Source organism: Mobula birostris, chromosome 7, assembly GCF_030028105.1.
Source record: "Mobula birostris isolate sMobBir1 chromosome 7, sMobBir1.hap1, whole genome shotgun sequence".
In the NCBI taxonomy this organism is placed as follows: domain Eukaryota; kingdom Metazoa; phylum Chordata; class Chondrichthyes; order Myliobatiformes; family Myliobatidae; genus Mobula; species Mobula birostris.
This window is the reverse complement of record NC_092376.1, coordinates 142670926-142815104: the sequence shown is the minus strand read 5'-3', so window position 1 is coordinate 142815104 and position 144179 is coordinate 142670926. Positions and strand designations below refer to the sequence as shown.

At 41.4% G+C, this 144179-nt stretch overlaps 1 protein-coding gene across 7 annotated transcripts; it reads right to left on the bottom strand.

The window, feature by feature from the left end:
* Window positions 1-83256: 83256 nt before the first annotated feature.
* LOC140200470 (mitogen-activated protein kinase 9) lies at window positions 83257-143741 on the bottom strand. 7 transcript variants are annotated; one of them, XM_072263829.1, is made up of 13 exons: window positions 143609-143740; window positions 139863-139933; window positions 124912-125073; window positions 124006-124135; window positions 123550-123608; window positions 123299-123437; window positions 122852-123017; window positions 120683-120754; window positions 115884-116066; window positions 113555-113679; window positions 107398-107461; window positions 104271-104348; window positions 83257-88388 (listed from the first exon to the last, which is right to left on the bottom strand). In XM_072263829.1, the coding sequence occupies exons 3-13, from the start codon at window positions 125031-125033 to the stop codon at window positions 88246-88248; spliced, it is 1281 nt and encodes a 426-aa protein (XP_072119930.1). In that variant the 5' UTR covers window positions 125034-125073; window positions 139863-139933; window positions 143609-143740; the 3' UTR covers window positions 83257-88245. The 7 variants fall into 7 exon arrangements, with proteins under 7 accessions (XP_072119930.1, XP_072119935.1, XP_072119929.1 ...); XM_072263834.1 differs by lacking the exons at window positions 120683-120754; window positions 139863-139933 and adding an exon at window positions 120990-121061 and having other exon boundaries at window positions 143609-143741; XM_072263828.1 differs by lacking the exon at window positions 139863-139933.
* Window positions 143742-144179: the final 438 nt, after the last annotated feature.

The following is a 144179-nucleotide window of genomic DNA, read 5'->3' as shown; positions in this document are numbered from 1 at the left end:
GAGATAGATTTGGTTGGCCACAATGGATCTTTATTACTTGGAAAGTAGGAGAATGAGAGTTGAACTCATAGAGGTTTATAAAATTATGAGGAGTGTGGATAATGTGGACGATCATAATTTGCCCCAGAGTTGGGAGATCAAAACCAGACTGCACAGACACCAGATAAGAGGTGAAATATTTAAAAGAGACCTGAGAGATGACTTCCTTACAGAGTGTAGTGCTATCTGAAATGATCTGCCAGCAGAAATAGTCAAGGTGGGTACAATTGCAACATTTAAAGGACATTTAGGGGAGGGGCTTGGAGGTTATGGGTCTAACAGAGGGGTTAGCATGGGCCAGCTGGACTGAGTGGCCTGCTTCCATGCTGTATTACTCTATAGTTTTAAAAAGGTTCACAACCAAGTTCAGTCTAGTAATGAAGTTGATTATGCCTCAAAGACACTTTACTTGGATAGTCCACAAAGTACCAACTTGTAGCTCTTTCTTTAAGGCATTCCATATCAATTTTTAGCAAATATTTTGTTTTAGTATATACACACTACCGGTTTAGCATCACTTCTAAACAGTTTCCAGGAAAATTAAGACTGAGCCTTTTTCCTGCATAACAGTGGAATAAGTAGAGAGTTATTATCTCTGGGCTCCAGCAACTCACGTTGAAGCCTGGCTTCCAGTACCATCTCTGTGCAGTTTGCACATTCTTCCTGGAAGCACTTGGATTTCTATCAGGTTTCTGGTTTCCCCTCACATCCTAAAGACATGCTGGTTAGTAAGTAAGTAATTCACTAAAGTACATCGCTAAATGGTAGAATCTGAGAAGTTGAGAGCTCATGCGAATATGGAGGAAAAAAGTGGGGTGACTGCGGGGTTAGTGTAACTTGGTGCTTGATGGTCAATACAGGCTTGGTGGGATGAAGACTCTGTGACTCTATAATTGTGACAGCAGGGTTTAGGAAAATTGCCAGTGAAGGAAGCGTTACGCTTAAGTTCAATGCTAAGTAGCACACCATTTCTATCAGTTATCCAACATTACTGATATATTGCACAATAAATAGGTTTGTTTGAGATTGAGGGTTTGAAGGGGTGGTTGTGGTAGTCTGGGAAAATGAAGGATGGTTTTTTTGTGAAGTTGAAATGAAATTAAAGAGGGACCATGATATATAATTTTTTTTAAAAGATACATATTTTCTGTTCAACAATGTCTCAATTCTCAGAATTATATGACATTGCTAAGGTGTTCCAGTCACATTTGTAGGAAGGCTCACTAACTTAAATAAAATATGTGTTTTTAAAAATTCTTGCTTTGGGCCAAATAATATGAACACACTTGCAGATCAAAGCTCACTAAAATACAATGGCAGAAAAAGACTTCTAAACACATGCAGAAGCAATCAGTGGCTTCTGATAAGTGGGAGAATTTCAGTCTTGACAAAGCAAACGTGAATCCGCTGATTATAACGAAGTACATTAGTACAGAAACCAGTACAGCACAGGAAAAGGCCCTTCAGCTCACAGTGTTGCGCCGAGCCAATTAATTGTTTGTTATAAAGAAGTACATTAATAAAATTTGTAAAAATATACATTTAATCAAATTAAGAATAACCAAGCTCAATAATCAGGATTAAGTGAGTCAACGTCCTTGCGACCATAGCTCACGGTATTACATATTTATGTGAATTTTCAGCTGTAGCTAAACAACTTTACTATTGCCATTAAAATCAGCTATAATAACAAGCACAAAAACAAACCTGATAAGACATCCTGGAATATAGAGTCAGGTTGTGCACAACATGGCTTGTGTGGACACATACTAACCAACCAGAGAGCAGCAAGAGACAAATGACTGACATGTCAGAAGCCAGCAATACATAATGTATTTCTCACAAACATAAAGTTAATCATTTACACCAGGAAAATCTTTTGAAGCCTATTCTGAAACACTAGAGGTCAGATGAGGGAATTCTAATTAAAACAATAAAATGCATGATACAGAATAGTGTCAAGTCTATTTCTTATTTATTAGGCAAATAGATCCAGACAAGGCATTCTTCATAACTGTATATGAATTCATAATTCTGTTAGAACACTTTACATTTAAGGTAATTCTAAAATGCAATGGAAAATACCTTTTCTTTGTAAGCATACCCAAAATATCATACTTAGCACATCAGGCAGCCTACCTTAAACGGTGGAGTGCAAGTCTTCATCATGGAGCATGAAGCATGGAGCTGAGCTTCTTATGAGGGGAAAAAAAGCTATTCATGTACAGTACATGCATCTTCCATCTCCAAATGGAAACTGCTGCACTGCAGGCTCTACTGCTCCACACAGAGGCCAAGATACAATCTTTGAAACTGCCGTAAATTTTTCAGACTTACTGCTCACCAATCCTTCAGTCTCTTCTCAATGAGCTACAAGTCTTTATCTCACCAGGGTGCATGTGTCAGTGACTATCAAGGTAATGCAGACTATTAGAATAATAACTAACTTTTAAGTTTTAATATACCTGGCTGTTCAAGTTTCTGTTGATTACAAAATGGTACTTGGGAGCCAAAGCAGGAGAATCTGATGTAGCATTTCACAAAATAAATGTTCTTAGATCATATGTTTCATATTTAATTAATCTGAATCCTAATTTTTGAAAAAAAATCATTTAAATCAATCACAATATAGTAATTATTTTATAATATTACATGAGTCTGTCTAGAATAGAATCACAGTACAGTTACTGCACAGGATGATGCATTTATACTATCAGTGAGAAATCATTTCAATACCATGGCCCCACTCTTCCCCCATAGCACAAAATATTTTCCCCTCATGTTCCCATCCAATTTTCTTTCAAAAGCCAGACATACAAAGTTTCCGCCAGGCAGTAAGTTTCAAATCATAAATAGGATCAATGTAAAAAATGTCTCTCATATTCCCCTGGATTTTTTTGCCCCATCACTTTTAAATATGTCTCCCATATTCCTTTAGCCATTTGATAAGGAAAGAGCCCTGTTTAGTCTTATCTAAACCAATCATGCTTCTGTACACCTGTATCAAATTTCCTGTCAACCCCCTTTGCTCCAAGAGGAATAAATGAACTTTTTCAGTTTGGTCTTAAGACTGAAATCTGTCGATCTCACAATCATTAAAGCAAATTTTTTTCTGCACCATCTCGAGAACCTTCATTTCTTTCCTAAAATTGTCATGGTCCCGATCATTAATTCCCTATTTTCTTCTAATTTCCTTTGATTGTGCCATGGCTCCGACCGTTAATTTCCCATTTGCTCCAATTCTCTTTGATGACAGCACACCTGGTTTCCATCAGGATCTGCGGCATAAGAACCCCAGCGTTACAATCACTAGTTGCCAGATCGTTGGTTTTGCCTGTGTGGTAGTTAACGTTTCCTGGCTGCTTAGGACCGTGTGTTCTAAGTTTTGCGCCAGTACCGAGCATTAGATGGCGGTGCGATGCAGCGTGCAGCGGCCACTCCGGTGAATGATATCTGTTATCTGTCAAGTAGGGTGCCGTGCACAATCCTGATCTGATGGAGACAGACGTGAGAGCACGGAGGAACATCTGGTGAAACTTCTGAAATGCCTGTTTCGCTGCCGCTGCTACTGTGTGATCCAGAATCTCCAGAAGGGAAGGCCCCGAGTCCTCGGCTTTGCTTGTTGCTCGGCAGCCGGGGCGGGGTCGAAGTGCTCGGCAGAGATGGTGCTCGGTGCTCGGTGTCGGAGGGCTGGTCAGAGGCTCAAAGTTTTCGGACGGACTCAGATTCGGCTGTGGTCAGGTGTTTCCAGGATGCTGCATCGGCAAGTTTGCGGCGCTGGAGGTTCATGGCAGGGAGAGTTTCTCCCTTCTATCATCTGCGTGAGATGATGGGCTATCAGGACTTTGAGACTTTTTTTTAACCCTGCCTGTGGTCTGCGCTTTATCAAATTACGGTATTGCTTTGCACTGTTGTAACTATATGTTATAATCATGTGTTTTTTGTCAGTTTTAGTCTTGGTCTGTCCTATGTTTCTGTGATATCATACTGGAGGAACATTATATCATTTCTTAATGCATGTATTTCTAAATGACAATAAACGAGGACTGAGTGTCCTCATAATGTACTGTAATCTACCTGTGAAACTCAGTCTCTCCGTGTCAAGATCAGTTTTCTAAGTTCTACTCCAGTTCCGAGGTTTACCTGTGAAACCCAGCCTCTCCGCATCCAGATAAGTCTTCTAAAGTTTTACTTCAGCACCGAGCTCTCCCTCCTGTTTGCCGTTCATGTCTGCATCCTAACTAAATCTCTGTGCCTGTGTCCTGCACTTGGGTTCACCTCATTCGCTCATTGCAACAGAACGATCTGGCCACTATGGACCCAGTGGACACGAGTACCCTGCAACAAGCTCTTGCCAGCCAGGGCTCCCTATTGGGTCTGCATGACCAACTCCTCTGGGAGGCCATGAAGAACCTCCATTCCCTGTCTGCTGATGTAACCAAGATCGGTCACCAGGTGGACTGTATATTCACTTATTTTACCCCATCCACTCCTGGAACTCTGTCCAACCAGTTCAGACAGCCTGTAGTGGCAACACCCTACGTGTCAGCAACACCCTCGCCAAGAGAGCCACACGCACCTGAACCAGAGCACTACGCTGGAGATTTGGGGAAGTGCTGGGCCTTCCTTCTGCAATACTCCTTGGTGTTCGAACAGCAGTCATCCACGTACTCCACGGATAAGTCAAAGATAGCTTACATCGTGGGGTTGTTGCGGGGAAGTGCATTAGTGTGGGCTACAGCTGTTTGGGATAATCAACCGGAGATCTGCTCTTCTTTTGCCACCTTTGTCGCAGAAATGAGAAAGATCTTTGACCACCCCATCTGTGGTAAAGATGCCACCAAATGTCTACTCAATCTCCACCAGGGCTCACGCAGCGTTGCTAAATATTCTGTGGGGTTCCGGACGTTAGCGGCCGACTCGGGCTGGAACGATGAGGCACTCCAAGGGATATTTCAGAATAGTCTCAGCAACATGGTAAAAGGCGAGTTGACAGCAAGAGACGATACTAACAGCCTGGACTCCTTGATCTCCCTGGCCACCAGGTTGGACAATTGTCTCCGAGAACACCATAGAGAAAGAATGGGTCGTCCACCACCTTTGGCCACTCCTTGGCACTCATTACCGCCTCCCGCCAGAACAAGCCTCTCCCTCCTACTGCACCCTGAGTAGCTCCCAGCCCTGTCGTTTCCACCGCCCAGGGAGAGGAACCCATGCAGCTGGGACGGAACGGCCTTTCCCCCACAGAATGACTACGGAGATTGAGAGCGGGTGAGTGCCTATATTGCAGCCAGTCCGGCCACTTCCGTGCTACCTGTCCCCTTCGGCCAAAAGGGAAGGTTCACTAGTAGAAAGAGGGACCCTGGTGAGCCAGACAACATTCCCTTCCGTCCCCCGACCCCGGATACAGCTTCAAGCCACTTTGTGTTACAACCAACAGTTGCTGCTTCTGTCAGCACTAGTGGACTCCGATGCTGAGGGAAACTTTTGGATGGAAACATAGCTTCCCAGGCCGGGATTCTTCGCAACCCGTTGATAGTTCTTGGTTATCTCTGGTTAAGCCGCCATAACCGTCACATTGACTGGCCCACCGGGAAGATAGTCAGCTGGAGTCCGTTCTGTCACTCCACTTGTCTACAATCAGCCCTTTCCCCTGTGGAAGTCACCGTGACCTCGTTTGCCTCTGAAACCCCCGACTTATCCAAGGTCCCAGCAGAGTATCACGATCTGGGAGAAGTGTTTGGCAAACAACGGGCTCTTTCCCTGCCTCCACATTGCCCTTATGATTGCACAATTGACCTTCTGCCCGGAGCCTCTCTACCCACCAGCCGGCTGTATAACCTGTCCCAACCCAAAAGGGAAGCAATGGTGGCTTACCTAAATCAGTGGTCCCCAACCACCGGGCCGCAAAGCATGTGCTACCGGGCCATGAGGAAACGATATGATTTGGTGATAGGAGTCAGCTGCACCTTTCCTCATTCCCTGTCACGCCCACTGTGGAGCTTGAACACACGCGAGGTCATTACCCGCGCGTCATCCATGTCAGCGCGGGAAGGAGATCAACTCCTCGAGCTTGCAAGTGGTGGTGAACTGAAAAGTATGTTTGACATAACATCTCTGCCGGCGTTCTGGATCAAAGTCAAGGCTGAATATCGTGAGACAGCCACGAAAGCACTGAAAACGTTGCTTCCATTTCCAACATATCTCTGCAATGAATGCAACGAAAACTAAATTGCGGAACAGACTGGACATAAGCAACTCCCTTCGAGTATCGCTGTCTCCCATCACCCCTCGATATGACCGTCTTTTTGCAGGGAAACAAGCCCAGGGCTCCTACTGATTCAGCGATATTGGTGTGTTACAATCAGGGAAAATATGTGCTGTGTGTTTAATATCCAAACGTTACTTAAAATGTTATGATGCTATTGACTTATAAGTGACTTATATAACCATATAACGATTACAGCACGGAAACAGGCAATCTCTGCCCTTCTAGTCCGTGCCGAACACTACTCTCACCTAGTCCCACCGACCTGCACTCAGCCCATAACCCTCCATTTCTTTCCTGTCCATATACCTATCCAATTTTTCTTTAAATGATAATATCAAACCTGTCTCTACCATTTCTACTGAAAGTTCATTCAACACTTACTTCAAGCTCCCCTGTTCTCCCCTGATAATTGATTTATCACTATATTCATGCGGGAAAATATGCGCTGTGTGTTTAATATTAAATTCGTTAGATAAATCCTTTTAGAAACGAAATTGAGTGTATTAGCCACTTATCACCTATATTCCGGTTGTGATTAACACCCCCCCCCCAACAGAATTGCCAAAAATGATTTGCAGAAAAAAAAATCGGCATGTACACACATATGCAGGTCACGCATGCACACTGGTGCCCGCACAAGGCTTCATGGTCATTGTAGTCTTTCTCGGGGTAAGCTCAACGTATTTGACTGCTACTCTTGTCCGTTGGCAACCCCACCCACCCCCCCCACCCTGGGGTCGGCCGGTCCGCAAGAATATTGTCAATACTAAACCGGTCCGCAGTGCAAAAAAGGTTGGGGACCCCTGACCTAAATGACTCTCTCACGGCTGGCATTATCCAACCCTCATCTTCCCATGTAGGCTCAGGTTTTTTCTTTTTGGGGAAGAAAGACGGCTCACTGCGCCCCTGCATTGACTACCGTGGCCTGAATAGCATCACCATAAAGAATAAATATCCCCTTCCCCTTATCAACTCTGCTTTCGAACCCCTTCACAGAGCCACCATTTTCTCTAAATTGAACTTACGAAGTGCCTACCACCTGGTCAGGATAAGGGAGGGAGATGAGTGGAAAACAGATTTTAACACCCCTCTTGGTCATTTTCAATACCTGGTCATGCCATTCGGTCTCACCAATGCACCCCGCCGTCTTCCAAGCCCTGATAAATGATGTCCTTATGGACTTTATTAACCGTTTCGTTTTCGTTTATTTGGACAACATCTTAATCTTCTCCCGCAGTCTTCAGGAACACATCCACCACGTCCGTCAGGTTCTGCAGAGGCTTTGGGAGAACAAACTATTTGTTAAGGCTGAGAAGTGCAAGTTCCATGCCCGTTCCGTCAGTTTCCTGGGGTACATCATTGAGAGCGGGAAAGTGAGGGCGGATCCCGAAAAGATCCGGGCAGTGGCAGAGTGGCCAAAACCCACGACACTCAAACAACTCCAGCGATTTCTGGGGTTCACAAACTTCTACCGTCGCTTCATCCGTCGCTGGGGATTACAGCCGGGTGGCAGTGCCCCTTACTCATCTCACCTCTCCTGCGGCCCCTTTTCACTGGACCCCCGAAGCAGACTCAGCCTTCTCGGAGCTGAAGAGGCGTTTCACCTCTGCTCCCATCCTGGTCCAACCTGACCCCTCTCGTCAATTCATTGTGGAAGTCGACACCTCCGACTCTGGGGTGGGAGCGGTCCTCTCCCAACGCTCTGGCCCAGACCAAAAACTTCATCCCTGCGCCTTCTTCTCTCGCCGTCTATCACCCGCCGAACGGAACTACAATGTTGGGAACCGGGAGTTGCTGGCTGTCAAACTCACTTCGGAGGAGTTGAGGCACTGGCTGGAGGGAGCTGAACATTCATTCATCGACTGGACAGACCACAAGAACCTCGCATACATCCAAACCGCCAAATGCCTGAATTCTGCCAAGCCCGCTGGGCATTATTTTTTGGCCATTTCAGATTCACACTCACCTATCGTCCTGGTTCCAAGAATGGGAAGCCAGATGCTCTCTCTCATCAATACGCCTCCGAGGAGGGCCTTCCCAACCCCGAGACCACCCTTCCACCATCCTGTGTTGTGGCTGCCCTCACCGGGGAGATCGAGTCCATAGTGAAAGAGGCCCAACAGACTCAACCTGACCCAGGCAATGGATGCCCCCTCCCCCCAATCGCCTCTTCGTGCCTGACTCTGTCCAGTCTCAGGTTCTCCAGTGGGGGCATACCTCTCGTTTCGCCCGCCATTCCGGCATCAATTGAACTCTGTTCCTCCTGAAGAGACATTTCTGGTGGCCCACCATGGATGCTGACACTCGCTCCTTCGTCTCTGCCTGTACTGTGTGCCCGCGGAAAAGCCTTCCATCGGCTATCTGCTGGGCTGCTTCGTCCCCTACCTGTCCCTAGCTGCCCTTGGTCCCACATTGCTCTGGATTTCATTACTGGACTACATCCTTCACATGGTAACACTGCTGTACTCACCGTGGTGGACCGCTTCTCCAAAGCCACACACTTCATAGCCCTTCCCAAACTCCCTACAGCCCAAGAGACAGCTGACCTCCTTGTCCATCATGTCTTCCGCCTTCATGGAATTCCCTCTGACATTGTTTCTGACCGGGGCCCCCAATTCATCTCTCAAGTCTGGAGATCCTTTTGTCAAGCCCTTGGAGCCTCAGTAAGTCTGTCTTCCAGCTTCCATCCACAGACTAATGGTCAAACAGAACGAGAAAACCAGGATTTGGAAGCAGCACTGCGCTGCATAACCGCTAACAACCCGTCATCCTGGAGCACCATCTCGCTTGGATGGAGTACGCCCACAACTCCCTGGTCAGCACCGCTACTGGAACGTCTCCCTTCGAATGCTCCCTCGGTTACCAACCTCCTCTGTTTCCCGCACATGAAGATGACATTGCTCTGCCTTCAGTTCAGGCCCATCTCTGTCGGTGTTGCAAGATCTGGAAGGATGCACGTGTGGCCCTGCTCCGCTCAGCCGACCGCAACCGGAGGATTGCTGATCGCCATCGAACTCCTGCTCCCAATTATTGTCCTGGGTAGAAGGCTTGGCTCTTGTCAAAAGACATCCCCCATAAGAATGAACCCAAGAAACTCGCCCCCTCGCTACCTGGGACCATTCGAGATTGAGAGTATAATCAACCCCTCGGCGGTCAGACTTAAACTGCCCAGATCCATGCACATTTATCCCATGTTCCACATCTCCCAATTGAAACCTGTGTCTGTCAGCCCTTTGTGCCCTCCTGTTGAACCTCCTCCACCTGCCCGGGTCATTGATGACTAACCAACTTACACCGTCCGGTGAATTCTGGATGTGCGCCACTGATGCAGGGGTCTCCAGTACCTGGTCGATTGGGAGGGATACGGCCCGGAGGAACGCTCCTGGATTCCCTGCTCCTTCATCCTGGACCCTTCCCTCATCCATAATTTCCATCGTGACAATCAAGACAAGCCTGGTGGTTTGCCTGAAGGCTCTCGTTGGTGGAGGGAGGGTACTATCACGGTCCCTATTATTAATTCCCTATTTTTTCCTAATTTCCTTTGATTGTGCCACGGTTCCAACCGTTAATTTCCCATTTGCTCCTAATTCTCTTTGATGACGGCATAGCTGGTTTCCATCAGGACTTGCAGCATAAGAACCCTGGCGTTACAACCACTAGTTGCCAGATCGTTGGTTTTGCCTTTGTGGTAATTAACGTTTCCCGGCCTGTAGGATTGTGTGTTCTAAGTTTTGCTCCAGTACCGAGATTTACCCGTGAAACTCAGTCTCTCCATGTCAAGGTAAGTTTTCTAAGTTCTACTCCAGTTCCGAGGTTTACCTGTGAAACCCAGCCTCTCTGTATCAAGATAAGTCTTCTAAAGTTTTACTTCAGCACCGAGCTCTCTCTCTTGTTTGCTGTTCACGTCTGCATTCTAACTAAGTCTCCATGCCTGTGTCCTGCACTTGGGTTCGCCTCATTCACTCATTTTAACAAAAAAAGGCCAAACTAATATTTTATACAGTTTTACTGATACCCATAAGTCAATTTTGTCCTTAAGTCAAAAAAAACTCACTCTTTATGGTAACCATGCCTCTACAGAATTGTAACAAATGGCATCAAAAGGCCATGAGACCTGATGAGAGAGAGAGAGGAAACTAATTCGGAAGTTCATAGCAACATCTGACTTCTTGATTTAATATTCTAGGAGCTTGCTGCACAAGTGTCCGTAAGTCGAGTGACTTAACCTAGGCTTAGCTTGTAAAAGTTCAATGCAGCCTATTTATTACTCTGTGCTTCTAGTAAATGAAGGCCATGACCACACGTTTCACTGCACACTGAACTGTCTTTCCACTTTCAAAGATTTTAGAACTTATATATCCAAGCCCCTCTGTTCCTGCAAACCACTTGAAATGTTACCATTGTCTGTACTGTTTCTCCACATTCCTTCTGCCAAAATGCAGTAAACTCTTATTTATCCAATATCCATACCTCCAGAATTCTCATGCAATGAGCAAAATTTCCAAAAGCATTAGGCAATTCTATATATTCTTTTCAAAAACGTAAATTTGAATTTGATGTGCTGGGTTCCAATGCAGGTTTATGTACAATTATACACTACAACAGTGCAGTTGTGGGCTGATTTGCAGCAATAGATTCTTTGAAGATTCGGTACTTCCAGTGATGATGAACACAGTCGTTAATTTATTCTTGCAGTATTTTATGTTATATAGTTTAGGCTTAAAATATAGAATTACAGCGTAAAAGGATCAGGAGACGATACACAGTTCAACAACTTCGCATAGAATACTAGTGTGATTTACACTAACGCTTCCTTTTTTTGTAATTTTCTCAAGCAACAGGCACAGCAGGGATTATGCTGTTTATCACTTCACATTTCATCTGTCACAATCTGCTGGGCTATCTATGTCCTCTTCCCATTGATAACCACCCTCTTTATCATGTACCATATTCCATGTCTGCTGCCTTCCATAAATTTTGTATTTTCACCCTGAATATCTATATCCAAGTCATTAATATACATTGAGAAAAACATTGGTCCAATTACTGAGCACTGATGTCCTACTTTACAAAGTCCCTCAGACCTTATCAGATTTTTAGCTATCAATGACCTTTTATTTCATAGACTTGTCGATAGGTGTTTGTCAAAAGCATTTAAAAATCCACAGAGATGACATCTCCTGCACCCACACCATCAGCCTTCTCTGATACGTCATTCAGCTGAGTCTGCCTGCAGCTTCAGATTTGTCTTCAATAGTGCTTATCAATCTTCATTTTTATCAATCTAAAATTCCACTAGTGCCTATCGACATGTTTTCCAAAAGAATGGATGTTGATTCAAATATATTTTCTTTTAGTTTAACATATACCTTAAAGGCATTTGTCAAAAAGAAACCAAAGTACCTTAACCTATTTATACCAACTTGAGTAAACACTTGAAGATAAACTGTTCACTGGGGCAGACACCTTTTTTACAAAAAGATCTTCAACCACGAAAACCAGACCCAGTGAATTGCACAGAAAACCAGAGACAAAGCAATGAGCCAGAATTTGCAGTTGCAATAACATTGTAACTTTCCAGGGTTTGCATATATACACACAGCTAAAGGCAGAGCTACAGTATGTATCAGTTCCTGCCAATGATATTCTGTACCCTCATACAGTACAGTTTTTCAGCATTTGTGGGTGTAGCCAGTGATTTTAATGCTTAAACTCCAAAGGAAATGATCATGCTTATTTGACTGAATTCTGACTTTGTGCACTTTCATGAGATGGTGAAAACCCAAAAACAATTCAAGAAAATTCCATTGAGCTCTATGATAATTAAGCAAGACCCCAGGCAATTTCATATTGTCCATTACTTGTCATCCTGGTAACTAACAATTTGAATTAGAGTCATAAAGCAATAGAGCATAGAAATAGGCCATTCGGCCCAATAGGTCCATGCCAGTCACAGCATCATCCCTGCTAGTCTCAGTTGCCCACATTTAGCCCATAACATTCTATGTCTCGCCCATCCACATATCTCTCCAAATAGCTCTGAAATGTGGCAATTGTACCCACCTCCTACCACTTCATCTGGCAGTACATTCCAGGTACTGTATTAACTACCCTCTGTATAAAGAATCTATCTCTCCTCTTATCTTGTACCTGTGTTCTCTATTTTGGCTGCCCAGCCCTGGGAAAAATGTCTATGATTGTCCATCTTATCCATACCCCTCATGATTTTATAAAATTGTATGAGGTTACCTCTTATTCTGTTACACTCTGGGAAATAAAGTTCAGCACGGCCAAGCTCTCCCTATAACTCAAGCCATCCTCGTAAATCTCTTCTATACCCTCTCCAGCTTGACAATGCCTTTCCCATAACAGGATGACCAAAGCTATACGCGATATACCAAGTGCGGCCTCACAAATGACTTATATAACAGCAAAATGATGCCCTTACTCCCAAGTTCAATGCCCTGAATGGTGAAGGTCAGCATGCTAACATCTTTTTCACCACTCTGTGTACTTGTACAGCCACTTTCAGCAAACTGTGCATTTGTATTCCCAGATTTATAATGCAGATCCCAACACTGACCTCTGCAGCACCCCATTAGTCACAAGCGTCCAGTCAGAGAATCAACCTTCACCCACCATCATGTGCTTCCTATCATTGAGCCATTTCTGAAAACACCTCACTAGCTCCCACTGAACCCTATCTGATCTAATCTTCCAGATCAGCTTGCTATGTGGGATTTTTCAAAAGCTTTATTAAGGTCCATATAGACAATATCTACTGCCCTACTTTAATCTGTTCTTTTTTGGGTTCTCTCTTTAAAGTCTCCAAAAGATTCATTCGACATGACTTCCCACACACAAAACCATGCTGACCATTCCTGATCAGGACTTTACTATTCAAATGATGGTAGATCTTTCCCTCAGAATTCCCTCGAGTAACTTTCCTACCACTGAGGTCAGGCACACTGGCCTGTAGTTCCCCAGCCTTTCCTTGTTACCTTTCTCGAACAATGGAACAACAATAGCTACCTTCTAGTCCTCTGGAATGGCTAACAGTGAAGCAAATATATCTACAAGTTTTTCTCTTGTCTTGCATATGGCCCAGAAGAGTACTTGATCAGACCCTGAGAATTTGCCTACCTTTACATACTTCAAGGCTGCCAATACCTCCTTCCTGCATTGGAATCAAATGCAGAATTTTATGAATTTCGTGAATCAAATTGCAAGAAAATTCCAAGAAAGTAGTTAAAATCAAATCCTAATAAACCTTGTGGAACTCTGTTCCAAATCTGTCTTATGAACTTAATCATCCCAAATTCTAACTTAAAAGCAGAAATTATTCACCCACTTCTGAAGTAATTAAAAATGATGTAACAGCTTCTGACCGGAAAGTCAAAACTCCCTCAGCAATCTAATGCCACTGTCAGCTGAGATTCAACTGTGCTTGTACTTTGGCAATATTTCCAGTCCGCTCACAGCATGACATGCCCCAACAAATAATTTCACTTCTTTTTCACACTAAAACACCAACTAATATGCTTCTCTATTCATTCATTTTCCTCTAAAATTCATCCTCTTTTAATATAAAGTGCCCTTATCTAAATTACCTTTTATTTGGTGTTTGGTTATTTCTGGCAGTTTCACCAACAATGCAGCTTCATGATACATTCCTTAAGGAAACAAGCTGTGTACATACATCTACTGATGCTTCTGGACACATCTCCAATATTCTACAGATAGCCAAATAAATTAGATATCTCAGTACACATCAATATTGCCACCATAGCTATTCTTCTGATTTGATGGAATCTGCAACTTTGTGCATTAATTAGCAGTAGGCAATTGCTATTAGCTACTGTGGCTTAGTGTCACAGTTAGTGATTGTGACAGGCCATCCCAGACGATCATTTCACTTCACCGACATCGTACAAGATCCTGACATAAGGTAAAAAAAAGATCATGGTGACTCTAAGAACAGTGCAGTGTAGATGTTATTTTAAAAATTATTTCAGATATGATATTTCTTGAGCAGATCCAAATCAGCCAAGAATGTTGACATAAATTAACATTATTGAAGATATTTTGGATCTATTTAGTTTTTAATCAATACAATAAATATTTCTGGTGGGTCACTGTCAATACTGGAAAATGTGAAGTGACAATATTTTGGGCAAGATTCATTTGTTAAAATGCACAAGCAAGACCAAGAGCCTTCAGTAAACTAGATCTGTCCAGGCTAATGTTCAATTTAATTTTGTCAAAGTAAATTAATACCCACAGTTGTACTTATGTTCCAAGATGCTGTTTTTGATAAAGTAGCCTCCTAAAGTATCCTAAAGCTAGCTTTTATGAAAAAAGTAGGTACTTCTAAATATGAATTGGCAGCAATACTGAATTGCTGGAAATAATCATGCAGATGTTTCTGTAAGAACAGAATCCTATCACATTAGGAGATATAACAGAGGGATGGATCTAACTTTGCCACATGTAGATTTTGTGAAAAAGCCATTAGAAAGTGTCTAGAATTTAGATAGTTTCAGTACAGAGGATCCTTGATGGACTTTGGAAAAAAGCTTCAAATGGGGAAGAAAAATGTACAGCAGAAGAGATGTTGAAGAAACAAGATGCACTCACTGGGAAACACCAAAGTGCAGTTCTCAACCCCAGATCTATAGAATGAGATTACATTTTGCAACAGGATATAGGACTAAAATAAAAGGAGAACGTGCTGGAAATACTCAGCAGGTCAAGCCATGTCTGCTGGAAAAACTGAAGAGTTACTGTTGATAAATAGAAGACCTAGAATCTAATTACGCTTTGTTCAGCTAGGAAGGGGAAGTGCTGGAGTCAATTAAAAATGGAAAGCATCGCAAACCAAGCCACAAGGAAAGGAGACTCTCAACTGCATTTTCTACAATGCCAGATGCTCTAAACCCTCTAATACGGTGCCTTCCTAGCATTACAGATTCAAATTTCCTTAAAATAAATAAGGAAAGAGCAGGAATTTCGGTTATAGGTAGCAATAAAAGAAAACATGAACCTTAGATAGTAACTTGATCATCTGACCTTACTAATCAAGCCAGAAGTAAAGTATTTAGGCATTTTTATTGACTCTGAGCTAAATTTCAAATCACTTATTAATCATATTACTACTAAGACTGCACTCTTTCATTCAAGGAACATTTCAAGAGTTCTATTTCTTATAACATCTCAAGATGCAGAAAAACCGAAAGGCTGCTGAAGGGTCCCGGCCCTCAAGTCGACTGTACTCTTTTCCATAGAGGCTGCCTGGCCTGCTGTGTTCCTCCAGCATTTTGTGTGTGTTACTCGGATTTCCAACATCTGCAGATATTCTCTTGTTTGAAATTGAAACAGGCTTTTGTTTTTGGCCGAGTAGACTACTGTAATGCACACTTTGCAGGACTACCTAAGAAAAATATAAATCGGCTGCAGTATTCTTAAAATGCAGCAGCAAGAATCTTAACCAAAAAAAAAAGAAAATCTGAGCACATTTCAGCAGTTTGGCATTATTACAGCGGCTGCCTGTGTCCTTTAGGACCAATTCTAAAATATTCTTAATTGTATATAAGGCTCTGAATTATCCAGCTCCTCTGTATATTTTGGAGTGCCTATCCCCTTACATCCCTAATTGTAATCTTAGATCCATGAATTCTGGTTTGTTTAGAGTTCCTAAAGCCAAGCATATAAGAACTGGTGATGCAGCCTTTTGCTGTTATGCACCAAAAATCTGGAATACTCTACCGACTGAGATACTGTACATCAGGCTAGTACTGTGGATCGTTTCAAAACTCTAGTAAATATCTACTTTTTAAATTTGTCCTGCAAGTGCCTGATGATGTCTATTATATTTATATAATTTGGCATATTCATTTACATTTTATTCTATATAATGTTTATAATAGTTATGATTTTTATTTTTGCTGCATATTTTTAGGATTATATTAATTCATTCATACTGTCTATATAAAGCACTTTGAGCCTGCATCTTAATGTATGAAAGGTGCTATATGAATGAAGTTATTATTATTATTAAAAGGTTCCAACTCATGAGAGAGTTCATGACCCAGATCTTCGAGCAGGACAACAGTGAGGAAATGAGACATTGGGGAAGGTGGTCTGGAAACCTCCTTGTGAAAATTGGGAAGAAATTCTGTGAAATCCTTATTAAGCAAATGAAGGTGAATGGAGAATATGGAGAATTGTAAGGAGATCTGTAAAAAATTAAGGTCATTTGGAAATGAGTCCAATTATTGTTTGAGAGTTTTCAATGCCCAATGTTTCTAAAGGTTCATTCTATTGTCAAAGTATGCATGTATAATCTCTGATATCCATCTTCTCCAAATAGTCGTGAAATATAGAAAAACAGAAAAACCATGGGAGTTGTTGAAAAGAAAAGCCATCACTCCCCCACAACATGAAAAAGCAACAAAACTCACGAACCTCAAAAGCTCCCACCATATCCGTCGCACAAAAAAACTAACAGATTGTCCACACCTCCAAAATTCCCAAAGGTCCAGCCCTTCCCTCACAAAAAAAAGGGATGATTACATCAAATCTCTAGCCCCTGTCCTCACAGAAAAAAACAGCGATGATTACATCAAATCACCAGCCCCGTCCTCGCAGAAAAGAACAGCAACAATAGCATCAAAACCCCCTCTTTCACACACAAAATCTAAGGTTCATCCAGACAGAAAAACACCAGTAAGAACATCAGAACATCAGACCCCAAATTCCCACCTTCTCCCTCGCAGAAATTGTAACATATCACCCATATGCTAATTCAGCAGCCCCCAGCCACCGGGCCACAAAGCATGTGCTACCAGGCCACGAGGAAACGAGTCAGATTCTCCTTTCCTCATTCCCTGTCATGCACTGTTGAACTTGAACATAGGGTTGCCAACTGTCCCGTATTTGCCAGGACATCCCGTATATTGGGCTAAATTGGATTGTCCTATACGGGATCGCCCTTGTCCCGTATTTCCTTCGCTAAGGTAGAGCGTTCCTATGAAACCTTTCGTGCCAAAATGGCGTAAAACGAAGAAGCAATTACCATTAATTTATATGGGAAAAATTTTTGAGTGTTCCCAGACCCAAAAAATAACCTACCAAATCATACCAAATAACACATAAAACCTAAAATAACTCTAACATATAGTAAAAGCATTAATGATATGACAAATACACCACCTATATAAAGTAGAAATAATGTATGTACAGTGTAGTCGGGAAGATTAAGCCAAAACTGATTTGTGGGAAAAAAATCGGCATGTACGCGCATGCGCACATATGCACATGTCACACATGCACACACAGGTGCCCATGCAAGACATCATGGTCATGGTAGTCTTTCTTGGGCTAAACACAAGTGTCCCGTCAACACACACAAAAATTGCTGGTGATTGCAGCAGGCCAGGCAGCAACTATAAGAAGAGGTACAGTCGACGTTTCGGGCCGGGACCCTTCGTCAGGATTTGACTGCTACTTTTGTCCCTTATTTGGGAGAGAGAAAGTTGCAACCCTAACTGTAAAAAACATGCTGAGGTGAGTTTAACCGTACTTGAACACCGATCCCCCCCCACCCCCCGGTCAGCCGGTCCGCAAGAATATTTAAACAGGTCTGCGGTGCAAAAAAGGTTGGGGACCTCTGTGCTAATCAACAACGAGAAAGAAAACACCAAAAACTGAAGACGACCAAAAGTACAGTCCAATAATCACATAACTTTCAGAATATCAAACATATTCTTCAGTCGGCTTTTGAGGAGAGAGGCAGTGTGAACTCAACACTTCTTTGCTGCTTTGAACTCAGTACTAGCTCGGTCCAAGCGTGAACACTGTTGACCCAGCTACCAACTGCCATTGCCTCCTTTGAGAGCGACTGCTGACCTTCTCCATATTCATCTCTATGCTTCAGTCTTCCTCGCTGCTTTGAGATGGAGACGTTCATGACCCTGCACCTGTCTCTGGTCTTTTCCACGAGTCAGCTCGCTACAGCAGAGCACTAGATCATTTGATCGAATTCCAAACTGCAGATCACAGCTTCCAACAGTTTCCATATCTCCACCATTTCATCACTGGGGCTGAGAGGAAAGTTGGATCAGCCATGATGAAATGCCAGAGCAGGCTCGATGACCCAAATGGCCTAATTCTGCTCCTAATTGATGTTATGGCCTTATGGTAAGACAATCTAGACAAAAAGAACAAATGGAAGACGTAGAGAAAGTAAAATAATTGAAGAGATTGGCTATCTGGAAGATGTCGCCCAGGGAATCGTATGCTGGAGCCATCTGACCAGAGGTAAAAGTCAATTGAGTATCTTGAGTAACAAAGGTGGACGATAATCACTGTCAACGTAAGTTGCGCCAACACTGATACAAAGCAATGGTGACTTGAGTACATTTGTCAGTCGTTAACTCAGTTTATTTTTTACTTCTGTATACAAGTCCGCTCCTAATAAAGGCTGGCATGCTATTTGCCTTTCTAATCACTTCTTCTACCTCCATGTTGATTTTCAGTGACTTAGTCCGAGTACACTTACATCTCTTTGAATATCAACCGTTTACAATTGTTCACCATTCAAGAAAAAAATACTCTGGTTTTCTGTTTCATGCACCAAAGTGGATATTTTCTCATTTTCCCACATTATATTCCATCTTCCATATCATGGCTACTCAATCAATTTGTGTACTTTACATCTTCCTCCATACTCACTATCCCAGCATTTAGTATTTAAGAATTTTATATAAAGATCCAGGCAAAACCTTTAAAGAACTTTTGAGGAAATTTTAATGCAATCTGTGCATAGAAAACTGCACATTCTGCAGATTAAGTATCCACTGAGCACAATTACTTCATATTCTTCCTTCTCAAGTAATGCTGTTTTGCAAGAATTTTTTTTCTAATTTAAAGCTAAATTCAGATTAATCTTATTTGGAATTTTCACCTGGAAAATGCATTTTAGCAAATGGTTGGTAAGACTTCATCTGGGAAAGTCATGATAATATCTCATCCTTCACATAGTCTCCTTGACCTCCTGCTATCAGGCAGAACATAGCCCAGCATAAGAACAAGAACTGTCAGTGTTGTGTCTATCAATTAAATAAAAGCACGCACACGAGAGATGACTTTAACTGGTGTGTTGCAATGAGAGAGAGAGAGGTGGAGAGAGAGAGAGGGGGAGAGAGAGAGAGGGTGAGAGAGAGAGAGAGAGAGAGAGAAAGAGAGAGCAAGGCACATGCATAAAAACAGTGCATGTGCAGACAGCAGATCAATATGTAGGGCTGGGAGGGGGTGTGGTTATTGCTTTAAAATAAATAGATTCATACATTACACTTCTTGCCCCTTTAGATTAATACATCAAACTGTATATGTACAAAACTTTCAATTCCCCTTTCATATGTTGTCTCTTGTCTAAGACAACATTCTCAGTTTCCGGTGTCATTTTGCTGTCAGTGACATGATCATCATTGAGAGTAAGTCCGGTGACTCTAATCTGTCCATCTTGTTGGATGCAGTTGACTCAGTGTTCTTTGGTTGAGCATCCAGTATCTGGTCCACATGACGTTCCCATGTCTGATATCCTACATCCACTGTGTACATCAATGGTCCAGTTCTTGTAGTTATCTGACCAGGTGTCCACTTGTCTTCTCATTAATCATGTGCTAGGACTTCCTGTCCAATCTTGAAGATCCTTGCTGCTTCATTTGTCAACTGGCTGAGCTGTTTATTCTGTACTTCCCTCCACAGATCTGGTTTCAGGAGGTCTATGTGAGATCTCAGATTCCTGTTCATGAACAGCATTGCAGGTGTTTGATTTGCCATTGCATGAACAGAGTTCCGATACACAGAAAGGAAGTTGTCCTCCTTGTCCATAGCTTTAATGGACTTCTTGAAGGTTTGGACAAACCTTTTAGCTAACCCGTTGATTGCTAGATGGTGAGGATCTGACTTAAAATGTCTGATGCCATTTTTCTTCGTGACTTGTATTGTGGTCCATTGTCACTCACAATTTGTTCTGTTAAGCTGTTTCTGGCGAAGATAGTCCTCAGAGCGGAGACAATCTTTGCTGAGATGGTTGACTTCATTGGCATAACCTCCAGCCACTTCCAATGAGCATCCACAACAATCAGAAACATGGAGTCCATGAATGCTCCAGTAAAGTCAATATGTACTCTTTGTCCTGGTGACAACGGCCACTCCCATGGGTGGAATGGTGGCTGTGGGGGTGCATTTTGAATGTTTTGGCATCCCAAACAGCTTTTGGCCAAGTCTTTAAACTGCTTATCCATTCCCAGCCACCACACGTAGCTCCGGAAGAGACCCTTCATGCATGTCCTTCATGCAGATTCTCTAAGACTCTGGGTTGCAGTTTAGAGGGAACCACAACACAAGATCCACATACTAGGGTTCTTTGACATCCCGATAGTTGGTCTCATCTCACTGAGAACTCTAGAAACGTAGAGTTACCATGAGCTTGCCATCCTTGCATGGTGATTTCATAGACTTCTGACAATGTCAGGCCATTCCTTGTCTCCCTTTGTATTTCATAATTTGTTACTGGCAACTGGTCCACTAGTGTGGTGTGGAATACTTCTGCTGGGTCACAGTATGAAAACTTTTCTTCAGTTGCCAACAGCGGAAGACGTGACAAACCATCAGCATTGCTGTGTTGTTTGGTACCCTTGAACTCTATGTCATAAGAGTGGGCTCCTAGAAATAGTGTCCAATGTTGTAACTGGGTAGCAGTCATCACTGGAGTTCCCTTTCTGGGATTGGAAATGGACACAAGGGGCTGGTGATCTGTCACTAGAGCAAACTTTTGTCCATAGTGGTAGTGGTGGAACTTTTTTATTCCCCACACTAGACTAAAGGCATTGCGGTCGATCTGTGCGTGGTGGCATTCTGCGCTCGTCAGTGATCTTGAAGCAAATGCAATTGGGCATTCAGATTCATCTTTTATAATGTGAGACAAAATGGCTCCAATGCCATAAGGGGACACATCGCATGCCAGTCTGATGGGTGGGGATGGGTCATAATAGGTGAGCAGTTCATTGGATGTTATTAGTCTGTTTGTTTCTTTGAATGTTTTTTCATCTCTTTTAGACTATTCCCACTTTGCTCCAGTTTGCAACAGTACATTCAATTGATGCAGCACTGTCGCAATATTTGGGAGACACCGGTGGTAGCAGTTTACAAGGCCCAAGTTGTGACACATTTTCTGGTCTGGGTGCCTGTAGCACTGCTTCAGTCTTCTTTTGTGACTTATGTAAGCCATGCTTGTCAATGACATGCTCACAATATGAAATTTCATTCTTGAAAAACTCACACTTCTCTCTCTTTGTGTGCAGATCCTACTCACTCAGTCTGGTAAGCACTTTACCAAGGTTCTGGAGGTGCTTGCCATCGTTTCTGTCAGTCACGATGATGCCATTAAGGTAACATTGTGTTCTGGGGATATCTTGGAGTACTTGGTCCATTGTTCTTTGCCAAATTGCTGGAGCTGATGCAATGCCAAAGACGAGATGATTACAAGGGGTGGTTGAGAAGTTCATGGCCTAAGGTAGAAGGAGTCAATTTTAGAAAACCTAGCACATTTATTTCTCAACATAGTCCCCTCTTACATGTACACACTTAGTTCAGTGGTCATGGAGCATACTGATCCCTTCTTTGTAGAAATGGTCCACAGTAGGGGTGATTGATAAGTTCGTGGCCCAAGGTAGAAGGAGATGAGTTATACAGCTCTTGTTACCTGAACATGCAGTTCAACTCTTTGAGTGAAAATGCAGAAAGTTTGAAGTTTCTCCTCATCTCCTTCTACTTTAGGCCACAAACTTATAAATCACCCCTCATATACTGGACCTGTTGATTGTGAGGAACTTCCTGCTTGACTCTTCAATCTCCATTTGCAGATAGACTTGTGACAAGTCAATCTTTGAAAACTTCTCCCCACACGGCAAAGATGCAAAGGTGTCTTCAATTCGTGGCAGGGGATACTGCACAGTACGAAGCACTGGGTTGATGCTCACCTTGAAATCCCCACATACCTGAACAGTTCTGGCCTTCCCTTTCTTGATCTCTGGGACTTTGGGTGTGGCCCAATTGCTCCACTCAACCTTGGACTTTTCAAACACCTCCTCATTAGCATTAAGTAGCTGTGCCATTCTCTGGTTAGAACGACCATTTGGGCTTCCACTGCCTGTTGAAGTCATATTGAGAGCTTTGATTGAGTGCCAGTCTAGTTGGATTTTCTCAACCATTCACATCTGAAAAGTGCTGGCTCTCCACTTTTCAATACATAAAGCTCTAACTGTTGTGTTTGGCCTCCATATGTCACATTTACTTTCAGCTGGCCTTTGGGAGACACTTTTTCGACTGTGTAGGTCTGTAAGATCTCTAAGGTCTTCTCTAATGGTATCTTAGGAATGGTATCTGTTGTAGTCAGCTGCTGGAATTATAGACAAAACTGACCCAGGGTATTGAGCTCCATTTTCGGGTTTACACCAGACACATCTGTTGTGATCCAGATGGTTTTATGATCTGATTCAGTAATACTATGCAATTCGAGGGATGACAGCTCACCTTCGACAAACTCTGTGTTGTCTGTCTCACATTCAATCACTTTATGTATTTGCTTAGTTTTGTGTGTGAAATTTTTCATTCAGTATTTTTTTTCTCTTTAGTTGTGCTTTTTTTTAAATCTGCCTTGCACATTCTCTCTATGTGACCTTGTCTGTGACACTTTCTGTACACTTTTTCTTTGAACCAACAGTTATTTGCATTATAGGAGGATTTTCCACATCAATAATATTTTCGGTTTCTTGCACATTTCTGGGACATTTTGTGCATTTCACATTCTAAGCTCTTTTTCTGTAGTTCTGCTGCATCCTTTGCTGAAGTGTCAAACAATATTACATTGGTCAATGTCCATTCTAAGGTTAGGTCTCTTTTGGATAATAGTTTCTTTTGAGTGCTTTGACTATACATAAAAGCCTGTCCTTTAATGCATCAGAAAGTCCATCTCTAAGGTTACAGTACTGGGGAAGTTTGCGCAGTTCTCAATGTATTTAGAAATGCTTTCATTTTTTGACAGGTTCCTTTTGTAAAATCTAAACCTCTCAGCTATTGTCAGCGGTTTAGGGCTCAAATGATTTTGTAAAAATTGTAACAATTTCATCAAACATCTTGTTCGCTGGCTTCTCTGGGATTATCAGGTTGTGTAAGAAATTGTATATTCTTGCATCTATTAAGCTAAGAAGTGTAGGCATTTTCTTTTGCTTCTCTACATTGTTCACATTGCAATATAGTTCAACCTTCTCGATATATGACTCCCAGCCTTCATTGGTGCTATCAAGTTCATCAACCTTCCTGACTGAAGCCATCTCTATGTTATTTTCACTTAAAACTCAGCACATCATTCACTGCGTACTATGCTGTACTCACGCCTTTGCTAGAGTCCGTGGCGGCTTTCTTGTGCTGTTTCACTCTCGCTGTTTCATCCTGTAACTGTCAGTGCAGTTTGTGATATTCTCTGACTTTCAGGTTTGTACTCTTTGCCAATTTGTTGTGTCTGTCCACAACTACATATCAATTAAATAAAAGCATGCACGTGGGAGATGGCTTTAACTGATGTATTCACATTACAACGAGAGAGCTCGAGCAATGTGCATGCATAGACAACAGCACATGTGCAACAACAGATCAGTACATAGTGCTAAGGGGGGGGTTCATTGCTTTAAAAGAAATGGGTCCGTACATTACAATCATCTGTGTAACGGGTTGTTCCTCAGGGCATTCGACTTCTTGACATCCTGCTACCAGCCAGCACGCATGTCTGACTGACCTGTTACCCACTGCCCCCCACCCCCGGCCCCAATTCCCTAACCCTTAGACACATTCCCATCATGCACTGGCCATTTTTCATCTTTTATTGCTGCTGTTTCACACATTTATACTACTTCTTGTTTTATTAAATAGTGCCAGTAACATTATACTACTGTCTTACATAATCATGCACCTCGCAATGTCAGTCTTCAGGCCATGCCACACAGGGACTTGTGCTAATATTATTTTGTGACTGTGTGTGCCAGATCATAACTACATGTGTTGAGTGTGACTATATGTACTGTGTTTTGCTCCTTGGCCCCAGAGGATACATGTGTATGGTTGAATGACAATAAACTTGAACTTGAGTATAATAAAAAAGAAATCGCACTGTGTGGACTGGTAAATGCTCTTATTAATTTGATTCCTACAACAGATTGTTGGATATGAATGTAAATGACAAGTTTGCCGATTTTTAAAATCTAAGGCAAAGATGCTGTAAAACCCCAGAGGTGAGAACGAATTAATGCCGTGCTGATGACTGCTTAGATAATACCCTATAATACACTCTAATATTTCTAAATTTAGTCAATCATAATGTTGTGCTCATTAAATAAGGAATCGTATTTTTAAACAAATCTGAAATGTAATGAACAGCAACTCGTTTGGAAGGGATTAGGGAAGGTTTGCACTGCTGAGAGGAGTTTTCATTTTTACTGCTACACTGCACACTCCTCACATTTAAAGGTCACTGGGCTGCAGGCGTCCAGCATGCTTGGTGCCCGAAGCTGGCTAAAGCCCACTAAGTGTAGGAAACAAAAATAGTTGGCCAGAGGATTGGTCAAGGGTCAGTGTTCTTGAAACAGGGATTTCTCATGGCAGCATTTTCCACTCCTCATTCCATATTCAGGCAAATCATGACTTCTAAACTCATTGTTTTGGTGGTAACTTCCAGTGCTAATTTTGAGAACTGGAGGTTAGACTAGATGTGTACAATAGACAGTCCTGACCACACAACACTGAATTCATACCATGATTAGTTTGAAGTAGCTGATTTCAAATTTTCAGCTTAATAGGCAGGAATTTCTTCAGTGGTATATTGAAGGGTTCTTTTGTCTGTTATGGAGGCTCTATTTGTCTGCTATAGTAATTCAGACCACGTATTTGAAAAAAGCTTTATTTACAATTTCCGCTAAGTTCCTTTACCATTTGGTTCTACTCTTCAAAGCTGCATAACAGTCCTGCAGGATCTAATAAGTCAGACAACTGTCAGCCTTGAGCTTTATTGAAAGCCTATCCAACTGTTAGGTCACCATGAATAAGGCTGAACCAATTTTCAGATAATGTGCAGGTCAATAAAAGCCATAAGCAATTTCAACCCGGATTGATTTGTCCTTTCATTACCCCAACACTGAATCCAGATACAGAATCCCAGCTACTATCTGAATAATACATTGCAGATCTGTCTGTACATTCTCAGTCCGAAGAGACTTCCTAAGCCTCTCTCTTTTTTCTCTCTATTTTGTTTATTTGCCATACATTTTAGAAGAAAAAGTGAAGAGTACTGCATATCCACTGTTCTAACCCTGCAACTTATAACACCTGCATTAAAATAATTTGATGAACAAATACTGTACTGGTTGTTGCTCTTTCTGGAGTACACTCTGCATCCAAGCCTTCCTGGTCATGTTCATTGCCATGGCAATGGTACATATTAACTCCAGCCTTCCAGACAACAGTGATCCAATGCAATCTGCCTACTGCCAAAGCAGGTCTAGGGCAGACACCATCTCCCAGGCTCTACGCTCATCTCTGGAGCTTATGGAGATGAAAACACCTACGTCAGACTATTGTTTATTGACTACAGCTCCACCTTCAGTACTATCATTCCAAGGAAACTCATCACCAAACTGTGGACTCTGGGAGTCAATACTTCCCTGTGCAACTAGAGCCCTGACTTCCAGACCCGCAGACTGCAATCAGTAAGCACAGGGAGCAACACCTCAGACATGATTATTCTCAACACTGGTGCTCCACAAGTTTGTATCCTCAGCTCCCTACCCTACTCCCTGTAAACTCTCAGACTCAGCTCTACCTCCATCTACAAGGTTGCAGATGACACCACTGAAGTGGGACGCATCTCAAACAATGAGGAGTTGGCCTACAGGAAGGAAATAGAGAGCTTGGTAATGTGGTGTTATGACAACAATCTTCCATGTCAGCAAAACAAAAGGCCTATGATTTGGCTTGAGGAAGTGGTGGGGTGCTGTACATGCTCTGTTTACGTTGATGGTGTTAAGTTGAGAAGGTTCAGAGTGCCTAAGAATGAATATCACACCTACATCGTTCGGAACAGATTCAACCACGTACATGCCACAGCGAATGAAGCTCAGCGGCCCCGGTACTTCCTCAGAAAGCAAAGAAATTTGGCATGTCCCCGTAGATGCTTACCAATTTTTATTGTTGCACAGAAGAAAGCATCCTAACTGAATGCATCACGGCTGCTCTGCACGAGACTGCGAGGAAGTGCAGAGAGCTGTGTACACAGCTCAGTGGATCACAGAAACTGATCTCCCTTCTGTGGACTTTGACTATGCTTCTTGTTGCCTCAGAAAAGCAGCCAGCATAATCAAAGACCCCCTCCCTTCCTGGATATTCTCTGCCATTGGGCAGAAGATACAAAAGCCTGAAAACGTGTACCACCAGGCTCAAGGGCAGCTTCTGTTTATGTGATTACATGCTGTGTTGAGTTCGGAAAGCTGAGAGTTTCTAGGAGTAAATAGTTGAACTATTCTGAGCTGTGTACACAACTCTCTGCAGTTTCTTGCGGAGCAAATGCCATACCAAGCTGTGTTGCATTCACTTAGGATAATTTCTACTATGGGCTTGTTAAGCAGCCTATTGTGTGGCACCTTCTGAAAATCCAAGTACACAACATCAACCACTTCTGCTTTATCCATCCTGCTTGTTAATTCTTCCAAGAGTTCCAACAGATTTATCAGGCCTATTTTATTTTGTGCCTCCAGTTCCCTGAGACCTCATCCTTAACAACCACTGAGGTCAGTCTAACGGGCTTATAATTTTCTTTCTTCTGGCTCCCTCCCTTCTTGAAGTGTGGAGTGACATTTGCAATTTTCCAATCTTCCACAACCATCCCAGAATCCAGTGATTCTTGAAAGATAAGAAGATGGAAACTATAGAAAGGGTGCAGAGGAGATTTACAAGGATGTTGCCTGGATTGGGGAGCGTGACTTATGAGAACAGATGGAGCGAACTTGACCTTTTATCCATGGAGTGACAAAGGATGAGAGGTGACCTGATAGAGGTGTATAAGATGACGAGAGGCATTGATCGTATGGATAGTCAGAGGCTCTTTCCTAGGGCTGAAATGGCTACCACGAGAGAGCATGGTTTTAAGGTGTTTGGAGGTAGGTACAGAGGAGATGTCGGGGTAAGTTTTTTACTCAGAGAGTGGTGAGTGCGTGGAATGGGCTGCCAGCAATGGTGGTGGAGGCAGATACGATAGGGTCTTCTGAGAGACTCCTGGATAGGTAAATGAAGCTTTGAAAAATAGAGGGCTATGGGTAACCCTAGGTAATATCTAAAGTAAGTATATGTTCGGCACAGCTTTGTGGGCTGAAGGGCTTGTATTGTGCAGTAGTTTTTCTATGTTTCTATATAACTAATGCCTTCACTATCTCTTCAGCTACCTCTTACAGAACCCTGGTGTCTACACCATCTAATCTGGGTGACTTATCTACCTTCAGACCTTTCAGTTTCCCAAAAACCTTCTCCCTGGTAATAGCAACTTCACACACATCATGACCCCTGTCACCTGGAACTTTCACCATATTGCTAGTATTTTCCACAGTCATTTTGCTTTTAGAATACTTCTTCCTCTTTGGGAATGTATATATCCTGTGCCTTCTGAATTGCTTCCAGAAATTCCAGCCATTGCTGCTCTGCCGTCATTCCTGCCAGTGTTCTCTTCCAGTCAATTCTGGCCAACTGCTCTCTCATGCCTCTGTACTTCCCTTTACTCCACTGTAATATTGATACTTCTTTGACTACAAGTACCTCGGGTCAAGAATGATGAGTTTGGAGAAGGACATAAAGATGCAGAAGGCGCTGGCGTGGAGGGCTATGAACGACATGGAGGAAATCTGGAATTCGAACCTGACAAGAGGGCTTAAAAGAGGATTTTCATAGCAGTCATAGAGTCCATTCTCACATACGGATGCGAGACGTGGACACTCACCAAGACTATGCGAAAGTCTCTAGATGGTTGCGATACACGAATGCTCCGGATGGCTGTTGATGTGAGTTGGCAACAGCACATGACAAACGTCAAGCTCCATAACGACCTACCGATGCTCTCCACTAAAATCGAGGTGAGAAGACTTCAACTAATGGGGCACTGTCTACCCCACCCCAAGCTACCTGCCAGCCTAGTCATCATATGGGAGCCCAAGCACGGGAGGATGAACCCTGGGTGCCCTCCCAAGACTGTGGTCAACACGCTCCGAGAAGACAGTGGCACGGCTAATGTAGATGAACTGAACACACTGATGAGGGAGAGGGAGAAGTGGAGAGTCCGTCATCGTGCCCGACGCTGGCCCCCAGGCCTGTGTCGATGTAGTAGTAGTAGTAGTAATACTGATACATCTGACTTTAGCCTCTCCTTCTCAAACTTCAGGGTGAATTTGATCATATTATGATCATTTGCCCCAAAGGGTTCTTTTACTTTAAACTCTCTAATCAATTCCATTTCATTCACAATACCCTGTCCAGAATAGCTGATCCTATAATGGGTTCAACTATGAGCTTCTCTAAAATGTCACCTTGCAGGCATTCCAGAAAAAAAACCCTTTTGGAATCCAGCACCAACCTGATTTTCCCAATTGACCTGCATATTGAAACCCTCCATTACTATTGTAACATTGCCTTTTCCATCTCCCACTGTAATTTGTAGGCCACTTCCTTACTACTGTTTGGGGGTCTGTATACAAATCCCATCAGGGTTATTTTACCCTTGCAGTTCCTTAGCTCTTCCCACAATGATTCAACACCTTCCGACCCTGTGTCACCTCTTTCTAATGATTTAATTAAATGTTTTTACCATCAGAGCCACAACACCGCCCCCCCTTTCTACCTGTCTTTTCGATAGAATGTGTACCATTAAACATTAAGTTCCCAACTATAACATTCTTCAAACCATGATTTAGTGATATCTACAACATCATATTTGACAATCTGTAAATGTGCAACAAGTTCATCAAACTGTGTGCATTCAAATATTCAGTCTTGTATTCACCCTTTTCGATTTTGTCAGCCTTTTATTTTGCAACTCATCCTGTTGACTGCAATCTTGCCCTATCATCAGCCTCTCCTTGCTAGGAGTCTCACTGCATATTGCCTCTGTTTGAAAACCAATTATCTCATCTTCAGCACTCCCACTCGATTTCCCATCCCTCTGCCTAATTACTTTAAACCCAACCGAACAACTCTAGCCAACCTAAACACAAAATAATCTGCAGATGCTGGGGTCAAAGCAACACTCACAACACGCTGGAGGAACTCAGCAGGTCAGGCAGCATCCGTGGAACAGATCAGTTGACGTTTCGGGCCGGAACCCTTCGTCAGGACTGTAGAGGTTGAACATAGAATTCTCCAACTTCCGGTAATTCCCTCCCCCTCCCTTCCCCTATCCCTATGTCACTCTGCCCCCTCCCCCCGCTGCCTATCACCTCCCTCATGGTTCTGCCTCCTTCTACTACCCATTGTGTTTTCCCCTATTCTTTCGTCACCTTCCCAGCCTATCACCTCTCTGCCTCCCCTCCCCCACCCCTTTATCTTTCCCTTTACTAGTTTTTCACCTGGAACCTACCAGCCTTCTCCTTCCCACCCTCCCCCCACCTTCATTATAAGGCCTCTGCCCCTTCCCTCTACAGTCCTGATGAAGGGTTCCGGCCCGAAACGTCGACCGATCTTTTCCACGGATGCTGCCTGACCTGCTGAGTTCCTCCAGCGTGTTGTGAGTGTTGTTCTAGCCAACCTATCCACAAGGATATTGGATCCCCTTGGGTTCAGGTGTAACCTTCACTTTTTACAGGTCATACCTTCCTCAGAAGAAATCTCAATGATCCATAAATCTGAACCCCTGCCCCCTGCACCAGTTCCTCAGTCATGCATTCACCTTCCACATCTTCCTATTCTTACCCTCACTGGCATGTAGCACAGGCAGCAATCCAGAGATTATTACCCTGGAGGTCTTAGCTTTCTACCTAGATCCCTAAAAACTCTACTCAGGACCTCCTCACCTTGTCTACCCATGTTATTGGTGCCAATATGTACCAAGACTTCTGGCTGCTCACCCTCACCCTTGAGAACGCCATGGACACGAGCTGAAACACCTCTGTTACTGGTATCAGGGAGGTGACATACCATCCAGATGTCTCTATTGTGCCCACAGAACCTCGTCTCTCTCCTCTAACTAAGGAATCTGCCATCAACACTACAGTCCTTTTCACCTCTCTGCTCTTCTGAGCCACAGCATCAGACTCAGTACCAGAGACCGAGTCGCTATTGCTCCCCCCGGTAGGGCATCCCCCTCAATTGTATCTAAAGTTATATACTTATTATTGAGGGGAATGGCCACAGGTGTACTCTGCACAGGCTGTGCATTTCCTCTCCTTCTCCTGACAGTCACCCAGTTACCTGTCTCCTGCAATCTAGGGGTGACTACCTCCCTGTAGCTCCTCATTCTCCCATATGAGTCAAAGGTCATCGAGCTGAAGCTCCATTCCTTTAATATGTTCTCTCAGGAGCTGCAACTCGGTGCTCCTAATGCAGATGCCTTTACAAAACACCGCCCTTGGAGCTATTCTCACTAAACTACAATGCCCTAACAGATGAGGAATGAACAAATAAGAACAGAGAGAGAGTAACTTACAAGACAATTTACCACACCTAAGCCTGATGAGCCAAAGCCACTCTAAACTGGCACGCGCCGGGAATGGCTAATCCGCTTGCACTTGAATCCCTCTTGCCGATTGGTCACTCCTCAACTCAGAGAAACTGCCGTGATTCCCTGCCTTTAAGATCTCAATCGCTGTCCTGATTTAAAGAGTCTTTTTATGCACTCCTGATGTGAATTGTCTAACTCAGAGAAAATGGGCTTGAAGGTCTGCTTTATAAATCTTGAATGCAGACCTGACTGAAAGGTAACTCTCCTTATGTACAGCCCCTTGTTGATTGGTGTCTCCTCAACTTAGAGAACCTGCTGTGAAACTCTGTCTCTAAAATCTCTGTCCTGATTAAAAAGTAGCTGTTTTTACACATTCCTGACGTGGATTGTCCAACTCCAAATATGTGCAACTCAGAACATTAGTCCCATCATGCTCAACCTTTTGATTCTGTTAGGGCATATTCTGGAGTTAGGGTTTATAGCACATATGAACTTCAGCCACTAATCTTCAGACCTAAATGTGGATTGTAGATTAAATTTAAAATGTAGCCCTGGACAATAGTTTTCTGGCGCTGTGGACACCAGTTACTATAATTAAACACCAGACAAAGCTGATTAACATCTGGAGTGTAGGTGCAAAGAAGCTGGTGTGAATATTATACGTAATTCAAAGGACTCATTGTAGATACATTGTAACTATAGAATTGTCCTGCCATTTCCTTTGATCTTTAACATATAAAAAGTCACGTAATATTGGGACAAACAGGCCTCTCTCCTTAATGTAGAGTGCTAGAAGCTACAGCTGGAATGTACTTCTTACAGGTGAAGTTGGCAGGGACACTGGAAGTCTCCTTGCCTTCCCACATCCCACAAGAGGAACATTCAACTACCTTGCCCGGCAACCCTACTGTTCTAAATGTGCAATTATAAATGAGCTGAAAACAACCTACGTATAGTTTTTTGCCTTCTTTCCTCTCTGAAGCATCAAAGAGCTAAATCCTCAACCCTCCCCCACAACACTGTTCATTCCAACAAAGGCCACTCTGCTTGCCCATGCTTTATTCTTATTAATCTTTACTAGTGAATACCATTTTCTGATTGGCGCTGTTGAAATGCCGAAACTCCCATGATGTACTGATTTTTAGTGCACAATCACTGGCCTGTGAGTCACCTCTTCTCCTGCTTCCGGTCTCTGACTAGCCACTGTTCAAACACTGAAACTCCCGTGAAACGCTGCTTTTTAATGCACACTCGCCAACCTGTGTGAGTCACCTCTCTCACTCCTGAACTCTGATCGGTCATTGTTCAATAATATTTCATATTAACAAGCATGGACATCCCTGTAATGCTTGCTTCTTCATTGCTTTCCTGACCATTCTTGTTGAGCCTACCACATCTATTTGATGCTTTATGCCTTTTTTCCCCAGACTTGAAAATAAATGAAACTGAGAGTCATAACCTAAGTCTAAAACTTCTGCAAACCTTGAAGTGAGACTGATTGCCTATTGTGGTGAATGTAGGCACAAAAGATTCTGCAAGTGCTAGAAATCTTGAGCAACACACACAAAATGCTTGAAGGACTCACCAGGTCAGGCAGCATCTATGGAAGGGATAAACAGTCGATGTTCTGGCCTGAGACCCTTCATCAGCACCACAGTAAAAACTTGGATCCCTGCTACCTTGCAAACTGCCACATCCCATGGCCATTCAGAAAAAGCAATCGGGCAAATGTCAGGGCAGCAGGGAGGGAGCATCTGGGCCAAAATGCAGTAATGTGGCCTTTCTGAAGTAATCAGTAGAACCAGTTTAAATCCCAGTGGTCCTTTTGTCTTCAACTACTCTGATGGTGTGCTGACCAAAACGGATGGTATCAAACCAGAAGGCACAATGCCTTATGCTGTTTCAGTGTCCAGTTAGTTTAATGACTGTTCCCGCTGATTTAACAAATTAATTTTCGAACTGCATGCACATGTACACCCGAGGTCATTCTCATTCTTGAAGAGTACCTGTATAGACTTGCTCTTTCTTGCAAAAACTGTGCTGCTCTTTCCCAAAAGCCTCACCCAGGAACCTCAGAAGCCACACCACCCCCACCGCTCTCCATGGGTAAAATTTGCAATGTTCTCTCCTTGTCCACACACAGGATTAACCAGCACTAAGCTCAGCCACATTGCTTGTACATCAACCTGTTTGTAGACAGGTCTTCTTGGTTGACAAGAAGCCTCGTATTTCTTCATTTCCTTGTCAGGCAATGTTTATTTTTTCATCCTTGTCACAACTTTTTAGTGAGAGTTGGTTAAATATCAGTATCTTGTTTATCTTTCTGGCTTTCCTCTGCTTCCTTTCCAGTCCTGAAGAAGGGTTTTGGCCTTAAACATCGACTGCTTATTTTGTGTGTGTATGGCTCTGGATTTCCAGCATCTGCAGAATCTCTTGGATTTAGCATCTTGTTATTCCGTCTTCAGAATCAAAATCAGGTTTAATATCATCAGCATATGATGTGAATTGTGTTGTCTTTGTGGCAGCAGTACAAGGCAATACATAATAATAGAAAAAAAACCTGTGAATGACAACAAGTGTATATATACACTTGAGGTATATAGGTTGAGGAGGGAGGCGAAGATGGCGCGACGCAGCGCGCGCAGCCGCTCCGTATGTTATCGTATGTGTTAATGAGGATGCCGTGCACAATCCTGATTTGATGGAGACAGCCGTGAGAAGCACGGAGGAACACTTGGAGAAACTTTTGAAATGCCCACTTCGCTGTCGCTGATACTGTGCGATTGAGAATCTCCGGAGGGGAAGGCCCCAAATCCTCGGCTTTGCCAGGGTTGGATTCGAAGCGCTTGGCAGAGATGGTGTTCGCTGCTCGGTGTCGAAGGGCTGGTCGGAGGCTTGGAGTTTTTGGACGGACTCAAGAGTCGGCTGTGGTCGGGTGCTTCCAGGATGATGCATTGGCAAGTTTGCGGCCCTGGAACCTCATGGCAGGAAGAGAGTTTTTCTTCCTTCTACCGTCTGCGTGAGATAATGGGACTTTCGAGAGACTTTGAGACTTTTTTTACTGTGCCCATAGTCTGTTCTTCATCAAATTACAGTATTGCTTTGCACTGTTGCAACTATATGTTATAATTATGTGGTTTTTGTCAGTTTTTCAGTCTGTTTGTCTTGTGTTTCTGTGATACTATTCTGGAGAAACATTGCATCATTTCTTAATGCATGCATTACTAAATGACAATAAAAGAGGACTGCGTGTCCTCATAATCTAATCTAATCTAATATATTAAATAGTTAAATTAAATAGGTAGTGCAAAATAGGAATAAAAGGTAGTGAGGTAATGTTCATGGGTTCTATTTCCATTCAGAAATCCAATGGCAGAGGGGAAGAAGCTGTTCCTGAATCATTGAGTGTGTCCCTTCAGGCTTCTCTACCTCCTTCGCTCTCTTTCCAACTATGCTGCAATGTGTTACATATTCAGATACGAAGCCTGTGCTGATAACTCCTTAGGTAGATTGATATCAAATTTTGTGGGACACTTTGGGCTATGTACTGCATGAAAAATGCAATAACAGATGTAAATGTTTGTTGTTCTGGAAAAATAGACAAGATACCTTGGAACAATATTCTGAGACTCCTTTGAATCGCAAACACTGTCTGAAGCTTCTATTTCTTGTAGGCTTGTGCAGGAGTTATGTTAGTTAAATATTTTATAAATTAAAATCTAATTATCATAAATTTGCCTTTTTCTTGCAGAAACCACATGGATGCTAATAAAACAAAATACAGCAGGTACTGTGAATCTAAAGAGCCAACACTCCTGAATTCATTACAATCAATTGGGGATGCTAGTTACAGACCATTCAGTAAATGGAAGTTGAGGAGTGTAGTAATAGCAAAAGAACAGGAGGAAATAGGAGTAGAGATGGAACATCAGGCCCTTCAATCCTGCTCCACCGTCCAATAAGATCAAGGCTGATCTATGTTAACTTTCCTCAGTTCAATTTCTTTATTCCCTTCTATTTCTCAACCTATCAATATTTATTCAGTTCCACTTGAAAAACTTCCGGTAATCTAGCTTCCACAACTGCCAGGGCAAATGATTGTGGAGATTCACCACACTTAGTCAGGATGAATTTCTATGGACCTCAGTTTTAAATAACCAGCTTCTCATCATGTGGTTACATCCCCTTTTTCAAGACCCTCTCCCTGGTGAAAACATTTCAACACCTACCCTGTCAAACTCTCCTCGGATCATATCATCTCTTAGGTCAGTGCTTGTTCTTTTAAACTGCAAGGAGTAGAGACCAGGACCAGAACCACAACAAATTCTGCGGATACTGGAAATCTAAACCAACATACACAAAGTGCTAGAGGAACTCAGCAGGTCAGGCAGCATCCATGGAAATGAACTAACTCAACATTCTGGGCCAAGTCCCGAAGAAGGGTCTTGGCCTGAACTGTCGACTGTTTGTTCAAAATGGATGCTGCCTGACCTGCTGAGTTCCTCCAGCATTTTGTGTGTGTTCTCCAGTCCTTGGTAGGACTACACCTTCACCTCAGGAACTAGCTTGGTGAGTTTCCTCTGCAATGTTTCCAATGTTACTCAATCACTTTTTTAGGAAACTGGACCAAAACCACACACAGTGTTCTAGGTGGGAAAGCAAATAGGCTTTGTACAAAAGCTTCATATTTTTAAACTCCAACCACCTTGCAATGAAAAGCAAAGTGCCACTTGCTGTCTTAACAGATTTCGGACCTGCTTGCTGATGTTTTGTGATTTACACATTATAACAGATAGAACATTCAGGACCTCACTCACTTACATTCCTTCTCTATTTAGGTAATAATTTGCCTTTTGGTTTCAATTCTTGAAGCACATGAGTTCGGTTTCTGTTTCCAAAGGCCACCCGTTAACTCCTTCAGTATGAAAAGCACACATTTATTCCAACTTTCTGCTTACAGTGAGACAAACCATTTTCAATCCATTCTTAAACACTCCTTTTAATACCATGGTCTTTTAATTTACGCACTGGAAAAGGGTAAGGGGGACAAAGTAAATCTGTGGAATGGTTACCGAGATGGATCTGTTAGTGAGAAGAATGGACAGAACTCAAGGCAAGTGCAATGAAAAAGTGAAAAGAGACAATTGAAAGAAAGGCCCTTCCCACAGGTACGGACCTTATTCCATGATCAAATGAAACCCAGCAAAGCTTCAAGAATAATAATTTAATGCCGCCTTCAGCCCTGCAGTTAAAGGATGGATTTCACTTTTGACCTAATATTATGCTTTGCTTTCATAGTATATTTCACCCAGCAGAATTTTAAGCAAGGTACTGGATGCCTTGTTACCTTATATTAAACTGAAGATGTAATTATAGCTTCAGGGATGCTTTGATCTGCAGCGGCAGGCTCTTGAATGTCTGACACTGCAGATCTCCTCCATTACGACTCTTTAGTGCCATCATATGATCGCTTGAGATATTTAGAATTCAAAGTTCAAAGTATATTATCAAAGTACATATATGTCACCATATACAACCTTGAGATTCATTTTCTTGCAGGCATTCACATTAAATCCAATAACCATAATATTGAATGGAATGTAACACTAAGGTAAGGAATGCCTACCATTCCACACCCAGACTGCATTTCAGGAAATGGGATCACTTGGCTGTCTCTCTCTCTCTCACCTGCACACAGGCAGAGGCCAAAGAGCAAAGCTCCAGAGATTACAACAATGAAGAGGAGGTCGCGGGAGGCAGAGGAGTGGCTACGGGATTGGTTCGAGTCGGTGGACTAGATTGTGTTCAAAAACTGATTTGTGGATCTGAATGAATACAGAATGGTTGGCACGGACTTTATTAAGACAGTTGTAGATGAGCATTTGCCCACAAAGTCATTCAGAGTCTTCCCCAACCACAAGCCGTGGATGAACCATGGGCCAGGTCAGAGGCATTCAAGCCCGGCGACCAAGAAAGTTACAAGAGGTCCAGGTGTGATCTCCAAAAAGCCATTTCATGGGCGAAGTGGCAATTCCAGACTAAACTTGAATCAATGAAGGATGGTCAACAGTTGTGGCAGGCCTTGAGTTCTGTCAGCTCTTATAAAGTAAAATCAAGTGACGTAGGCGAGAATAGGGCCTCGCTTCAGATGAGGCCGAACTTGGAGTTTTGTGTGCAATTCTGGTCACCTACCAACAGGAAGGATGCAAACAGGTTTGAAGGAGTACAGAGAAAATTTACAAGTATGTTGCTGGGACTGGAGGACCTGAGTTATAAGGAAAGATTGAATAGGTTAGGACTGTATTCCTTAGAACATAGAGGATTGAGAGGAGATTTGACAGAAGTATGTGGAATTATGAGGGGTATAGTTAGGATAAATGCAAGCAGGCTTTTCCCACTGAGGTTGGGTGGGACTACAACCAGAGGTCATGGGTTAAGGGTGAAATATGAAAAGTTTAAGGGGAACATGAGGGAAAACATCTTCACTCAGAGGATTGTGAGAGTGTGGAATGCCAGCACAAGTGGTGCATGCGAGCTTGATTTCAATGTTTAAGAGCAATTTGGATATAGGTACATGGATAGTAGGGGCATAGAGGGCTATGGTCCCAGTGCAAATATGGGAGTAGATAGTTTAAATGGTTTCAGCATGGACTAGATGGGCTGAAGGGTCTGTTTCTGTGCTGCACTTCTCTATGATTTTATGATTCTATGAGCTCAATGCCTTCTATGCTCGCTATGCTCACTTTAACCATCAAAACATGGAATAACCATCATGAACTCCCACAGACTCCAATGATCCTGTGATTTCAGTCCCCAAGGCTGATGTCTGGGCAACCTTCAGGAGGGAAAACTGGCCCAGACAGGGTACCTGACCAAGAACTGAGGACCCATGTTGATCAACTGACTGGAGTGTTCATTGAGATCTGTAACTCTTGCTTTGGCACCTGGTTCAAGCCTAAGAAGAATATGGTGACTTGCCTCAATGACTATCATCTAGTAGCACTTATAGTGCCTAAAGAAGTATTCATTCCACTTGGAAGTTTTCATGGTTTATTGTCATACAACATTGAATCACAGTGGATTTAATTTGGCTTTTTTTTGAGACCATTCAACAGAAAAAGACTCTTTCATGGCAAAGAGAAAACAGATCTCTACAAAGTGATCTAAATTAATTACAAATATAAAACACAAAATAATTGCTTGCATTAGTATTCACCCCCTTCAAGTCAGTATTTAGTAGATGCATCGTTGGCAGCAATTACAGCCTTGAGTCTGTATGGATAGGTCTCTATCAGCTTTGCACATCTGGACACTGCAATTTTTCCCCATTCTTCTTTACAAAACTGCTCAAGCTCTGTCAGATTGCATGGGGATCATGAGTGAACTGCTCTTTTCAAGTCCAGCCACAAATTCTCAATTGGATTGAGGTCTGGATTCTGACATGGCCACTCCAGAACATTAATTTTGTTGTTTTAAAGCCTTTCCTGTGTTGCTTTGGCTTTATGCTTGGGGTCATTATTTTGCTGGAAAACAAATCTTCTTGCAAATCACAGTTCTCTTGCAGACTGCATCAGGATTTTCTCCAGAATTTCCCTGTATTTTGCTGCATTCATTTTATCCTCTACCTTCACAAGCCTTCCAGGGCCTGTTGCAGTGAATCACATTAAGATGCAGCCACCACCATGCTTCACGGTGATGTACAGTGTTTAGTTTACATTAAACATAACACCTAGTTGGATGGCCAAAAAGCTCAATTTTGGTTTCATCAGACCATAGAACCTTCTTCCAGCTGACTTCAGAGTCTCCCACAAGCCTTCTAGCAAACTCTAGCTAACATTTCATGCAAGTTTATTTCAACAGTGGCTTTCTCTTTGCCAGTCTCCCATAAACTGCGATTAGTGAAGTACCCAGGCAACAGTTGTATGCATAGTCTCTCCCATCTCAGCCACTGAAGCTTGTAACTCCTCCAGAGTTGTCATAGGTCTCTTGGTGGCCTCCCTCATTAGTCCCCTTCTTGCAAGGTCACTCAGTTTTTGAGGACGGCCTGCTCTAGACAGATTTTCAGCTGTGCCATATTCTTTCCATTTCCTGATGATTGACTTAACTGTACTCCAAGGGATATACAGCGACTTGGAAATTTTCTTGTATCCATCTTCTGACTTGTGCTTTTCAAAAACCTTTTTCTGGAGTTGTTTGAAATGTTCTTTTGTCTTCATGGTGTAATTTTTGCCAGGATACTGACTCACCAGCAGATGGACCTTCCAGATACAGGTGTATTTTTACTACAATCAATTGAAACACCCTGACTGCACACCGATCTCCAAAAGCAGATCTCCATTTAACTAATTATGTGACTTCTAAAACTTTGACAAACTTCTATAGATGTATAGTGGAGAGTATATTGACTGGCTGCATCACAGCCTAGTATGGAAACACCAATGCCTTTGAATGGAATATCAATACAAAAGGTAGTGGATATAGCCTAGATCATCACAGAAAATTGAGAGCAGACCACAAAAAAACATGAACTAGAGATGCATCAAAGCAGCATCAAGTCCACCATGTTGTCAGTACCTCCAGTTGCCTTTTTGTGTGTTTTCCCCCAGCCATCAGTCTGTGGTTTTGTATTGCCACGTGCTCTTACTTGTTTTCATGCCCCATGTGCTCCTGTCCCTGCTCCTGACCTACTCTGGCCCCTGTATTACTGAGTACTCCGTCTCTCACCTGTTCCTCATTATTACCTGTATTGCTGCCACCTGTGTCTCATGGTGCTCCACCTATCAACTGCCTCTCTGTTTATTGCTCAGCGTATTTCATTCCTGTGTTTTCACCTATTTGTTGCCAGATTGTGCCAGTTAATTTTCCTGAGCCTTTCCAGCATTTGTATCTGAACTATGTCTGTATATTGACTCTACCTGTTTCCCGATTCTGGTTTTAGGATTTCTCTGGAATTTTTGATCTCTGCCTGAACTTTGATGCTGACTTTGTTGCCCCTCTGGATTTGCTACTCAGTAAATATCACAGTGTGCACAGTACTTGGTCTGCGATTGGGTCCCTGCTTCAGCATCCTGACAGTACAATCTGGCCAGAATGGATCCAGCAGACTGAGAGCTATCCTGGAACAACAGGGAGTGATGCTGGTGAGACTCCAGGACCAGATGGAGTCTATGTTCAGGGCAGTGGAGTCACCTTCTGCCAATATAACCAATCTTGGGGCCCAGACTCAGTCACTCCAGCTGGCCCAGAGCATCCATCAACATTCTGCAACTGCATCTTCCACCTTGCCCTCCACGTTTTCACATGCTCCTCCTGTCCAAGATCCCCGTCTGCCTCCTCCAGAAAAGTACTCAAGTGAACCTGGTACCTGCCGCTCTTTTTTTCTTTCTCAGTGCACCCTCATTTTTGAATTACAACCAACAACATTTCCAACTGATCGAGCCAAGCTAGCCTACGTCATCACCCAACTGTCTGGTTGGGTGAGAGAATGGGGACAGAGCTATCTGGGAGGCAGGCTCATCTTTCTGCATCAGTTTTCAGTTATTTTCTGAGGAGATGAGAAAAGTGTTTGATCGCTCCAAACATGGGAGAGAGGCTGCCCATGAAATGCTGCACATGCACCAGAGGCGCAGATCTGTGTCAGATCACACCATAGAGTTCCGGACCCTAGCCACCTCCTGCGGGTGGAACTCGGAGGCACAGTACGACACCTTCCTGAACGGTCTGTCCGAAGACATCAAAGATGAGCTGGTCACCCAGGACCTTCCTGTCACCTTTGAAGCCCTGGTGGATTTGGCCATCTGTATTGATGTTCGCCTTCAGCAGTGCTGCAGAAGGAGGGGTTCCAGAGGGTCCCTGGGGGCACTGGGTGAGTTCCAAGCTCCTCGTCAGTCTACATTGCCCTGCCATTTGCCCCATCTACAATTCCTGTTCCAGAGCCCAAGGCTATGCATGTTGACCATACCAGCCTGGCACCGACTGAAAGACAAAGGAGAATCAGCACCCACTCCTCTTTGTACTGTGGCCAGCCAGGCCATTTCATCTCCACCTGCCCAGTAAAAGCCATCACTCACCAGTAAGACGAGGAGTACTGGTGAGCATGACCCCTGTCCGGCCCTCCGCGACACCACTCACTCTCATACCTGCTTCTCTGGAGTGGGCCATCCAACGGCAAGCAGTCTCTGTCTGCAGAGAGGTGTTTTATTGATTTCCGATTGGCTGCCCAGTGGGGGTTACCCATGTCTGCTCTCCAGTCACCATTGATGGCCAACGCCTTGAATGGTCAGAGACTAACTAACATCACCCATGTCACGACCCCAGTGAGTCTCAGTTTATCCGGCAACCATCATGAACAATTAACCCTTTGTTATTGACTCTCCTCAAGCTCCACTTGTCCCAGGCCATCCCTAGTTAGTCAAACACAACCCCCACAATGATTGGCTCAGTCGCAAGATTGTAGGTTGGAGCCCATTCTGTCTCTTCCACTGCCTCCACCATGCTCAGATTCTCTTGCCTACAAGCCCAGATCCCCCCGAGGAATTTTCTGGACCTTAGTGCCATCCCTCCTGAATACATGGACCTCAACGCTGTGTTCAGCAAGTCACGGGCCACTTTCCTGCAGCCTCATCATCCATCTGATTGTGCCATTGACCTCTTGCCTGGCACATCTCACTCAAGGGGCCACCTGTATTCCCTGTCCGTACCTTGAAACAGAAGCCATGAGTAAGTACATTCAAGAGTCTCTGGCTGCAGGCATCATCCGGCCATCTTCCTCCCCTGCTGGTGCCGGTTTTCCCTTTGTTGGAAAGAAGGACGGCTCCTTGCGTCCATGCATTGATTACCTGGACTGAATGAAGTCACTGTTGACAATCGTTACCCTCTTCCGCTCATGACCTCTGCATTTGAACTACTACAAGGAGACTCAGTTTTCACCAAGCTTGATCTCCGTAATGCCTACCATCTTGTCTGCATCCACAAAGGGGACGAGTGGAAGACTGCCTTCAACACCACCTCAGGCCATTACAAGTATCTGGTTATGCCATTTGGTCTCACCAATGCCCCCGCCATCTTCCAAGCCCTGGTAAATGACGATCTTGGGGACATGCTGTGCCAATTTGCTTTTGTGTATCTCGATGACATTTTTATTTTTTTTATAAGTCCCTTGCTCAACACAGATCACATCTGCAGAGTTCTCCAGCGCCTTCTGGAGAACCAGCTGTTTGTGAAGGCTGAGAAATGTGAGTTTCATTGCAATACATCTCCTTCCTGGGGTATGTAACTTCAGGTGGTTCCATTCAGATGGACCAACAGAAGGTCAAGGCGGTGGTCGAATGGCCCCAACCATCGACTCGTTGGGAGTTGCAATGCTTCTTGGGCTTTGCTAACTTCTAACGCCGCTTCATCAGAAATTACAGTACACTGGCTGCACCACTCACTGCACTTACCTCATCGGCTGTCAGATTCTCCTGGTCTCCTGCCACTGAAAAAACATTCTCTGACCTGAAGGAATGTTTCACCTCTGCCCCCATCCTGATTCAACCCGACACCGACCGGCAGTTCATTGTGGAGGTGGATGCGTCTGACATTGGCGTAGGAGCTGTTCTCTCTCAGTGCTCGGCCGAGGATGAGAATGTACACCCCTGCGCTTTCTCTCACCGCCTCACTCCCACGGAGCGGAATTACGATGTTGGAAACCGGGAGCTGCTGGCTGTGAGGCTAGCTCTGGAGGAGTGGAGGCATTGGCTGGAAGGAGTGAAGGTGCCATTCTTAGTCTGGACTGGTCACAAGAATCTGAAATGTATCCGTACTGCCAAGCATCTCAACTTCCGTCAAGCTCGTTGGTCCCTGTTTTTCTCAAGATTCAATTTTACTCTGTCCTTCCACCCCAGTTCCAAGAATGGAAAACCTGATGCCCTCTCCTGAAGATTTCCCTCCTCTGAGACTCCTGAGGTACTTGACGATATCCTTCCTGCTCACTGTTTTATGGGTGCAGTGCAATGGGACATTGAATCCATTGTGCAAGCTGCTCAACAGAGTGAGGCAGCCCCTAGTCAATTTTCCACTAACCGTGTTTATGTTCCCAGCTCTGTCCATCCACAGGTATTGCAGTGGGGTCATTTTTCCCGGTTATCCTGTCACCCTGGAACCAAATGTACTCAGGCCTTCATCAGTTGGCGGTTTTGGTGGCCTTCCATGGGAGATGACATCTGCAACTTTGTCTCAGCTTGCCCGGTCTGTGCTCAAGGCAAGAACTCTAACGGGTCACCCGCTGGTTGGTTACAACCCCTATCTATCCCCAAGAGACCCTGGTCCCACATTGCCCTGGATTTTGTCACCAGTCTTCCCCCATCAGATGGTAACACCACCATTCTCACAGTAGTTGATCATTTCTCCAATTCTGTACACTTCATTCCTTTACCTAATCTCCCCTCGGCCAAAGAAACAGCCAAATTACTAGTACTGCATGTTTTTAAATTACATGGTTTACCTGTAGATGTTGTGTCAGACAGGGGCCCTCAACTCACATCCAACTTCTGGAGGGCATTCTGTAATCTTCTGGGTGCCTCTGAGTCTGTCTTCAGGATTCCACCCACAGACCAATGGCCAGACCGAGCGGCCAACCAACAGCTAGAGACTGTATTGCAGTGTCTGGTCTCCCAGAATCCCTCTGCGTGGAGCCAACAGCTACCCTGGGCCAAGTACGCCATAAACTCTCATCTGTCCTCATCCACCGGTCTGTCCCCCTTCAAGTGCTGCCTTGGCTACCAACCTCCACTGTTTCCTGCCCAGGAGGAGGAGGTTGGTGTTCCATCTGCCGAGACATTCATCCGCCATTGTCAGCGGATGTGGAGGTGCACTTGCTCTGCCCTTCTCTGTGCCTCTGCTAGGATCAAGCATCAAGCTGACTGTCATCGCTCCAAGGCCCTACATGACCGCCAGGGACAGCATGTGTGGCTTTCAAACCGAGACCTGCCCCTCAAGGTGGATTCCTGCAAGCTCACCCCTCGCTTCATCAGCCACTTTCCCATTGCTAAAGTCATCAGCCCTGCTGTCGTCTGTCTCAAGCTCCCTTCCACTCTCTGCCGCATTCATCCCACCTTCCATGTGTCCCGCCTTTCATGAGCCACCCTGTGTCCTGTCCCCAAACCCCACCTCCCCCATGGCTCATCGATGGGTCAGAGGACATTCATCGCTGTGGCCTCCAGTACCTTGTGGACAGGGAGGGCTACGGTCCTGAGGAGAGGTGCTGGGTCCCTGCCCATAACATCCTGGTCCCCTCTCATCAGGGACTTTCATTGCCAGCACCCAGCTCTAACTGCCGTGACGCCAGGAGGTGTCGGCGCGGTGGGGTACTGTCAGTACTTCCAGTTGAACTTTGTCTTTATGTCTGTTCTCCCCCTAGCCATCAGTCTGTGGTTTTCATGCCCCATATGCTCCTGTCCCCACTCCTGCTCTACTCTGGCCCCTGTATTACTGAGTACTCCACCTCTCACCTGTTTCTCATTATTACCTGTTTTGTTGCTACTTGTGTCTCATTGTGCTCCACCTATCATCTGCCTCCTTGTTTATTGCTGTGTATTTTAGTCCTGTGTTTTCACCTGTTTGTTGCCAGATTGTGCCAGTGAGCTTTCCTGAGCTTTTCCAGCATTCGTATCTGAACTCTGTCCGTCTGAATATTGGCTCGGCCTGTTTCCCGATCCTGGTTTTTGGATTTCTGTGGAACTTTTGATCTCTGCCTGAACTTTGATGCTGACTTTGTTGCCCCACTGGATTTGCTACTCAGTAAATATCACAGTGTGCACAGTACTTGGTCTGCGATTGGGTCCCTGCTTCAGCGCACTGACACGTTTCCTGGAGGTTGAAACCCTGAGGGTGGTGAGTCCAGAAGTCAAAGCCCAATGTCTGTGAGCCCAAGATCATAGTCTGGACATCGGAGACCTAGAAGTGTCCTGTCCTAGAGTTGTAGGCCTGTGGGGGCGTGGGAAAGGGGTTTGTTTTGTTGTTTTTGCTTGTATGTAGGCTGCATGTTGTTCTGCTGAACATTGCTATGTTAACACTGGGATGTGTGGGTGACACTTGCACGCTGCCTCAGAACATTTGCAAACTGTGTTGGTTGTTACTGCAAATGACACATTTCAGTGCATGTTTTGATGTACATGTGAGTAATAAAAAGATCTAATCTAATGCTCACAAACAATCTATTTTCAGATGAAAGGTCTATAGTTACTGTGTTATGCATGTAATTTAAAATCTCACCACAAAAGAAAGTTGGTAGCCATGAGAATATTGATATTTCATCACTAGGGAATAACAGCAATTGTGAGAAGACGGAAATTTATTACCAACTACTAATCCAAATAACCTAACTTATTAATGCCTCCTACATCATATGTTTTGCAAATTACATCCTGTGCTACAGTTAAAGATTAGAAGCTACTGTAACAAGCATAATAATGAGATGGAATTGACACACCCAATAATATTTCATGATTTACTTCAATAGTCATTGTCAGTTCACTGTCAATATTCATTATCAGGACATGCCTGCTCCTCATTACTACCATCAGGCAGGAGGTACAGGAGCCTGAAGATACACACGAAACACCATAGGAACACCTTCTGCCTCTTCCATCAGGTTTCTGAATGAACCCATGAAGACTACCACACTTTTTTGGTCTCTTTTTACACTATTTATTTAGTTTATATATTTCTCATTGAACTTAGTATTTTTTATATATTGCACTGTACATCAAACAGATTTCATGACCTATGTCAATGGTAATAAACCAGATACTGACTCATTTGTCAAGTTAAACCTAATTCGATGGCTGAATTGATACTGCAGGATGATTGCCTTCTAAAATGTGTACCAGCCTCCATAGGATTGTAACTTAATTCTTAAGAAACCACTGGCGTGCACACTTTTAAAAAGGTGTAACACACATACAGTGGTGGAGGAACTCAGCAGGTCAGGCAGCATCTATGGAGAGAGTCAATGCTTTAGGCTGAGACTCCGCATCTGGAGTGTGCTGTTTCATAATTCCAGCTTTATTTGGCACATATACATCTACAGAGCATTACCTACCATGATGCAGTTTATTAAATATTAGCGACTGCAAAGTGGCTACTCAGCTGTTTTCAGAAGATGAATATCAGGAGCTTTGATTATTTGGAACCATTTCAATGCGCCCTGTCGCAGTTGCCAATCCATATAAAATTGATTTACATTCTACTGATCATGCCATGGACAAATAAATTCCCTGTATCCATTACTCTGCCTGGCCTCAAAAAACAATTTAATTGCTTTGTTTGTTACACACTCTTTTTTTGCCACATGACTAGACACACAGCAAGGTCAGAGTTTCACCACCGATTTATCTACGATCTAACTGAAGTGTAAAAACATTCTGATGTACCTAATTGGTTAACATTCAGAATTTTTCACATATTTTCAGAGAAACAACATAAATCAAAGTGAATCTCATTTGTCAACTGATTAATAACCATCTAATAATGCTCAAAGTGTATTAATAAGACTATATATGTCCATATGGGACTGGAAATCAGTTCTAAACACAGACTGACAGGGTGAATTCACTGTATGCATTTCCTGGATAGAAAGAAGACAAGTTCAGAGTAATGCCACTATATCAGGGGATTTGATTTAACTAATGATTATAGTTCCATGGAAAATTGTCTAACGTTCATTATAATGTGAAATATTGCATTTACATGCTATGAATTTGAAATGCAATCATTAAATCATAGCATTAATAAATGGTGTCTAAATTTTCTAGGTAAAGAACTTCCTGTAAATCATTCAATCATGTACCTATGGAAATTTCTTCCAGGTTTACTTGGATAATTGTAAGATGAACAGTGGGTCCTGTAAATCATTAGTTCTTGTCCCAGCCAGTCACCAGAGGTCATAATTTTAGATTATGTGGCAGCAATGATTGTTTAGGAAATTTGAGACGGAACTTAATTTGAATTGAGTCTGAGTATTTTTATTAAGTTCTAAATAGTTTATTGGGTAAAAGTAGCCAAAACTGTGGTGTGACATAAGGTGGTCATTCACAAAATAAACTTCTCAATGTGGATGCAGAATAACAAGTCCCCAGGAAATCTACACCAATAATACTTTTTCTATCTACCTCCTTTCTAATCATTAAATACTTCCAGTCCCTCTGCAAGCTCAATTCTTCAAAATTATATTTAAACACTATTCCTCATGCATCTTAATCCGCATGTGGCAGGGTTCTTTACTTGCAGCATCTTTAAATTATAATGCTTATGATATGTCTGAGATAGGGTGGAGACCAAGAAAGACTGTGATACAAATGGTGGCATTGCTAGATGAGAGGAAACAGTGAAGGCTTGTTAGTTGTGAATTGTACCTCTGGAATGTATGTAAGAAGAGGAGTGAAGAAAGAACAAAGGCAATGCTGGAAACTGTGATATACGTTATGTTGCATCTGCTGTACATTTGAAATATAGGAGAATTCTTGTGTAACGTTCCGTTATATTGGCTCGTGTATGTCTAGGGGAAATCCAGCCCAGCACCTGCCTCAACACTCCCCACAGGGTCGGTGGCCGCCCGAATCAATCACAACATCAATCATCAGCCAGCACACCCAGTAAATTTTAACAAATTTACTTTATAGATATTACTAATTCTATGACATTAATATACATTTGATACAGAGAGGAAAGTAATGAAAAAAAAAAGGCGCCAACACTTATCAAAGTCCAAGTTCTTCGGGCGCTACCGTTGGAACTCAATCGAATCCGGACGACCACCCGGATCCCGTTGACTTACGGCTCGGGACCACCCAGAGTGATCGATCGGAGCCTTTCCACACATCCGCCATCCTCCCTGTCTCTCCTCCGTCCTCCTCGTCTCTCCTCCGTCCTCCCCGCCAAAACTCAGTCCACAGTCATATCATACAGCATGGTATCCGAAAACAAACCGATACATAACCACCCATTGGCTAATAGAAGGCTACTATCTCAATTTAAAGTAAAACAAACTGCTAGCGCAAACTCTCTTCAGCGTTAAAGCACCACAAAGCCGCATTCCCCAGATTAACATAACAAAGTCGCCATTTTAAATGTAACAAAAGAAAGACCCCATACACTTGAAATAAGACAAGGAACTGATAGTAGACTATAGGAGAAGGAAACCAGAGGTCCAAGAGCCAGTATTTTTTGAAGGATCAGAGGTGGAGAGGGTCAGTAACTTTAAATTCCTGGGTGTCACGATCTCATAGGACCTGTCCTGGACCCAACATATAAACATTATTGCAAAGAAAGCACAACAGGGTCTTCACTTCCTCAGGAGTCTACAGAGATTTGGTATGTCATCAAACGCCCTGGCAAATGTCTATAGAGGTGTGGTGGTAAGCATGCTGACTGGCTGCATTATGGTATGGGAACACCAATGCCTTTGAGTGGAAAGTCCTACAAAAGACATTTTACCCTGTACGTCATGGGTAAAACCCTCCCAGCCATTGAGCACATCTACATGAAATGTTGCCGTAGTAAAGCAGCATCCATTAACAAAGACCCTCACCACCTAGGCCATGCTCTTCCCTTGTCGCTGCCATTAGGTAAAAGGTACAGGTGCCACAGGACTCACACCACCAGGTATAAGAACGGTTACTACTCCTGAACCATCAGGCTCTTGAACAAAAGGGGATAACTACATGCATTTAAGGACTGCTTTATCTTGTTATTTTATCTTCTGCATTTTGTCTTTTATTTTGTTACTTCATGCTCATTATTTATTGCTATTTATTTATATCTGCATTTACACAGTTTGTTTACAGTTTACAGGCCCTGATGTTTACAGTTTCAGTTCTATAGATTTGCTAAATATGCCTGCAGAAAAAGAATCTTAGGGTTATATTGTATGTGGTGACATGTGTGTACTCAGATAATAAACTTTACTTTGAACTTTCAAATACTCAGCAGGTCAGACAGCATCTGTGAGAGTGAAACTCTAAGTTAACATCGCAGGTATTTCCCACATCAGAAGTGGCCAGTCCTGCCACAAGCTGGAATGGGTAGATTTTTAAATAGCTGAATTCAATACTGACTTAGGGGTACTTTGTCCTGGAAGAAGTGAAAATGGTCATGAGTCACCATTACATGCAAGTAACACCAAAGGGATATGAAGAAAAGTGGTTAGGTCACAGATCTCAACAAATAGATGTAATTTAGTAAAAAGCTTTTCTCATTAAAAGGATGTTTCAACATTTGAAATTAAATAGCTGTAAAAGTGATGGACAGGCAAATTTATTGCAGGAAGATCCATGACACAGATTTCTCATAGACTTTAGCTATATCGTATCACTTGTCGATATGTATCTCGGAAGCAAAGGCTCTTAGTTACTGCATTATAAACCTTGTACAGCCAGATGTAGCTGCACAATTTCACTTTTAGATATAGACTTTACATGACCCATGGGAGAAAAGAAAGTGAATATACTTTCTGCTGCTGTAAAGTAAATTATTCTGTTGGAAACTAGAGAGTATTTATCTAAATCCAAGCCATAATTCACTGCCTTCCTGCTAGATGGTTGAAGTGATTAATACATTATCCTAGTAGCAAATTGTTATATCATGCAATCTCTGCAGAAATGTACAAGAAACTTTAAACTGAGACAAAAATCACTCGTCCCTGACTACTGAGTACCTAACATGAAAATCTAAGAACCCATTTTACTCTGCTCCTTTAGTCATTTCAGTTGAAACCAGTTGAATCTGGGGTCTTTTGACCAATTTATAACTAGTAATGTGTAGAACAGGTCTAGGATGTCACAATGATTGATAAGCCAAGATGATTATTGAAAAAATACAGACCAATGTTGTTACTGTCATCTCAATAAAATAGTTGGCAAAACTGGATTGCTGTTCTCCTTTGTTAAGAATATTTTCTTAGCAAAATTAATTCAGCAATTCCCATTAGATTTAGGTGGAATAGACTATTGGAACAGAGAATGTTTGACACAGAGTGAAGTACAAATGGGTGAGCTAATGTCGAAGTGAAAGAGTTTCCAGTTCTCGGACTGTACAGGCTTGTTATCTAGTCATCTATAACAGGGTGAACTTGGACCTTGCCTGGCTGAAAATTTCAAATGGTTGAATATATAAATTATTAGATCACTGCAATGGTGAAAATTGTCTTCTGTATTATTATATGATGCTGTACCTTGCAGAAAGGACAACTAGTGTTCAATAATGCTTGGTTCCTAAGCATATTTAATTGTTCAGCTCATTTCTAATGATCTAATAACTTATGTTATTAGATGCAGAGCAGACTCAATGGGCCAAATAGCCTAATTCTGCTACTAAATATCTTATGGTCTTATATATTCCACCATTTAAATTGTTGAGCCAGGGTCCAAGTTCAACAGGTTATAGGTTCTAATGGATGTGAAACAGGTGTAAAACTGAATCTGTATTCCCTGTAGATCTATCTGACTACTTTTAAAGTCCACATGACTGGGGGAAACTATTAAAGATTTTTCCTACTATTTCTTTTCCTCAAATGTTGGGGACAGCCTCACCTGTAGATTCCTAGCATTCAGCTTCAATGTACAAAGGAGGTCCATGCAACTGAAAAGCAAAAGCCAGCATAACAGCCCTATAGTACAGGTGTGCATTCCTTTAATATAATTTTTCAACTTCTTAGCATTTAAAAAAATCCTTTTGTTTTCCACTCCCATTTTGGAGAGAGTCCTGGAGAGTCAGGGAGGCCATACGTAACCTCTGTGTGGGAGCCACATATCTATTTCTGCTGTGGATGCTGCACAGATAGTGTCACAATGGGGGCGCTGGTAGCAGACCCAAATGCAAGACACAGACACTGAAGTACAAGGAACAGGACTTGACAGGATACAGACAAGGAGCAGGGATAAGAACGCAGACTTGGGCTAGGACATGGAATAGACAGGGAACCCGGACTAGGAACCATGACTAGGAGCCTGGGCTTGGGAAAGTGGGACCAGGACTAGGAACCATGAACTAGGAGCCAGGGCTTGGGCTCCGAGCCAGAGACTGGACAAGGACCCAGAACCTGGGTCTTGCCTTGGGCTTGGGCCTCAGAACCAGGCAAGGACATGAGTACAGGACAGTAGGCTGCGGTCTTGAGGCTTGAGCCTGGAGACAGGCCGGGGTCTTGAGGCTGGAGCTCAGAGACAGACTGGGAACTGTACATCAACATAGAGCCGGGACTTATCCTTCAAAAAGACAGGACTCATCTTTAACATGACACTAACATGAGGCTGGACAGTACATAGACATAGAGCTGAGACTTATCCTTAGACAAGTGGGGACTCAACTTCATCTCCACACCAAGGTGGGACAGGACCATCAGTCGGGTAATGGCAGAACGGCTGGACTAACCCAACAGAGGCAAAGACAAAACAAGATAAGACAGGTCCCCTTGCAGGGCAATGGCAGAACGGCCTGACTTACCCCACGGAGGCAAGGACAAGAAGAGGCAAACACCGAAGAACGACAGACAGTTCCATCTCTGCATCAAGGTTGCTCCGAGTCACAGTTACGGCCAGCGACCTCAGCTAGCTACGGAAACAGCCGGATCCCTGCCTAGCTTGGAGTAGCTGACAGCCACACAGCTGGCCCGGGAAATGGCAAAATCCATACCGTAAAGACAGCTCTGACTGCCGACAGCAAGGCTCCATGAGGGGATGGTTCCCCAACGTGGCCTAAAAATGACAAGTGGCTGCTCTAGCCTTCCACTAGCAGATTGCTCCCAGGGAATCTTGACAAGAGGAACCAGCAGCCCACACCCAACCCCAAGGCCACTTATATTCCAAGCCCCAAGATGGGAGTCAGGTGCCTATGATTAACTCAACCAAAACAAGGGACAGCTGGAAGACCCGGAGTCCTGAGTCCACGGACCGGACTGTGAACCAGAATGCGGACTTCACAGACTGGACTATGATAGACAGTTTGTTTCTTTCCTACGTTTATTGCGTTTTGTGAATGTGCTGTGGACAAACAAAGAGTTAATTGTGAGTTGCACAATAAGGAGAACATGACATAAGAACTGAAGCATGGAACTGACATCAACAACTTTGAAGTCAGGACTTGCAAAAGGGAAATTAAACTTAACTTGAAAGCTTTAGTGGTTAGAAATGAAAGTCTTCAAAAGAAGTATAAAACAAATGTAAACAATAATACCATCAATTAAGGATCTTATGAGAAATAAGAAAAATGTCTTTCAAGTGTAATCTCGTTTTGAGGACTTGACTAATCTTGGTGAAGTCACCGCTTAGCAACGTCACATGCTAATCTCATTACTTCCCAAGGATGAACAGGAAAAACAGAATTAATGCTTTTCAAACATTGATAGCTATGGTAGTGCATTCATAGAGGGTGTGAAAAAATCCTCAAACAAACCCAAACATGTTACATTGAGGGTCATGTTGCTGCAACAAGTGGATATGCATCTCACCTTCCATCAAACAATGTCTTTAAATTCTAAGGCATGATTTTACATGTTTTAAGGTGTGTTGAAGACAAGACTGATGGCTATAGTTACTGCCTCTATTTCCTTGAACAGTACACTGGGGGGGGGGGGGGGGTCACCCTAGAGAACTTGTCAGAAGTTGCCAGCATATCGACGGAAAGGAAGGACATGTAAAAGCTAAGGCTTTACTACAGGAACATTTTGGCAATGAACAGAAAATTGCATCTGCCTACATGCAAAAGGCTATTTCTTGGGCATTCATCAAATCTGAAGACATGAAATCTCATCAAGACTAAAGTATTTTTCTCGGAGGCTATTGTAATGCCATGGAAGAAGTTCAGTACATGCGAGAGCTGGTCATGCCTGCTAATACGTTGATTGTCGTAAAGAATTTGCCCTATATACTTAAGAATAAGTGGAGAATGGTGTGAACTGCAAGAAAGGCACAACATTAAAACTACTTTCACTGACGTTTATTGAAAGGCAAATAAAGATTGCTACAGACGCAGCATTTGGGAATACACAAGATGCTACATCACCAGCAATAGTCAAAGGTGTAAACAAATCTAGGTCACAATTTTGTTCTAAGGCTAAAGGGAGCTGCTCTGTCGCTACTGCAGCCACTGTGAGAAGTAAAGCTAAAACTGAACCTGGGACTAATGGAAGGGAACTGATCTCGTCAGCCAAAGGGGCTTGGCTGCTCTGCAAGTGTGAAGTCACACATTGGATTTGTGCCCTCAGCTGGAGAAAAGAGCTCATAGTGAGAAGACTGCCTTCCGAAAGGAAAGTGGTGTCTGCTTTGGCTGCTTAGTGTACAAGACACATCAACAAGGACTGCAGAAAGCTTCTTCAATGCAAGGTATGCAGTGGCAAGCATCCCAGCATACTTCATATTCACTCTGATGAAAAGGGTGCAGAATTTAAACAAACCGTGAAAGGATCAGACATAGCAGAGGGTAGTGCTCTGGTATCTAATGACCTTACAGGGGGTGGCAATCGTGATTGTAAACTTCCCATAGTTCCAGTACAAGTGAAGACTAAGAAGGTTAACAAGACAAGAGATTAAGCTTTCCTTGATCAAGGAAGTACAGCAGTGTCTGTACAGTGGGCCTTATGAACAAGGTCAACTTCACAGGAGAAAGGACACACATTCTCTTATGTACTATGGGTCAAGAGAAGATCGTAGTAGCTACATTATTTCAGGATTGGAAGTGGCTAGCTTAGATGGTGAATGCTATTGTGAACTACCTAACATCTATACACAGGAAAGTATGCCTGTCCACAAAATGAACGTTCCATCACAGAGGGATGGTCTTACCTGAATCATGTCCCTTTGCCAGAGATTGATACAGAAATTGAGCTGCTGAGAGGGACAAATGTGTCTAAAGCATTGGAGCCATTGCAGGTGATTGGCAGTGTTAATGATGGACCCTATGCAATCAGCACAATGTTGGGTTGGACTGTGAATGGACCATTGGAAGGAAACAACAGTGATGGTAGAGACTGTGCTCAACTTGAGCTGACAGTTAACAGGATCTCAATTTTAATCGTGAATGAACTTTGGTGGCGACATTTCAAAGCTGACTTCCCTGAATGCAGTCAGGATAAACAACATAGTTTGTCTGGAGAAGACCACAAGTTCAGGAGCTGGTCATAAGTTATGCAAAACTACCAGATTAGTTTACCTTTCAGAAAGAAAGAGGTTAACATGCCAAATAACAGGAAGGTTGCAGAACAACGTGCTCCAAATCTAAGGAAAAGGTTTAAGAAGGATTTGTTATTTCACTCTGACTACACAGCTTTCAAGAAGAATGTCATCTCCAAAAGTTATGCCAGAAGAGTGCCAGCAGAGGATCTGGAATGCAGTGATGGTAAAGTCTGGTATATTCCACATCATGGTGTTAATAACCCCAGGAAAGAAACTTCATGTTGTATTTGACTATGGAGCGACTTTTCAGGAAATACCACTTAATGCTCAACTTTTACAGGGACCAGATCTTACTAGCTCACTGATTGGAATCAAAACCAGATTCAGAAAAGAACGAGTGGTGATCATGTCAGATACTGAATCAATGTTTCATCAAGTTAAAATACCAGCAGAAGATGTAAATCTGCTGAGGTTTCTCTGGTGGCCTGATGAAGATATCAGCCAAGATATGGTGGTGTATCTCTTTGGAGCGACTTCTCCCTTAAGAGATGCACAGAAAATAATGAAGAACAGTTCAGCTACGAGATAGTGGATAAAGTTTTGCATTACTTCAATGTTAATGGGTGCCTTGTGTCAGTGAAATCTGAGGAGGGTGGCATCTCTCTATCATGACCTTGTATCCATTTGTGTTAAAGGCGGCTTCCACTCAAAGTGGATAAACAACAGACATAGTGTTCTTGCTGTGCACCAGAACAATAAAGAGCAAAAGACATGAGGAATTTGGATTTAGATCAAGATATACCTTCAGTGGAGACAGAAACTGGGTGTGCAATTGTGCATTCAGTTTAAGATCACGATGCAAGATAAACCACTCACAGAAGAGGAATCCACTCCAAAGTTAGTTCCATCTATGATCCTATCTGCTAAGAAGATCCTACAAGATATATATGTAAGAACGAGTTTGGCTGGGGTGACGCTATACCTACATCAGTTGCTCATGAGTAGACAAACTGGCTGGAAGAACTCTGACAGTTTGTTAGATGTGTGAAGCTCCTGGATTTTGGAGGAGTTACCGCAGCACAGTTACACCACCTTACAGACACAAATGAAGATGGCTATGGAGCAGTGACTTCCCTAGTATTGCACAGCACACACTCTCAGGTGCACAGTGTTTTGAACATGGGAAAATGCAGGGTAGCTCTGCTGAAGTCAGTTTCCTTCCCTCGTAAGGAGCTCACAGCTGCTATAATGGCAAGTCGTATGGAATCGTTGTGGAGGAAGGAGTTGCACATGTAGCTTCAGGATTCCGTTTTTTTCGACTGATAGTATTTCTGTACTGCAGTACATCAAGAATGAAACTTCCAGGTTCCAAACCTTCATTGTAAACAGAGTTTCAGACATTCTTAAGGTTCTCACAAGCATCTCAATGGAGGTATGTAAACACTTCAAGCAGTCTTGCAGATGTGACCTCTAGAGGGCTGAAGGTGAAAGCATTCCTGAAGAATGAGACATGGGTGTCAGGACCTCAGATTCTTCTTCAGGCTGAAAGGAAATGGCCTGCTCTTCCTGACTGTTCTGGAGAACTCCTGCTAAAAGATCCGGAAGTCAAGACAAGTGTTACAATGAATGCCATGCAGATTATCGAGGAGGTGGATGGGCTGACACGTATAATCTGTCACTTTTCACATCTTGGACCCACTTGAGGAAGACAGTGGCCTGGATTCTTAGATTTAAGAACCTGCTTTTGTTTATTAGTCAGAAGAGGAAGCAAATCATCACCACTCTTGCTCAGTCTAATTTGGATCAAAAACATCAAGGGTATTCTTTGTAGAGAGAGAGATTGTAAAAGCCAGAGGTCAAATTGGCCGAGGTTGTCTCTCAGTGGAAGAGCTTAGAAAGGCTGAAATAGAGGTCATTTGGCTTTGCCAAAGTAAGAAATTTTCAGATGAATTGCAAAGGGGAGAAAATGTGAAAAGGAACATTTATATTTACAAGCTTAATTCATGACTTGAAGATAGGTCTCTTGAAAGTTGGTGGACAGCTTAGCGGGCCAGCAATGCCTGAGGAGGCTAAATATCCCGTTATACGGACGAAGGATCTCCATATCTCAGACATCATTCTGAGGCATGTACATCAAGAGTTGGGACATGGTGGCCGTAACCACATGTTGTCCAGTTTGCACCAAAAATACTGGATTCCCAGCACTAGAAAATCTATGAGAAGAATACTGTCTAAGTGTGTGATTTGTCGGCGACTGCACACAGCTCCAGGATGCCAGCGCATGGCAGATCTACCTCTGGACGGGGTCTCTCCAGATAAACCACTCTTTGCATGTGTAGGAGTGGACTGCTTTAGACCTTTTTGAGGTGAAGAGCAGAAGGAGTACACTGAAGAGGTATATGGTCATATTTACCTGTCTAGCTATACGAGCTGTTGACATTGAAGTGGCATCACTATTAGATGCTGATTCCTTTGTTACTGCACTTTGACACTTTATAGTAAGACGAGGACAGTTTTGTTAACTGTGCTCTGATAATGCAACAATCTTTTTTGGAGCTGAGCATGAGTTGCAAGAAGCCATTTAGAAGTGGAATCATTCACAGATCAGGAATGTCCTTCTTCAGAAAGGATATAAGTGGATTTTTAACGTCTCCCCCAGCTTGTTCACATTAGGGAGGAACATAGGGGAGATTGATCAGGTCTGTGCAAAAGGTCCTCATGAAGATACAGAACCTTGATGCAGGGGGTTTCCACACAGTCCTGTCATCAATGGTCGTCCAATTACTAAGACATTCTCTGAACCCAATGCTTTGGAAGCACTAACACCCAACCATCTGTTGCTTCTGAAGACTGAACCATCCTTACCACCTGACAAGTTCCAAAAGGAAGACATTTATGTTCATTGTAGATGGAAGCAGGTCCAATACATGTCAAACTTGCTTACCACGGTTACAGGAATATCAGAAATGGTCATGTATAAAACATAATTTCCTCCTAGGAGACATTGTTCCTATAGGTCATGACAGTGCTTCAAAACTCATGGATTATGGGAAGAATCATTCAAGTCTCTCCAGATGGAAGAAGATGTGTGCGGCAGGTGCACATCAAGACCAAAATCAGCAGTCTAAACAGGCCAATAATCAAGATCTATCTTCTACGAGAGGCAGAGACTTGAGGAGCCACAGCTCTCGAAGCTTGATGATCTTGACTTGACAGAGAGTGGTGGTATCACTCCGTGCTGGGCTAAGTGCTGGTAACTTCTGATCTTAATGTTTGTTACATTACTTGGCAGAAAGAAGAAAGAAAAAAGAGGATATTTGCATAAATGTTAAGATGTTTATCATTGAAGATTTCATGTCTCCTATTTTTAGTAGTATGTAGTTGTAATTATTATAGTGTAATAATTAGAGGTTGGGATGTAGGAGCTATGTACTATTTTCTGTCTGTATTGTTTTTTATGTTGTATATTTATTATGGGTAATTTGTCACGTGGGGTAGGGCGTGGTAGAAGAAAATGAGTATAGTTACACATTCATGATTTGTCTTAGTTAGTTGGTTTTAGTTTTAGTGGAGAAAGACTGAGCCAGGGTGATATTTAATTGTTGACTGCTTATTTACGATCTTTGCATAATTACATTAACTTGAACTCTAATTACTCTTATTCTGCTAAATTGCTGATATAGTTTTGTTAGTTTTAAAAATCACTATAAGAGATTGTTCATCTTTGCTGGTTTCGTAATAAAGGATCAAACATACTTTTTCTCGACTTGTAACTCAGTTATTTGGAAGCGCGTCATATAGTGTCAACACCGGCACTCAGTCTCTCAGAGGTTTTGGTTTGTCTTCAAGCAACTGCTACACTTTACTTAATCTCAGACTGGAAATATTTCCTGGGTAAACATATGGGCTTTGGTGTAGTAGTTCTGTAGTCCAACTGCAGGGTTGGAGGGGATGAAAACAATTTGCCAAATCTTTCTTTCAGAGGAAGAAATTCTTTACTAAAACAAAGGCCCATACATCAGCCAATTCTACATCTTCTGGTATTACGATGAAGGTTTTTTTTTGTCTTTTTTTGAAAACAATTGGCATATCAGGCTTTAGTTAAAGTTCCAATTTTACTCATTTTAAACAAAAGAGATCTGAAAGTAATCAGACGACTCAAAACTTTGTAGGAAAAACAATGACAACTCAGATCATTTTCTGTTTGAGAACCATCATTGAGAAACATTGATCTTTGTCTTAACAAAGCAGCTGTCAAAAATGGCAATGACAATTGTATCTGCTTATATCCATTCCCTTCTCTGACACAGTTTGCAAGATTTTCCATCTGGAAAGTACTACTCAAAAGCAAGCAGCTGCAGTTGTGAATAGCCAGTCAGCTTTTTTATCTTTGCTTTATGTTTACTGCACAATCAAACTTGCCTCCACTCCCACACATTTCTGGTAGTAAATAGCCATTTAGCACGTATGCATAAAATCCTGTCGGTCATAAACCTTGATAATTTCATTGTCCCATGGAAATAAGTTTATTTTGTGATCATTCTTGCTTTATGAGCCAAATATTAGCAGTAAGGTTGCTCAATAGCCAGCTCATTTTTAGCTATTTATCACAATTGGCACATTAGGCTTTAGTTTAAATTTCCCAGCTAATCATAGCACTCAACACAATGTACATAGGTGGCAGGAACAGCAGACTGACTAGATGACTGATCACTGAGATAGATACCTTCCTGCTTGTCATGAAGCTGGGCTCTGGCTGGTATTCTTTGGATAGGTGACCTTCACTATTCATTCATCCAGCTCTGATGGGATCTTTAGTATAACCTTACAGCTGAGTGGCAGGAACCTATAGCTGAGTGAGATCCTTGCCAGTCTGGAACTTTCCTTGGGATTGGATGTTGGGGTTGGTGCTGTCAGGATGGCATCACTTAATGAATATTGCAAATACTTTGTGCTCATGGTTGATCAAAACACTAGTCAATGAGATGGAGGTATTATGGGCAAACAATTAAATTGAAGATAGATAAGACATAAACCTCATATTTTTCCAGGAATGTTTTTAAAATTGATCTCAGCTCCACGTTCTTGTAGGTGATTGACATGGAAACAGATGACTGGTTTGGAAACATTGGTGATGTTTCCAAGCTAGTGTGGGTGGGCATGAGACTGTTTCCTCACTTCAAAAAAGGACATTCCCAAAAGTCATCATCAAAGGTTTCCTTATCAGTCATATGCGAAATAAAGGTAATTACGTCCATTAGTTGGAAGGCTCCCTGATGTTTCCTAAACATTGAACTTTGCATAGTGAATAGTGAAAAGACATTGGATCAGATGATTAGTACCATTGGTGGAAATATAAGAGAGTTAAAGCATTTAAGGTACCAGAAATTCAAAGGAGAAGATGCTGAAAATATTTGACAAATCATGCAGTGCCCGTGGATAAACAAACAGCCAACATTCCATGTTGACTATGGCCTTAAATCTCAACTGACCTATTCTGACATAAACTGGAAAAGCAGGTTATTTGAAATTGTTGAACTTATTGTTGAGTCTCAAGGGCAATCAGAAGCTGAGCTATAAGATATGAAATATATAGATGATCTTGTTATAATGACATTAAGTCTTTAGGCTGGGGGTTCCCAACCTGGGGTCAACAGACCCCTTGCTTAATGGTATTTGGTCATGGCATAAAAAAGATTAGGTACCCTTGCTTTAGGGTATGTGTCCTTAATTTACAAAAATAACAGAAAACTACAATTGATTTTGAACTTCCTCCAAGCATTTGTCTGTGTTGGGACCATTGGCAACACATTGCAACACTTTATTGAGATTTATTATCATTTATTTTGTGCATTTTTCAGGATGTCTCAGCAATTCTCTGCTAAGAAATCACAACACACTGTAAGATTAATGTCATGTAGGATTTTGAGTGAAAAAGGCATCCATTTAGTGGAATAAACCATTTGATAAATCATGCCACATTAATATTATGAATGATGCATGGACAAAATAAGTCAATGCTCAGAATGTTACACTTGATGTGAATTACTTCCCTTTACACTCAGTGGCTACTTTATTAGGTACACTTGCTCTTTAATGCAAATATTTAATCAGCTAATCAGCAAATATCTAATCATAGAGTGGGCATGTAGCCAAGTGGTTAAGGCATTCCACTAGCGACCTGAAGGTCGTGAGTTCGAGACCCAGCCAAGGCAGCGTGTTGTGTCCTTGAGCAAGGCACTTAACCACAAGGTGCTCTGCGACAACACTGGTGCCAAGCTGTATGGGTCCTAATGCCCTTCCCTTGGACAACATCGGTGTCATGGAGCGGGGAGACTTGCAGAATGGGCAACTGCTGGTCTTCCATACAACCTTGCCCAGGCCTGTGCCCTGGAGAGTGAAGACTTTCCAGGCACAGATCCACGGTCTCGCAAGACTAACAGATGCCTTAATCAACTAATCATATAGCAGCAATTCAATGAATAAAAGCATGCAGAGATGGTGAAAAGATTCAGTTTTTGGCTAGACCAAACATCAAAATGGGGGAAGAAATCTGATGCAAGTGACTCTGACCATAGAATGATTGTTTGTGCCAGATGGGGTGATTTGAGTATCTCAGAAATTGCTGACCTCCTGGGATTTTCATCTTCAACAGTCTCTAGGGTTTACAGAGAATGGTGTAAAAAACAAAAAAAAATCTAGTAAGCAGCAGTTGTGTGAGTGAAAACACCTTGTTAATGAGAGAGATCAAAGGACAATGATTCAAGCTGACAGAAAAATCAGGTTACAACAGCAATGTGCAGAAAAACATCTCTGAATACACAGCATGTCAAACCCACAACAGCTGAAGATGATGAACTTTAGGTATAGGAAGTACTTAATTAAGAGTGTATAATGTGGTATAAAGGAAGAAACATACAATTAGAAGATCACAATCAATTGCCTGTGCCCAACTTTCATAATGATCCAGAAAAAGTGAGATCTTTGTGTGTCTTAAAAGGATGTGAGGAGGGCACTAGGTCTTCTTAAAAGTATTGAATTCCTCAAGGCTAGCCATGGCTGTTTGAAATCTTCAAGAAATATGCAAACAAACCTACAAAATCTTGTTGTTGGCCAAATCAAAGATGGTGACAAATCAACATATAGGAAGGAGAATGAAAATCTGGTTAAATGGTGTCACTCAACATCGGCAAAGCCAAAGAACTAATTATTGACTGTAGGAGAAGGAAATTGGAAGTTCATGAGACAGGACTAGGGTGGAGACTATTATCCTAGTGGGAAGTTTTGTCAATGCTGCACAGTGGGGTTGAAAATAGAGCTGCAGGGGAATGGGAACCAGAGTGCCAGAACAGCCAGTGGAGAGGTTGTACAGGCAGATGTTGATAAGACCTCAGACAAAGTCAGGAATCAAAGCTTGAGCATGGTGCAACGAGTGAGCTGCATATGTTTCAATGCAAATAGTATTGTAGGAAAGGCAGATGAGCACAGGGTAGATAGATCAACACATGGAGTTATGATGTTGTAGCCATTATTGAGACTTTGTTGCAAGAGGAGAAGAACTGGCAGCTCAGTATCCTAGGTTCTGTTGTTTCAGACGTGACAGAGTTGGAGGGATTAAAAGAAGAGGACTGGCGTTTCTAGTCCGGGAAAATGTCACAGCAATGCTCTATCAGGACAGACTGGAGTACTTGACTAGTGAGGTGTTATGGGTGGAACTGAGAAATAAAAAAGGTATGACCGCATTAACAGGGCTACATTACAGAACACCCAACAGTCCTAAGGATTTAGAGGAATAAATTTGTAAAGAGATCGCAGACTGTTACAAGAAACATAAGGTTGTTGTTATAGTAGGTGATTTTAACTTTCCACATATTGACTGGGAATCCCATACTGTTAAAGGACGAGATGGGATAGAGTTTGTCAAATGTGTTCAGGCAAGTTTCCTTCATCAGTACGTAGAAGTTCCAATGAGAGAGCGTGCAATACTGCATCTGCTATTTGCGAATGAGACAGGGCAGGTGACAGAAGTTTGTGTAGGGGAACACTTTGCATCCAGTGACCATAATGCTATTAGTTTCAAAGGAAATATGCAAAAGATAGGCCTAGTCTGCAGGTTGAGATTCTAAATTGGAGTAAGGCCAATTTTGATGATATCAGAAATGATCTGGCAAGTGTGGATTAGGACAGATTATTTTTCCTGGTAAACATGCACTTGGTAAGTGGGAGGCCTTCAAAGTGAAATTTTGAGAGTACAAAGCTTGTATGTGCCTGTCATAATAAAAGGTAAAGATAACAAGTGCAGGGAACCTAACCTTGGCTTTCAAGAGATATTGAGGCCCTGGTTATGAGAAAAATAGGAGGTGCATTGCAGGTATAGGCAAGTAGGAACAAATGAGGTGCTTATGGAATATAAGAAATGCAAGAGAACACTTAAGAAAGAAATCAGGAGGGTTAAAAGAAGGCACGAAGATGCTCTAGCAGACAAGGTGAAAGAGAATCCCAAAGGATTCCACAGGTATGTTAAGAGCAAAAGGATTGCAAGGGACAAAATTGGTCCTCTGGAAGACCAGAATGGTAATCCACTTGCGGAGCCAGAACAGATGGGGGTGATCTTAAATGAATTCTTTGCATCTGTATTTACTCGGGAGATGGACACAGAGTTAATAGATGTGAGGCAAAGTAGCATCAACTTCATAGACCCAGTACAGATTACAGAGGCGGAGGCGTTTACTTCTGTGAGGCAAATCAAAATGGATAAATCCCCAGGGCCTGACAAGGTGTTCCATCAGACCCTATGGGGGACACGTTCAGAAATTTGCCGGGGCCCTTATAATATCCTTAGTGACAGGAGAAGTACCAGAAGATTGGAGGATAGCCAATGTTGTTCTGCTTTTTAAAAAAAGCTTGAACCATAAACCAGTGAATTTTAAGCCAGTGAATTTGACATCAGTTGTGGGAAAGTTATTGGAACATATTCTAAGGGCTGGATATATTAGAATTTGGATAGACATGGACAAATTAAGGATAGTCAACATGGCTTCGTTTGTGGTAACAAATTCATCTAACAAATTTTATAGAGTTTTTTTGAGGAAGTTATCAGGAAAGTGGATGAAGGCAAGGCAGTCGATGTTGTCCACATGGACTTTAGGAAGGCATTTGACAAAGTCCCATACGGGAGGCTGGTCAAGAAGGTTCAGTCACTCGGCATTCAGGATGAGGTAGTAAATTGGTTTGGACATTGGTTTTGTGGGAGAAGCCAGAGAGTGGTAGTAGAGGTTGCCTCTCTGACTGGAGGTGTGTGACCAGTGGTGTGCCGCAGGGCTTCGTGCTGGGTCCATTGTTGTTTGTTATCTATATCAATGATCTGGATGGTTAAGTGGATCAGCAAGTTTGCGATAGGAGGTGTAGTGGACAGTGAGGAAGACTATCAAAGCTTGCAGATGAATCTGCATCAGCTGGACAAATGTCAGATGGAATTTAATGCAGCCAAGTGCAAGGTTTTGCACTTCGGTAGGACCAACCATGGTAGGCCTTACACAGTGAACGGTTGGCCACTGAGGAGAGTGGTAGAACAAAGGGATCTGAGAATACAGGTTCATAATTTGTTGAAAGTGGTGTCACAGGTAGATTGGGTCATTAATTAAGTTTTTGGCACATTGGCTGGCTTTCATAAATCAATGTATTGAGTACAGGAGATGGGATGTTATGTTGAAGCTGTATAAGACATTGTTGCGGCCTAATTTGGAGTATTGTGTGCGGTTTTGGTCACCTACCTAAGGAAAGAAATAAACAAAGTTGAAAGAGTACAGAAAAAATTTACAAGCATGTTGCTCGGTCTGGAGGACCTGAGTAATAAGGAAAGATTGAATAGGTTTAGACTTTATTTTTTGGTATATAGAAGATTGAGAGGAGATTTGATAGAAGTATACAGAATTATGAGGGACACAGATAGGGTAAATGCAAGCGCAAGCTGGCTTTTTCCACTGAGGTTGGATGGGACTAAAACCACAGGTCGTGGGTTAAGGGTGAAAGGTGAGAAGTTTAAGGGGATCATGAGGGGAAACTTCTTCACTCAGAAGGTCTTGAGAGTGTGGAATGAGCTGCCAGCTCAAGGGGTGCATGTGAGCTCGATTTCAATATTTAAGCAAAATTTGGATAGGTACATGGATAGTAGGGGTGTGGGCGGCTATGGGCCCAGTGTAACTTGATGGAGTAGGCAGTTTAAATGGTTTCAGCATAGACTAGATGGGCTGAAGGGCCTGTTTCTGTGCTGTTCTCTATGACTCTACTCAGAGGATCAGATGCAGAGAGGGTCTGTAATTTTTAATTCCTTGGTATTGTCATTTTAAAGGATCGGTCCTGTGTCCAGCACACAAGCGCCATTACAAAGAAGGCACAGCAGTGTCTCCACTTCCTTAGAAGTTTGCAAAGGTTTGGCATGTAATCTAAAACTTTAACAAACTTTTATAGTTGCACAGTAGAGAGTATACTGACAGTTTGCATCACGTTCTGGTGTGGAAACCAGAACATTATCCTCAGCAACTTCCGCCACCTTCAACAGGACCCCACCACTAAGCACATCTTTCCCTCTCCACTTTCCACAGGTCCCTCCACGACTCCCTGATCCACACGTCCCTCCCCACGGATCTCCCACCCGGCACTTATTCCTGTAGCGTAAGTGCTACACCTGTCCCTACGTCTCCTCTCTTGCCACCATTCAGGGCCCCAAACAGTCCTTCCAGGTGAGGCAACACTTCACTTGCGAGTCTGTTGGGGTCATCTATTGCATCCAGTGCTCCCGGTGCAGCCTCCTCTACATCGGTGAAACCCGACGCAGATTGGGGGACCGCTTCGTCGAGCACCTCTGCTCCGTCCGCCAAAACCGACAGGATCTCCCAGTTGCTACCCACTTCAACTCTGCTTCACATTCCAATTCGGATATGTCCATACATGGCCTCCTCTACTGCCATGATGAGGCTAAACTCAGGTTGCAGGAGCAACACCTCATATACCGTCTGGGTAGTCTCCAGCCCCTTGGTATGAACATAGAATTCTCCAACTTCTGGTAATTCCCTCCCCCTCCCTTCCTCTATCCCTATTTCACTCTGCCCCTTCCCCCAGCTGCCTATCACCTCCCTCATGGTTCCGCCTCCTTCTACTACCCAATGTGCTTTCCCCTATTCCTTCTTCACCTTTCCTGCCTATCACCTCCCTGCCTTCCCTCCCCCACCCCTTTATCTTTCCCCTTACTGGTTTTCTACCTGGAACCTACCAGCCTTCTCCTTCCCACCCTCCCCCCACCTTCTTTATAGGGCCTCTGCCTCTTCCCTCTACAGTCCTGACGAAGGGTTCCGGCCCAAAACGTTGACTGATCGTTTCCACGGATGCTGCCCGACCTGCTGAGTTCCTCCAGCATGTTGTGAGTGTTGCTTTGACCCCAGCATCTGCTGAGTATTTTGTGTTTATGATTCGCTACTCTGCTGCGAAGTCTCTTTGAGGTATGCCTACCCTGAAGAAGTTTAAATCTTCCCTTCGATGGGAGTTCAATGAGAACCTCTCTCACTGCTTCCCCCTCTGTGATCTCCGCCTCTCTCCAACTCTTCGGCCAGATCCTCACCCAGACCCACTACCACAGTCACGTCTCCTTCCTGGGAATGTGTCTCCACCGCCATCTGTTACTGCTGGGATTCCAGCTCCAGTTCCAGGCCTCCCAGTTCGGGCCCAGCGAGGGACCCAGGTACCTCCGTTTCATTGACCGCTGCTCCTGCTGGATTCTCCGCGCCATGCTTGCTGCCATGCGAAGATACCTAGGGGCCCTGTCCCTCTCTCTGCCACCACTCCGGGACTCACTCTCCACCGTCTGCCATGGTCCTCTCCTACACTTCATTCTCCGCCAGATTCACGCCTCCAACTGCTGTTTCTTCTCCTTCCTCGCGTCCAAGAAGGACAACAAGCTCGCCTGCCTGGAGCCTACGACGACGACCGGCTCCAGCCTGAACCAAAACCCCTCAGACCTCGACTTCTCAGGCCTTTTACAGGCCGAAGACCCATCCGCCTCTGACTCTGACCTCGACTGGAACCACGGTCTCCCGGACATGGGCACCAGCCCCTGGCGGGCCATGGACTCACTGGCCTCCAACTCCGACCTCAGCTCTGGGGCCCCGCAGGCTACAGTCTCCGCCACCCCCAGCTCCGGATCCAGCTCGGACCGAGGTCCTGACCCTCTCCGGACCGGGACCACTTTTACTGTCACTGGGTCCTACCGCCTGTCTTATTCTCCCACTACCCTCTTTCCTCCCCGCGACTCCCAACCTTCTCTCTACCCCTCATCGCCCCTCCATTCCTCTGATCCCTCATCCTCCCCTAACCCTGCTCTCCCTGAATATCCCAACCCCCCTCTCCCTCCTGAGACTTCCCACTCTTGACCCTCCTCAGACCCCAGCTCCAACCCTTGCCGTGTCTTCACCATCCCCTGACCTTCCCTTCTCTGAGGCAGAACATTCTGTCCTTAGCAAGGGCCTCACTTTTGTCCCCTTCCGTCCACACCCCAGTGAGTTCCGTGCCCGCCATGACACTGAACTCTTCTTCCGTCGCCTACGTCTCCGAGCCTACTTCTTTGGCAGAAATTCCCGTCCCCCTACTGATGACCCCTTCTCCTGTCTTCAACCCTCCTCCTCTTCCTCTTGGACACCCCGTCCGGGCCTTTTACCTGCACTCGATCTTTTCATCTCCAACTGTTGCCGAGACATCAGCCATCTCAACTTCATCACTCCTCTCTCCTGTTCCAACCTCACTCCCTCTGAACGCACTGCTCTCCACTCTCTCCACACTAATCCCAACCTCACCATCAAACCCGCTGACAAAGGTGGTGCCCTAGTAGTCTGGCAGACAGATCTCTACCTCACTGAGGCCAAACGGCAGCTCTCTGACACCTCCTCTTACTTACCCCTGGAACAGGACCCCACCAAAAAACATCAAACCATTGTCTCCCGTACCATCACCGCCCTTATCAACTCCGGAGACCTTCCATCCTCAGCCACTAAACTCATAATTCCCACACCCCGTACCACTTGGTTTTACCTCCTCCCCAAGATCCACAAGCCTGACTGTCCCGGTAGACCCATAGTTTCTGCCTGCTCCTGTCCCACCGAACTTGTATCTGCCTACTTGGACTCCATTTTGTCACCCATAGTTCAGTCTCTCCCCACCTACATCTGGGATACATCCCATGCCCTCCACCTCTTCAATAACTTCCAGTTCCCCGGTCCCGACCGCTTCATTTTCACTATGGATGTCCAATCCCTATACACCTCCATTCCCCATCAAGAAGGCTTTAAAGCTCTCCGCTACTTTCTGGACAATAGACCTCACCAGTTCCCCACCACCACTACCCTCCTCTGGTTGGCGGAACTGGTACTCATACTTAATAACTTCTCTTTTGGCTCTTCCCACTTTCTTCAGACCAAGGGTGTAGCAATGGGAACTTGCATGGGCCCCAGCTATGCCTGCCTCTTCGTTGGTTATGTGGGGCAGTCTGCGCTCCAAACCTATTCTGGTACTGCTCCCCAACTTTTCCTTCGCTACATCGACGACTACATTGGCGCAGCTTCCTGCACCCATGCTGAGCTCGTCAATTTCATCGACTTTAAACTTCCACCCAGCCCTCAAATTCACTTGCTCTATCTCGGACACTTCTCTCCCCTTTCTCGATGTCTTGGTCTCCATCTCTGGAGACAGACTATCCACTGACATCTTCTACAAGCCCACTGACTCTCATAACTACCTCGACTATACCTCTTCCCACCCCGCCACATGCAAAAATGCCATTCCCTATTCCCAGTTCCTCCGTCTCCGCCACATCTGCTCCCAGAATGAGGACATCTCAAAAGTCCTCTTTCTTTAAGGATCGTTGTTTCCCTTCTGCCATCATCAATGATGCCCTCACCCGCCTCTCCTCCATTTCCATACTTCAGCCCTCACCTCATCCTCCCGCCACCACAACAGGGACAGCGTTCCCCTTGTCCACACCTACCACCCAACCAGCCTCCGGATCCAGCACATTATCCTCCGCAACTTCTGCCACATTCAACAGGACCCCACCACTAAGCACATCTTTCCCTCTCCAGCCCTCTCCGCTTTCCGCAGGGATCGGTCCCTCCCCACGGATCTCCCACCCGGCACTTATCCCTGTAAGCGTAAGTGCTACACCTGTCCCTACACCTCCTCTCTTGCCACCATTCAGGGCCCCAAACAGTCCTTCTAGGTGAGACAGCACTTCACTTGTGAGTCTGTTGGGGTCATCTATTGCATCCGGTGCTCCCGGTGCGGCCTCCTCTACATCGGTGAAACCCGATGCAGACTGGGGGACCGCTTCGCCGAGCACCTCCGCTCCGTCCGCCACAACAGACAGGATCTCCTGGTTGCCACCCACTTCAACTCTGCTTCCTATTCCCATTCAGATATGTCCATACATGGCCTCCTCTACTGCCATGATGAGGCTAAACTCAGGTTGCAGGAGCACACCTCATATACCGTCTGGGTAGTCTCCAGCCTCTTGGTATGAACATAGAATTCTCCAACTTCCGGTAATTCCCTCCCCCTCCCTTCCCCTATCCCTATTTCACTCTGCCCCCTCCTCCAGCTGCCTATCACCTCCCTCATGGTTCCGCCTCCTTCTACTAACCATTGTGTTTTCCCTTATTCCTTCTTCACCTTTCCTGCCTATCACCTCCCTGCTTCCCCTCCCCCGCCCCTTTATCTTTCCCCTTACTGGTTTTCTACCTGGAATCTACCAGCCTTCTCCTTCCCACCCTCCCCCCACCTTCTTTATGGGGCCTCTGCTCCTTCCCTCTTCAGCCCTGATGAACGGTTCTGGCCTGAAACTTTGACTGTTCGTTTCCACAGTTGCTGCCCGACCTGCTGAGTTCCTCCAGCGTGTTGTGAGTGTTGCTTTGACCCCAGCATCTGCGGATTATTTTGTGTTCTTGATAGAGCTCTCTTTGTATGTGTCGAACACATCTATTCTGCTACTCTGACTGCCTTCCCTCAGAGCCATACCCAGAACTGTTGTGGCAACACCTCTGAAAGTAGCCTGATCACTTTTCACTCTTTGGACCAAGTTCATTCCATCAACCACTGTTGCAGAGTTTCCTGGGAGTTGCTCTTCTACTGCTGCATTTTTCTGCAAGGTTGAGGCTAAAGCAGCTTTATTTGTCTTTCTCAGCAATCCTTCTGGTGTCGACAGGGCCCAGGGCAATGGTCCAAGGGGATGAGAAAGGATATTCTCCATACATAGACAGCGCCCTTGTGCCATTACTATGATGCGTCCAAACAAAGACCTGTCTGCTTTCAAGATGATCGCCCTCCCATTTGATTTCACTTCTCTCTTCTTACACATATCACTGAATGTTTTCAGCTTGTTAGTTTTCATTGGGTCATGAAATTTCTTTGCTGATGGGTCTTCGTCTAGTCTCTCATCCTTGAAGTTTGCATAGCATTGCTCACCAATCTCATATACCTTCATCAGGTCAGAGGCAATGTCCCTGGGGGCTGCCTTTGCCGTAGAGATGCTAATGAGGTCCCGCTTCTCTGCAAATGGGTTGACCCATTCGTGTATGAGGCTAACCACTGCCGAAACTGCTTCCTCCTCTTTCTGGATTCTTGGCTGCTGTAGCTCCACATGACAAAGCTCTGATTTGTTGCCTTGCACCACCTCGCTTAACTGTCCCAGGAATGCACTGCAGTGATCAGCTGTTATGTAGTAACGCTTGACAGCTCCAGCATTCAGGCTGAACTGTGATGTGCCTCCAGGAGTCTATGTGTCTTTGTTCACTGTGGCTTCAATAGCCTGGTCCACAGGGACCTGCCCAAAGGGGAAAGCTACCACCGCTGCAATGCTATCACATATTTTCTAGCGCCAGGGGTGTATACCTTGCCAAAAATCACTATAAGAATTATCCCCCCCAGATGGTACCGATGGCTCAAATTTGGGGTCCTGGCTCACAGACTATTAGGTCTTACACCACCAGGTTCAGGAACAGTCATCATCCCTACCATCAGGCCCCTGCCTCCTGCACATTGGTTGTTTGTTGTCTTTGCTTGTGTGTAGTTTTCCATTGATTCTATTGTGCTTCTTAATGGATCTAATCTCTTAAGCCATTGTCCAGAATCCAAGAGCTCCACCAATTGGTCAATTTTCCAGTGATTTGTTAATCAAACAAAGTGTATTGATAGTGATGTTACGCTTCAAAGATTATATCATGATTTTTCTTATTTCCCTTCATTGAAGGCTGTTATTTGAGGAATAGCCTCGACAACCCAGCTTTGCTCATTGTCAACAATGCTCCTGAACATTTGAGTTAAGTGAAGAACCTTTTTCTGTGCTGTATAACTCTCTGATGTTATGTGGTTAACAGTCACACAACATCCAGGTACTACTTTTACCAAGACACAATATCATTTCATTGTTACAAACAATGGACCAGGATGCTATCATTATATTCACTTCTTATTGTCTGCAGTGCATCACTGAGACATGTTATTCTAAAGTTGGGCAGCAATGACAAACCCAACATTCAGGAATTTTGAAAGAGGTTAAATACCAAGATAGCTACAATCTACATCAGTGTATCTTGGAGTGATTTAAACATCTCGGTTTTTGATAAATAAAGTTGGGTTTATTAATGATCCAGCATTTTGGTAGGTCAAATATGATGGCAGAATATAGTATTAATGGTAAGACTCTTGGCAGTGTGGAGGATCAGAGGGATCTTGGGGTCCAAGTCCATAGGACACTCAAAGCAGCTGCGCAGGTTGCCTATGCGGTTAAGAAGGCGTACGGTGTATTGATCTTCATCAATCGTGGAATTGAATTTAGGAGATGAGAGGTAATGTTGCAGCTATATAGGACCCTGGTCAGACCCCACTTGGAGTACTGTGCTCAGTTCTGGTCACCTCACTACAGGAAGGATGTAGAAGCCATAGAAAGGGTGCAGAGGAGATTTACAAGGATATTACCTGGATTGGGGAGCATGCCTTATGAGAATAGGTTGATTGAACTCGGTCTTTTCTCCTTGGAGCGACGGAGGATGAGAGGTGACCTGACAGAGGTGTATAAGATGATGAGAGGCATTGATCGTGTGGATAGTCAGAGGCTTTCTCTCAGGGCTGAAATGGTTGCCACAAGAGGACACAGTTTTAAGGTGCTGGGGAGTAGGTACAGAGGAGATGTCAGGGGTAAGTTTTTTACTCAGAAATTGGTGAGTGCGTGGAATGGGCTGCTGGCAATGGTGTTGGGAGGCGGATACAATAGGGTCTTTTAAGAGACTTTTAGATAGGTACATGGAGTTTAGTAAAATAGAGGACTATAGGTAAGCCTAGTAATTTCTAAGGTAGGGACATGTTTGGTACAACTTTGTGGGCCAAAGGGCCTGTATTCTGCTGTAGGTTTTCTATGTTTCTATAATGGTGGAAAAGTTACTGAAGTTGCATGATGAAGAACTCCCAAATGAGAATTCAGGGTCACAGGAAGAGAAATAAACCATTGATCTACTGAGAAGTTCCTGCATAGGAACCTAGTGCAGGAAGTGAAATCGTATGGTATTCTGGTGAGCAAATGGATACAAATGACTTTGTGGAAGGACTCAGAGGGTGGTAATGGAGGGATGTTTCACGGATTGGAGGCCTGTGACCAATGATATGCCATTGCAAATGGTGCTGTTTGTTGTACATATATTAACAGCATGGATAAGAATGTAGATGGCATGATTAGTAAGTTTGCAGATGACAGCACAATTGATGCTGTGATGGTCAGTGGAGATCGTCTAAGGTCACAGCAGGGTCAGGATCAACTAGAAAAGCGGGCAAAAGAATGGCAGATGGAAATTAACTCAGTCATACATTTTGGAAAATTAAATCAGGGCAGGATTTGCACAGTAAATGACAGGAACTAGGGAGTGTTGTGGAACAGAGAGACAGGAGTGCATGTACATAGTTCCCTGAGAATGGTAAACAGGTAGGTGAAGTGGTGAAAAAGGCTTGTGGAATGCTTGTCTTCATCAGGTGGAGCATCAAGCACAAGAGATGCTACATGACATTGGCAAGAGTTTACCAGAAATTTTGCATGCAATTCTATAGGAAGGAATTGATTAAGCTAGAGATGGTTCAGACTTGATTTATGAGGAGAGACTGGATAGGCTGCGCTTGTTTTCCTTGAAGCAAAGGAGACTAAGGAGTGATGTTATGGAGACAGAACCATGAAGGGCATAGATAACGTGGATGGTCACAGTCTTTTTCCAAGGGAAGGAGACATCTAAACTAAAGGACTTCAGTTCAGGTTAAGAGGGGGAAGATTTAAGGGGACATAAGGGGCAATTTCTCTCAAAGGTGGTGAGTATATGGAATGAGATTTCAGAGGAACTGGTAGAAGTAGGCACAATTACAACATTTCAAAGCTGTTTGGATGGGTACATGGATAGGGAAGGTTTAGAGAATGCAAGCATATGGGACTAACTCAGGAAAACACCTGGGCTGGCATGGACAAGTTGTGCTAAAGGAATAGTTACCATGCTGTAAAAAAATTTGTTACACTCTATCATTGCCCCACCAAAACAAATCACCATGAAAAACCTTTCAGGAGTGCTTAATAGTTTCGTTCAACCACGATGATGCCAATATGAAGCACAGTGTTAGAACTCATGCTTCCAAAGACATTTCTTTCAGTCTCATTCACTTGCCAATCAGAAATAGCTGCAGGCCTTTCAGAAGAAATATTCCAAAGATTCATGACTTGGAGAAGAAAACAATAATTTCCTGTCATTTGTCTAAAATAAATAAACCCTCATTTTTAACCAGTTTTCTTTCATGCAACTCTTAAATTCACTTAAAAGGGGAAGACCCTCTTCACAACCACCCTATCAATATCTGTCAGGGTCTTCTTACAATGGTGCTGTAAATTTTGTGAACCCTTCAGAAATTTTCTCTATTTCTGCATAAATATGACCTAAAATGTGCAGGTCCTCACGTGAGATCTAAGACTAGATGAAGAGAACCCAAATAAATAAATACACAAAAACATTATACTTGTTCATTTATTTAGTGAGAAAAATGATCCAATATTACATGTATTTGTTGGAAAAAGTACGTGAACCTCTGGGATAATGCCTTCTACAAAAGCTATTTGGAGTCAGGTGTTCCAATCAATGAGATAAGTTTAGAGGTGTGGGTTGTAGAGGTGCCCTGCCCTATAAAAAGGACGAAGTCAGGTTACTGACAGAGCCTGCTCTTCTCAAGAAAGATCTGTTTACGTGCACCATGCCTCGATCAAAACAAATTTCAAAGGGCCTTAAAAGAAGAATTGTAGAGATGCATGAAGCTGGAAAAGGCTACAAAAGCATTTCTAAAAACCTGAGTGTTCATCAGTCCACAGTAAGAGAAATTGTCTACAAATGGAGGAAACTCAGTACTGTTGCTGCTCTCCCCAGGAGTGGGCATCCTGCAAAGTTCACTCCAAGAGCACATTGTGCAATGCTGAAGGAGGTGAAATAAAACCCAAAGGTAACAGCAAATGACCTGCGGAAATCATGTGTCCACTATAAGAAAAATACTGAACAAGAATAGTGTTCATGGAAGGACACCATGGAGAAAATACACTGTTCTCTGAAAAAAAAATGTTAGACATCTCAAATTTGCAAAAGACCACCTGGATGTCCCACAATGCTTCTGGAACAATGTTCTGTGGACCGGTGAGACAAACGTTGAACTTTTTGACAGAAATGCACATTGCTATGTTTGGAGGAGAAAGGGCACTGCACACCAACACCAAAACATCATCCCAACAGTGAAGCATGGTGGAAGAAGCATCATGGTTTGGGGCTACTTTGCTGCCTCAGGGCCTGGACATCTTGCAATCGTTGAGGGAACAATGAATTCAAATTTGTATCAAGACATTTTTCGGGAGAATGTCAGGTAGCAGTCGGTCACCTGAAGTTTAATAGAAGTTGGATAATGCAACAAAACAGTGACCCAAAAGACAAGAGTAATTCGACAATTCTTCTAAAAAGAACATTTGTGTTTTGGAATAACTGAGTCCTGATCTTAATCCTACAGAAATGTTGTGGAAGGATCTGAAGCAAGTAGTTCGTGCAAGGAAGCCCACCAACATCCCAGAGTTGAAGCAGTTTTGTAAGGAGCAATGGCTCCAAACCAATGTGTAGGACTGATCAGCAGTTACCGGAAATGTTTGGTTGAAGTTATTGCCTTACAAGATGGTCACACCATTTGCCAAAAACAAAGGTTCACATATATTTTCCAACAAATAATGAAATATTGGAACATTTATCTTAATAAATAAATGAACAAGTATAATGCTTTTGTGTTATTTATTTAATTGGGTCATCTTTATCTAGCTTAAGGACTTACATGAAGAACTGATCACATTCTAGGTCTTATTTATGCAGAAATAGAGAAAATTCTACAGCGTGCACGAACTTTCTAGCACCACTGTGTATGTTTCATTTATTGAGCTGCCTGAAAGTGTACAGTACATTATGCAAACAAGAGGAATTCTGCAGATGCTGGAAATTCAAGCAACACACATCAAAGTTGCTGGGGAACATTATGCAACAAAGACAAAATAATCAGCAGATGCTGGGGTCAAAGCAACACTCACAACACGCTGGAGGAACTCAGCAGGTCGGGCAGCATCCGTGGAAAAGATCGGTTGACGTTTCAGGCCGGAACCCTTCATCAGGACTGTAGGGGGAAGGGGCAGAGGCCCTATAAAGAAGGTGGGGGGAGGGTGGGAAGGAGAAGGCTGGTAGGTTCCAGGTGAAAAACCAGTAAGGGGAAAGATAAAGGGGTGGGGGAAGGGAGGCAGGGAGGTGATAGGCAGGAAAGGTGAAGAAAGGAGAAAACACAATGGGTAGTACAAGGAGGCGGAACCATGAGGGAGGTGGTAGGCAGCTGGGGGAGGGGGCAGAGTGACATAGGGATAGGGGAAGGGAGGGGGAGGAAATTACCGCAAGTTGTGTTTTCCCCTATTCTTTCTTCACCTTTCCTGCCTATCACTTCCCTACCTCCCTTCCCCCACCCTTTTATCTTTCCCCTTACTGGTTCTTCGTACTAGGTAGCAGTGAACCCTGTCTCTCTTTCAATATCTGGACTACCTGCAACAGGCATCTCAAATTACTGGAAAAATACTACCGGTAGTTTCCAGAAAACCCTCCGTGATCATATTAAATGGCGGGGAAAGTGTGAATACTAAATAACATAACCTATCTAACGTGTTTCTCCTTAGCAACACAACTAAAGTGCTAACAAAAACTGAAATATTCCTGGGTACATCCTGAGCACAGAAAAATAGGACAAATCTATGCTGGACTATTACTGCTCATTAATCTAGTCTCCAGGGCTGCACAATGATGAAAGATGGGTCAACAGTGCCAAGAGCAGCTCCAGTTCCCCTGTACTCTGTTTAGTAATGCTCAGTTTGAACTCCACCTAGGCATTTCACCCTCCAACTTCACCACACTCTTAGCCCAAATTTGTAGCAGAGTTAACTCCTCAGGGGAAGAAAGTATACCTCATCTAACATAAATAAGCCCTGTTTAAATGAAGTAGGCATTTAGAGATAAAATTTCTTCTCCCCAAAATTCAGTAGCTTCAAGTGAGTTAGTTCAGCACAACTTTTTAAAGAGCATTTGCTACAATCCAAAAACGAATGCCAGCTCATTCAAAACTGCACAAATACAACACCTAAAAGATAAATATTGGCATTGTTCCTAATCAGCTGAAGGGGAAAGATGCAAGCCAAAATCACTTGCAGAAAAGAATATCAGGAATATAAATGTTCCACTGAGCATTGCTATAAAGTGAGCACCATGTTGCCCAGAAAATTAATGAATGCTATTTAATAATTGGTGTAATATTGCTGAATCAGTCCTTCAAAAATTATTTTTTTCAAAAAATAATTTACCTCCTAAACAAGCAGACTGGCGTCAACCCAATTAAAGAAGCATTAGTTTAGGAAGGGAGTGGAAATGTGCTGCTTAATCATTCAGCATGTTGAACATGATGACAACTTCAATAAATGGCTAGATTACTGAAATATTGCATCAATGAAAGCAGTAAAAGGTATCCAATGATCAATAAATGCCATACTGAACTGTTATAGAGTAATGCAGTGCCTAAGATTGGACATTAAGTAAGTGGAATTGTTGAAAATACAGTACAGCCAACTAATAGTGACTATCCTAAAATGTATTATAGGAGACAGAGGCCTTGTGAGTTCATACGTAGCATGGGAGACACAAACACCAGATAGATTTTAAGGTAGCACAAAAGACAAAGGCACTGTAAGTATAAAGATGTGCAGTAAATATCGGCAGAGTAGATTTGAAGTTAGATAGGGATACTAAGGACTTCTAGATTCAAAGGCAGTGTGAGAGACACAGGTCTCAAAGCTTTAAAGGGGACACAGGAGACGTGGGCCCTGGGCCTTTGGGTCACTGCATGTTGCAGCTCTTACTCCCACTTGCAGGATTAATAAACTTCCACCCCCTGAGCTACTAACCCACCGGCTGAGCATTAAGAGACGATTACCTGGGTGGAAAATGGAAGAGTTTCCAGTTCAAGGTGAGGTTGAAGTCCGGGCAAGCCTGCAAGATTTGTGCATCCACCAGGATTGGTGCAGTGTCACCCTGAAGTGTATACATGACAGCTGTCAGAGGGGTGGCAGGTGGGGGGAGTCTCATTCTGAGCAGTCGGTGTCTGGGGAGGGGGTGAAGGCCCAGGTTGAGTGTTGTGCAAGAGAATTTGGAACAGAGTTGATGAGGCAGAAGGGGGGGCAAAAACAATTAAAATTGATGTGTGCATGCGTGGGGTAGGGGTGGGGTTGCAGCGTAACAGGGGCAATAAGGGGTGTGTGTGTGCATGCATACCTGCAAAGGCATGCAAACCTTTTTCTTGAATTACTGCATTCTTTCCGGGAATGTACACTCACAGCATTGTTTGCAGATTTTAAATCATGAGTGGTGACAGAACAGTGAAAGTTCCAAGGCAGCATCGTGTGTAACTTGGTGGAAACATGCGAAGTTACTATGTACCTCCTGTTAGGCAGGACTTGGGGACTTCCTGCTTCTTTCTGGAACAAAAATTAAAACACCTCCCCTCCAGCTGGCACATGTTGTTTTTATCCTGAAAAACAACTTCTGGTTTCTCTCACTTTCAAATCAAAGGTATAGACATGAATATTTGCATGGACCCAAGCCATGTCCATGTTCTTAAGGCAATGTGAAACAGTCCTTGTTCCAAACCATCTCTGACATTTCATCCCAACTCTCTCTCCAAAACGCTGATGACTGTTTGGTGCTGCTCCTTCACATGCAGAACTCCTCAATTTTATCACTCGCCCTACCCCCAAACTTACTCAGATCATTTCTGACACCTCTCTGCATATCCTGGATCTCTCTGGCTCCATTTCAAGAGACAAACTAGCTACAAACATTTACTATAAACCCACCAAATTCCAGAACTACCTTGACATGACTTTTTCTCACCCATCTCTGCCGCATTTGTTCTCAATATGAGGGTTTCCACTACAGGGCATCTGAAATGTCCCTTCTCTGGATTGTAACTTCCCCTTTACTGTGGCTGATGGAGCCCTCACTTATATTTCCTTCATGTCATATATTTCTGCTCTTACCCCCTTCCCCTTTGTCCTCACCTTTCACATCAAGCACATCATAGAACATGCAACAGTACAGGGCCCTTCGGCCATGTTGTTGTGCCAACCTTTTAACCTACTCAAAAATTAATCTAACCCTTCTCTCCTACATATCCCTTCATTTTTCTATCATGCATGTGCCTATCTAACAGTCTCAAGTGTCCCTAATGTACCTGCCTTTACCACCATCTCTGGCAGCATGCTCCATGCAGCCACCATTCTGTGTAAAAAAAAAGTTACCTCTGATATTCCTACCCCAGCTTTCTTCAAACCATCCTACAGTTATGCCCTCTTGTATGAGCCAGTTCAGTCCTGGGAAAAAAAATACTTGCTGTGCACTCAACCTATGCCTCCTATTATCTTATACACCTCTACCAAATCACCTCTCATCCTCCTCTCCAATGAGAAAAGCAATGGCTTGCTCAACCTTTCCTCATACAACAATACTCTCTAATCCAGGAAGCACCCTGGTAAATTCCTTTGCACCCTCTCTAAAGCTTCCACTCTTCCTATAGGTGATCAGAACTGAATACAATACTCCAAGTGTGGTCTAACCACAACATTACCTCATGTCTCTTGAGCTCAATTCCCTGTCTGTTGAAACCAAACACACCATATGACCATTTAACCACTCTAACTTGTGCAGAAACTTCAAGGGATCTCTGGATGTGGACCCCAAGATCCCCGTGTTCCTCCACACTGCTAAGAATCCTACTATCGACCCTGTACACTACCTTCAAGTGCAACCTTCCAAAATGTGTCACTTGACACTTTTTTGGATTTCTCAACCTATGCTTTGCATCCTATCAATGTCCCGTTGCGGCCCTACTAAAACCTCCTACACTGCCCACATCACTCATTTTCATATCTCCTGCGAACATACACACCCTTCCATGTCCTCATCCAAGTCATTTATAAACATGATGAAGAGCAGGGGTCCAATATTCAACCCTGCAGAACACCACTGGGCATTGGTCTCCAGACAGAATACCATCCATGGCTGAAAGATTACAGCTGGGAGCTTAATGTCCAAGGATACACATTATCTTGAAAGGGAGATAAAGGGAGCAGCATTGCATTGTTGGTAAAAAATTAAATCAAATCATTAGAAAGAGGTGACATAGGGTTGGACGGTGTTGAATCATCGTGGATAGAGCTAAGGAAATGCTCTTAATGTTGTTTCCTCTACAGCACCTATAAAAGGTATTCACCCCCCCACCCCGAAAGTTTTCATGTTTTATTGTTTTACAACATTGAATCACAGTGGATTTAATTTGGCTTTTTTGACACTGATCAACAGAAAAGACTCTTTCGTGGCAAAGTGAAAACAAATTTCTACAAACTAGTCTAAATTTATTACAATTATTAAACACAAAATAATTGATTGCATGATTACTCACCCCCTGCAAGTCAATATTTTGGCAGCAATTACAGTCTTGAGTCTGTGTGGAGAGGTCTCTATATCAGCTTTGCACAGCTGGACACTGCAATTTTTCTCCATTCTTTACAAAACTGTTCAAGCTCTGTCAGATTGCATGAGGATCAGGAGTGAAGTCCAGTCACAAATTCTCAATTGGATTGAGGTCTGGGCTCTGACTTGGCCTCTCCAGGCCAATAACTCTGTTGTTTTTAAGCCATTCCTGTATAGTTTCAGCTTTATGCTTGGGGTCATTGTCTTACTGGAAAACAAATTTCCTAAGTCTAAACATAGCATTTAGACTGATGGCCATAAAACTCAATTTTGGTTTCATCAAACCATCGAAACTTCTCCCAGCTGACTTCATAGTCTCCCACATGCCTTCTAGCAAACTCTAACCGAGATTTCATGTGAGATTGTTTTCAATAGTGGCTTTCTCTCTGCTACTCTCCCATAAAGCTGCGCCTCGTAAAGTACCCAGGCAACAGTTGTTGTATGCATTGTCTCTCCCAACCTAGCCACTGAAGCTTGTAACTCCTCCAGAGGTCATAGGTCTCTAGGTGGCCTCCCACACTAGTCCCTTTTTGCACAGTCACTCCATTTTTGAGGATGACCTGCTCTAGGCAGATTTACAGCTGTACCATATTCTTTCCATTTCTTGATGATTGACTTAACTGTACTCCAAGGAATATTCAGAAACTTGGAAATTTTCTTGTATCCATCCTCTGACTTGTGCTTTTTAATAATCTTTTTTGTAGAGTTGCATGGAGTGTTCTTTTGTCTTTATGGTGTGGTTCTTGCCAGGATACTGACTCACCAGCAGCTGGATCCTTCCAGATAGAGCTACCTTGACTGCACACAGCTAATCTCCATTTAACTAATTTTGAGAGTTCTAAAACCAAATGGCTGCACCAGTGAAGTTTTGGCGTGTCATATTAAAAGGGGGGAGGGGTGAATACTTATGCAATTATTTTGTGTTTTATATTTGTAATTAACAATTACCTTGTAGAAATCTGTTTTTACTTTGACATGAAAGAATCTTTTGCTGTTGATCAATGTAAAAAAAAGCACAAATTAGATCCACTGTGATTTAATGGTGTAAACAATAAACCATGAAAATTTCTGGGGGGGGGGGGGGAGGTGAATACGTTTTATAGGTACTGCATGTCTGACATCTTCTTTGGCTGTCTGTCGATTTTCGATGTTGACTGAGGCCTGGGCAAATTTGTATGGAAGACCGGCAGTTGCCCATGTTGCAAGTCTCCCCTCTCCACGCCACCGATGTTGTCCAAGGCAAGGGCACTAGGACCCACACAGCTTGGCACCGGTGTCATCACAGATCAATGTGTGGTTAAGTGCCTTGCTCAAGGACACAACACGCTGCCTCAGCTGAGGTGTGAACTAGCGACCCTCAGATCACTAGACCAACGCCTTAACCACTTGGACACGTGCCACACAGACTAAAAACAACCATTTTGTACAGCACCTGTGCTCTGTCCGCAATGACCGCCTTGCGCTCTCAAATTCATGCCATTTCCACTCCCCTTCCCATTTCCAAATATACTTCTCTGTTGTTGGCCTTCAGTGCCATGTTGAGGCCAAGTGCCAATCAGAACACCTCATATCCTAGTGGTATGAATATTAAATTTACCAATTTCTGGTAACTCACATCCCTTTTCCATCTAATCCATCCAGTTTTTCTCACTCCTCTTTCCACCCTCCATTTCCCCCTTATCTAGCTTTATTCCCCTGCCACCTGACTCCATTTGCCCATCACCCACACACTTTACCTGCTGGGTCTCCTGTCCAAACCCCTCCACTCAAATTTGTTCCAGACGCCCATCAGGTTCCAACGACCACTTTCCACCTTCTAGCCTGTCACTACCTCACACTCACCCCCATTTTTCCTGCTTGCTTTTTATATTGTTCATCCACTACCCACCAGTTGCTCTCTCCCGATTCCATTCATCCTCCACCTGACCCCATATGTCCATCACTGTTTTACCTTGGCGCACCCTTCCTATCAACTCTTGATGATCATCTCCTCTCTACACTCCGAGTCCTGAAGTTAGGTTTCATTCATATCCACCTTCCCTTTACCACCATAGATGCTGCCTAATCCCATAGTTCCTTTAGCAATTTTGTCCCCAGATCTTGAATTATAAAGAGAGTAGATAGGCTAGGTCACTTTCTTTGGAACAAAAGATACCATGTAATAACACAGAAGTACAGACGGCCCTCCTTATCCACGAGTTCCGCATGCGCAAATTCAACCAACCGCAAATTGAGAAAACCCGGAAGTGCTCTTCCAGCACTTGTTGTTCGAGCATGTACAGACTTTTTTTTTCTTGGCATTACTCCCTAAACAATACAGTATAACAACTATTTACATAGCATTTACCTTGTATTAGGTATTATAAGTAATCTAGAGATGATTTAAAGTATACGGGAGAATGTGCGTAGGTGATTGTGGATTGGGATCGGAAAAAAAAACTAAAGTTCCCTTACTAAGTCGGAACAGGTACATCCGATATTATTTGTTTGTCTTAGTGTATAGCATATATTTTACCTTTTATGCATATAAAACTTAAGAAACGTATGTCTCAGCGCCGGGTCGGGAACAGAAGTTCCCGAGTCGAATCCAGTGTCAGACCGCTCCCGAGAGTGCTCTCCATCCCTGCCGGGTTGATGTGAGGATCAAAAACCCAAAACCCAATAATTAAACCACTGCGTTGCTTAGTAATAATTGTAGCTTTCATCGGGGCAGGCCCTTTCTCACTTTATTCTTTAAAATTGTTCCAATCGTTGACCGACTGTAGCCTAACGCTTTTCCAATGACTAATGGCATTTCACCTCTTTCCAATCGCTTTATTATTTCCATTTTATTTTCAATCGTGATCGTGATTATTTTCGTGAACAGAAATACCGCGGATTCAGAGCTCCGCTGCCGGGTCCTGATGTCCACCGCACTGAGACAGGTTAAATAAGGTCCGAGGTTCCGCTGGGTCCTAAGGTCCACCACATTGGACAGGTTGAATAAGGGACTTGAGCATCCACATTTTTTGGTATCCGTGAGGGGTCCCGGAACCAATCCCTCGCGGATAAGGAGGGCCGACTATATTTAAAGTTATGAGAAGCAAAGATCTGTTCATAAAGGTGTCCAAAGTTAGACAGCATAGGTTTAAGGTGAGAGGGAGGAAATTTAAAGGGTTATTGAGGGATTTTTTCACTCAAAAACTAATTGGTATCTGAAATAAGCAGCCAGAGGAGGAACAGTAACAACATTTAGCAAGAATTTTCATTGGTGCACAAATGAGCAGGAAATGGGGCACAGAGTGGTGTAGAATTAAGACAGGACTGATGATTGACATGAAGGGTCTGTTTCTCTACTGTATAATTCTAGGAGAGACAAGTATTCAACAATTCACATTTCAAGCTTCCCTTGCCACCTAAATACTGAAAAATCAGTCTTTTCCTCTTTTACTCACCCTTTTTTGCAGCATTTCATAGAATTCTACACCATACAGAACAACTTTTTAAAATAAAAAGGGGACAGGAGGAGGAGCCAATACAAGACCAAATACTAAAATCCTACCAATATTTCCTCGTCACTGAAAATGTGATTGGAATGACAAACTTTTAAGACTTACACTACCTTATAATCTTTATGGGAAAATTGCATTTCTTGAATTTATCTATCCAGAAATAACATGCATTGATATTGAAATAACTTAGTTCAGAAATGTAAATGAATATAACATGCAAATAATATTGAGATGTAAATGTAGATTCGCACTACATTTTTATGGTAATTTGATGAGTGTGGCTTATGAGGAAAAATATAAAAATACACGGTGTTTTTGAAGACCACAGTTTTATTTGCATTCACATGTGAATCCTCTGTAGTGAGGCTCTTAGGTAAAATTGCTTTTGGAAAAACCTTCAGATTTATCTTAAACCATTCTATATCCTGGAGCAGTTGACGTTAGCTGATCATAATAGTTCCTTTAAAAACAAAGTAATCTATAAAAATCTTTTCTTAAAAAAAACAAAAAGCAGAACTGTTGTCAGTACAAAAAAAAGCACCATCTAATGTCAAACTTGAAATCAAAATTAAAAATCCAGCATGAATGTCAATTGGCAACAATCTTTATATACAAGATCTCTTATTGCACAAACACCGTGTAACAGGCAGACGATGGAACATAGCCGGTTAGGTTGCAAGTACATTTTCAAGTAACTACTTTAAAAGCACTTGTAACATTAACAGCTTCAGGATACCAGTACTTAACAGCAGCCCCTTCTGTCAACATTATGCTTAACTCAATGGAAATGAAACAGAGCATTAACAGAAAAACACTTTGCAAATATCAGGCCTTGACGCTGCTCATCTGACAATTATAACAGAAAAAACATGGCAGTCCACAGAATTCACAACTCAATTTGTACATTGTATTATGTAGCAGGGGGCCTGAAATTGACAAAACATTGATACTGATTTTATTTAGCTCTGGTTTAGCGTCAAGCCCTGATGCACACTGAGATCAAACATATACATATACACCTATAGTGGCTACAAACAGTTAAAAGCTTTACACCTATCTTTCTCCAATCTTAATACAATCATTCTAAACAGTTTAAGGAAATCAAATTTTTGTGCAAACCACCTTCATGTGCAGTTTGTGCAATCTTGCATGAGGCTTAGGCACCCAATGATTATAAACAAACATGCTTAAAGATGCAATTCATCATAACATTGCCTCTAAGACACATTACTCCTCAAACAGACACAAAACTGTAAAGCCCCAAAATCATTCCAGGTGAGCAGTTGAGTTCTAGCAAATTTTAAATACTTCATAAATGCAAACACGGAACAAATGTGATACAAGTTTTTTAAACAAAGAATTTGGATATGGAAATGTGAAATAGAAGAACTCAGTATTTTACATGCAGTTTCTATAGAAAATTAATATATAACAAATGAGCAAGATACCAAAAGTCAGACCTAGCATACGTGACAAGGCAACATCAATATTTTCCATTAAATGTTAAATGCCACAGTATCTTAAATTTCTCCACAGATGTGGCACATTTAGGAAGTATTTCCAGCTTCCACTTAATTTGATTAATTTATTTTGGGAAGGGTTTGTATTATATGCTAATCAAACCACAGTTATGTTGCTGCGGCAAGACATCATTCATTTAAAACTAATCCACCTAATGACAATTGAATTTCAGTTGAAAGATGACTTATCTCCACTCAGCTTTAATTTGTCAATTAAACAGAACTACTAGTAATTGGAGGTAAAATTATTTTTCTATTAACTATACATAATCCAAAAATAAGTTACTAAAACAATTTCAAATGTTTTGATAAAACAAGGCACTATTTCATTAGTCTTAGAGAGAATTTTTAAAAATCTCATTTCAGTACTACCTTGCAACTAAAGCTAGATTGTAAAACATTAGTACTATTGTATCATCATAGTTAAACTTTCCCCATGAAACAAGAATTTTAAGATCAAAAGCGAAGGTTAACTACATCTTAAAAAGGAAATAAACACATTTATGTCAAAACCCAGGTGGGCCTGGCTTAAATTATCAGGAAATTTGCAGTGATATACTGTAAATAAGTGGGTGGGAGGGTGGAGATATGTCTCTACCAAAAGAGGCGTAAGGTGTTTCTTTCCTCTGCTAGCCTGCAGGTCACCCTTGGGCAAGGTGAGACACCTGGTTAGCTCCCCGATCAGGGTCATGTGAAGCCATGGGAGCAGGTGGTAGATGGTCGTATCTACCACCTGCTACATATCACAAGTCCTGATTATGTGATCACTGATGCCAAGAAGACAATCTCTGAGGAGTATTGACAATGGCTAGGGTCACCTATCTTGCAAGGACACTGACCAGAAGGCAGCAATGGCAAACCACTTCTGCAGAAAAATTTGCCAAGAACAATCATGGTCATGGAAAGACCATGATCACCCATGTCATACAATGTGGCACATGATGATGACTGTAAATAAAGGTGATGGAACTTTGTTACAACAAACATTCCTGGGCAATATTTCATTGTTAGTATTGAAAATTATCCTTAGACAATATAATGCAAAGCTTAAAAATTAAAGACTTGCAGGAAAAAAAAATCAAACAATTTCCATTATACAAGCCACAGTTCAAATTAATTGTGCCTTTACTATGAAGCAAGGTTTTAAACATTGAGTTTAACCATCCTAGTTCACTGCACAGAAAAATTATTTTGCAAACTGATGTGTGCAACAACTTATAAAATCTACTTTGGTTGGAGTTTATTTACTACATGAACCTACTGCTCCATCTTTAATTCAAAGCATTTTGTGTTTTGGGCTTATCAACGAAACGTCAAAGAAGGAGGCTGCCCACCTGATGACCCCGATGACGTACCTACCCTCCCTCGTTGTCACCACTCCAAGCCCACTACCAACATGGAGAGTGCCAACTTACCATAGGGATTGAAACAAAGTCCTAGTAAGCTCTACTAAGAGCTGCACTTTTTCCAAAGATGAATGTACTGCAGCTAATTTAGATCTTTAATCCGACTCCTCTGATGACAAGGCCATGTATAAGTCTCTCTTATTTACCTAAACTTCAAATTCTATTGCTCATAAATTCAGCATCAGCTGAAGTTTTACTGGTAAAGAGCAGGTAGGAGGGGAAACCCTAATCTGAAATGGTTCGAACTCTTCTCTCCCCCTTATGAATTCCAGGACAATTTAAGAGATTAAAAACCAAAAATAATATTGGTCAGCTAAATTTGTTTATTCCAACATCTACAAGGAAAATACACGATCAAAGGTTTCCATTTATTCCAGGAAATGCATGTCTGCCTACATATTCCTGACATCTTGCCATACTAAGGCAAGAGGAGATGTCAGGGTGGAGCATGAAGTGAAATATCTACATTCAAAGGAAGAATTGCTTACTTTTTTCAATTATAGCCCACTACTTAACACAATACCAAAAACAATAGAATTCAGCACCAGGGATGGCTACAGATTTGAGTCAATCCACTCCAAACGGGTAGGAATCTGAAACAGTATAATCCCTAGGCACAAAATATCCTAAAAAACTTGGCTTCAGGATATTCAAATAGACAAAACACAGTGCTAGAGGGCACTTGGCAATTCGACCTTGCTCTTTCCAAGTGCCAAACCAGTAATTTTCAAGCCATGGGTTCTTGGCCCCACAAAGCACAGAGAGAATGCCGAATTATTCAAATACTATCTGCACCATCTAGAACAAAACATCAGCTATTATTTATATTGAAATTAACAATTCTATTTAACATGTTATAAAATTTATGTCTAGATTTAGCTTAATTTCAACTTTTACCTTCAACTGACAAAACCAGTTTGTAATAATAGCCAAAAACCAAAAACATCTTCATGACAATCTTTCTTCAATAACTTGCTATTCCACTCTTTCAGTTCGCAGTTACCGTCTGGTAGAAGACCACAATTTTGTTCAAGTAACATACAAGGGCAGGCCTTACATTAAACAACAGATACTTGCATCAACAGAACTATTCAAATTTAAAAGAAATCTACGCTCCAACAAAAGAGATAGGGATGACTTCCTCTGTACATAATATATTCAGAAATCTGATAAATTTATAAAGTTTAATGTACAATTTTGCTACAGATCTTGGAAGAAATTTTGCCTATACATTCCATAATAATGCAATCATGATTTTTTTTTGGTTTGAATTATTTAATTTTCCCAGCAAGTTGAAATTCTTGCCACTAGTGCAGTTTTAAAAAGGCATACTGGTTAGTTGTTGCCGCATAAGTTTAAGGCAATGGATTTTATCTACAATTTATTCTGGACTAAATGGATTTACTTTAGTGGGATACGCAATAAGTATTCTAAACAAAAGTTTTTCATGATAACCTTTGGCTTATTCTCCAAGCAATGAAAACTTTACAAGGCACATTAAATGTTAACATTGGGTTTGTATTTCTATGAATTCGTTTTGAAAAATCCCAAACGAACTCATTTCAAAAACCCGCATTTCAACATTTTCAAATGGCTATAGCAATGTTCCTCCACAACAGGGAAATCATTATTATAACTCCATGCAATTTGTTAATACGTAGTAATTTAGAAGCTATTTTCTCTCTCTCCCCCCCCCCCCTTTAAACTATAGACATGAAGCTGAGTTCTGTTCTTCTTGGTCATCTTGGACAATCCATTTTGCCTAACAAATTACAATTATTCTAATCTAGCCAATGAAAAGTTAAAAGCTCAGACCAACATCATACAAAAACTTTTATCTTGCTTCCTACTACCAGAAATAATTGCCTACATGCCTAAATAATTAACATGATAGATCTGAAATGCACAACATTGCATCTTTAGATCTCATTAATATACCAGTAACATACTGAACATGTGAAGAAATGATTAGAAAATATGAAGGGCTGCTAGTTGTTTCCTTTACATACTTTTGGAATGTACTTAAATCTTAAACAAATGTGTGAGATCATGAGGACAAAGTGTTAGCATATTTTGCACAAGTTTATATTCTTCTTATTTTTCCCACATCTGCTCATCTGAATTTGGGGCTAATAGCAGTTTGCACAAATATACATTGCATTATAAATTTCCTTTTCAAATTTTACAAGACTTATTTGTAACCAAACCAGGCAATCATACAGTAAAGCACAGGCATTATGTTTGTGGTACATGCAACATATATGTATATATAATCATTGTAATGGGGTTTCATTAAATTAAAAGCAACTCGAGCCAAGAATAACAGTTGTAGTTACTTTCTGATAATGCTCATTTTTGAAGTCAGTAGGCTGATCACCTGCAACCATCAAGTGGTCCTGTTGAAGCATCCAGGCTGCTGTCGGTATCGGAAGCCAAGGTCTGCTCTGTTGACATGGATGATATGTCATTGATGGAGGAAGACTGAGAGGGACTGTTGTTGTTATTCACTGCTGCATCTGTTCTAAGAAAATAAAAAAAGTAATAAAACCTGAGAAAATAGCAAATTGTTTTGCAAATGCATGCCTCAGAATATTTTTTTTTAAGAAAACAGCAAGACTCACACAAACCTACCTATGCTAAAATGCCTGCAAGGGAGATAAATGAAGATCTCAAACTTCTTATTCCACACAAAGAAATACACATGTGCGCCGCTTAACATTCATTTGGACAACATCTGATCGCATATACGTCCGTAGTCCCGATTGGAGAACGTGACGTAGCAGACATAACCAATCTCGTGTATCGCGCATCTCTTGAGTGTAGTAGCGATATCTCTCTAATTTTCTTTCAAAAATATTACCGTAAAGTGCATCATGGCTTTCAAACGCAGCAAAACCACTCCTAGTGATAGCAGCAAGAGGGAAGAGGCAAAGGAAAAGTACTGATTTGGAAGTGAAACAAAAGATTATTAAACAATATGAAAGTGGAAAACCAGTGAATCCTATTGTTCAGGATTTAGGCATGTCACACTCAACAATCACGACGATCCTGAAAAACAAAGAAAAAATTCTCGAAGCTGTTAAAGGATCGGCTTCACTGAAAACTACAAGGCTCATGAAAATACGAGAGAGATCTATATCGGATATGGAGAAATTGCTAATGACATGGATTTAGTCAATACAGGTACACTACAGTACTCCATATAGGTTTGCTAAGTATATAATATGGTGTTCGCACAAAGTCCAAATCACATAACATCCGATTTCACAGAACGTATCGTGAACGTTAAGCGCGGCATACCTGTAATCAGAAACTAAGAGGATATAGGACAGCATAGACCTTATTTAGTAATTCACAAAAGAAAGAGTGATACTTTCTCCTTTCCTATAATTTACAGAAATTTATAGAAACAAAAAAATACAATGCTCAAAAAATAAACATCCTAATCTCTGAAGCACCTTCAGTAACCCGGACAGAGAAGTTCAACTGGGAGACTGTGATGCCCTCATCGCTCCGCAGAACCGACAGAGGCTTTCGACCTTCCAGAGCCTCTCTTCAAGGAGATTCAGCAAGTAGTCAAGAAAGCTAGAACTGGCTCAGCTCCTGGTCCGAGTGGCACCACCTACAAACGCTGCCCCAGCTTCTCCGTAAGCTGTGGAGAATCCTCAGGGTCGCCTGGAAGAGAGGCAAAGTGACCAAGCAATGGAAGTACGCAAACTGAGTGTGGATTCCAAAAGAAGAGGACTCCGAGAACATCAGCCAGTTTAGAATAATACCCTTGCTGAGGGTTGAAGGGAAGATCATCTTCAGCGTGGTGGCAAAGCACCTAAGAGAGTACTTCCTGAGGAACAATTACATCGACACCTCCGTCTAGAAGGGTGGCGTTCCAAGGGTACCAGGCTGCTTGGAGCACACTGCAGTCATCACACAGCTCCTGAGAGAGGCCAGAGAGAATAAAGGTGACTTAGTGGTTTTGTGCCTACGGATCACTCCCCCACAAGATTGTTGAAGACGCTCTGAAGAGGCACCATGTTCCTGAAGGATTCAGAGGCCTCCTTATGGACTACTACAACGAGTTCCACCTGACAGTCTCAACAGGGCCAATTACATCAGACCGGTGCTGGCTGGAGATTGGTATCATCACAGGCTGCACCACCTCAGTCAGCCCTGGCAATGAACATGCTGGTAAAATCTGCAGAGCCAGAATGTCAAGGCCCAAAATCAAGATCTGGGATTCGCCAACCACCAATACCAGCCTTCATGGATGATCTATCACTATGGAGTCAGTGCCTGGTGCTAGGTCGATTCTTAAGGGGCTGGAAAGGTTGATGAGGTGGGCAAGGATATCCTTTAAGTCTGCAAAATCAAGATCTGTAGTGCTGAAGAAGGGGAGAGTACAGAAGAAATTTTGTTTCTCTATTGAGGACATTCCAATTTCTACCATCACAGAGAACCCTGATAAAAGTCTTGGGAAGATGTTTGATGCAACACTCAGAGATAAAGCCGCAATAAGAAACACCTGTGGGGAGTTTGAACAATGGTTGCAAGAGGTTGACAGGACTGGCCTTCCAGGGTGGTTCCATCATCATCATCATCATAAGGTGCCGTGCCCAGTTTGAGCTTTGACTGCCATGGCCCACACACTCCTGTTTCGGGTCAAGTGGATCAATTCATTGGTATTCATTTCCAGTTCTCTGGCTGCTGTCTCCATCATCATTTGTTTTCATCTTCTTCTTGCTTTCTTCTCTTCAATCTTTAATTACCATGCATTCTAACTCCTCTTTCCTAATCACATGTTCAATGAAGACACGTTGTCTTTTCGTGATCTCATACATTATTTGTCTTTTTGTGTTTGCTCTGTTCATGACATCCTTGTTAGATATTCGTTTCAATGATATTCTTTGCATCCTCCTCAAAAACCACATCTCTGCTGCTTCAATTCGTTTCCTCATGTTACTAGATATTGTACAACATTCTGAGCCATATAACATAACTGGATAAACGTAACATTTCAGTACTCTGAGGCAGGTTGTCATACCTAGTTTAGTGTTGGTCGGTCTACTCTTTATTCTCATAAAGTTGTCTTTTGCCATCGCTATTCTTCTTTTGATGTCCATGTCACACCTGCCATCTGATGTCACGCAGCTTCCTAAGCAAAAGTTCTGTACTTGTTTTATGTCTTCTCCATTTATTCTCAGCTTGCAGATAGGATTCTCCTTCTTTTTGGATATCACCATACATTCTGTCTTTTTGCAATTGATAGATAGACCTATTTTTGCACTTTCTTCAACAACTACATCAGGGCAGTTTAAGGCATGGATTTACCAGCACGGTACACTACCAAGAATCCTCTGGCCACTGCTTCTCTGAGTTTCCAATTTCCACTATTATTGAATTAGACCATAAGACAAAGGAGCAGAAGTCAGCCATTCGGCCCATCGAGTCTGCTCCACCATTTTATCATGAGCTGATCCATTCTCCCATTTAGTCCCACTCCCCCGCCTTCTCACCATAACTTTTGATGCACTGGCTACTCAGATACCTATCAATCTCTGCCTTAAATACACCCAATGACTTTGCCTCCACTGCTGCCCATGGCAACAAATTCCATAGATTCACCACCCTCTGACTAAAAAAATTTCTTCGCATTTCTGTTCTGAATGGGCGCCCTTCAATCCTTAAGTCACGCCCTCTCGTACTAGACTCCCCCATCATGGAAAACAACTTTGCCACATCCACTCTGTCCATGCCTTTCAACATTCAAAATGATTCTACAAGGTCTCCCCTCATTCTTCTAAACTCCAAGGAATACAGTCCAAGAGTGAACAAATGTTTCTCATGTTAACCCTCTCATTCCCGGAATCATTCTAGTGAATCTTCTCTGTACCCTCTCCAATGTCAGCGCATCCTTTCTTAAATAAGGAGACCAAAACTACCCACAGTACTCCAAGTGAGGTCTCACCAGCGCCATATAGGGCCTCAACATCACATCCTTGCTCCTATAACTCTATTTCTCTAGAAATGAATGCCAACATTGCATTCGCATTCTTCACTACTGACTCAACCTGGAGGTTAACCTTAAGGGTATCCTGTACAAGGACTCCCAAGTTGCATCTCAGAACTTTGAATTCTTTCCCCATTTAAATAATAGTCTGCTCATTTATTACTTCTGCCAAAGTGCATAACCATACACTTTCCAACATTGTACTTCATTTGCCACTTCTTTGCCCATTCTTCCAGTCTATCCAAGTCTCTCTGCAGACTCTCCGTTTCCTCAGCACTACCGGCCCCTCCACCTACCTTCGTATCATCAGCAAACTTAGCCACAAAGCCTCTATTCCATAAGCCAAATCGTGAAGTGGCCCCAACACGGACCCCTGTGGAACACCACTGGTAACCGGCAGCCAACCAGAATAGGATTCCTTTATTCCCACTCTCTGTTTCCTGCCAATCAGCCAACGCTCTATCCACGTATGTAACTTGCTCGTAATTCCATGGGCTCTTATCTTGTTAAGTAGCCTCATGTGTGGCACCTTGTCAAAGGCCTTCTGAAAATCCAAATATACAACATCCACTGCATCTCCCTTATCTAGCCTACTGGTAATTTCCTCAAAAAATTGTAATAGGTTTGTCAGGCAGGATTTTCCTTTAAGGAATCCATGCTGAGTTCTGCCTATCTTGTCATATGTCTCCAGGTACTCTGTAACCTCATCCTTGACAATCAACTCCAACAACTTCCCAACCACCGATGTCACGCCAACAGGTCTATAATTTCCTTTTTGCTTCCTTGCCCCCTTCTTAAATAGCAGAGTGACAGTTGTAATCTTCCAGTCCTCCGGAACCATGCCAGAATCTATCGACTTTTGAAAGATCATCGCTAATGCCTCCGCAATCTCCACAGCTACTTCCTTCAGAACACGCAGGTGCATTCCATCTGGTCCGGGAGATTTATCTACCCTTAGACTATTCAGCTTCCTGAGTACTTCTGTCGTAATTGTGACTGCGCACACTTCTCTTCCCTGCCACCCTTGAGTGTCCGATATACTGCTGATGCCTTCCTCAGTGAAGACTGATGCAAAATATTCGTTCAGTTCCTCCGCCATCTCCTTATCTCCCATTACAATTTCTCCAGCATCATTTTCTATTGGTCCTATATCTACTCTCACCTGCCTTTTACTCCTTATATACTTGAAAAAGCTTTTAGTATCCTCTTTGATATTATTTGCTAGCTTCCTTTCATAGTTAATCTTTTCCCTCTTAATGACCTTCTTGGTTTCCTTTTGTAAGGTTTTAAAAACTTCCCAATCCTGTGTTTCCCCACTAATTTTTGCTTCCTTATATGCCCTCTCCTTTGCTTTAGCTTTGGCTTTGACTTCTCTTGTCAACCACGGTTGCATCCTTTTTCCATTCGAAAATTTCTTTTTTGGAATATACCTGTCTTGCACCTTCCTCACTTCTCGCATAAACTCCAGCCACTGCTGCTCTGCCGTCTTTCCCGCCAGTCTCCCTTTCCATTCAACTTTGGCCAGCTCCTCTCTCATGCCACTGTAATTTCCTTTACTCCACTGAAATACCGACACACCAGATTTCCGCTTCTCTTTTTCAAGTTTCACAGTGAACTCAATCATGTTATGATCACTGTCTCCTAAGGGTTCCTTCACCTCAATCTCTGTAATCACCTCCGGTTCATTACACAATACCCAATCCAGTACAGCCGATCCCCTAGTGGGCTCACAACAAGCTGTTCTAAAAAGCCATCTTGCAGACATTCTACAAATTCTCTCTCTTGAGATCCAGTGCCGACCTGATTTTCCCAATCCACTCGCATGTTAAAATCCCCCACAATTATCATAATACTGACCACTGCCCTTCTGACAAGCCTTTTCTATTTCCTGTTGTAATTTGTAGTCCACATCCCTGCAGCTGTTTGGAGGCCTATAAATAACTGCCATCAGGGTCCTTTTACCCCTGCTATTCCTTAGCTTAACCCATAAAGATTCTGCACCTTCCGATCCTATATCACCTCTAATGATTTAATATCATTTCTTACCAATAAAGCCACGCCTCCCCCTCTGCCTACCTTCCTATCCTTCTGATACACTGTGTGTCCTTGGACGTTCAGCTCCCAGAGACATGCATCCTTTAGCCACGTCTCAGTGATGGCCACAATATCATACCTGCCAATCTGTAGCCATATGACAAGATCATCCACATAATTCCTTATGCTGCGTGCACTTAAGTATAACACCTTAAGACCAGTATTTGGTACTTTTCGCTTTGATTTCACTGCAACTTTATTGCACTGCAACTCATCCCAATGGCTACAAATTTGCCCCATCACCTGCCTGTCTTTCCTGACATCTTTACTGCTCACTATCTTAGATTTATTTCTGTTTTCCCCTTCCTCTGCTCTGTCATTTCGGTTCCCATCCCCCTGCCAAATTAGTTTAAACCCTAACAGCTCTATTCTTTCCTGCCAGGATATTGGTCCCCTTCGGGTTCAGGTGTAACCTGTCCTTTTTGGAAAGGTCATACTTCCCCCAGAAGAGATCCCAATTATCCAAGAACCTGAAGCCCTGCCCCCTGCACCGGTCTCTCAGCCACGCATTCATCTGCCTGATCCTACTATTCTTGCCCTCGCTAGCACGTGGCACAGGTAGCAATTCCGAGATTACTGCCCTGGAGGTCCTGCTTAGAGAGATTCCTGCGAAGATGGCTGGGTTTACCAAGGAACATCAGCAGCATCGCTCTGTACAGGAATAACTGCAAACTGAGGCTCCCCCTGAAATCCATCGAGGAGGAGTTCAAGGTTTTGCGAGCAAGAGAGGTGCTACAGTTCCGGGAATCTTCAGATCCAAAGGTTGCCGGAGCAAGAGTGGCAGTGAGAGCTGGAAGAAAGTGGAGAGCAGAAGCTGCAGTGGAAGAAGCTGAGGTGCGACTGCGCCACAAAGTGCTGGTGGGGGCAGTCTCCAAGGGAACAGTTGGTCTTGGAAGCCTTGAAGTCCCCCATTTTGACAAAGTACAAGGGAAAGAGCGACGAGAACTGGTCCAGAATGAAGTAAGGGCAGCTGTGGAGGAGGAGAGGACCATCAGAGCAGTGGCAATGAAACAGCAAGGAGCCTGGACCAAATGGGAGCAGGTGATCGTGGAACGATCTCTGGAAGATGGATCTACACTGCATGAAGTTCCTTATCCAAGCTGTTTATGACGTCCTTCCTAGCCCATCCAACCTGCACCGCTGGGGCCTTGCAGAACGACCAGCTTGCCCCCTCTGTGCGAAGACCGGTACGCTAGAGCATGTTCTGAGCTGCTGCCCCAGAGCTCTTGCCAATGGCTGTTATCAGTGGCGGCATGACCAGGTCCTCTGGACAATTGCTCAGACAATCTGCAGCACCCTTAACATCTGCCAGAAAAAAAGTCCGGTCAAGAATACCATCTGCTTTGTCAAAGAGGGGGAAAATCCAGCAGAACACCAGAAAGCAACCGGATTGCTCTTCACTGTGCAGGACTGGAAGCTGAAAGCAGACCTGGGAAAACAGCTGCAGTTTCCTCGCCACATCACAGAGACTACATTGCAGCCTGACATTGTGTTGTGGTCCAACTCAGCAAAGCACGTTCTTATGCTTGAGCTTAACGTAACATGGGGAGAACGCATGGAGGAGGCCAACGAGTGGAAAAGAACCAAGTATGAAGATCTGAAGAACAACTGCCAAAGAAGAGGCTGGAGAGCAAAGTGTTGGCCCGTGGAGGTCCAGTGTCGCGGCTTTGCAGGCCAGTCACTCCGCAAAGCATACACTGCACTTGGAATCATGGGAGAGAAGAAAGAGAGCCATTTCTACCACCAAAGCGTCAAGATGGCTCTAGGTAAAGAGGGTAGATCTGTGAGTTGCTGCTAGGGCACAGGCCGGGGCCAAAAACCCGAAACACCTGACGACCCCAGGTAACATCACTGATGACGTGTCCTAGCTTAGCATCATGCAGATGTTTCTGTAAGAAGCTAGAGCAGTACATGAGTTCTAAATTATCTTGGCAAAAAGTTCAAAAGGTAGAATTAGTTCACATTGTGAAAAAGAAGTTTCTGGTAGGACTAGTCTACAAGCCTCCAAATAACAATTACAATCAGAACCCAGTTTTTTAAAAATATGGGACCTTTAAAAATAGTGCTGCAATAATCTTTATAAAATTGGATATATCAAACTAGCAAAGGCTTTGTGCAAATGAAAGGTATAAATTATTGTGACAACTACTGGTAGATTAGGAAACATTTAAGAAACTAAAGGATGACTTAAAAATAAATAAATCAGAAGTACAGTAACAGAAACCAATGATAGTGGCTTGGAATTCAATGGAACAACACCCTGCTGTTGACAATTTAGGATATACTAAGATGGCCATGCTTTCAGGAAAAAAAATACATTATATTTTTCTGCACTGGAGTAGGAGTTGTGTGGTGCAAGGGTGCAGCATAGTGGTTCACATAACACTAAAGCACCAGTGATCAGGGTTCAATTCTCGCTACTGTCTGTAAGGAGCTTCTATGTTTTCCTCTGACCACGCGAGTTTCCCCTCAGCTGCTCTAGTGTCTTCCAACATTCCAAAAGATATACAAGTTAGGGTTAGTAAGTGTGGGCATGCCATGTTGAACTTGCAGGCTCCCCCAGTACATCTCGATTGTGTGGTAATTGACGCAAACAATGCATTTCCTTGTACATTTTGATGTACATGTGACAAATAAAATTAATCTTTAAAAACTTGTGATGAAACAGCAACCTGTTTTATTTGCTTACTTTAAAGTAAATCTAGCAGATACACATAAATACTTAATGTTTAATCTATTTACAAGTCTTCTAATATTTGGAAAAGCAATAACATGCAAGTCATCAACTTGCCGAACTTTTGGTACCACAGGCATTTTCTGTTTGTTGCAGGAATCACTTCAGTCTTTTTGTTTGCATTAATGCATAGTACTGAGAAAAACTTAGTAGCCATTACAACCCAGAGAAGATCGAACAAAGTTCCATGAAGAACATGGCTCCGAATTTAGCAAACAATGAATCTCAGCTTTTGTATAGGAGTTGCTTTTATTTGTTCTTTCCAATATTTACATTAAATTTGAAGTCATACAATTCCAAATACCTGGGTCTACTTTTCCTTCAAATACATTGACTTGTAGAGAATTATAAACCCTCAATATCTGTAACATTCAGAACAGCAGAAGGAGCTACCAAACAGTTCCATTCACCTTGGACCCTTCACTGTCCCAACAAAGTGGTGAAAAAGATTCAAAAGTTTAAAACTGTTGTACTGAAACAACACATACACGTTTTTCAAAGTTAATGAATAAAGCCTCTGCAGTACATTATTGGCAGGAGGGTGGGTCACAAAGTAACCAAGGTGTTTAATCCTAGCAATCAGGATAGTCTGGTTAACAGTAAAAGGACAGATAGGACCACCGTTTTAAATTGGATCAATTTCAATGCACACAGCTTATGAGGGGTATTAATAGGGTAAATGCAACCAGGCTTTTACCACTGAAGTGATTCCTGCAACAAACAGAAAATGCCTGTGGTACCAAAAGTTCGGCAAGTTGATGACTTGCATGTTATTGCTTTTCCAAATATTAGAAGACTTGTAAATAGATTAAACATTAAGTATTTATGTGTAGATGTGTAAGGTAGATGTACACTGGGTGTGGATTGCCTCCAAAGATTGGGATATTGTGACCATAACAGAAATGTGGCTGACAGAAGGACACAACTTAATGTGCTGGGATATTGATGCTTTAGGTGCGACTGAAGAACAGGTAAGAGTGGAGAGAGGTTGCATTTTTAACAAGGGAGGACAAAACAATAGCGCTTGAGAGGATATTCCTGAGTAGGTTAATGCTATTGAGAGTTTTCCAGTATCAACTGGACCACCCAGACAACCCAAGAGGGATTGTACATTCAAGACAGTTTCCTCAGATGGAATTTAATACAGACAGATGTGAGGTGTTAAACTTTGGGATGAAAAACCAGGGTAAAAAAACATGGTGAGCAGAAGGGAATTGAGTAGTGCAGTAGACCAGAGAGATCTAAGAATATAGAGTCATGTTGATTGAAAGCGGGGTCATAAGTAGATAGGGTCATAAAGAGAGCTTTTGGCATATTGGTCTTCATAAATCAAAGTACTGAGTACAGAGGATGGGATGTTATGTTGAAGTTGCACAAGACATTGATGAGACCTAATTAGAATATTTTGAGCAGTTCTGATCAACTATCTCCAGAAAGATATCAATAAGATTGAAAGAGTGCAGAAAAAAATTTACAAGGGTATTGCCACAACCTCAGGACCTGTTACAGAGAAACCTTGAAAAGAGGGTTCGGACTTTATTCCCTACAGCATAGGAGAATGAGGCGAGATTTGATAAAGGCATACAAAATTATGGGAGGTATACACAGGGTAAATACAAGCAGGCTTTTTCCACCAAGGTTGGGTCGGATGAGAACTAAAGGTCATGGGTTAAGGGTGAAAGATGAACTGTTTAAGGGAAATATTAGGAGGAACTTCTTCATTCGAGTGAATGGTGAGAGTGTGGAACTTGCTGCCAGCAGAAGTGGTGGACTCTGGTTCGATTTCAACATTTCATAGAAATTTGGATTGGTACATGGATGAGAGGGGTATTGGAGGCTATGATCCGGATACAGAACGATGCAACTAGGCAGATTAATAGATTGACACAGACTAAAGAGTTAAATGGCCTGTTTTGGTGCTACGGTGTTCTATAGTTCTATTACTCTAAGACTCACACAATAAATAGAGGAACCTTCTTGGGAATACTGGACCTTCTCTTAGGGAATGAGGGGGGCATGTAACTGAAGTGGCAGTTGGGGAGCACTTTGGATCCAGTAAATACAAGTCTATTAGTTTTAAGATAATTATGCAAATAGATAAACCACTTCCACAGATTAAAGTCCTGAACTGGAGGCTAGTCGGCAGGATTGACCTGGGGCCATAAAGGCAAAGGAACAGTTGGCAAGTGGGAGAATTTTAAAAGGGTCATATTAGGAGTCCAGAGGCAGCCAGTTCCTGTTAGGGTAAGGTATCCCTGGCTGATGAGCAATAAGCAAGGTTGAAAGAGTACAGAGAAAATTTACAAGGATATTGCTGGGTCTGGAGGACCTGAGCTATAAGGAAAGATTGAATAGGTTAGGATTTTATTTCTTGGAACGTAGAAAACAGAGGAGATTTGATAGATATATACAAAATTATGAGGGGTATTAATAGGGTAAATGCAACCAGGCTTTTACCACTGAGGCTGGGTGGGATGGCAACCAGAGGTCATAGGTTAAGGGTGAAAGGTGAAAAGTTTAGGGGAACATGAAAAGAAACTTCTTCACTCAGAGGGTCGTGAGACTGTGGAACAAGATGCCAGCACAAGTGGTGCATGCAAGCTCAATTTCACTGGTTAAAAGAAGTTTGGAGAGGTACATGGACGGTAGGGGCATGGAGGGCTATGGTCCAGTGCAGATCGATGGGAGTAGACAGTTCAAATGGTTTGGCATGGATTGGATGGGCCAAAGCGGTATTTCTGTGCTGTACTCTTCTTTTAAGCAGCTCAGTACAAATGAATCTGTTGACAAATATAAAAAAATTAAAAGCAGGCTTAAGAGGAAAATCAGGATGGCAAAAAGAAAGTATGAGATGGATTTGATGATTTGTGATGAAAGATCTGTCTTCTGTTCAACTACACATCTTGTTCTACTTATCTGCAGAATCTTTAGTGTTTAAGAGATAGATTTGGCAAGCAAGGTTAAAGATAATCCCAAGAGGTTCTTCAGTTATATTTTCAGTAAAAGAGTGTCCAGGGAGAGACAGGTCCTCTTAAAAGCCATCTATTTCTCCTTGGTGTTTTCTAAGAATATCATGGACACCAGAGAAATGATAGCAATAAGTAGTGATAAGCAATTCCATTGTTAGAGAAATAGACATGAGATTCTGTGGGTGTGATAGAGACACCCCAAAGGTATGTTGCCTCCCAGGTGCCAGGGTCAGGGATGTCTTGGATTGGGTCCATGTTATTCTAAAAGGGGAGGGAAAGCAGCCAGAAGGCTTGGTAAATATTGCACCAATGACATGGGTAGGAAAGGTGAGGACATCCTAAAGAGAGATTTTAGGGAGCTAGATAGAAAGCTAACAAAATAGACCTTCCAGGTAGTAATCTCTTGATTGTTGCTTGTGCCATATGCCAGTGAGGGCAAGAATAAGATGGTTTGGCAGATGAATGCATGGCTGAAGAACTGGTGCAGGGGGTAGGTGTTCAGAATTACAGATCACTGGGATCTCTTCTGGGGAAGGTACAACTTGTAAAAAAAGGGGCGGGTTACCCCTGAACCCAAGGGGGACCAACATTTTGTGAGCTGGTTTGCTAGAAGTGCTCAAGAGAGTTTAAACCAATATGGTCGGGTGATGGGACTGGAGTGATAGGGCAGAGGATGAGGTAGTTGATTTACAAACTCAAGCAATGTGTTGTGAGACTGTTAGGAAGAAGAGGCTGATGATAGGGCAAAATTGCAGTCAGTGGGATGGGCTGCAATGTAAAGGAGGAGAATATCGAAAAGGGAGATGAATACAGGACAGATGTATATAGATGCAGTATAAAGCATAAGGTAGACAAACTTGTAGCAGTTACAGATTGGCATGAATGATGTTGTGGGTATCACTGAATCATAGCTGAAAGAAGATTATACCTGAGAGCTTAACATCCAAGAACACACAATGTATCAAAAGGACAGGCAGGTAGGCAGAGGGAGTGGGAAGGCTCTGTGGGTAAAAAAGATAAAATTAAAGCAATAGGAAGAGGTGACATAGGATTGGAAGGTGTAGAATCATTGTGGGTAGAGCTAATAAACTGTAGGGTATAAAAACTCTGATGGGTGTTATATACAGGCTTCCGAACACAAGTAAAGATGTGGTTTACAAATGACGACGGAAGGTAGGAAAAGCATGTCAAAGGGGCCATGTTACAATAGTCATGGAGGACTACAAATGCAGGTTAAATGGGAAAATCAGGTTGGTGCTAGAATCCAAAAGGGGGAATTTGTAGAATGGCTACAAGTTGGCTTTTTAGAGCAGTTTGTGGATGAGCCCGCTAGGGTATCATTTATTCTAGATTGGGTATTGTGCAATGAACCAGAATTGATTGGAGAGCTTAGGATAAAGGAACCCTTGGGGGACAGTGATCACAATATGATAGAAATCACCCTGCAATTTGAGAAAGAGAAGCTCTAGTCAGATGCATCAGCATTAAAGGAAAGGAAATTGCAGAGGCATGCGAGTGGAGCTGGCCAAAAATGCTTGGTAGCGAACACTAGCAGGGATGATGGCAGAGTAGCAATAGCTGGAGTTTCTGGAAGCAATGTGGAAGACGTAGGGTAGATACATCCCAAAATAGTAATACAGGTATCCCTCACTTTATGGAAGTTCACATTACGCCACTTCACTTTTACGAAAGACCTACATTAGTACCTGTTTTTGCTAACCGAAAGAAACTCGGAAGAGGATGTTCGCTTTTATGAAAAAAGGTGAAAAGCGAAAATAGCTTTCAGCATTTGTTTTGCAGCGAGCCGTTATAGAGGCAGCACGCACCCCAAACAGCGAAAGCAAAGCAGAGCGCCCCAAGCAGCAAGACGTAATTAAGCGTTTTGATCATTTGAAGAGCTAACTAAGGGGATAGACGAAAGTAGGGTATGGATACTGTCTATATGGACTTTAATCAGGTGATGCATTTTGGATATTCAAAGCACGGTAAGGTCTATCTAGTGAATGGCCGGAAAGGGATGAAATATCATCGAACAGAGGAACCTGGGAGTACAGGTGCACAGTTCGCTGAAAGAAACCACACAACAGGGTTGTGAAGGTGTTTAGCATGCTGGCTAAATGGAGACAGGCTAGCCCCTATTGACATCAATGGATCTGGGGTTGAGAGGGTGAACAGCTTCAAGTTTATTAGCAGAGACACCTCACGTGGTCTGTACATACCGGCTATGTGGTGAAAAAGGCACAACAGCACCTCTTGGGCCCCCAGATCTTAAGAACTTTCTATAGGGGCACAATTGAGAGCATCCTGACTGGCTGCATCACTGCCTGGTATGGGAACAGTTCCCTCAATCGCAGGACTCTGCAGAGAGTGGTACGGACAGCCGAGCACATCTGTAGGTGTGAACTTCCCACTATTCAGGACATTTACAGAGACAGGTGTGTAAAAACAGCCCAAGGCACCCCAACCACAAACTGTTCCAGCTGCTACCATCCAGGAAACAGTAGCGCAGCATAAAAGCCAGGACCAACAGGCACTGGGACAGCTTCTTCCACCAGGCTAACAGACTGCTTAATTCATACTGACACAAATGTATTTCTCTTATATTGACTGTCCTGTTGTACATACTATTTATTATAAATTACTATAAACTGCACATTTAGACAGAGTTGTATCGTAAAGATTTTTTACTCCTTATGTATATGAAAGATGTAAGTGATAAAATCAATTCAATTCAATTCATCAGTTGGGGCATGTGTTTGGGAGCAGGGACATTATTTGCAGCTATACATGTCATTGATGTGGCTGTGCTTGGAGTATTGTGTACAATTTTAGTTACCACCTTATACAAAAGACATTGTCAAGCTGGATAGGGTGCAGGAGAAATATACGAGGATGCAGTCTGAACAAGAGGAAGTTATTGAAAGAAGTTGGCCACCCTAGATCTTTATTCCTTGGAGCATGTAAGTCATGAAAGGTAAAGATAAGATGGATGGTCATAGTCTTTTTCCTCGGGTTGGGAGTCCAAAACTAGAAGGCACAAATACAAGGTAAGAGGGGAAGGGTGTAAAGGAGATCTGAGGAATAACCTCCAGAAGAAACAGTCAAGCAGGCACAATTACAACATTTAGATGACGCATGTGGATAGGTATATGCAGGGGAAGGACTTGGAGGGTTAAGAGCCAAACGTGAGCAACTGTGACCAACAGGGAGGATCACAGACATGAGAAAATCTGCAGATGCTTGAAATCCAAGGCAAAACATACAAAAGGCAGGAATAACTCAGTTTAGGCAGCATCTATGGAAATGAATAAACAGCTGACATTTCAGACTGAGACCCTTCATTAGGAGCCCTGATGAAGGGTCTTAGCTCAAAGCGTCGACTGTATATTCTTTTCCATAGATACTGCCTGGCCTTCAGCATTTTGTGTGTTTATCAGGGAGGATGCTGTGGTGGTCAGTATTGACCAGATGGACCGAAGGTTCTGTTTCTGTGCAATATTACTTTAACCAATCCAAACGTGGTTTTAACACCCATTGGTCGACCACGGATATTGTGTCCTAGCTGTCCTAGTGTGTCCAAGCCAGGGTAGTACAATATGGAGGGCAAGCTGTTGCCCATGCAGCAGGCTTACCCTCTCCACTCAGATGATTAATCAAAAGGAACGGCAGAGATCGATACAGTTTGGCACCAGCAGTGTCGCAGAATTGCCAGTCATTGTTAATCTCAACATGGGATTGCCATAGGGACTCCTACTCTTGAATTTTTCTTTAGAGTTTACTCCTGGAGTGCCACCCCCCCCCCCCCGCCGAGTGAATATAGCTGCAAGGCAGCAGAGGTTTCAGATCAGAGTTTTCCTTCTCCAAAATGAACTACCAACCATGGCTGATGAACGCCATCTGCCCAAAGTGACAGGTTTCAGGGCACCAGTAACCCTCCTTTCCCCTTCTCCTGTCAGCAGAAACAGTTCCACTGTGCTTAGTAGTTAAGCCACACATGAAGGCCAGGAGCTTGATTTGGTTGTCAGCAGCTATTTGAGATGGACACCATTGAGAACATTTAATAGGCAGTGGAAGTTTATCCCCACTTCCTTTCCTGGTTATGACAACCTCAAGGAACCTAGGTACACTCATGTCTAATATTTCCACAATCCTTTCAAATGATGACAGTGGGTGGATCAAACAAAGGTAGGTAATGTTAATTATCCCAGTCAATATTTTTAACAATGATATGCTGCATAGCATTATAAGGAGTGGTTTAGAGAAAAAGGTTTCACGTAATTCTAAAATTAACTTGACACTATTGGGCATCAGAAAACTGGCAAGCAAACTTAAATGCAAGTTCTACCTCACACAAGTTGTCAACTCATCACTACAAGTTACAAAACAGAACAAGACCTTACATCAGACAAAGTACTGACAATTACTTGCCATATATTCACCATGTGTAAACCATTTTATTATTTATCTCAGGTACCCATCCAGTCTAGTGTTAATGTTAAAACTTACTGCAGCTTCTCACATTGATAAAGACAATGGTCTTACCTAGATTCAATCCAAAGGAATTTAATAAAATTGAAAACCAAAAGTAACCACCAACCTGAAGGTAAGGGTTGTTCCTTAATAACACCATTCTTATTTCTTTCCTCCCAGTCCACAACTTCTTTGTATATCAATTCTGAAAAAAACAAAAGTTTGACGATATTGCTCAGAGAAAATGATGCAGTGGAAAATAATGAGCTGCAAAAGAATGAAGAAACAGATGAGAAATATGGGCCATGGCAAAGGAGGGAAAAGCAGTCAAAGCAATAGAATTGATGACATTGACCTTAATGACAAAGTCAAGCAAATCTTTGTTCTGCATGTTGGAAGAGAAGGAGCTGATAAGAAGTTCAATAGCATGGTCCACAGTAAAATAAAGCAGCTAAAATTTACCACTGTCCTCTACTTCAGGAGTAACTGGAAGCTTTGCCAGCTCCAAAAGTATGTGATGACCCGCCCAGATTTGGTGATTCAACCAGATTCTTCTGCCCTTCAATCCTCTCCAACTCCCACATCTACTTGAACCCATGTCAATGGGACAAGTGTGCAACAAAAGGAGTATAACAAAGGCAGGCCTAAATTAGTACAATTAATGTTATGACAATTTCTTTGGCAACAAGAAAATCAAGGTGGAACTCCAGTAAACAGTTAGTACCTGTGAGATAATTCTCCAGCAAAAAAAATATTGGTGTGTGAACACATGAACACTACAGCACACATCTTCCCTTACTTCCCATAGTAACCTGGGGTACATCCTGTACAGCCCCTGGGACTTATCTATTCTAACATTTTTCCAAAAGTTCCAGCACATCCTCATTTTAATGTCAACATGTTCCAGCATATTAGCTTGTTCTATACCGTCCTCATATTTTCAAGGTTCCTCTCACTGGTGAGTACTGAAAACAAAGTATTCATTAACTGCAGTCATAGGGGTTAGCTTTTCTCCATTCCTCCTGTAGTCCACAACTAGCTCCTTTGTCTTTGCGACACTGAGGGAGAGGTTGTTTTCTTGACACCACTGTGTCAGGGTGATGACTTCTTCTCTGTAGGCTGCCTTGTTATGATTTGAGATAAGGCTAATCAAATTTAATTAGCAGATTGGAGCAGTAGGTGGCGACACAGTCATAGGTATACAGAGAGTAAAGGAGGGGGCACAGGACACAGCCCTGAGGGGCACCTGTGGTGAGGGTCAGAGAGGCAAAGGTGAGGGAGCCCACTCTTACTACCTGCCAATGATCTAACAGGAAGTCCAGGATCCAGCTGCACAAGGCCGGGTGAAGGCCGAGGACTCTGAGCTTCTTGTCAAGCCTGGGGGGAATTATGGTGTTGAATGCTGAACTGTAAAAAAGATTTAGCTTATCTGGGAGAGAGGCAGCAATGTTGGCAGCGCCACTGCGCTTAGCTTTGAAGTCTGCGATGGTGTGCAGACCTTGTCATAAGCTGCACGTGATTTTGGTGGTGACTTGTGTCTGGATCCTGTCCGTGTGTTCTCGTTTCGCTGTCTTGATGACTTTGCATAGACTGTAGCTGCATTTCTTGAGTTCTTGCTGATTACCGGCAATGTAAACTCTGTCTCGCGCGGTTAGTACTGCTCACACGGAAGTGCTGATCCAGTATTCAACCAATGCTCACCCACTGGGAGACTGACACTTGACCTGGTTCATTGCCTAGCACCTGATCCAATATGGCCTCTCCTCTAGTCAGCCTTTCTATATATTGTGTCAGGAATCTTTCCTGGATGTACCTAACAAATTCTACCCCATCTAAACCTTTTGCACTTCGGAGGTGCTAATCAGTAATAGGGAAGTTGAAATCACCAATGACAACGACCCTCCTAATTTTGCACCTTTCCAAAATCTGCTTCCAATTCTCTGCACTGCTCAAGCATTTTGTGTATGCGAATAGATATTCTGGACAAAAACATGGGAAGTACAGACTGTTAATTTACTGCAAAGACTGAAAAAACATTAAGGTGAAGGATGAGTGGGATAAAACTGAAGATGTCAGAAAGAAGCCTGCTGAACAAAATAGAAGTGGAAGAGAGGGAAGAGCGAGGTTGTGCTAATTGTATAACCAGTTACAGTGCCTCTAAGGTGTCTCTAGACAATGGATTTGGTCTTATAACAGGGCCATCGTAGACTACCATGATAGGACAGTAGTGAAGTAGAGAAATTGAGATGCATCAAGGTAAGCACAAACTATTAGTACAGAACTTTAACAGAAAAAAAAGTAACAGTTTCAATAAAAAACAGCATAAATAATGAAACATTCAAGCTGAGAAACCAAAGTAACATATTATTCCAGGATTTTATATCCAGAATCTAAAACAATTGTGCACTGAAGAGATTCAGCTCAGAAATTAGAAATCTTTAAGACAAAAGCTCTGCAACGAACAATGATTGGTTACCTTAAATGGGACGAGTTACTTTAAATTATAAAGGAATTGCAACTGAGGCAAATCATCATGGTCAAGATATGCAAGATGGTCTGTATGGAAGAAAAATCCATACATTCAAAAAAATAAAACAAGCAATGCTCTGGACATTAAAACAACATGATAAAAACATGTTCCTATAGCTTAAACTAAGCTGTATTTACTCTACAATAGATGACAGGTGCTGGAATACAAGGCTGTTGAAAAAATAGTGATGGATGACAATGAACAAAATTACAGTAAGAGTTCTTCAGAGAACTGCCAGTATAGAAATTATTATTTAACCTTATTACCAAGATTGAGCCACGTTGAACAAGGAGATAGGATTTCATACTCAGGCACCTCTTTAAAATCTATTTGATAAAGCTGGAATGTATTAATTGAATTGTTAAACTTAACTGTTAACTTCATATTTAGAGTTAAGTTGTGACAATGATGGGATGGTAGTATATTAAATGGCTTTTCCTTGCAATTGAGAGATTTTTTTATATGAACATTTTTATCATGTCCCTAAAATAGGAAAATGATTAACCTGAGTTTTTATGCTATTTATTCTAGAATTTCTTTTGTGATGAGGAAGTGATTTGAACAAAATTACGACAATGGAGAACCAGGTTGATGTTTAAATAGAACACAGATGCACATCCAGATCTCTTTAAAATACAGTACAAGAAATGAAGTTTCAGTACAAAACAATGGAACTCCAGTGAGAGTGAAATAACAATGATTAAGAGCAACATATGATATTTACCTTTCCATTCCTCTATAGTGTGCTCCCTTTCTTCCAACTGTTTATCATATATCTGTGGAGGGGGCTATTGCACAAACAAAACCTTATTAGAATGAGATATATTAAAGGCTGTATGATAACTATAACATTACATGTTGAAACATAATCTTACACATGCATGACACTTTAATGCAATTATAGCTCAATAGTTGGTTTTTAGTTTACTGGACTATTAATTACATAAATACTCTAAAATCATAGAGGTTCATCGATTAAGTTCAAGTGGTATATGTAGCATGATCCCATCAATTTGAATGGAGTTGCCCACCTGGATTGAAATGTTTAGTGCATTTTCCCCTTTATTTTGTTACAGATAGATACTTCATTGATCCCAAAGGAAAGTACAGTATCACAGTAGCATTGTAAGTGCAGAGATATACAAATACTAGAAGAGAAGAAAGAATAAAAAGTAAGTTACCTCAAAACAGTTTAATAGGAGGGGTTCATCACTTCCCCGGTTATAGGTTGACTCATTATAGAGCCGAATGGCCGAGGGTAAGAATATAGCGCTCTTTGGAGCAGCGTTGTTGTCTTCGTCTATTACTAAAAGTGCTCCTCTGTTCAGCCAAGGTGGCATGCAGAGGGTAAGAAATACTGTCCAGATTTGCCAGGATTTTCTGTAGGGTCATTAGTCTCCAGTATCCAGATGACTCCTATAACAGAGCCAACCTTTCTAATCAGTTTATCGAGCTTACTGGCATCACCTGTGTTGATGTCTTTGCCCCAGCACACCACCACATAGAAGATTGTATTTGCAACAACAGACTGGTAGAACATGTGAAGGAGAGGCCTGAATACTCCTAGGGACCTCAGTCTCCTCAGGTACTTGTAGGTTCTCACCATCAAAAGTAACAGGGAGCATTGCAGGCTTAGTTTTCCAAAAGTCCATCATCTTCTTTGTCTTACTAACGTTGAGCTACAGATGATTCAGCTTGCACCATTTGACAAAGTCCTCCACAAGGGCCCTGTATTCATCCTCCTGTCCTCCCTTTATACACCCAACTATTTCTGAGTCATCAGAGAATTTCTGCAGATGACACAACTCAGTGTTGTATCTCAAGTCCGAGGTAGACTGGATGAACAGGAAGGGAGCCAATACAGTCCCCTGTGGGGCCCCAGGGCTACTCATAGTCATGTCTGACACACAGCTCTGAAGCCGCACAAAGTGCGGTCTGCCAGTCAGGTAGTCCATTATCCAGGATACAATGGAAGTGCCAACCTGCATTGAACGGAGCTTTCCCCCAAGCAATGCAGGCTGTATGGTATTGTAGGCATCCGAAAAGTCAAAAAACTTGATCCTAATAGTGCTGCTCTGCTTATTCAAATAGGAGTAGGCTCTGTTCAGTAGGTAGATGGCAGCATCATTGACTCCAATGTACTCCAGGTATTTTTAAGGCTTTCAATTGATTTCTTCAACCTAATTTAAGAGCAGTGGATTCTGGTTAATTAGACTATCAGTTTTCTAAGTGGGCAGCCACTTATTCGGGACAACTCTGAAATAACAAAACTAACTGAAAAAATAGTCGGAATTCTCCTCGTTTATTTGGGACACAATGCCACTCAGCTGAGACAGCAGAATGGTGCTGAACAGTTTCTAATTAGCATTAGACACGTGCCCTTGAGTGGCTGTTAGACAGTACACCAAGCTTAGAGCGAATAGTTTTAAATAATGCCAGTGCTTGTGACAAAAAGCAGTGACTTTTGTCACTGATATTTGGTGAGAAATAAGCAGCAAGACAATTTAGATCGGTTTTGCTCACTGTGGTTTCAAGAATTCAGACCTGGAGATGCCAGAAATGGCAGGGAGTGAAAATGAAACACTTTCTCTGATTCAACATGTTAGGAACTAAAAAGAATTTGAAGGTATTGACACTCACCTTGAACGTTACAATGAAAATGATAATTTGGAAGATGCAATTGTCAAAAACATTGTATGAAGGCAGTCCATTATCTGCAATAGGACTTAGTGTTGATTTTGTTCACTTACGATCAAAAGAACATGGCAGCATACAATGGATGAATTCCTCCATCAATAACTGTTAGGAACCAATACAGTTTTATAGTTCCCTGGTAGTATAGGTCATGTTCTAATTTGTTCTGCATTTCACTTAAATACATAATTTATTACTTAGATAAACAGCAGTTTGTCTTTTTGTTAAATTAACTTTTTAAACTATTTCTGTAAAACCTTGACTAATTGGGGCAGCTGCTTAATTAGGCCAAATTGTACTGGTCCCAATGTTCCAATTAACCGCAATCCACTGTATATCCACAATTTTTTAAAAACATTTTAAAATAATTTTTATTTTCTAATTACAATGAGCTGGATGATTCCTGTCACAATTCCTGTAAGCAATAGGACAAACCCAACAGAGTGTCAGCACAATGGTAGACCTGAAAGATCTACAACATTTCAGGCATGGGTAATGAAATCTTTCCCAATTACCACCCACATAATGCTCTAGCTGATGAATCGGGTGCTCCTCTATGCAGATCACCTGCAAGTAGTACAAGGTATTCTGGCTGGGATTCTTTCGTTGTCTATTATCAAGAGAGGCTTGGCACTATCAGCATTTGCCAAGTAGGTCACAGAGCAATACAATATGGATACAGACCCTTTGAGTCAATGAGTCCATACCAACCATAGTGCCCCCTTCAGCTAGTCCCAATTTCCTGCATTTAACCCATAACACACACAGCGCTGCCCCTCTACGTACTTATCCAAGTGGTTCTTAAATGATACTATTGTACCTGCACAACCACTTCCTCTGAACCCTTGTTTCATATAGTCACCACCCTGTGTGGAAAGAGTTACCCATCAAGTGCCTTATAATTTTTTCCCTTCTCACACTAAAGCTATGCTCCCTAATTTTGGACTTTTCTTCCCTGAGGAAAAGACCATTATCATTCACCTTATCTATGCTTCTCATAATTTTAAACATTTCTATCGGGTCACCCCTCATTCTCCTATGTTCCAAGGAATAAAGGCCTTACATGGCCAACCTCTCCCTGTAACTAGTCCTGGCAACAGCCTTGTAAATCTTTTCTGCACCTTTTCCAATTTAAACAAGCCTTTCCTATAACAAGATGACCAAAACTGTACATAATACTCCAAGTGTAGCCTTGCAAATTGAATTATACAACATAAGATTCAAGCTCCTATACTCAATGCCCCGACAGATGAAGGCCAACACACTAAATGTCTTTTTCACCACTCTGTCTACCTGTGACAATGCTTTCAACAGACTACATACTTGTACTCAGTCCCTCCGTTCCATTACGCTCTCTAGTGCCCTATCATTCACAGTATCAGTCCTAAACTGGTTAGTCTTTCCAAAATATATCACCTCATAATTATAACTATCTGTATTGAAATCCATTTGCTACTTCTCAGCCCACTTCCCTAACTGATCAAGACACCTTCCCCCACCCCGTAATTCATAGTAACCTCCTTCATTACCAATATTTCAATTTCATGACATCCTCAAACTTACCGCTCAAGCCTTATGCATTCACATCCAAATCATTCACATAAAGAACAAAACTAATACACCACTAGCTAATGGTCTCCATTCCAAGAAACAACCTTTAACTATAACTCTGTTTCCTACTACTTCCAATCTAATTTTGAATCCTCCTAACTAGCTGTCTCTGGATTCCATGGGATCTAACCTTGCAGATCAACCTATCATATGGGACTGCGGAAAGTCTTGCTAAAATCCAAACAAACAACATTCACTACCCTACCCTCATACCTTTTTGGTTACCACTTCAAAAAATTATAAAAGCTTTGCTAAATATGATTTCCCATGCACGAAACCAAGCTGACTCCTCCTAATCAGGCTATGTCTATCTAAAAATGCTGGTTGACTGAAGACTCAGCACAAGACAAGTAAAGAACAACAGTAACTAATCTGGTAGACGCACACATACATATAAAAACACAGAAGAGTAACGGTTAGCACAACACTATCACACCTCAGGGGCAGAGTTCAGAGTTTAATCCCGGCATCCTCTATAGAAATTCTGAATGTCCTCTCTTATGTGTGGATTTTCTCCAGGTGCTCCAGTTTCCTCCCACAGTCAAAAGACATACCAGGTAGTAGGTTAATTGGTCACTGTAAATTGTCCCATTATTAGGCTAGGGTTAAATTAGGCTTTGTTGGGCAGTGTGGCTTGAAGGACTGGAAAGGTCTATTCTGCATTGTATTTACAAATAAACAACTAATATAAAAAACAGCAAAAAAAGTGACCATCGCACCAGTGTGTAATGCAGATCATAGACTCCAATACACTGTGCTCCTGATCTTCAAAACAGATCTGGAAGCTCAAACAAAACACCATGGACTATCAGCAGCAGGAACTTCATTAGAAGTACAAATGGTAGTTATAATCTGATCAAGGGTGACAAATTAAATATTCCAGCATGTTTAACTTTAAAAAGAGAAAAGCAAAATGGAGAATAAATGGAAGTGTAATTCCAACATTAAAGAATGGGACAAAAGCTCTCAGCTTCTAATCAGTAATTAAAATCGAGAAACAGCAAGAGGCAGCAAACATTGGTAGGCATATTATAAACTCCAAACAGTAGTAGCAATGCACAGCATTGTATAAATCACATAATTACAGGTGCACACAAATATAATGCAATAATCGTGGCAGCCTTTAATCTGTATGTAGACTGAGCAAAACAAATTCAGTAGTACTGTGGAGGATGCATTTATGAAATGTGTATGAAATAATTTGTTGGGAATCAACAAGTGAGCAAACATTTTAGATCTGCTATTGTGTAATTGTGAGCTAAATAATGATCTGGTACTTAGACATTCAAGGGCTAGTGATCATAATATGGTAGTTCTGTAAAAAAAAAATGATGGTGATTTAACTGGAAACTAGAATCTGAAGGAATCAGGTGTGAATTGCCTGTGTTGATTGAGAAGCATTGAAATAAATGACAGGAAGCAATCTATGGTCAACTTTAAATAAGTGAACAATTTTTTTTAAAAAAGGGAAACATTTTAAAAAAGCAATTGGAAGAGTTGTGCAATCATGGTCATCAAGTTACAGTAATATAAATCAAAGGAAAAGGAATATAATGTGCCAAGAAAAATTAGCAGGAAAGATTAGGAAAATCAGAAATCATAAAAAGGACATTCAAAGTACTGAAAGAAGGATTACAAGAGTGACTAGAAGGAAACATAAAAATCTAGGAAGAGCCGGATTAATTGCCTCCCCATCCACAATAAACATCTTCTTCAGTTTGCTCTGTCCACAAAAGGACTGTAGTTTTTCCACCTTTGATACTTCACTGGCACCTTCCAAAACTTCAGACTACCTATTATTCTATCAGCTGAGCAGACAACATCATCAAGCCATACATTATTTTGACTGGAAAATCTATTATTCTTCCTTTAATGTCAAGGACAAATCCTGGAACTCCCTCGAGCCAGGAACTAACTTCACAAGAAGGTCTGCAGTGCTACCATCACCATCATGAGGCAATTAAGGATAGAGTATAAATGCTAATCTTGTTAGAGAAATCCCAGAAAATGAACATGTCAGCCAAAAACCTACAATCTATGGGGGGGGGGGGGGGGAATCGCCAAATGTCTCTTGAATACTAAGCGATAGATTCCCTGTAACTCTGCAACATGCTTATGTCACTCATCCCAGATTCTGGAGCATTTTTGGCACTTGTATCATTCTTTTCAATTGCAAATGGAGTAAAGGGCACGAATGTGCATCTATCTTTAGAAACAGAAAGAACAAACAAGTTTTCTAACAGTAAAGTCACCATTATCCTGTAAGTTTTTTTAAAAAACTAGATTCCAAAGGTCAATATACTGGAAAGAACCATACAGGTCAACTGTTGCTACTAGCCAACAGGAACTCCTACTTAATCAATTTAAAATTGATACTAACATGTTTAGTAGTCTTGTTGCATGTGGAGAAAAGTCTGTATTGTTCAATGGGTTAGAAAACTTGCATCCAAGAGGGATGTTAGGAAAAAACTCTTTTCAACACTACATTTCACTGTAATTAAGCACCAACGCAAAGCAGATGTGAAGCAATCAATCATTAGTTTAAAAATAGTCATGATCAAAAATAATTTGCTTACTGCTTCTACTTCAGAAGGATCATACCAGACGGAAATATATGGATGCTGTAAGGCTTCATCCACTGAAATTCTCTTGTCAGGATCAATCACTAGCATTTTCGAGAGAAGATCTCTGGCCTGACTTACTGCAATTTAACACAACATACATATTTTAATGACTGACATTTTTATAATTTACTCACTTTACAAGTCATGTGTGGTTCAATTAAATCTGAAGGACCCAAGTCTTCAATAAATCCACACAAGAAGAAAGGTACCCCAAAGAAAATAACTTAGACTATACTTGCAAAATCTACAGTGATGCTAGACAGTTTGTGAACCCTGTAGAACTTTCTCTATTTCTACGTAAATATGATCCAAAATGTGATCAGATTTTCACAAGTCCTAAAACTAAATAAAGAGAACCTAATGTTACCTGGATTGGGGAGCATGCCTTATGAGAATAGGTTGAGTGAACTCGACCTTTTCTTCTTGGAGTGGAGGAGGATGAGAGGTGACCTGACAGAGGTGTATAATATGATGAAAGGCATTGATCATATGGATAGTCAGAGGCTTTTCCCCAGGGTTGAAATGGCTAACATGAGAGGGCACAGTTTTAAGGTGCTTGGAAGTAGGTACACAGGAGATGTCAGGGGTAAGTGTTGTTGTGGTCTGTTTGTTTGCTTGTTTTTTTTTACACAGAGAGTGGTGAGTGCATGGCAATGGTGGCGGAGGCAGATACGATAGGGATTTTTTTTGAGAGACTCCTGGATAGGTACATGGAGCTTAGAAAAATAGAGGGCTAACTTATGTAATTTCTAAATAAGTACATGTTCAGCACAGCATTGTAGACTGAAGCTTCTAATTAAACAAATAACATAAAATTCATTATACTTGTTCTTTTATTTATTGAAAATAATTATCCAATAATACACGTATTTGTTGGAAAAAGTATATGAACCTTTGAAGTTATTGCTATAAAAGGGGGTCACATTAGTTACTGAAAACAATCAAATGTTTCCGGTAACCGTTGATCAGTCCTGCACATCGGCTTGTAGGAACTTTAGACCATTCCTCCTTACAAAAGTGCTTCAACTCTGAGATGCTTGTGGACTTCCTTGCATGAACTGCTTGCTTCGGGTCCTTCAACAACATTTCTATAGGATTAAGGTCAGGACTTTGACTCAGCCATTCCAAAACATGAGTTTTCTTCTTTTTAAACCATTCAGTTGTTGATTTACTCTTGTTCTTTGGATCACTGTCTTATTACATTATCCAACTTCTATTAAACTTCAGCTAACGGACTGCTACCCTGACTTTCTGCTGAAAAATGGCGATACTAATTTGAATTGATTGTTCCCTCAATGACTGCAAGCTGTCCAGGTCCTGAGGCAGCAAAGCAGCCCCAAATCGTGATGCTCCTTCCACCATGATTCACAGTTGGAATGAGTTTTTGGTGTTGATGCAGTGCCCTTTTTCCTCCAAACATAGCAATATGCATTTCTGCCAAAAAGTTCAACTTGTCTCATCTATCCACAGAACATTGTCTCAGAAGCATTATGGGACATCCAGGTGGTCCTATGCAAATCTGAGATGTGCAGGAATTTTTGTTCCAGAGAGCAGTGGTTTCCTGTGTGGTGCCCCTTCCACAAACACCATTCTTGTTTAGTGTTTTTCTTATAGTGACACATAAACAGAAACTTTAACAAGTTCTAGAAATTTTTGCAGGTCTTTGGCTGTTACCTGACTTTGTGCATTTTTTTATATATGGGGCAGGGCACCTCTACAACCCACACCTCCAAACTCATCTCATTGACTGGAACACCCGACTCCAAATAGCTTTTGTAGAACGCATCACCCCAGAGGTTCACGTACTTTTCCCAAAAATACATTAATATTGGATCATTTTTCTCAATAAATGAACAATTATAATGTTTTTGTATTATTTAATTGGGTTCTCTTTATCTAGTTTTAGGATTCACATGAAGATCTGATCACATTTAGATCATATTTATGCAGAAATAGAGAAAATTCTACAGTCTTCACTAATTTTCCAGCATCACTGTATCTGCCTCCTTTTAAGTATTTTGGTTACAAAATTCCAAAGCAAAAATCACAAATAACAAAATTAAATGAGCTATTTTAATATTCCCCCAATGGCACAAAATTGAAATATCCAATATTTTCACAAGTAATGGCTAATTTGTGACTGGTATATTACAGATAATATAATGCTGTCTTTCAGCAACTGATTTACAAGTAGTTTTATTTCAGCTTATTTTTGTTAAGTCTTAAAACCTCAAGCATATTTGAACTTAATTGAAGTACCATTTAAAAAAATAAATCATACCTTTTAACTTGTCTCGCTCAGAATCTGCTGGAAAAACCCAATCTGGAAATAACGTTTCAAAACCAAGCCCTGGATACTTAGGCCGATTTTCTACATAATTTCGGACAGTTGGCTGCAATTTCTTCATGAATTCTGCAGATGGGGTTCCTAGCTGTTCAATGACTTTATTCCACTGATCAATATCTGTGCCAACTGGCTCAGGAAAACAGGTCCACACAATCTCAAGCCCCTAAGTTTTATTATTTTAACTGTAATCAATTTTATTAATTCACTTTAAAATGACTTCATTACTCTCATTTGCTTTCTATTCTGAATTTCAACTCTGAAACACTATATTTAGCAAAAATGTTTTGAAATAAATATTCTAAATGAAACAAAACATTGAAGGAGAAACAGGTATTAAACTTCAATTTAATTTAACCAATATTAAGGCTACTAAGCAATTCATTCACATTCAGGATCATGGACAAAAAAACCCCTGAATTTCCAAAGAATGAAGACAATGGAAGGCAAAAAAAATCATCACAAAATTATAAGGTAATTAAGAATCAAGGTTAGCTTCAAGTACATCTTCAAAATGTTAATTTTAGCTCATGATCAATTAGGCTACCCGATAATGAACATACTTAAAATATCCCTTTCACTTCAAGTATTGCTCTTTACTAGCCCTCTATCTATATGCAGAAACCTATTTGGAAGTTTAGTTGATCTCAGAGCTGGGCAAAATGTTTGCAGACGTTTCGGCTCCAATTGAAAAGCCATCATCAGTGCACAGCTGGGGCTGTCGTCTCCTCAGAATGCCAGCTTATATATTCCTCCAGGATCTGAATGGATATTGATTAGACGTCATGATCTGGTTGGCTGGTTCAAAATACTGAATGGTTTACTAGTAGCAGATTCTGATTGGCTCCTTTTGAGGGAACTAGCCACTCAGAATCTGCTACTGTTAAACTGTTCACAGTGGTTTGAACCAGCCAACCAGATCACACCTAATCAATGTCCATTTGGACCTGGAGTATATAAGCCATCATTCTGAATAGACAACACCCTCAATGCGCACTGATAATGGCTTCTCAATTGGAGCCAAAATGTCTGCAAACATCTTGCCAAGCCAGGCAATCAGCCAAACTTGCAAACAGCCAAACTGAACTACCAATTTTCTGCAATATTTCAGAAATCTATTTATAAATAACAATCCTGATAATCCAGAATTAATAACGCAAACAACAGAAATTCTATTCTTTTAAAGCATTAGCCTTAAAATTGCAAAAGCAGTGAATTTAGTTTCTATATTTTAGCTTTGAAGGAGGATGTTCGTACAGCGTTATCTATGCAATTACCCTGATTTCACTACAAATACAATACTGGCAGTAAATTATGTAGGCAGTCACCAGAACCAAGGGTTAAATAATCAGGAAATTAAGCCTATTGGTAGTTGTCTTAAACAGGCAGAACTCCTTTTGACAACAGTTTACCTTTTTAAAAACATCCTTAATACTGCCAGACACTCCAAACTACTTTGTAACATCTGATCCAAAGAGAACTCTGCAGCAAAGAAACCATCAGGACAGTGTGTTCAAATAGGCTTAAGGATGTAAAACCAGAAAATGCTTGAAATACTCAGGCCCAGCAGGAAGGGGGGGAAGAGAGTGGGGGAGAGAGAGAGAGAGGGGGGGGAGAGAGAGAGGGGGGGGAGGAGAGGGGGGGGAGGAGAGGGGGGGGAGAGAGAGGGGGGGGAGAGAGAGGGGGGGGAGAGAGAGGGGGGGGAGAGAGAGGGGGGGGAGAGAGGGGGGGGGGAGAGAGGGGGGGGAAAGAGAGGGGGGGAGAGAGAGGGGGGGAGAGAGAGGGGGGGGAGAGAGAGGGGGGGGAGAGAGAGGGGGGGGAGAGAGAGGGGGGGGAGAGAGAGGGGGGGGAGAGAGAGGGGGGGGGAGAGAGGGGGGGAGAGAGAGGGGGGGGAGAGAGAGGGGGGGGAGAGAGAGGGGGGGGAGAGAGAGGGGGGGAGAGAGAGGGGGGAAGAGAGAGGGGGGGAGAGAGAGGGGGGAGAGAGAGGGGGGAGAGAGAGGGGGGGAGAGAGAGGGGGGGAGAGAGAGGGGGGGAGAGAGAGGGGGGGAGAGAGAGGGGGGGAGAGAGAGGGGGGGAGAGAGAGGGGGGGAGAGAGAGGGGGGGAGAGAGAGGGGGGGAGAGAGAGGGGGGGAGAGAGAGGGGGGGAGAGAGAGGGGGGGAGAGAGAGGGGGGGAGAGAGAGGGGGGGAGAGAGAGGGGGGGAGAGAGAGGGGGGGAGAGAGAGGGGGGGAGAGAGAGGGGGGGAGAGAGAGGGGGGGAGAGAGAGGGGGGGAGAGAGAGGGGGGGAGAGAGAGGGGGGGAGAGAGAGGGGGGGAGAGAGAGGGGGGGAGAGAGAGAAAATACTTCTGGTTGATAATTTTTCCATTATGAATGGGAAGTTAGACATTGAGCATATTTGAAGTTGCGCGCCACCCCATCACAGACACTGTTTCCTCCAAGCTGCGTGGGTGTGCGGTTACATAGTAACCGAAATGCTCCCGCACACATGACCTTTGTTGCTACGCAGCTGAATTTTTCTTTCATATAATGTTTTATTAAAATGCCACGCAGTTTTCAGGCCATGTAAAAATTTCCTGCTGACAGCGATGGTTGGTCTGCAGAGCTGTAACAAAAAACTTAGAGGGAATGTTGATCAGACATTCCCTTTGTTCTCTCTACTCTCTCCTTGCAACTAATTTCTTTTATAGTTCTGATACAAGGTTATGACCCACAATATTACGTTTTCTCTCCACAAATGTAGCCTGATTTCAGATTTTCAGCACTTTTCTATTAGTATAAAGGATGCCATTATGAGAAGAAATTTCCTAGATAGTCCATTTGTACAGAAGCCATTGGAAAACAACGAGGTTCAATGCCCTTAGAGCCTTATGGAATTCTAGCTCTGGATGGCTAAAGCTATCTTGTGCTAGATATGATCATCTCTGTACCTCGAAGACTCTTAGAATCAAGATAGCAAGGTTAGGGGCATTCTGAACAAGCAGATAGGATGGCAGAGAGAGGTAAAAACTTTTACACAGATAAAGCTGTTGCATGTATTGAATCTTCACAAAGGAAATATAAAATTATTTTTATATTTTGATACTAAAACTAAATCTTCTGAAGAAACAAATCATTTTGAGATGGAGGGTTAAGCTCTTTTGGTCCTATGGATCAAAGAGTGAATTTTCTCACTTCTTTTAATGGCATAGATTATTAGGAATTTTTGCAGTTGCAGCTCTCTCAATGGGTATCTTGCTTAAATGTTCTTGGGAGGAGGTCATAGTAATGACACCACACAATCATTTTATGCCCTTATGTTCAGTTAAAACTAGGTATTACATTTCAGTACATCAAAGATGCTACACAGCTGAGAAAAATCATTTTCCTTTAATCAATTCCCTTACATCCGTCCAAAGCACGACTTCCCATCCTTTTTTATGCCATGGATCAATACCATTAAGCAAAAGGCCCGTAACCCTCAGGTTAGTAACACCAGAAAAAAATAAAATTTAATCTATCTCATATTCACTAATTTATTGATTATGTTATCACTCAAAACAAAGATTAAAGAGTCTGAGTCAATCGAGTGCCTAAATATTCTGCCCGCATGGTTTACCTTGGCCAATATTTGAAGTAGGGCAAATTAAATATTATCAAATCATGAGAACATTTCAGTAGCAATCAGAGAAAATACTGTAAAAGCACAGCATGCTACATTGAACATTAGCCAATAATTACAATACTCATCAATATGCAGATATTGGAAACTTACTGCCACTATATAATGTGATCAGATTAATTATTTAAGATACAACTTTTATCTTGGAATTCTTAAATACCTGCAATTTCTTTCAACTGATTATTTGTCAGGAAATTAGCAATGACATGAAATTACAGTTATATTGATATGATCAAACAACTGCATAACACACGATGCATTAAGAAATGATATGGAATCAGTATCAATGCTCTGCACAGTGGCTTGCATGCATATTAGAAGAAACAACCAGATAGAAACACACCACAGCAATACAATCTGAAATGACTGTTGGATAATTTTATATTAAAAGAATTTACACAAACAGGTAAAGTTAATGAATTAAAGCATAACGGATTTCAGCTTTAAAGAAATTGGTCTTAATGTATTTTTCATAGACAAAACCCAAAAGGATGCTTTTTAAAATTTCTGTCACTTGCCATTTTAAAGGGTGAATTGTGAAATTTCATTGAAGTTATACTAAACTCAAATGGGAAACTTAACGACTTAATTTTTACAAAACTAAAATCATTTGCATGAAAAGCCTTCAAATGCAGTAAATGTCAAAACCTCAAATAATAGCATCGATAATCTTAAATACAACTTGCACACAAAATACAATTTATAAAAAAAAATATTTTTGTCAATGATTTAGCCAAAATTTGGCTAAATCATGTTCTTTATGAGTGTACCAATTCCCTTCAGAAACTATTGCTTACTCTCTTCTGTTGGACAAATATTTTCAAACAGCAGAAGTTATGATCCATGTGGAAAGGAGAATTTTAAATGACCTTAGCAGAGGTAATTAATGTCATGCAGGCCAATAGATTAAAGAAAAACACATACAGACAGCTTCACAAGAAAACATTCAAGAATGGCAAACTAAAATAACCTCTATTTTCACCTTAAAACTATTTTTGGTCCTCAGAATGAGGGAAAGTAATTGTCTTTTTGCCTCAACATGTATGACTCTAGATTCGGAAATGGCTGGGCAAGGATACGATCAGTGCCTTGGAATAGCACAGAACCTTTCAGCATTTCTCCCATGATGCACCCCACTGACCAGATATCAACTGAAAATAAAATGAAATGATGGATAATTAACATGCCTGTCAGAAAATAAAAACCAACAATAAAAAAATGTATTGAAATTTACACAATGTGACAATGACAAAAAATATCAATTTGAGCATTAAGACATTGCAGGGTTTGGGAAATGCATAGAAGCAAGCCCAGTACGCTTTTATATATTTTTAAGCACAATTAATATGAATAAACAAACATGTATTTCTGTATGTACAAGGATACAATCCCTTCCAGAGAACAGGATTTTGTGGAGCACCATTTCTGCCATAATGCAACCAACAGACCATAAATCCACTGTATGGTTTATGTGGGTAAGGTTAACAAAACAAAAATGAAAAAAAATTCTATTTAACATGTTACTGATCAAGTACAGGAAAAGCAATTTAAAAAGGGTGACAATGGCACAATTTACCAGTCCTGGTACTAAAAACTTCAATTACATTATGATACATAGTTTTATTATTTGAGCAGTAAGTTTCATGCAATTACAAGCCTTAAGATACATATCAGATTATGGGGTTTTACGTGCTGAATTTTAAAGCAAAGATTTAAAATTTTAATTCAGAAATTCTTAAAACAATTTCTGAAATCTACTTGATCTACATGCAACTAGTCTTGAACCAGACACTACTTAAGTTTAAATGTTTCTACATTGTGCGTACCTATTCTACAAATTGTATTTTCAAAGAAAAAATACCAAGAAAATAAAAAAGGCGCATTTCCAACTCAGCCAGAATTTAATCTGCTATGATACTCTGTGGTGAAAAAACTTGAGTAATAAGGGAAAGTCATTTTTACAAGTGCCACGGACTCTTTAAAGAGATACAGTATGATACAGTTTTAAAATTCATTACCCCCTCAGTCTATTATCAGCAACTTTTAAGAACTATCATTTATTTTTTAAAAAAGTCTGATCATTTAAAAATATTCTATTGAAAGTCAATTTCATATTTACCGGTGTGAATCAGATTACAATTAACTGGAACAATCCATATTAATATTATTTCTGTTTCTTTCACACTGCTTGAAGAAATTACACTGCTGTCTCCTACAGGGACGTTACAAATTTAATCTTTATTTTGCTTAGTTAAATTAGGACATGTAGCTTCATCATTTCCCCTCCACTTTATTTTAAAAAATAAAGCTAAATAAATATAAAGTAGATATGAACTATCTGAGCAATCCTTCTAGTCACCCACTCAATAGCATTGTTGGATATTCCACACAGACTTGGAACTCATTACCTGCCATTATTATGAAGTTTAAATGGGAAAGCTTGTTACAGCATGTCAAATCTAAGCCCTTTGCCATTTGAGGCTTACTGGGACCGATCGGCCTAGAGTCAAAGGTCATGGAAAATTGGGCTGCTTAGTAGTTCAAGGTTCTGTAGCTGGACTAATTCTGATAAACTGGACTAATTAGCAATTTTAACAATAAACTATTTCAATCAGTTACGTTAGAAATATCCGTTATGAAATAGCAAGGTGAATAAAACTTCAAATTTATGTAATGCATGGCAAAGAAGAAAATCCCAGAGATAAACTATTAATGTAAGAGATCATAGAACAGTTTCAAAACCTTGTCTGGGTATGTTTTTGTACGACATGCCTTCCACTTTCCCAATATCAATTATGTTCAATTCTACATCCTTGTTTTTATACTGTACTAATAAAAGTAAGCCATGCTGATTAAAGCATGTATATGCTGGTTTCAGCTGAATAAACTTATCATAACCAAATTGAACTTAAATACTTCTTGCATATTTAGTACAGAAATCTCAGGATAGCTATGGCTAAAACGGTTGTATCAGAGCATTCCTTTTGAAAAGTATATGTGGGAATGCATTTACAGAATAATCAGTCTTGGCTATGATGTCTGCCAGAAATCAAAGGGCCAATTGCAAACACACTAAGAAAGGAAACTGGGGTCATTTTATGCAACACTATTGGCAATAGGGTACATAACAACAAAACAAAAACTAACACCTGCAGTTGAAAAAGGGGCAACAATGGCTCATGTTTCAGGAGTTCATGTCAACTACATTTTGTGTCCTGTAAGTAGTGCATCCAGCAAGAAATCCTTACCGTTTTCTTTGTATCCCATTCCTAGGATAACTTCAGGTGCTCTATAATATCGTGTCACTACATATGGGGTCATCATAAAATTAGTACAGGCAGTCCTTGCCAGTCCAAAATCTAGAATTTTCAGTGTGCAGTCTGACTTTACTACTATGTTGCTAGGTTTCAAATCCTATTGCAAACAAGAGAAAACACCTTTAATATTTAAAAAGATAACACACAGGAATTCACCAACTTAAAACTGTTTTTAAAATGTCAACAATTCAATTCTTTAACGTCATGCTACAAACTGGCTTCCCATATCATTAATAGATCATGAAGTATTTACAAACAATACAATAAAACTTAAAATTAACAACTTAAGAGAGGGAATAAAGGATTTGTTTTCAAAACACAATGCTTTCTTTAAATGATGATTCAAAAATTGAATAAATTAAAACCCTGAGTACCTACTCTGTGGATAATGCCAGCTGAGTGAAGGTGTTTAATACCACATAACATCTGGTAAAGAAGGTAGGACATTCTCTCATGGTCTAGCTCCATATGGATAACCTGGCATAAGTTGGCATCCATCAACTCCATAACCAAGTAACTACAGAATACAGAATTAAAGATACAACCTTTACGAACTTCACGACAAACTATTCCACTACAACTAAAATTTAGAATCTACAACTCTTGTCAAATTTTATTCAAATACTTACACATCTTGGAATTCTTCTAAAGACTTCTGTGGTGTAAATACATTCAACAAACTAATAATCTGCAAGAAGAATTTTAAGTTATCAGATTTGTAGGCAAACAATTTGTTTTTAAATTTTGCATAGCAAGCTGCTGAATATTATGTCTGGTTCACATCTAGAAAGCAACAAAACTATTACTTTTAAACATTCCCACTGAATCACATTTGTAAAGAAAAGTCATTTAATTTTAAGTGCACTTCAATTATAGATGAATGCAACCATCAATTCTGCTATAATAAATTTACTTTGAACTTTAAAATCAAACCAGATAAACAATACTGCAATGTTTCATGTTTATACGTTTCAATGCAGTGGCACAAAATGTGTAATATTCAATACTGTTTTATCCAATTTTTATTTAGTCCTCAACATATTTAGTCCTCTTACGATACAGGAACACATAAAACGGTTGCTCACATTTTTATGATTTACACATTTTAGAAGAACAAGTTCCCTGTAAGCTCTCTTGGCATGAGTTTGGTTCTGAAAAGGTCTGCTGAGTTTCTTAACAGCAACACTTCCATCAAGTATACAATCAAATGCAGCACTGTAATTCAAAAAGAGTTTATATAAATCTTCTACCATCCAAAAGCCAGAAAGCAAAGTCACAATCAGCATCCAAGTAGTTGACACAATTGACTTAATAAATATAAAAACTTTCAAATTATAATTGTACAATTATGTTCTGAAGAGCGTACCACAGAGTAAGATGCATGTTTTATTCTCTTGCCTTCATATTTTTGAATAAACTTATTTTGTGATATGCAAAATGCAAATGACAAAACTAATTAATTTACTATAAATTAGGTGCAACATACATATTGAAATAAACCTAGGAAAAAGCCAATCGCAATAGCTGACGTTTAAATGATACTCTGCAAAATAAAAATGAGGTGCAAATATACTTTCAAAATTGTATGACAGAAGTGGATTTTGTTCTCAGGTTTATTTGAAAAACTGCATTTCCATTTTAATGACACTTTGTTGAACATGAACCAATTTCTAATTAACTACAATGAAGATGAACTGAGATGCAAATAACTGGGAAAAAAGAACAAAGATGAAAGGGTCGAGGGATTGCCAAGATAGGGAAGAGTAAATGAATGTTTTTGAGAAAGGGGAACGGGACAAGGAAAAGAGGACAGGCAGGAAAGAATATAAAAGTGAAAGTGAACTATCAGATAAGCAGAACATACATAAATATAAGGGTAAAATAATGCACAACTGAGAGTATCCTGGCCCTTCATGAATTTATATACAGCAAGTGTTTCAGCCTGTGACCCAAATAATTACATTTTTGAGATCTGCACAATATACACTTACCAAACAATTCCCTGTGCTCCTGAACCTATGGGCTTCAATGACTGGTATCGCTTAAGAACTGTGAAGGTGGAATCACCAACTTGTACACTGTAGAATCCTGCTTCACTGTTAATTTCACTCATGGTGTAGTGTTTTTTGCAACAGAATCTTTATCACTCAGTTCTGAAAAAAAAACCAAACTCAGCTATAAGGATTGGATGCCAATATGATAATTGAATTTAAACAGTAAAATTAATTTTTTGAATGAAAAATAAGTATCTATCTGCAATTGATAAACAATTACCTAGTCCAATTATTAGCAAGACCCTTACTGAGAAATCCTGTTTTAATAGGATACAATGATTGAGCAAAGTTATCACCATGCTTGATCAACCACCTTCTCAGTTGATTGTACCAAAAGTATATTCTACTCTGCATTGTTCCCCTCCCCCATACCCATCCTCAACATTAGCTAAACAAATTGATAAAGGCTGGTGCAGCAGTATGGAGAGTTGATGTTTGTCCAGTGCAAATGGAATACAGTATCCTACTGCCAGTCACATCTTCCCCTTCTGTGTTCCACAGGATCCACTCAATGATTGCCTAGTTCATGACCAAGATTGGTTGGACATTGCCTTTGCAGCTACTTCACTCTGGTACACACAAATTGGTTTAAAGTGAATTTACACCAACCAAAAGAATTTCAAAATAGTTCATTTTTCATTTGGTGTCAAAGAGACAATGAATAAGCAGCAAAGAAAACTTGGCAATCATTTACATTGAGCTAGAGGCTGATGCTTTGCTTATTCCTAACACTATGAAGGTGATGAGTATGTCCATCAGCCATCTCTGATTTGTCAGCACAAGTAGCAGATTAATTTAGGAAATGGATAGGCACAGTAATGTTAAACAAGAGAACATTGGCAGATGTTGGAAGTCCAAAGCAACACACACAAAATGCTGGAGGAACTCAGCAGGCCAGGCAGCATCTATGGAAAAGAGTAAAGTCAACATTTTGGGCCTGGACCCTGGACTGGCTTTAGATTGTCACAAACATAAACTGGTTCACAGCATGCTTCAAGTCTGTGCTGTAGTCCATCACATGCTAGCAAACTATTACACAAACCAAAAGCAATAAATGCATCTTACCAATAGAAGTAATAGCTAGAGGATAAACATGTTTAAAAAGTTTGTACCGTTGAGAACTTTTAAGGAAGAAACACTTATTTCCTGCAACATTTTAAAATGACTTTTGTGACTTCAAATCAAAAGTGTCTTAGCTTTACAAAGCTACTTGTGCCTGACAGCAAACCAAATCATGAACAGGGTCATGCTTCTCACATAGGCTAAGTAGCCCATTCTTGTCTTTATTAAAGCTTAACTGACATCATATCTGGTAACATGCTGCAAAACTGCAGCAGTCCTCTTGGATACATATACTGTATTGATGTTGCTCAACTGGAACCCTGCCCCTGCACACTGGCTGCTCATCACAAACTTGGAAATGGTGCACCATACTCATGAGTGGAAAGGTTGAAACTATAGAGGTTACACACAAGTAAAAATAACGTATAAAAAACTAAATAGTTCTCATAAAAACAGGGAAATTCACTAGCTTTACAGCTGCACATCTTTAGAAATGTGATAGGAATGTCATATCATTTCATGTGTCACACAGTGCTATCACATTTTCAAGGCAGATTATTTACTAATACATTGTCAGCTATCATTCAGCTATGAATGACAAAATTAATTCCAGTAAAATATAAATGACTATTGGACATACAATAGTTACTGAAGAAAAAGGAAAGGATAACTGCAACAAGAATATTAGGAACTAACCATCTCACAGCGAACTATGTCATATCCCTCAAAAGGCTTCAGCACCTCAAACAGCAGGTTCGAAATTCATGTTTTCTTGACAGGTACCATTTCTTATTAAAAAAGATAAAAGATCTTATGCAGACAGTTCTTTCATGCATCTCAAGTGACAACTCTATGATCATCAACACAATTAGCAGGTTAACTCAATAAATAGAAAGATATTGTTACCTCATAACAGCAAAAGCTTAAAAAAATCCTTTCATAATTAGGTCAATGGTGAAGACATATGAAACATCTTTTATAATCCAATTCCAAGCTGCTTCACTTCTTCTAAAGTTAACTGAGGTATTTTTAATTTTTTTCTTGGATAAACTACCTCAGATTTTCCTTTAAAAATCTAACATTGACAGCTTACTAAAGGCTACAGCACAACAAGAAAACCTGCTTTCCTCATCCTTATACACTTGCTGTCCACAACACACACAACACCTGCCCATTTAGTTCTCTGAACTGCACATTTCACCTCTTCTATTTGTCTTTTCATCTGTACTATCACAACCTCCCCAGAAGCATAAACTTCTTTCCAAACAGTGACCCAAACCCACCAACTGTTCACTTGGTACAGTTACAAAACTGAGATTTTCTACTCCAAATAATTTTCTACATAGTCCTGGTTTCCAGGATGTCAAATTATCTTCAGTCAGATTCTACACTTGTGGAGAAGTAATCCGTCATAAAGTTTCACTTGCTGGAGCTCAAGCATTTTACACAAAAACTCTGAAAAAGAATGTTTACCATCACTTATGGTGAACACATTCCATCCTTACTGTATAATAAATACTTAACAACTGTGACAGGACTCCATACTTCTTTCAACCAGATTATCCCACAAACTGGCTTTCATAAGTCTTAACATACAACCTGACAGTAGATTATTGCCTCTACGCAAGCCTTGGCCCACAGCCCTTTGAAAGCTTTTGAAAATTCAATTATAGATGAATTATCAGATGCAGATTAAATTCTAAATATGAGCCTCAAGGAATAAAATATGGATGCAACAATGAGTTCAAATTCTCAGACACTTAAAAGTGATACATTAATAAAGCTGGAAAAAAAATGGAATCCCATGTCTTAACCAGATGCTTAGAAGGAAAAAATGAAGCAGTTTGAATTATAACTTAAGCTTCAATTAAGATAATCCTAATTCAAGAATATTACCAAAGCCTAAGAAGGCACAAAGAAGATTTGACATTAGAAATAATTGGGGCTGTCTTCATTAAAACATCAGTTATAAAGAATAAGCTTCACTAAAAGCAACGTTAGGGAGTGAGATTGGGAAGTTCAACAGCTGCTGCAATCTAAACTGATCCAAGTCACAAACTTTGAAAATTATTCTAACTAAATTTTTCAGAAAAAGCAAAAATAACCTAAAAATACAAATAGTTACGTCATGCCCTCAGCAGTCAACATACATTTAAATGAATGAAGAAAGTCCTGCATTATCCAATAAATCCACAGTTATCCAAAAGGATTCTTCACCTTAAGTATTGTGGAATTTCCACACATTCACTCTGTCATGCTGGTCAATAAGGACTCTAAAACCAAAGCACTCTCAAAGAAACACCAACCAGCAGCAAGGAGAAGCCTAGGGCCTTATGCATGCAACAGCAGAGATGCTGAACCTCTTGGCAATTACTGGGAACCATCAGCATTTCTCCCATAAATGCCAAACCAAGGGGAAGATAAATTGTTAAATATGTAGTGATTGGTCAAACAAGACATAGGAATTTAATGAAATCAGCCATTGAGAGTTGCCTTTGAAATCTTTTTCTTATCATTCATCTTTATAAAGTTCATAGATTACACACATCAAGATTTCCAAAGTGTTCAAAGACCTCAAACCTTCAGATCTTTCAGTTGCCTTATTAAAAAATTACCCAAAGTGCTGCCTAGATAAAATGGATGGAAGAAACTTAAACAATGGGCTCACTGTCTCAGAATAAAGGTACCAGGATGACAAAAAATGTCTTCAAACAGAGATCGGTGAAGTTCCGGTGACCTCATCGTTCAGAATGGCAGTTTAAATCAACAGCTCCTCTGGAAAAATGCATATTTTGCCCCGTTAATCCATGAAGTACAAGATCTTTCGAAAATATCTGAATTGATAACCGGGGCAAGAATGGGGAGAAAGAATGAAGATAAAAAAAGCATCACTGCAGAGCCTATGGAAGAGAAAGTACAGTGCACGGCTCTCCTACACGTGTGCGTGGCGGCGAAGCTGATGATGGGCCTTGTGCAGGCGAAGTGGCAAATATGATAAGGATTCTGGAAGTCCAAAAAGATATAAAGCAGCAACTCAATGATATAAAGTCAGAGCTCGCCAACATCAATCAGAAAATAGTGGTGGCAGAGACTCCAATTGAGAAGGTGGAAGATCGTGTGCAAAACATGGAACAGATACTAAGTAAGATGATAAAAATATTAAATCAACAGGAAATTAAATTGCTTGACCAGGAGAAAAGATTGCGACAAAAAAATATCAGGATTTATAATGTTCTCGAAGGAGCGGAGGGATTGTCAATGATGGACTTTGTAGATAAGCTGCTGTGGGAAGCACTGGAGATTCCCCAGACTATAGAGATTGCAATTGAGAGGGCACATCGTTCGCTCGTCCAGCGGCCTTCCGGAGACAAAGTAAACCGCGCTCAATAGTACTTAAATTCCTTCGATTCAAGAGCAAGGCGGAGATTCTACAAAGGGCCTGGTGTAAGAAGAGGGTTTTTTGGAACGGGAAGTTAATATACCTCGATCATGATTATCCCCCAGCGGTCCTATAGAAATGGAAGGAATATTCCGAAGTGAAATAAATATTAAAGCAAGAAAAGATTACATTCCAAACCAAACCCCGTACCCTGCCAAACTGAGGGTATTTTACCAAGAAGGGATGCAACTGTACCAGATGGCAGAGGAGGCGACTACAGGCATGAACAACAGAGGACTGTCCATTAGCGTGGTCAAACCCAGGGAAAGTCTGGCTGAGCAGTTGTCCCGAGCTGCTTGGGAAATAGTAAGAGAACCTAGAAAGCAGGGGACGGGAGCAGGATGAGAGAAGGATATTAGGAAGAGACTGTCAGTTCTCCGAGGGCAGCCCTCACCTCCTCCAGAAGAGCCATAAGGTTTGGCTAACTTTAAAAGTGCTGATAAACTAAACGGAAGCAAAAATAGCTGGTGATATACCCATCTCGAGAAATACGTGTTATAATGTGAATTTTATATTACTCAATTTTTTAAAAATTCGTTTATTCATTCCTTTTTCCCCACCTGAATGAGAATATATACATGGGAGGAATACACAGGGAAATCATTTCTGTGTAATGGACAGTTTTCTTTACTTACTTTTATAGGTATTAATGGGGGCCCTCAACCCACAGGTAGGAGGGGCTATCCCCCACGGCTAGACTTTTCTTCTAGCCCAACCCAGGGTCAACTAGAGACCCCAGCCTTGGAATCACACCTTTGTTAACTTTTTTTTATTATTCGTGTTTCTTGGCTCTTATTTGTTCAGGGAGTAGAACGATTAAGTTAATTCTGCAAATTTCAATGATATACTAACAGATAAATACACATGGCTAAGGACAAAGTAAATTCAGTTCTTTTAATGTCAATGGGCTGTTGAATCCAGTCAAGCACAGTAAAATTCTATCAAAAATGAAGAAAGAACAAGCCCATGTAGTATATTTACAGGAAACTCACTTAAGTGTTAATGAGCATGGAAAATAAAAGAGAATGGGCTTCACTAATTTGTTTCTCTCCTCATATAAATCAGGACATAGAAGAGGAGTTGCTATTCTCATCTCAAGTAAGCTAAATTTTGAGAAAGTATTCGAAATGGGAGATAGGAGGGCAGATACATTCTGGTAAGGGGGAATATAGATGGAAATCCAGTTACTTTATTGAATATATATGCACCCCCAGGAAGTGATATTAGTTTCTTCCAGAAAATTACTAATATTATGGTAACGGAAACAGAAGGTCTCTTGATATGTGGGGAAGACTTAAGTTTACAATTACAACCAAAGTTAGACTCTTCCAATAGAAAAACTTATGGAACAAAGTCCTTGTATAAGAAAGTTAACACTCTTTTTGAGGATGTTGGTCTAATTGATATATGGAGGGACCTTTTCCCCGACAGAAGGGATTACACTCATTATTCTGCCCCCCCATTCTGTATATACAAGAATAGACTATTTCATAACATTTGGAAAAGATAGACTCAAGATAATCACCTGTGGAATTGGGACAATAGATGTAAATGACCATGCACCTATATATTTATCTGTAGATTTTGACCCACAACAAAAGAATACTATTTGGAAACTAAATTCAAGTCTACTCAATGATCCCTATTTTAAGGAACAAATTAAAAAAGAAATTGATCTTTACTTAGAATTCAATGATAATGGAGAGGTTTCACCTCCCATTCTATGAGATACTCTGAAGGCTGTCTTAAGAGGGAAAATTATAACAATATCTTCATATAAGAAAAAAATAAGGAATAGAACATTAGAGAAATTACAAAATAAGCTGAAGGAACTAGAAAAAAAACACAAATTGAGTTTGGCACAGGATACATAAGAGGAAATTTTTAAAAATAGGAATGAAATTAATAGTTTGGCTACACAAGAAATTAGAAAAAATCTTATGTTTCTGAAACAGAGACCCTATGAAAATGGATCTAAATCAATGAAAATACTGGCGTGGAAACTAAAACAAAAATAGCAGAAAATACAATTCATAGAATAAGCGATCCAAGAACAAAAGTGATAAAAAAATAAGCTAAGTGAAATTCAAGAAGCTTTTGAAATGTTTTACAAAACTCTATATTCCAAAGTTCCAGGGGGAAGCATAACCCAAACTGTCACCTTCCTGAATTCTTTAGAGTTACCCACCTTAAGCAAAGAACAAAATAGAATGATGACTGCTGACATAACTGAAGCTGAACTAAAAACTGCAATTAGTAGGCTTAAATTAAGCAAGTCACCAGGATCAGATGGATATACGGCAGAGTGGTATAAAGAGTTTAGAAATGAGGTAATTCCTATTTTACTCCTCACACTGAACCTAAGAAAGGCGCAAATGCCACCCAGCTGGAAGGAGGCAATAATCTCAACTATACCAAAAGGCGGCAAGGATAAAATGGAATGTGGGTCATTTAAACCAATATCTGTTCTTAATGTGGATTATAGAATATTTACTTCCATCATGGCCAAACGATTAGAAGAGTTTCTACCCACACTGATAAATAATGATCAGACAGGTTTTATACAACAACGCCAAACACAAGACAATATATGACGGACACTTCACATTATGGATCATATTTAAAAAAATGAAATCGAAGCAATAGTGATAAGCGTGGACACTGAAAAGGCATTTGATTTGGTTAATTGGAATTTTCTTTACAGAGTTTTACATAGATTTGGTCTACATGACACAATTATTAAAACTGTACAGGCACTATATGACAATCCTACTGCCAGGATTAAAATCAATGGATATTTATCTAATAGCTTTACCCTAGAAAGGGGCACGAGACAGGGTTGTGCATGGCCACCGCTACTCTTGGCATTATATCAGGAACCATTAGCTCAATACATCAGACAAAATGAAGATATCAGGGGAATTACTATTAAAGGGACAGAGCATAAATTGGCCTGTTACGCGGATGACATTTTGATCTATCTAGGGCAACCAACATACTCTTTACCTAAATTGATGCAATCCTTTGAATAATATGGCCAATTATCAGGATACAAGATAAACATAGATAAAACCCAGCTACTTTAATATAACTATAGCCCAGCAAGAGAAATTGGAAGTAGGTATCCTTGGGCATGGCAAACAAGAGTCCAAAATTATCAGAATGCAATTATCAGCCTATATATAAAAAAATTAAGGAAGATATAACAAGATGGAACCTAATTCCTTTTCTTGGTCTCAGTTCCAGGATTGAATCTATTAAAATGAATATACTACCCAGACTACTATATCTCTTTCAGACCCTACCAATAGAGATTAACCAAAATCAATTCAATGAATGGAACAAGATGCTATCAAGATATATATGGCAAGGTAAAAGGCCTAGGGTTGGTCTCAAAACTTTGCAATTAGCCAAGGAAAAGGGGGGATGGGGCCTACCTTCTCTCAGAGATTATTATTTTTCAGCACAGTTGAGAGCTGTGATATGCTGGTGCAACCCATCATATGGCGCTCAATGGAAAAACATTGAGGAGAGGATACTTTCCATCCCCATACAGGCAATTTTGGCTGATAACAACCTACAAAGTTACTTAAATAATATTGACAACCCGTGGGAGAAATGGACTATTAAAATATAGAAAACTATTATAAAAGAATATAAACTAGACAGAGACATTGCAATTCTTAAATGGTGTGCATATGACTCGGATTTTACGCCGAATAAACTGGATGCTAGATTTAAGGACTGGACAGTTAGAGGAATAACAGCTATTTGCAATATAATGAAAGAAGGAACACTGTTCAGTTTTGAAATGCTCAAAGAGAAACACTTATTAGAAAAACAAGACTTTTACCAGTATTTACAGATGCAAGAGTATGTTAATAGGACAGTTAAAAATGTAACCAAGGCAAGTTCATGTCTGATAGAGCTACTTAGAAAAACATATAATTCAGACAACGGTAGTAGAATAATTTCAAGCGTTTATAAGGGTTTGTCAAATCTTAAAACACATTCAACTTCATACATTAAAACAAAATGGGAGAAGGAAGGAGGGATAATAATATCTGAGGAAGACTGGACAATAATATGGAGGTATCAATGGAAGTGTACCAGTTCACAGAAATGGAGGGAGTTCGGGTGGAAAAACTTGATAAGATATTTTATTACACCCTCTCAGAAATCCCATTATAATAGTAACTCCCCTGCTTGCTGGAGAAATTGTGGAAATCAAAATGCAAACCATTATCATATTTTCTGGGAATGCCCCGTTATCAAACACTATTGGAGTGGGATACATAATGCCCTACAAGACATCTTTAAATGTGAAATACCCTTAGAGAGTAAGACCATATATTTTAGGTATATACCTCAAGAATGGTTGAAAAGAAATAAATATTTAATGAATGTACTGTTGGTGGCTCATAAAAAGACTCTTACCAGGAAATGGTTATCTCAGGAGAGCCCAACTTTAAATGTATGGATGGAAATTACAATGGACAATTACAAAATGGAGAAGATAATAGCATCTGTTAATCATAAGTTGGAACAATTTTATTCATACTGGAAAAAATGTTTTAACTACATAACACCTCATAGGCCTTATTTTATTCTCACAAGTCAATGGATATGTTGTAAAAAAAAATCACTCCCTACTCTGTACATAGTTTTCTTCTTTCAATTGTTCTTTCTTTCCTCTCCTTTCTGTAAGTGTATACCTCAGATAAATATTATGTGGAGATTTGTGACAAATATGATTATATGATATATATGTACAGTATCTGAAATACATCTGATAGAAATGTTTGTTTGATGATGAAATTTAATAAAAAATAAATTACAAAAAAAAAAGAGATCGGATATTAGGATTCTCTACCCGGGAGGCTATGGAAGTTCAGCCATCAAATTCATTCAAAACAGAAAATAGAGTTGAAGGTTTTAAGGAAATTGGATGTTGCTACCTTTCAGCATTAAGACTGAAGATTGGTCATGAACTTCAAGAGCCAAATGGCTCTCTCCTGCTCCTACTTCCTCTGTTCTGGAAATGTCAATGATCATTATGTTTATGAGTTCCAAAGCAATCTAATGCTGTAATTACTTCAAGGTGGTCTAGGCCTCAATTGTCAATATCAGAAACAGACATTAACCTGGATCTTGAGGCAATTTTCTTGATTAGGAACTACTGTTCCTCCATTCAAGAGAGAACATCTTAAAACTTCAGAATACTACATTGTAAAATATAGCAGCTTAGCAATCAGGATAATTTACTAATAAGTTTAGTGTTGATTATAAAAAAAAATGATGCAATATTCAGTTGAGACAGGAATGACAAAAATCATCAATAAGAAAGACTAATGATACAGATGAGATTAATTATCTTAGTTACAACTTTCAGTTTGAACCTAGCTATTGATGAATCAGTCACCACAGGGACATGGCTGTAGATAAAACGTTTCAGATTGCTGGGACATTAGGCCCAATTCTGGGGCAAGAGGAACCTGCTCTGAACAACTCAACATTACGGGGTAATATTCTCACAAAAAAGCTTCATGGGAGTATTTCAAGCAGCAAAAGGAAAGGCTCTAGCATTTATCAGTAGAAAATGTGAAGCAGCACTGATGGAGGAAGATGTTATAATGATGGATAGGGAGTGAGTCTTGAGGTATAAAAGACAGAATTTATTTGATTAGAGTTAAGGAGGAGGACACTGTCAAACACCTGCGGTTATTCAATATATTACCAAAAATTAAGATAAAAGAACAAATCTGTCAGAAAATTACAAACCTTTGTGTGGAATATTAAAAAATATATTCAGAAGGATTTCCTCATGTTTTCAGCTTTATGATGAAGCAAGATGAATAACTTAACTACTGCATGGTTCATGAAACAGAATCAATCAGGGCTTTCAAAACAAGACGACCGACACCCGAGGGAGAACAATGTGCAGAATGACAGAGAAATAAGGGTTAAGTAAACCTGATAGAATCATTCTACACTGGTGTAGACTATATGGGCAAGTCAGCCTCCTTCTATGCTATTATCTTAACACAGGTCGACCTTCACTAATCCAGCACCATTGGGATCTGAGGAGTGCCAGATTAGTGAACATGTCCAATTACAGAAGGATCACATTAAGCATAATCACTGCTGGATTATTGAAGGAACCGGATTACAGGTAGTCTGATTAGTGAAGGTCGACCTGTATAATGATTAGTAGACAGCAATTCATAAATGGATACTCCTCTAATTGCACTATTCCTCCATTCCCTCATAGGGAGAGATGTCTACAATTGCTCTTAATAAATCCAATTTCCCAGCTCATTCTCCACACACTTACTTCCTCTAGAGCACACTATTTATCTCCACCAATTTATGAACTGCTTCCTCATCTGGTACAATCTCCCCACATGAATCTTCGAGAACAATGTCACCTCAATTTCATTAGTGAGATCTTTCCATGGCATTAATCTGCCACAAAAGGTGACTGTAACAATCCCCTATACACAAAAGTGCTTTTTAAACATCATCTAAATATCTTAACAATGACTTATTCAAATACATACATCCAAAAATATTCAGTATAAAGCAACACAAATTAAACATTAATATAAATAGAAGATTAAAAGCAATTAAAGGCATACATACAAAATAAATTCACCAAACTAAGAATTAATCCAGTGCAGGTATTTCTCTCCTTAGAAATTAATGCAGAGAATCATCCTCTGGCAAAGTCATCTTGAAAAACATGTTCATTTGAGCAAATACTAGGAAACTGCTATACTTCTGCACTCCCTCCACAAGAATTCAGCAGACTGTAGATGAAGAAATGCTAGTGAACAGCCAGTCTAGACTTTCATATTCATGCACATCAGGAAATCCTGACCTTGGCGACACTTACGAGGGGAATTACCAGCAATTGTATTGCTGAGCCAATATCACAGAATCACAGAATATCACAGTATTAACATCCACTGGGCAAACAGAATTCGTAAAAGTACTGTAGAGGTTAAGTTTGCTGAAGATTTCAGGGATCAACTGGAGAAAAGACAATCTAGCAGAGTTAATTAGGATATTAATAAGGATCCTCAAAGGAAAAGAGCTCATAATATAAATAGAGTACATGCAGTTTAAGTGAGAAGTAGTTCAATAAGAAACAACTATTAAAGAAGCAAAATATGTAGGTTATGGCAAGGGCTAGGTTTGGAAATATTTAAAAAACATTATTGCTCTAGAAATGAAACATACAGTTAAAGCAGTAACTGAAAATCCTCATTTGGGAGCTAAGGAATGCTAATAAACAGAGATACCATGAGGATTAAGTCGTTAGTTCCTAGAAAGTGGGAACACAAGTAGATAGGATGGTGAAAGTGGTGTACAGCATGCTTACCTTCATCAGTTGGATCCTAGAATATAAAAGCTGGGATATAATGTTGCAATCTTAGAAAACACTTGCAGTACTTTGTTCATTTCTATTTGACAAAATATTGTTTGCCCTGGAAACAGTGCAGAAGAGATTCACCAGGATGTTAATTGGATTGGAGGATATGAATATGCTACTTTTCTTCCCCGTAGTGTAGGAGGCTGAAGGATCACCTGTTCAGAGGTATTTCAAATTTAACAAGGGCTAGATAGGGTAGATAAAATGCTTTTCCCCATGATAGTTGTATCAAAAATAAGAGCGAACAGGTGTAAGGTGAGGAGAATGAGTTTTAAAAGAGACAGTACAGGAAATCACACAGAGTGGACTATGTCCTGAACTCACAGCCAGAGGAAATTGTAGGAATTAGAGACAATCACTAAACTTAAAGAAATTTTTGGCAGGTGCTAGAACAGGCAAGGCATAGAACAATAAGCACTTAATTGCAGGTAATGGGATTAGTGTAGATGGGCAAAAAATTAATAGTGGACATGTGGGTCAAAGGTCCTGGTCCTGTGTTATACAACTCTATTTAAACGTACATATTGTAGACACAACACTGCAAAAATAAAAACGTGATGAATTTGTAACCAACAATGAAAGTTCAGAATCATATTAAAGGGCTTTTATATGATTATATATGAATAATTGATAGAATTTTAGAAGGCAAAGAATGACCAATTTTTGATAAAGGAGATAAAAGATCATTAAAAAAATTTAAAACTTTCTGCATTATTTTAAAGTTATTAAAATAACAGTGAATCCTGTTGAGTTTATGGCAAGAAGGATTATAGAAACACAAAGAATATTCAAGTGATTCAGCAGTTTTTTTAATGTCTGTACATGAGCATCTTTAAGAGTTTAAAGTAACTCATTACAGGTTTCCTCCGCTATCCGAAAGTACAGCCTTCCTATGAAACCTTTTGTAAGCCGAAATAGCGTAAAGCGAAGAAGCAATTACCATTCATTTATAAGGGAGAAATTTTTGAGTGTTTCCAGACCCAAAAAAAACCCACTAAATCATACCAAATAACACATAAAACCTAAAATAGCACTAACATATAGTAAAAGCAGAAATGATATGATAAATACACAGCCTATATAAAGTAGAAATAATGTACATACAGTGTAGTTTCACTTATCAGAAATGGGAAGATAGCGAGCACACTGGAAGCTTCATGCAGTTTTCTATCATACAGTTCTTTGCAAGCACTCAAAGCATCCTGCAAACCTGCCCTAAACCTATGTGCCCTTTCAAAATTAAAGCCATATTTTTTTGCAATCATTGCAGCACCGTCAATCGTAGCGAAAATCTCACGCAGTTCAAAGCTATGGCGGCTCGCTGCAAAACAAACGCTAAACGCTATTTTCGTTTTTCGTCTTTTTTCGTAAAAGCGCAAATCCTCTTCGGATTTCTTTCGGCCAGCAAAAACAGGTACTAATGTAGGTCTTTCGTAAAAGCAAAGTGGCATAAAGCAAACTTTCGAAAAGCGGGGGATACCTGTACATAAAAACAAAGTACCAGGGAAACTAAAGGTGGCCTAAAGTAGGGAAATTGCCTGTATCTGCATACAAAAAGTCCTAGACAACACTCTGACATGCACAAGTGGCAGGTAAAATCCACAACACAGGGGTGTCACACAACTGAAATCTCCAGCAGCAAGGTCCAACAACATTATCATCACCGGGATCCCAATCAGCAATGTTCTAGAAATCACCATTGACCTGAAATTCAATGCACAGATACTATCTGCAAGAGAAGATCAGAGACTTGGTATCTTTATGAATCTATGTATGATCTTTCTATTATTTTAAAATCTATAAATTCTTCTTATTTACAAACTTTTCATTTCTTTTGCTCTATTCATTTCCTCTGAAAGAGAAAAGTTTATTTGGACTTAAAACAATCTACCACACACAGTAATGGAAATTTTCCACAAATAAAATTATAAGAGAATTAAACAAAAAGAAAAATAAACAAGTGCCCAAACAGGAAAAAGTTATACAAATTAAAAGTTATAATTAAAATTTTTAGCCTCATTTTCTCCTTCACATAAACCCCAACATTCATAACCCATTATCAACTTACATACTTATGCTTTATCTTCCAATTGCTAATTTGAGAACATGTAGTGTGCAAAATATTACATCAAAAACTGTATTAATTGCACATTAGTTAATACCTTATCTTTCAATTTTACTTCACATAACTGAATTCAAAACTTCAGTAAAAGATCTAATAACTACTCTTTTTCCAAAGTCATAACTGCATTATACTCAAGAAGTACCTCTTCGTACATTTCGCCATTGAATTTAAATATTTAATAGCTTTGCTATATAAACAATAAATTTGTCTCCACCAAACCATCCAAAAATCTAAGCTATAATCATCAGATTTCAAAATCTGATTAAGATCATGGGAGATACAGCCAGTAAGTAGAGACACTATTCCCATCAGACAGACCCTGGAGCACAAGACAGAAGGCAGAGTGGGACAACCATGGAGAAAACATATCATACATATAGTGTTTAGATTGGAGTTCATTGTGTAAGGGAGAAGGAAGCACACTTAGTAATTTCAGAAGGGAACTGGATCAACATTAAGGGGAAAATCTGGGGGAAAGAGGAAAAAATGCCAGGACTGGTAAAAAATTCAATGGGTCAAGGAGCCTCCTCACAACCCACAACATCTTTTGATTCCATTTTGTGATCAGTAACATCCTCAAACAAAAAGAGTTACTCCACATTTAGTGGAAAATATGGAAAATTAATTTTTCATACAATTTTCCAGCACATCTTCATAAACTGCTGCTGATCTGTGCAGTTCAAGCTCAATTAACACTGAATAGCTTAGTTTTCACTGAATTATTATGGGTCTTATGCAAGCACTTTTATAATAGTAAGTGACATGTGACATGTACATCAATAATTTCTCTCAATATTTTCCCAATAACCTTTCAGGTTTTTGGTTACCTGTTGATCTAGGATCATCTGCTGTCATACTCTTCTCAAGTATCAGTTTAACTGGTGCTCTATTGTTCCCCCTTCAAAATCAGACAGCAGAAAAGACAAAACATTATGATGATAATTCTATTTATAGAAGTGGAATTTTAGTATTAAAATTATCCTGCAGGTTACAACTTCTAAAAACAACAGAATTGTCTGCCACACAGAAAGACTAAGAAAGGTTCACATAAATTCTGTAGAGAAAAGTCTACAGAATTCTGTGGCTAAATCCCCCCAAAGGAACTCCTACAAATATTTCCATTTCCTTCCAAGGATCTTTGACCTGAAATGTTACTTTTTTTTGACAGATTAATCCCGATCGGCTGAATGTTTATCATGTTTTCTGCTTTCTCAGATTTCCAGCAGAGAAGACTTTTGATTTCCATTCAAATATTTCTCAGCTCTTTCCACCTATAACTTTCTAAACACTTATGTAACTAGTCAGATTTATTTATCATTTGTGCATCGAAACAGAGTGAAACGTGTCCTTTGCGTTAACTAACACAATCTAGGATGTGCTTGGGACAGCCCACAAGTGTCGACACACATTCAGGCACCAACATACCATGTCTTTAGTGCCTGGCAGAACAACACTGAACACACCAAAAACAGAACACAACAAGCAACAAAAAAACATGACAGCAAATCAAGCTCCTTTCATTCCTCCCTGCCACCACCCACACGGAGAATATTCCAACCCTAAGACCCTCTGAGCCTCCTACAACAAAGCTTTACCTATCAGGCTTCAACTTCTGGCTGACCTTCAATCTGTGCTGTCAACCCCCAGACTTGCCAATAACAGGACTCCAAACTCCAGGCTCACCAACCCACCCATCCTCGTGCCCCTTGCTCACATGGACATCCAATCCTGGGACCCACTAACCGAGGACATCCACATCACTGGCCTTCAAGTGTGAGCAGAGGACTGGACTCAGGGTATCTTTCATCCCATACCCACATCGCAGGCCTTTGAGTGCACAATAGAGGCCTGGACTCCGGATGTCCTTTGTCCCAATCTTAAATATCATTAATTTTCTTGAATATTATTAAACTTCTCTCCGATGATCATCTTGATGAACTATTCTTGTATGGAAAACCTAACACACAAAGGCAGCTATTGGAAATGAAGTCATTACAACAACTTCTAACTCAATGTCAGCAAGACCAAAAGCTGATTATAGACTTCAGAAAGAAACCAGAGGACACTGAGCCAGTCCTCAATCAGAGGATCAGAGGTGGAGGGTTAGCTACTTTAAATTCCTCAGTATTATTATTTCAGAGGACCAGACCTGGGCCCAGTACACAAGTATAATTATGAAGAAAGCACGGCTGCCCCTCTACTTCCTTCACAGGTTATGGAGATTTAGCATGGCATTTAAGACTTTGACAAACTTCTACAGATGTGTGATGGAGAGTATACTGACTGGCTGCATCACAGCCAAGTATGGAAACACCTACAGAAAGTAGTGGATACAGCCCAGTCCATCACAGGTAGAGTCCTCCCAAACACTGAGCACATCTACATGAAATGCTGTCACAGGAAAGCAGCATCCATCATCAGGGACCCTCATCACCCAGGTCATGCTCTCTTCTTGCTGCTGCCATCAGAACGAAGGTGAAGGAACCTCAGGACACATACCACCAGGCCAACTTTATTCAGTTTCATTTGTTCCATCACTGAAATGTTCCCACAACCTATGGGCTTACTTTCAAGAACTCTTAATCTCATGTTCTTGATATTTATTACATATTTAATTCTTCTCTTTGTATTTGCACTCTGGGTGAACACACTATTTTGTGATCTGTCATTGATTCTGTATGATTATTACTCTATAGATTTATTGAGTATGCCCGGAAGAAAATGAATCTCGGGGCTGTAAACAGTGACAAATATGTACTTCCATAATAAAATTTACTTTGAACTTTTAATCTAATAAAAGTTTGAAATACAGCTTCACTATGCTTGTGAAAAAGTCACAGGATTTTTATTTTCCCCCCACAACATGAACACAATTTATATCACAGCCACCAATCTCTAAAATCTATACAAGGCACAAAAGTATTTAATATCCAGACCAAAATAAATGCACTGAAATATACCACCAAACAAAAAGGACTAACTTTGTGAACGTAGAATCTTGAATGGAAAAGATCAAAATCAGGTTTATTATCACAGTCTCATATGATGTGAAATTTGCTTTGCAGCAGCAGAACAGTTAAAGACATAAAATTGCTATAAACTACAAAATAAATTAAGTGGTGCAAAAAGAAGAGAAAAGAACAGGTAGTGGTGCTCATGGATTGTTCGGAAATCTGATGGAGTGGAGCAATCTGTTCCTGGATGGTTCTTGAGGCTCCTGAAGCCTTGAGACCTACAACCCTGGATGGCAAGGGTTCTTTAATGGTATATGCTGTCTCCTTAAAACACTGTCTCTTAATAACGAACCTGATGCCACGATGCAGTTAGCTGAGTCTACAACCCTCTGCAGCCGCGTGCGATTCAGTGCATTCGAGCCTCCACACCATGCAACCCATTCACTTACATCTGTAGACATTCGCAAGAGCTTCTGGTGACATACCAAACCTCTTCTTAACAAAATAGAGCGCTGGTATGCCTTCTTCATGATTACATCAATGTGTGGATTAGCTGCTTCTGGGTGTCAGCTTAGGTATCATAAACATCACATCCTAGGTGTGATCGCCGTATAACGCTGCTCCCTCATCTTCATGAGAGGTGGGGGGAGGTGGAGGTCTTATTGTGATGAGTGGATACATTTGCCTGAGCTGGACATTTGGAATGATCTCTGTTATAATTTATGATTCTATGATCAACATAGCAATAAAATGAAAAATATGAAGGCAACTGGGTGAAATTTATCGTTATAGTCATCCACACCTATAAAATACTTCAGTTCAGACCAGTTTTAGAGGTCCAATCTCTAAAACCTTCCAAAGAAGTGAAGCCATTAGACCAAATTGAATTCTCAATTAATTGGCTACTGGAAAATAATTATAATAGCTATTAAGCACAAAGAAAAATGAAAAGTCACGCCATATAATGTTTCATTCAAGGATGCAATAAACTCAGCAGTGAACTCATCCAAAATTTGCTGATTACAGCACAGCTACTAAATACATAGCTTCATATATTTCAGTTCTCTTTTGTATCCGTTCACTTAATTTCAAAGGTGTTGACCTAGCCCAAACTACGTTTGCTTTTAAAAAAATTAAACTTAAAGACACAATTCATTCAAAACTTAAACCTTTCTTTAATAGGTATTGGCGGTCATGAAAGTGAAGGGGCGAGGAAACAAAAAGCATGCATACAAGTAAAATTTATCCTTGCAGAAGTGTAACTAAATTACTGCTGTAATTTAGCGCTCTTAACTTCAATAGGTCGAAGGGGGAGGGGTTCATGGATCTACATTTAAAGAACTCCGCAGCGAAACGTGCCACTATCGCACTTCTGCGATTCTATTGCACCAACACTGTAGTTTCGGAGCTGTCGACTAACACAACGACAGAAAGAAAGTGCGCGGTTCATCCACGCCGGACTGCCGCTAATGAATTAGCCAGAAAGGCCGCGCAGCCTTACCAAGGACGGGCTGAACTGAATTACGTACCTCACCACATCCGCTAGAAGAAAAAAGTTTTTAAAAGTAAAAGAAAACAGAAGAGTTAAACACCTCGTTACAGATTTAAAAGGGGCTAACCGTGACTGTGAGCGGTGTGAAGGAGGGGTGTTTGCCGACAGTCTGTCACGGTCTCAGTGCCATAGTTGCTCCAGTACCGCAGCACTCAGGTACGTCACCACGTAACTACCGCCGGCTCACGAACTGCAAGAGCGCAACCAAAACTCAGCGGCAAGTGGAACAGCTCTGATTGACAACCGAACTGACCACTAGACCGATCAGCTCTGCTCCCGGAATGCGCAACAACCAATCGCCGGCATCAGGAGGCGGAAAGTCTTTCTCCAAGTTGGGACTGGTCTCTCGGGTGTGGAGGGTGTGTGATTTTCTCTTCCTAACTGCGCGTTTTAGTGTTAATGTTACAGAAAAGCATGCTGGTTGTAAAATAATTCAAAACGTTTTTAAAGATAGGATTTTAATCAGTCCCACAAACTGGAGCCTTCGTATCGAGCAACCTTTCCTTCAATATCAATATTTGTATTGCAGATTTATTACTTCGTTATATCCTCATTCTTACCCATTATTTCTGATGTTCCCATGGCTAGACATAAATGTGATTCCCAGGTGATAATTTCTTCCCTTCACCGAAGAAACA

What these genes read in the sequence shown, in the direction of transcription:
- LOC140200470 (XM_072263834.1), bottom strand. Translation starts at nt 125,033, where the DNA reads ATGAGTGAAATTAACAGTGAAGCAGGATTCTACAGTGTACAAGTTGGT. An exon ending in TTAGAAGAATTCCAAGATGT is followed by an intron (nt 123,438 to 123,549) that starts GTAAGTATTTGA and finishes TGTATTCTGTAG; the next exon opens with TTACTTGGTTATGGAGTTGA. An exon ending in TGAGCGAGACAAGTTAAAAG is followed by an intron (nt 113,680 to 115,883) that starts GTATGATTTATT and finishes GTTAAATTGCAG; the next exon opens with TAAGTCAGGCCAGAGATCTT.